The 144,179-nt window shown below is 38.0% G+C and overlaps 1 protein-coding gene and 2 long non-coding RNA genes across 4 annotated transcripts; 2 read left to right on the top strand and 1 right to left on the bottom strand.

The window, feature by feature from the left end:
- The first annotated feature begins 65,440 nt into the window (after nucleotides 1-65,440).
- LOC124168103 (glutamate [NMDA] receptor subunit 1-like) lies at nucleotides 65,441-98,329 on the top strand. The gene is made up of 19 exons (XM_046546220.1): nucleotides 65,441-65,558; nucleotides 69,300-69,551; nucleotides 72,309-72,409; nucleotides 73,950-74,120; nucleotides 76,273-76,365; nucleotides 77,252-77,393; nucleotides 78,435-78,536; nucleotides 79,581-79,806; nucleotides 81,862-82,005; nucleotides 82,565-82,722; nucleotides 86,604-86,781; nucleotides 87,710-87,844; nucleotides 88,972-89,120; nucleotides 91,478-91,635; nucleotides 92,692-92,864; nucleotides 93,315-93,433; nucleotides 94,778-94,933; nucleotides 96,251-96,385; nucleotides 97,752-98,329. Exons 1-19 carry the CDS (start codon nucleotides 65,448-65,450, stop codon nucleotides 97,890-97,892), a joined length of 2,844 nt encoding a protein of 947 aa, XP_046402176.1. The 5' UTR covers nucleotides 65,441-65,447; the 3' UTR covers nucleotides 97,893-98,329.
- On the bottom strand, nucleotides 76,300-104,937 carry LOC124168113. 2 transcript variants are annotated; one of them, XR_006866845.1, is made up of 3 exons: nucleotides 104,837-104,937; nucleotides 91,409-91,567; nucleotides 76,300-76,381 (listed from the first exon to the last, which is right to left on the bottom strand). It is a non-coding gene; the product is annotated as an uncharacterized LOC124168113 (long non-coding RNA). The 2 variants fall into 2 exon arrangements; XR_006866844.1 differs by lacking the exon at nucleotides 76,300-76,381 and adding an exon at nucleotides 87,894-87,995.
- Nucleotides 104,938-112,180: 7,243 nt separating this feature from the next.
- LOC124168096 lies at nucleotides 112,181-118,580 on the top strand. Its single transcript, XR_006866841.1, has 2 exons — nucleotides 112,181-114,676; nucleotides 115,303-118,580. It is a non-coding gene; the product is annotated as an uncharacterized LOC124168096 (long non-coding RNA).
- The last annotated feature ends 25,599 nt before the right edge of the window (nucleotides 118,581-144,179 follow it).

The following is a 144,179-nucleotide window of genomic DNA, read 5'->3' as shown; positions in this document are numbered from 1 at the left end:
ACAAGTGATCAATCTCTCGTCAAAATTCTCCTCGAAAGGTAACACGATCAAAACTTTCTCTATTAGAACTTCAGTATAATTTTACCAACCATATAATTTTATTACAATATGATCCTATTCGCCAAATAATTTATTTCACTCTAGGCATTGATCTTCCAGGCTGATTTCATGGTCTCCGATGATTACGATTGCTTTTCGTGTTAAATACCTAAATTTTAAATGCCTAAAAAAGGAGCACCTTAAAATAGACCTTTTACAAGCATTCAAATAAATTTGAAATGTTTAAATTTTTTACCTGAAAAAACAGTTAGCATTCGTTGAAATCGCCCGAGACGAATAGCTCAGGTTACGAGAATTTTAAAATGTGGGCCTGAATCACATGTTCATTTTTTTCATCACCTGAAATCGCATTCCATTGGAAGAGCTCGGTAGATGGAAGGGAACGATGAGTAATGAAGAAAAAAATCTTCCTCATTTAGGCGTTATCATGATAACGCGTAAATGAGGAAGATTTTTTCTATGCAAGTTTCAGATGACAAAAAACATGAAATTTACAGTTCACCTTTCATGAGTGGGTGAAGTCATTGGAATGCCATTTCATTCACTCATTCAGGGAAAACCTTTCGTTGAGGGAGGTGATCACACAAAATAGTGTGAACAATGACGAAATGCATGAGGATAGTGCACTAGGCCCAGGGGTAGCTGAGTAGCGGCGACCCGCTCGGTGTGAGTTTGTGACGTCAAAAAACTCATCTACGAAATAATTAAAACCGGTGGTTTCTCCGCAAATAGCTCGAGGAGTAGGAGACGGATCAAGAAACAATGAATCTCTTTCTTTGAAAAACTCTACCACAATCGGCAATAAAATAAAGTAAGTAATAAAGTAAGTAAAAGTAAGGTAGCCGATTGGAAAACAGCAAGGAATAGTGTACAGTGGGTGTTATAAAAGTTTAACAGAGGTGGGGGTCGGTAAGGGAAGCTTTTGGTCTTCCTGTGGAGGGGGCGGGTGTGAGGGGGAGAGAAGGGGAAAGGAGGGGAAGTCGCACTGTAGAGGGACAAGGGAGGGAGTAGCGAAGCGTTTATAACATGATAATGAATATCCTTCCCCAACAATACCGATCCCCTCCCCCTTTGCTCGCCCCTGTCGCTGTGAAGAGTTCCACGGGTGGACCCTCGACCCCCTTTGCAGAGTCCCTATCCCTCGCCAGGGTTCTCTCGCCTCTCGAAGATGATGAAACGGTTTATGATGGGTCATAATGGATCGGCCTCCTCCGTGGGCACACCCTCGCCATATTTCCCCACAATTGGCCGGCATCCACGGCGCGTGACATCCTCCCTCAAACGACTTCGAGTCCAAGGAGATGCGAAATGCGTGTAATCGGCTCACTGCGGGAATGCGACAGCGCCCGTGGACGAGGCGAGCGAAGCAGACTCACTCTTTTTTTTACAGCCGCTTGAGAGTCACAAACCTACGCTTAATCCGTGCACGGCGGTAATGTGTAGTATTTCGAGCCTAACGCGTGAACGGCGGTGAAATTCACATGAATTGCCATGAGAGAATAAAACTCTCCTGGACCAGAAAAAGGACCACGGACCTTAGGCTTTCCTCTGTTCAGACCACCACGCTATCCAGGTTGCTGAATTCTCCATGACAATTGCAGCGAGGCTCATGGTGCAATATGTTAGGCCCTCACGGTCCACCAAGGATGGCAACACGAGAAAGAAATAACTTCAATGAAGTCACAATATATCGAGAGGCTCAAACCTCGGCTAAAGGTCTGCGGTTCGATTCCTGATCCAGGGGAAATTTTCCTCGTGGCAATTCATGTAAATTTTATCGCCGTTCTCGCGGCAGGCTCAAAATATTCCTCACTCTCTTTGCTCCCCTTGCTTCATGGGTTCCCTCCGAAGATGCAAAGGGGCTTCCAAGGATGAGACACCTCACGTGTACCCACAAAGACGAAGATTGAAGGGGTCACATATCGGGCTTCACGGTGGGTAGCAATGCTGAATAATTGGAGCCGAATTGGTTGGATAGTTGACTCATGACGGAAAAGCGAATAGACCATATTTCCTATTAATCAGTGAATCATCAAAGCCGGAAGATCTTTGTTTGAAGCCAGGTCAAACCTTATTACTTTTCCTGAGAGAAATACTCGCAATTGGAGCGCACTATCACTACTATTCTTCATGACTTCACTCAGCTTCCCAACGAAACACTCAGGACCGTGTTCAACACTCACTCTCCCTCTCTCTCTGATATGACGGTAGTATCATTTTGTAATCGAAGACCAAATATCTTCACGTGCTTTCCCTTGGTGTAAATGGTGACCGAAATGACAGCAAATAAGTTCCTTTCAAACAAACAATTGTTAACTACATAAAAAAACCGTGAAGTAATACTGCCTCCCAAATATCTTCAGATGGAGTAAAAAGAATTTTCGCCACCAAAGATGGAATGAGAAGGCCTTTCGGGTGAGATATTGGCAAATGCCACGGCAGATCTGTTAGAAAATAAACAAAATGAAAATCTCACCTAAGCCATAAAGGCCTTATGTGTTATTGATATGATAAAAATGAGGCTCAATTTTGAAAAAAAGAAGGAAACTTATATTTTTTACATAAAAGATATGAATGGAATGGCTTATCCATAACCTAGTTTCGATGTTCATTTGAAATCATTTTTATTAGTACATCCGTTTTGGAGGGTGTTCGTGCAGTTTCTACTTTGGTAACATTTAAATTGCTATACATTATGCATATCATTAATGTACCTATCACATAAAAAGAGCTGTCTTAAATTTTTCTAAATAAGAGCAAAATAGATCTGATTCCGTTATTGGTCGCGTTTTAATACGCATGTTCATACCGCTAAAAAAATTAAATTATATGCAACATCAGCGAATGTAAGTAATTTGTATCGACTGATAATTAAAGTAAAAGAGGGGTATGTTTTCGGCAGGCGATGTAGTACTTATATACTTCTCGTTAGAGTTATTAGTGTGCATTTTATTTATTCTTATTTGCAAGTATAATTTAGAAGGAGTTTATTTCCTAGATGATTATCACTGGAGACATGCAGAAAACTATTGTCATTCAAAAACGTCTCTAAAGTACCATTCAACCACTTATCAGCGTTGGTTGCCACTCTTAGGATCCACGTATTGGATGCTCCCATACCGAGGTTTTTCCGCACGGGATTCGTCGTGCTTCGTACCTGTCCAACGTTCCACTCAAGTCAATTTTAATCGCTAAAATCGCTGCTCAAAATTCTTCCTCGCATCAACGGTGCCAAATATTCTTTCCGGCTGACCTTTGGGCGCACCAAACTGAGGTTGCCACATTCGCAACACGCGACAGGGAGAAAAAATGCTAAAAAAAGCAAAATAAATCGAGGGAAAAAGTCTGTTATTTGGGGGTGGGGAGAGGGCCGCAGATGTGGATTTGACGTGGATTGTCTGGCCCCGCTTGAGAGAACGGGTCGGAGGTGAGAAGAGAGAGAGTGCGTGGCTCTAGAGGGTCGCAGGACTTCAAGTGGGCGTCGGAGATGTGTTGCGGTTCGCCCTTTTCTGCGTCCAGCCAAGGAGGGAGACTCATCCCCGACGCTTTTAATGCCATCCCCGACACAAACTACGGGGACGAAGGCGCCTTTTGACGGGGAACACTCTGGGAGCCTCCCGTTGTGCAGTGGAGAGGTGTCGCCTCTCTCTCTCCCGGACGAGCGTGTCCAATGAACGGTAAGCAACCGTTTGACAAATGACAGGCGAGACGCGCACTATTGCTGGAGGGTCCTCGACTGCTACTCGTGGGGGTGGACGCTTCCCTCCACACCGAGAGAAGCGTTTTGTTCAGAAGGTGGCTCGCAACACCCATATACAACATGCCATCTCCATTCACCACGCGTTATCCAATTTACCCGGCCCCTTAGAGGCGTCATAACTTTTCCACGAGATCTCTCGCGGGGTTCAGGAAACATTCGGACGTTTACCCTCGAAATGGAAATGGCGAGAAATGATGCAAAAAAATGTTAGCAACTTGTGAGAGCATTATGTGGAACTCAATATGGTTAAATGTGGCTCTTTTTTCTTCCTAAGCTGGAGTTTTTTTCCTCAAGAGTCTACCAACCGTCCTTTGGGAGCTAGCCTCAAAACGATTCAAAGATAAAAGCGAGACAAGGGTAACATTCGGTAATTTTTTCCAGACTTCGAGGAGCACTCTTTGGCTTCTGAATGGGCGGGGGTGGAGGCCACACGCCAGGCTGACGATTGGGAATAGTCTCTCTCTTCAAGGACCCTTGTCGCCGTTGCAGATTTTTTTGGAATGGGCGTAACAATAGCTGTTCTGGTCCCATCAATTCCATGTATAACGACAAAATGCGTAGTTCTCCTGGATGAGGAAGGCTTTAATGCTTCAAAAAATTATTGTTACGACCGAAGTTACACTATATTGCTGCACGAGGACGAGGAAGATGCTTTCATTTGAAACTGAGGCCCTTTACACATCGTTGGAAATGTAAGTCAAGCCTAAAAGCCCTATGGTTAAAAGATAATTGTGGAAAATCTACGACGCGCGTTGCAAGCCGTACTGGACTATCCGAGAACCGTAAATGCTACTAGATGCATATTCAGGACTCCTGGCGTAAAGAAATATGCTGCTTTTCAAGTGCAACTGTAATCCTATACGTTTATTTAATGCAGAAGAAGTCGCTTATTATCTTCACATTCAGAATATTAAATTATGCATAAAATACAACAATGGGATGAAAAAATACATCCACAAGGTTAAATCTCAACCCAATGATATGGAACTTGATGGAAAACTAACTTTTTTGAACTTAACTGATAGATGAATGTCTTATTTCATGGCTAACGTAGACGACACTGCAGTTATCATACCCAAGGAATGAGACAAGAACTGGAAATTATGCATAACACTGCACAGTGTTAGAAAACTGGGCAATGGAGTATAAATTTAAATTGTTAAATGTTCAAAGTGAAGTATTATATTGGTAACATAAATCGATAGGAATATAGCATGTATAAAACATGATAGATTCAATTAAATGGAGTCACATCAGTAAAATACTTTGCATGTATCAATATGATTCGCGAATCGATATGTAATTGACCTTCCACGACCATGTTTCAACTGTAAAATTAAACAAATTAAAAGGATTTTACATCACCGAAAATAGAAGGTAACATAGGTTTAGAATTCACTCTATGATTGCTCTTTAGAAAGGAATTACGCTCCTAAAGGCCGTTATAGAGTGAGAAAGATGAATACCCAAGGCTTGTTCGTAAACTTCACAAATTAAATTGAGTATGCATCAGAATATAGTAGTGACATCTTTGATAGGCTGGGGATGCTTACTGGCAACTCGCCCATTGAATATATTGCCATCGAAAGACTTGAACGCGACGGCATCCAAGACGGAAAACCCACTACGAATATGTAATATACTTGGCATGGCAAAATAAAAATTACTGTACTAAAGTGACTGGTGCGGTAGATTGCCCCTATCGATAGGCAATCGGATAGAGATGAACATCAGAACTGCCTAAAAAATAATTCCTAATATCACGGAAAGACTAAATGCCTTTTGAGCATAACAAACAAAATCTAAAACACGATTATATCTCAATATCTCTCAATCTCAAATCGTACTCTCCTGCCAAGCGTATTCCAAAGAGAAAATTTTTGGGGAATTGAGAGACGAAAATGACGACAAATGTCATGAAAAATATTCATAACGCAATCAAGTTCTGAAATATGTCAAATAATCTGGAGCCTAATTTGATTAGAATTTAAATTTTAAAAACCTTATGATACCATGTTAGTCCCATTTTGGATAAAGAACCCAATTTCTAGCTGAAATACGTCATCGGACGAAATTTTATCATCTTTATGTGCAACACGTAGGTAAAAATTCAAACTTATTGCGCACGTATCATGTTATTGAAATTTAATTTACTCCATGAGATAAATTAATCTACAAAATATCGCAGAGACTTTGAGCGTTGTAGAGGATGGCATGCAGTCATGTGGCGTCCTATTTACAGCAATGTCATATATTTTTTACGAAAAGAGCTATGGACGAGTTGATCCCTGGGCAACAACTTTGAATGTGGAACTCTGGCAGCTTTTTTTTAGCATTCTACCTTTAATCAAACCATAATGACTAGGAGCGCAACATTGGGGACAATCCTCCTCCCAAGAAATCAAAGATTAAGGCTTACAGATTTAGAGATTTTTAATCAATAATTTGTTTTGTAAAATTATAAACCAGCAACTTTATCCTCAGCGACCTCCTTATTATTTTAAACGCTGCAGCGCGCTGCACAGAATCATTCGTGGTAAAGGAGGAAATTCCCCTATCCCCGCTTAGCTACCTTAAACAGATTCCTCTCCGCCAACATAATTCAAACTCCTCTCCCTGCTTAGCTGACTAATACTGATTTTACAATTTTGCCCCCATTCATATCTTGAGGCATGATGACCTGATAAATAAAATCGCCGAAGGACAAGAAGATGGCAAGAACGGAAAAGGGTGACATCGAATGAAGTCTATCAAACAAATAATGAAGGATTTAAAAAAATGGGAGAAACACATAGGTTTGGAAAGACAAGATGAAGGGCAAATCATTTTAAGCCTGCGACAAATCAATCTTGGTATAGTCGACTAATGAATCTCCCTCAACAATATTTGCCAAGATTTGGGATTGTTGCTGCGCCCCTGCTAAATATTACAGCCACAATTTTCATTTCGTATCACTTACCTCCATCGCAGCAATATCATCACACGCCGATTACGATATCACGACCAAGTATTTACCAAACACTCATGAGAAGAAGACCAACCAGAGGGGAGCAAACCAACTAATGGTGCGCACTGGCTTATCCCTTTTGAAGAGACCATTAAGCTACGGCCGACGTTTCCCTCGACCGACATCCTAAAAAAAGCCTCACGTCAATCAACATGGCCAGCCTATAATAGCGTGTAAAAGTGTGTTTACACGTTAATGCATACGAGTTTACGCTATGGAGAAAAAGTCACAAGTTAATAGAAAAATGAGAGAGAACGATTCATGGTTCCTAGTCAAAATTATCGTTCTTCCAACAGGGAATGATCTGATGGTTTGATGGGAGCAGAAACAGGATTTGATACTTCGTCTTACTTGCTTCATAAAGTAAGAGCTAAAATATTAAAATGAAAATTTGCTTTGACCCCATGGGACAACTACTGCTGCTGCCGTCTAACTTTGAAGATAGCTTAGACTTACTTTTATCATTAGCATATAGAGCTAGAATGTTTCGTGATCCTTTATGTATATATCTATAACATTTCATGATTTTATAGCACATGGGGTAGCATGGAATTTATGAGCTAGTGAGACTAGCCGTATGCACATTCAGGAGTCTGTTCTGTTACTCGTTTCAAAAGACAATTATTCAACTGCTTATTTTTGAAAAATGAAGAGTCTTACTAAGCATATTTCATAAGCTAATTTCATATCGTAAATTTAGTATTTTTTCATTTTCTGTGTTATTAATATTATTTATGATCTGTTAATTCCTACTTAAGATTGTAAATAAGCATTTCCTGTAAATGGCAAACAGGCGTAGTGTGTCTTAGTGTATACCTACTACTACCTATGTATCTCGATACAGTCAGTTTTTCTTTTATACTTTGCAAACGTTACCCATTTTATTGAGTGGAAGTTGCTGTTGCTTTATCGAAGATACTATTTATTTCCTGTTGGATTTATTATTTCCGCTGCAGTGCTCTGGTATTTATTTTTCCTTATTGTTTTTTAATTGTAAAATCAAGCTGAATGTTTATTTCCGTAAAGCCTTTAGGACCTTGCGGATCCACGACAAAAAGTGTTAGCTATTGTTGTTACTTTGTGTTCTGGGAGACAAGACTCGTGCTGAGACATGATTGAGGGCGAAGACTCACCTTCAGCCAAAATACTCGAGGTAGACTAGGATATTGCCTACTTAAAGTATAAACCAAATTCATTGCCAGAGTTTCCGTTAACTTTTCCACGAGAGGGTCGGGACCATTTTTTCACTGATGAAATTATCAATTGAAAGCTACGAAATAGGGATTAAATTGTGTGGTCTGGGTTTAAATAGGAATTAAATGCCGTTGTACAGTACCTTTTAGTAGTTAACACGTGTACTGAGAATCGGTTCCGAGAACTTGATTTTGGCTCCCAAGGCCCATGATTGGAAAAAATGAAATTACAAACTCTAAAAGACAGTGACGTACATAGATCCTTATACCGAAAAGGGCCCGAGCCCCAACCCTTGTATTCGCCCCTGAGGGGACTATCGTTGGCAAATCTAAATATTGGTTTGGGCCCAATGCGTAGCGTAACTTCGTTAACGAGATGACGATCGTTCCAGTCAAGGGAATTCAGGAATGTCCTTCAAAATCAGTTCTGGAATTTCAGCCCTTTTAGCGTGACACACACTATATCGCACGCGTAACCTGCTTAGAAATAGCTTTCGATGATGCATCCAAGACGAATAAATGTATGGGGCTCAAGCTCAGTCTAAGGTTGTATTGACTCTTTTCAAACAAGGGCACCTCATTATACTGTACATTTTAAATTAGACGAATGACAATATATGTGACGGATTACCACTACATGCCGCGGCAATGCGCTCAAGCATGATTCATTAACTTGATTCAGAAGAAAGTTCTTTTTTTTCTCTTTTCTCCACTTTCTGAGGGAGGAGGCGTGCCACCTTGGACTTCCCTCACATATGATCCTGCCAAAAGAAGAAATGGCCGACATGGGTTACGAACGTCGTTGATTCTATCAAATCACGCGGCAAGACCCGATAACATTTATTTTTTGTATATTCAGCTACAATCAGGGGTGTCATGGTTCCGGAACGCCGATCCGGCACTGGTTAACAAATGCATGATAGTCAAATATCATTTTTATCAATTTAGGTGCCTAAAAATTTCTAATATATACATTCTTAACCAAAATGAAAAAATATTGTAATGAAACGTAAATAAGAGCTAATAATAAAAAAAACACACACTCCTAAAAAAAGTTAAAGAAAATGCGTTCCGATACTGCTAATTTTGCCGTGACGTCACTAGCCTACGATGTTAAAACTTTCATATTTGAAAAAAATCATCGGCCCATGTAGCAAACCTAGAAACAACCGGAGGACGCCGGGTAGATATTTCAAAGCATGGGATTTGAATTATCACTGACACGCTTTCGTCCGCGCGTGGAAGTATTTTATAACGGTTTCACGGCGCCAATAGAACACTTGCCTATGTATAGCTAAGGCATTCTAAGGCTTGTTTTGGTTGGCATATTTAGCAGCCACTCCGTCAATGTTGTGTCAGTGTTCGCGTTTCAACCCTCCGTGAACTTTTGAGTCCGAGAATTGGTTGAGGTTCACTTGAGTGTTGTCGTCGACGGGCGACAAGACACTGAAAAGGTGAAGTTAGGCAAGGCAGCGGCGACGAAAGGCCAGGAAGTTGGCGGACACAAACACGCCGCACACAACATCGACATATGTATTCTAATTGATTAAATTCGTTGATCGATGAGCTCCGAGTCTCGAATGGGGGCAGATTGGGCGTCCTTGAAGAGGGCGAAGACGCGAACCTGACATGTTCAACCCCTCGTCCCGGCCACTCCATCAGGATGACAAATGACTGCTCCGAGGCGAATCCGAGCGACAAATAACACACAAACCCATCCCACCCCGCTCTGCATACGTCCCGTCCTCGTCTTCCCCCTCCGCCCCTATTGGGACCCTTTTGGACGCCGCGGCACGCATGACTGGTCGCGCTCTATGCGACATTACAAGCCATTACGACCCACGCGTGTTGTAATATTCATAATCGAGAGACGCTGCTGGTGAGCACAGTGGTCCATTTCACTGATTTGGCGGGACGGAAGCGTAGAGGCCTAAGGAGGTTTTTACTGACGCATTATTGGGAAGTATACGCAGCTGATGAACAAATGAAACCAACGGGAAGCAATTGAATACCTCAGATGCTTTTTGATATTATAACACTGGGGCTCATTTTATGTATCCGGGTATTTCCACCTCGTACGTCAGATTTAAAACAGCGGTTTTTTAAATGTATAAGCGTCACGGGTAAGCGCAGTGATGGACTAATCACAGACTATATATAAATTTACAGCAACGCATGAGTAAAAACCGTCGAACTAAAAATCTAACGAACCCTATTAGGAGGATATGCATGGAAGAAAAATGGATTTTTAACCAAACGCCACGAATGTTGACGAAGAATCATTGTAACCATAGGGACCACGTAGAGGAGGCCCTGGTCCATCCCGTACGAGTTTGATTTAGGTTGTCACTTCGCTCAATTTTTTTCGGTTTTCAAAAATGCTCGCAGCGCTGCCATAGTCAATCATTATCTTTTTTAACGGCTTTATCCTTTACCTCCGAGTCTAAACTCTAACTATCTAATGCTCTCTTAATAACAGGGTCCCTAGCCTTCAATGCACTGGTGAGAGATCACATTAAACCCGTTATTAACGACCCAAAGATTTTACTTCCATGTCAAAATGCTCTACACTGACGAAATACCTCAGAAATAGTAACAAATAATGTTTAAAAAAATGTTGAAAACGAAAAAATTTGACAAATTTTTGAAAAATTCTGCTCAAAGGTGAAAGTTGCAGGACAAAGTGCTCACGAATGATATTTTAGCTTAGCACTTGAGTTCAGCCCCAGGTATCGTTGTTAAAACAACAATTTAAAAAATCCCATCTTTCCAACGATCTTACCAAGAGTTTGCAAGCTCATTGTCCTAAAGTCACGCATATAATGAAATAATTTAGTGAAAATCAATATTTTCAAGACTAAGCCATCTGAGTCGCCGGAGATGACAAAAGAAAATATCGTATTTTCATGTTGTGTCCACATCTCCCGTTATGGTGGATGATGCTAAGACTACCAAAAACGGATATCTGGGGTCACGATATCGCTGTGAGGGTCTACGTCGACCACACAGTGGGTCGGCAAGACCGGACACCGCCAAACCTCGGAAGTCCATGCAGTAGCGGTTACAGAAAAAACTCGAGGGGGGGCGCAAAAGATATCTTGAGTTACCTTTACTTTTATCCTCATAAAAAAATCAAGTTTGATTGAAATCCTACTTAAAAATAATAAAAATTTGAATGAAATGTATAACGCACATATACAAGGCAATGATATGCTATGATATAAAAAAGTTATAATTGTGGTTCTGCAATTTTTGGCAATACGAGCGGGCCCGCAACGGGGAGGGGGGGGGGGGGGGGGGCGCGCCCCCTTCTGTATCCGCCGCTGAGTCCATGAAGAGACTTTAAGATATGAGATGTGGGTGATATAGTTTCGGCGATCGTTCAAGTCTCCAACTTTGCGATCTCATTTTCAATGGTAACGTGTCATATAGGTGTATAATGCAATTTTTTAAATGTTAAGTGTTTATTTTAACCGCAAAAGTTATAATAATCCACTTAACTTCCAAAAGCTTGCCAGAGCTTAGCTATAACTAAGGAACCTATCTTACTCTATTACCTAAACACACCCATAAATCCTGCATCGTCTAATAAATGATAGATACATTTCATTCGTATCCCATATAAAATGGGGTCATGTAGTCTATTTAAAAAAATAACATACAGCGCCCGTAGCTTTGCTGTGAATATGGAACTATTTGTCTTTTACGGTGATAAAGTGTTCTGTGATTCATAATAATTCATTCAACCTCAGCAACACAGGTAAAATTGGCCAAAGCTACGCGTATTTCATGACCATATGCATAAATTAAAAGGGAAAGATAAATACATTTTATGATTTTAAACGCCAGTTTAATGAATGAAGACTAGATGATAAGTGAAATAACCGTGATTACTATCTTTGCGGACGCTCTGGTACTTAGCTTATTACTTTCTGGGTATAACAGGTGTTGGATACGACTTAAAATTTAAATATAAAAAAATGAGAGGATTTGAATGAACAAAAGTTATTCGGGTCACAACTAGCTCTCATAAGCACAAATAAGAGCAAACTTCACCATCATCCATGCCAAAGTTAACCCCTCAGTAATGTAAAATACATAATCCATTCATGATTTTTATTTGGAATAATCAAGAAATATTTTTTCTTGATTGAAGCTTTCGCGGCTCATGATGATTAAAAATAATAACTCAAATCCGGGTGTATGCCGCGTGTCGTAGTGGAGATTGCCCCGACGTTTCGCGACAGACTGCTGGTCACTTTTTCAAGGGAATAATCATTATTCCCTTGAAAAAGTAACCTGCAGTCGGTCGCGAAACGTCGGGGCAATCTCCACTACGACACGCGGCATACACCCGAATTTGAGTTATTATTTTTAAGGAAATATTTTATTTTAGGGATGCGTAAGACTTGCGGAAATGTTCCTGGGAGCTATACTGGGCAAATGAAATAAAAATGTAGGATGTGTCAAACAAATTTTTGACAGTTGTGCGTTGAAGTATGAGTATAGTTTTCTTTACAATACGGAAGCAATAAATAGAGAATAAAAGGTAATAAGGAACATGAGCTTGAAAGTGGAGGTACGCAGGGACAGGAAATGTGTTTCGCGTTGCAGCAAATATCATGAACAATTCCCACTATTTAAACTACGCCACTCAATTCTGACATTTTGAAATGACACAATGCTAATAAACATAGGTTGAAATTGACAGAAATGTTATATAGTACCTACCACGAACATGCTACCATACAAATAAAACTAGTCGTTAGCAATAGAAAAACTAAAAGTTAGCGCAGCTAGTGAGTCATGCACGAGTTATAGCATACCAAAACACTCATGCAGATAGTAAGCGTTTGCAAAGACAATAATACAATAAGTTATTAACTACACATGCACAGCCTATTTTACCAAGTCGGAGTTGAGCTATCATTTGGCAAGTATTATGATCCCTTATTGTAAGTGGGAAAAACTTAATCTTAAATCAATCGGATGAGCGTAACATAGTTCTTGAAATCGACACGGAAATTATGGAGGCTTAACAGGAAAAAGAAACAAAGGGAGGAAGCAGATGCGACGTTACTGCAACGTTCCGGATTTAACTGGGACCACTCGTCACCTGCAAAATGGAGATATCATTGGCTCAATTTCACAAACACAATTAAAACGTCGAAATCGGACAAGGGAGGGGACCTGCTAGGCATCACATATAAAAAGGCAGGCTGGTGAAGAAGAAAAAAAAATAGACGTTTCACGGTAGTTATCGAGCGGCAGATGTTTCAAAGCGATGAAAAGGTTTTAATTTGCTTCTTCGCCCCACCCTCGCTCTCCTTCGGCATTTCTGATGCAGATCACTTTCGTCGCGTCCTCCACGTCGCCTGACTTTCGGGACATCGCTCCAAATGCAATGTCATCCAAGACTCCGCACAGCGACTAATAGTTCTGGCGAAACCGGGCAGCTGCCTGGGACGCTTCGCGGCCGAGCCCTTCCCTCCTTCCTTCGCCTCGGACCGCCGCGTCACGCTGAGTCGACGCCCTGCGATTCAACCAGCAGCGGCGGCGGCGGAAAACATTCGATTCGGTAAAGGGACAGTCCCGGCCGGGAATCGTATCTTCTTTTCAATTAGCCGTGAAGAGAGCGAATGGCAATGGCGGAAGGCCTACCCCCGGATTGCCCCTGCACCCTCTTGGCTAATTTCAATGCTGGAGAGGGAGGTACAGGGGCTAGATGGTGAGGCTAACACTCGACCGTATTTAATTATTTCATTTTTAAAGGTAATTTATTTTTATTTGCATAATTGTTTCCACTGTGCTACCCCTTCGTGAACTGTTTTTAATGCTTAATATTGAAAACCATTTTTCACTTGGAGGTAACTTAGGCATGCAAAAACGTCATTTTCTCCATAGCAGGGGTAACATGACTTCAGGTACTGGGAATGATGACTCTTCAGAATTTTGTTAAACATGTTTTATTTGAGATAGAGTTGTACATATTTAAACAATACATTTAAAATTTTATTCATTATTTCCTAAACGGAATAAAATGTAAGGTCGATTATGCGTGAAACGTTTGATAAAATTGAATAATATTCCGTGAAAAACAGTGTTATTCTTTTCAAAGTTCGGGAAACCATTATGCAACCATGAACTGTACTTGTGATTGAGCAGGTAGTCCTCTAATGAAGACTCGACGAAGGCCCATCACATCGGATATCACAAATTATTTTACATTGGAGATTACATATTTTCGGGCATCTTATATTATTTGCTCAAATTTAATTTTAGATAATTTGCAACAACACCCTTGGTTGTATGTTAGTTTTGACCTATACACGCACCTCAACCAGTGGTGGTGAGAAAAATTCGATTCGGCAGAGGGGCAATGCAAGTCAGACATAGCATATTCTTTTTATTAGCCGTGACGAGGAGGCGTATTGCAATAGCAGAAGGCTGGACGCCTCATCCCAACCCGCTCGGCTAATTTCAATGCAAAGAGAGGGAGATGCACTCACTTCCCTTCGGCACACGTGGGCCCTCTGTGCATTCGACGTGGGTGCCAATAACATCCCCCTCACACACACCCACCCTCAGCCTTCACGTTTAATCCAGCTTGTTGTGATATTGCGCAGAAAAGAATAAACATCCATTACTTTGAGCATCTAAGGATGTGCAAATGTTTCGACTTAAATTATAACACAATTGAAAGTCCACGTCATGGGGGTTGGATTGTTTGGAGGAAGATAATAGCTTAAGAGGAGGCATATCTTCCGCTCAATCGGTCTTATATTGGTGAAAGATTGCTCACTTAAAATGTGCGCTATAATTTTGAAATTCTAGGGGATTTATTGAGTAGATTTTGATCAAAATTTGTCTATATCATAAATTGAAAATTTTACCTCGGTATTTTCTCTGAAGCATATTTTTATTAATCCATTTGGGAAACAGGCAAATGTTAACAAAGGTCTGCTCTAAATACCGTGAAAATTTCAAGATGTTAGCGTTAGATGACAGTGTTGTTCCTAATACACCCTGAAAATGGAAAGACGATAGCGTCAATTTTATGCGAGTAATCTGCCACCATGAAAGACAAAATGCGTCCTCACAAGAAGAAAATGAACCATTGCATACCTTTGAAAGCCTCCACATGCAGTCGTTGCTAATAATGAATTTTTCTTGTCAAGAGAAACAGCTAGGAATTTCACATCAAGAAGGAATTAGTGACATTAGCATCGATGAAGTCACAATTCGTGACACGACAATGAGTGAAAAAAGCAATGATATGATCATTTGATAGCAACACTCAATCTGGGATAGCAATGTTCGTGAACATTTTACTTTTACTTATTACCCACTAGGTTTCAGAACGTTGGGCAACCTACATTCACTAAAACTTGTATTTATACGGCATTCAAACTCTCGAAGTAGATCAACTCGGTGCCGGTGTATATGAATTAATTTAAAGGAAAATGACACATTTTTGAAAATGATGCCGCATCACTTCCTGAGCTGCGCCTCCGCCGAAAGGAAGACGCATATTCCCATTAGTTGATTCGATATGAACGAATCTAAACTCTGTTCACTTCATGAACCTGTCAAACACCACCGAAGGAATTACTGACAGTGAAAGCAATCATAAAAACACTAATGGCTACATAACCATGAGCAAAAACTGATAAAAAACTTTGTTCTAATCATTTAATGAAAAAATTCAGGGATAGCAGAGAAATAAGACCTTTGGCGCGTTTGCTGATCACTCAGTGTGTTTCAAAACGTCCGGCAAATTAAACTCAATGAAACTTGTATTTGTATGGCATTCAAACTCTCGAAGGGTGGTTCAAATTGGTGCGGGTATCAATGCATTAATTTAACGGAAAATTACGCATCTTTAAAAATAATGCCACATCACTTCCTGGATTGCATTTCCGCCAAAAGGAAGCGGTCTTTTCCCATTAGGACTGCCGAATTGGAATCGGACTCGCTCCGAAATGACTGCCCTCACTACATACATCTACGCTCACTCTTTCTAGTCCTTTAGCGCTGAAGCCCATTGGCCCATCGCATCGCCCCTCTGCCCAGCCTCGTTCCAGAAAGCACTCGACAATTTCACGCGCATCGCTCTCTTCTTTTGTCGACTCGGAAGCGAAGCGAAAGGACACCCCCGTCAACACTGCCCACCTTCCCGGGCGGCAGGAGGCCATTGTTACCGCTTCCACCGAGAGGGGATCCACGCGAGGTGACCACGGGAAGAGGGGAGTCGTAGGGGGTATACAGAAGAAGCGGTAATGATAATGGGAGGAAGGAAGAGTGAGTGAATACAACTGATCATGCTGAGAGCTTATAATGGACTTAACGACTTGAAAAATTCATACGATTACATTCGAGAGGGAAGGTTTGGTCTAATTTTGGAGAAAATTAGATCTCAAGTTTGTTTACCCCGAGTGGGATGTTTATCGTTTAACATTCGTGGCTTTTCTTTGCAGACCCACGAAATTGGAAAGTAAAATTCAATTGCTACGGTCCACACTTCACTCTTTACTCACGGCCGAAGCTTCGGCACTATCATTATATTTTCAAGTTACAAATCTTGGCAACGAAATGACAGTGTCGAACTCATGGTCAAAAATGAAGAGTAAGTGAGGAATATACGAGGTGAATTTTATTTTACAATCGATTTTACAGTAATAAAAACAAATGGTTTATGCTGGATACTAACCCTAATCTCTCGAAAGCTAATGAGATAGGAATTACACCATATAAAATTTAGACATATGTTGCAATAGGATTTAGCCATTTTAGGGAAATAATGACCAACATTTTATCAATTTATTATGAAATATAAAATTGCAGGTGTTTTGTTACTTTTTAGAAATGAGATGGTTGCCAAAGTCAAATGGTTTTGAGACTAATTTTTTTCGACTAATTCCAACTCTGAACAGCTTAAGAAGCAGAGGGACACTGCGTAGGATTAAAAAAGTAAACACAGAATTTTGGATGGGCAGGGAATTTTCTAAACTGCGGGAATCAAAAATGCCGATCAGTCCTTGATAGGAAAACGAAAGGGATACGGCAAGGAAGCTGGGGATGCAAAGCATTACTGAGCATTTCTTTCGTTATCATTAAATTCCCTTCAATGTATTTTTCATGCGTTGGCGCACCCGTGAAAACATATTTAGAGTTTTAGAGAGGATTTTAAGTGCAGTAGAAGCGACCGCAAAATGGGCACGCGCAAAGGTCGGAGCGGAAGTGACGGGAAGCAGAGGCTGCGATCGGTCTCATTTTCACGCTCCCGTGGAAGCTTTGAGGTGGGCACCATCCACACACGAGGGGGTCTGACCACCCAAAACTGCCTTAAACACTTCACATCCCCTTTCCTTGTACTCCCCCTTCACCTGGGAATTAAGGGGGGGGGAGAGAGAGTGTGGGAAAAGGACATGAATGAGAAACGGAAAGGGGAACAGGTTCAAAGCATCCCATTCTGGCTCGCGATGAAATATCGCGATGTTTAGATCTATCATGAATCCGGTATTTAGTTTTAAATATTCCCGTTAAAAGATAGTACGGGCCCGATTTGCTACCAGCCCCAATTAGAATCGCGTACCGGTAAAATATCACGTTATATCTTTCGATAAAAAGAGCCTTCCTAGGAAAAATCATGATATCATCTGTTGAAAAATATTGGGATCAATTTTTTTATCGACTGCGATATTTTTGTCGGGACCCACATTTATCGTCCCAATAATTGTTACCGCTATCTTCAATTGGTATACATCATGAAAAGTAACCATAATTCGATATTGAATTTTGATAGATTAGAGAAATAAACAAAGGGAAATTAAACTTTGGTTAATGAAAAGATTAGCTGATTGGAGGATTGAGAGGAGAGCTAAGTGACGGCCGGCCTCTGCCCTCGGCTGGGTCCTCGCTTGCCAAACGTGAGGTCGCGTGTTCAATTTCCACCTTGGAGGGTTCCTCCCTATCCGGGTCACGGAACTATACCCCTGGAAAAAATAAAATTGTCTAGGGCATGGATGCTTGCGTGCGTTTAATTGTAAACTTGTTGAAAAACCCCAATGCAAAAGGCCAATATAGTGGTGTTTTAGGTACCTACTATAAGAATAGAAATATGATAAAATTAATAAACCGATGTAAATCGCTCAACATAAATTAGGACCACCATCCTCTATGTTCGAATACTCTCGCTTATGTCTTGGTTTTAGATTTCTGTTATGGCAGCTTTCCACAACACGCGGGATCACGCCGTTTACGCGTTTGAGCCGACCCTAAGCGTCACAATGAGTCCGTCAAGTGGTGGAGCACCCAATTTTCCCTCCCCTCACCTACCTGTCCCTCGTCGACTGCCGTCGCCCGACGCGGTGGGTGCGGCACCGACCGCTCCCGAGGGAGTCCACTCAAATTGGACTGATGGAGCTACTGCCGCCGGTGCGTGCCCCTGCACCCGCCGCCACACACCCGGAAGAAGAGGCCGACCGCTCAAGAGGGTGCGCTGAACACAATGAGCCCACGAAGGCCCCCACATAATGCACTCGCATCCAGCAGCGCCCTCTGCCGGACTCGCCTCGCTTTCCCACCGTGGACCCCTTACCACCACCAAGAGACGATGGGACAAATCAAACCCTCCTCGAGGGTAAACAATCTCCGACCAAAGGAAATACGAGCGGTGTCGTTCCCGTGGCTTAATGCGGACGCGACAAAAAATCAAGCGGGCACCTGAAAATCGTTTGACTTTCATAGCCGCTGCTTCGGAGAGCGATGGGTTTGATTTGGTTTCGTTGTTCTTTTTCGATTACCGAGGGTTATGGCAGTAATATGAATGCCTTAACGGTCGAACACCTGGCCACTAATAATAGTTGGAAATTTGAATGTTGAAAAGATACCAAATATCCAACTACTACTCACATGAGAAACTCAGTGGTAGAATATTTATTTTTATCAGGCTGTAAAGTGTAGTTCGGTTGAAAATTTTTGTAGATTTCTGGCGTCCGTATATACACTAATTTTTTCTAGAGAATATTTTCGGGACGTGAAACTCTTCCTAATTCTGCCTTGTTTTTCCTGTGTTTCACCTTCCCCAGTGTTTCTAAGATACATTTGGAACAGTACATTCCATTCTCAATGTTGTGTAAATATTTATTGATAGGGCTTGTATTCTCCTTCTGCCGAACGGGAATAAATCCTGGCCACACCCATGTATCTCAAAATGAATGATCACAGCAGTTATGAAAACAAAACCGGAAGGAGGAAGAAAGAAGTCTTTTTGCTATTCCAGAAACGGAAAAACATGAAAATCAATACGTTAATGAAGCTTAAAAAAGGGTATGATAACATGGTCTCAATAATAAACAATTGCCAAAACGATAGAAATTGCTTATCTATTTCTTCTCTCTTTAAAGAGTTATTTCTTCCATTTTTAAATTAGAGGAATAACTCTTGCAAGAGAGAAGAAATACATAAACAATTAATAAGTTTCAATTGGATAATATCCAACAAAGCTGTACCTAGAGGGTGGTAGAAAGGGAGTTCAAACTCCCCAAAATATACCCGCTTTCCTAACGACACCTAAACATTTTTTCCGACCACTGTCTTGGGATCCAAAGAAGAACATGGCCCCACCCTTTTCATTTCTGGGATGTGATTGCATTGATTGTATAACCCTGATGACAGATTTCCTATTAAGGCAAGAAATGATGGAGGATTATTAAAATAAATGTGACTCCTAATTTTTGGTCAAGATTTAGAGGGTCCTACGTTGAAAGAGAACTATACTTCAGAACGTGCTTTAAAGGAGGTATTTTTTGCAATTACTCGCGGCCATCAGGCTTGATTTACACGTGATCCCGTAAGCCAATATTGTAATACCACATTCACAATACCTATTGTAAGTGAAAGATAATATTCCATGTTTCTTTGCTGTACTCGATAGAGACTATAAATATACGGCAGCATTGTGGCAATCAATACGTCCATCTCATCCAAAGATAAGGGGTGGACACCTTCTGGATGGACATCTGGTTCCACAGATGCAAGGCCTTGTTTAAACGTCGAAGTAGAATGTAGTAGCAGTTGAATATTATGATGGACTCACACGTGTGAATATTATCTGTAAAGCACTGCGAAGATAGTACGAATCCATTGAGGACGTTGAATTATCGAAGTTGAAGCTGTTCAACTTTGAAAGCAGTGGGAATCGATGATTACCTATGCATAGCTTGCAAGCGGAAAGGCTGAATTCACTACGCAGACCTGGAATGGGGCTACATATTTTTCTTACTTATGATGGAGCGATTGTAAGCCAAAGATTATTTATTTTCTCACGCTGAGGAGATGAAAAGATTTCTCTCCCGGCATAGCGTTTTCTTTTGTTTTTCCACTACTGCTATCACGAAGGGTATGGAGCACTAGGACACTTCTGTGTTTCCATTGTTTCTGATAGTAGCGAGCAACGATTTGATCGATGGAATTTTCTCTGTATTAGGAAAATCCTCCAAAATCGTTGGTACATTAATGGCTGATGCCTGGTTTCGCTATTTAGTGGGCCCTCTCCGCTTCTATAGCGGTGAGGTGTTTACCCCGTCCCTTCCCTTCCAACCCTATCCCTATCCCAGAGGCGTCGACGGGCTCCTATCGCGGCGGCTCCTCTTTCCTTGTTCCTTCCCATCCAAACCGCTCCCCGGGAGCGCGGGCGTATACGTCTTGGACTTTTTCCCAGCCCCGGTGATTTTTATCCTTCAGAGGACACACCTAGGAGTAGCGAGATTTAGAATCGTTTTACCGCTGCTATAGCAGTGATCTAATTCGACGTTTAAAGAACCAGCTTAATGAATACGCATGATTCAGTTTCGCCGCGCGTCATCCTCAAGACGTGAACCTGATCCGTCGATCGTTATGATGCAGCGCCGTTGATGACAACCGGCTCGATTTGGCCCGGCGGTCGAGTTTCACGCCAATAGTTTTCGCGCATCATTCTCGCCACACCGAAGGGAAGAAGAGGAGCGGGAAGAATTTGAATGCTCGCGAGGGAGAAACATATGGCGCGGTGTCGATTGCATTGCATTCATCTTCCTCTCATTTCTGGCACACGGCGACAGTGCAGTGAATCACAACTTCTCTTACCCCCATCCCATGCGTTGATACAATCGTTGAAGTCTCCACGGAAACGATGACTGCAAGTTGAAATCTCCACCTCATCAACCTCACTGCAGCACTCCAAATACTTCGGTGGAGAGAAGGGAAAGAAAATTTCATAGTGAAAACAGATATCTTGCCCATTAAGCCATTAATTCTAAGTTAAAAGCAACAAAACACGAAAATTTCAAGCTACTTTTCAAGAATTGGAGACGTAATTAAAGTTCGGGTTCGATCTCTTATTCAAAATAAACTTTTCATAGAGGAGAATCGATAACAAGAGTGCAAACAACTATGAATCACTCCATGCAAAAGGCTGAGGAGTTTATTAAACGGACACCCAATCGTCTTGAGTTCCTGAAATCACTAACTTACCTGCGAAGGGATTAAGGCCGTCGATCGTCCATCGCAAGTAGCTCGAGAAGTAAGTTACGGACCGAAAAACGGAAAAAATAAGATTATAATTTTTAAACTGCCTAAATCCTAAATAAAACAAATTCGGCGAACGATCTCATAATTACAAGCCTGGTATTAATTGATCGATTTATACATCTACATCTATATAATACCCCGCAAGCCACCTAAAAGGCGTGTGGCAGGGGGTGTTAGGACACCAGCCGTTTAAAGCTAAAAAAAATGAAGTACTCTAACGAGGTTGGTACTAGCGTTTATTAAAGTCCTTTATGGGTCGGGGAAAAAACGAATTCCCATATCTATCCGTTCGGCAAAACATCTCTCTTAATTTATCGCTTCTATCGGACCTGGAAATATAGTGTGGCTCTAATATTATGTTCTCTGTGTCGCTCTTAAAGATATCCATTCTCAATTGTTCAAGCAATCTAAGCCTAGCGCGCAGCCTCCGAGTCTCCAATGGCTCCCAGCCTAATTCGCTTAACATCTGGGTAACGCTGTCTGCACGCCCGTAGCAGTTTTTGACGAAACGCTACATGTGTCCTCTCTAACGCAGGATCGTAACGCTCGAGCACCATCCGGCTCCAAGTCACCCTATTCTACCAAAAATAGCTATTTACAGGTTTTTTTACAAACATTACAATCACTGACAGCATTATTATTATTATTTCATTATTCGTCGAGCTCTATTTGTGTTTATCATCGTTTAACATTTTTTGCCGAGATATAAACCGACTATAAGTTTTTCTTGAACCTTTTAAAACTTTATGTCATAATTTAAGCAGGTAAATATTTTCCGTTCTATAGCATTGACGAGGCGAATGCGAAGGTGCGAAACGTTCACGAGAAGAAATATTTTTAGTTGATTTTTTATTACATTGAAATATAATAAAATCCTAATACCGGCGAACATTCCTTCGATAAAAAATAAAGTTTGTATACCAGCAAAAGGTTTTTGCGCGTAGCGTGGGCAATTCTACTGTACACCGCGTCCATTTGATGAGCATCGGCAAACATTAAAGAGGATCAGCATGGCTTTCGAGTACACTCGGAGACCACTTGGGCTAATGCATAAGGACGCAGTCAAGGCAGAGAACGAACGAGGAAAAGTATTCGTCTAATAAAAGTGTCGGATTGTTATCAACGTCATCAAAGAGACTTTTAGAGGCTCTGGGCATGAATGACGGTTGCATTAAAATGTTCATTTCTTCCGTCGCACACCGCATAGCTCTCGAACCCTTTAACGTGGCGTGTCCGAGTAAATCACTTGTCACGCGTCACAAAGGGCCCCTAATGAGAAGGGCCTATCCGAGTGACGAGGACTCCCTTCGATTAGGCCCTGGCCTCAGCTGCAAGGGGGGCCTTCTCCTAATGGCACGTCGCGACACGTGAAACGAAAGACATCGAAACGGAGCTCCCGAGTCACGCTCACCGCGAACCATTCATAGTCAAATGGGTTGTCCCGAGGGGCGCGCAGAGCTCCGCATTAGTCTCGCACTCAGAGGAGGCAAGACATTCGAGAGGACGGGAGTCGTATTCAATGAAACTATCCCGAGACAAAATCAAATAAAAAGCATGTGCATAACGATCGGTTGATCATTGGTCGGACAAAAGAGCTCTCAAGGTGATTTCGCGACCAGAGATATTACAATTAAACACGATGAATTCACTAAGCTAAAGTTCTCCTTTGATTCATGGAAAAAAAACTTCTATAACTCTGCAAGGTTGATGTTGCCTATAAAGCTTATTGGCAGTAAGTAGTGCCCAAACGAGTTCAGAACGGCGAGGAAACGATTAACGTGTTCAGCGATTCGCAACGATCCGGAGAGAAAAAGTTTTCAACGTATGTCATTATGATGTATTGGCTCTTCGAAGACAAGTGACAGTAACTTGGTTTAATGAGCTTCATTATCCTTGGCCTTAAAGCAGTTACCGCCAGCCACTGAAAGGCATGGGAAACGAGTACCCAGAGCGGGCTTGCGAGGTTACACTCTGGAGGGCCTGTAACCAAGTCAGAGACTTCCGAGCACGCACTCATCAGGAGGGGGGTGGAAAGGAAGGTAAAAGGGAAAAGAAGCGCCGCGGCGATTTGACCCGATGACGCCACCAGGGTAGAGATAGGGTTGGAAGGTTTTAGGAGGGAATAATCCCAACGCCGTCATTAAGGGCGACGCGGGATACCATCAGCAAAACCATGCTTTGCTGTTTCTACAGAAATGAAAGAATATTCTATAATTAGGAATATTCCACAAATTTTTCCGTAGATTCACTAAAAGGTAGGATAAGAGAAATCGGACTTAAGAGGGCGCATTCATACGCTCGTCCAGTATTTTTAAGGGATGGATTACTCGCTAAAAACTTATTCCAGTATTTTTTAAAATTTGTGATTCAGGAAACATTTGGTCTAACCTAGAGAACTAGAAAATTTCAAGATGGTAACGTTAGTTCTAAATTATAAATAAGTCACAAAAAGAAACAAAATTCATTACTGGAGGAAGAGGGAGGCATCCTTTAAAAATAAAGCCATTGCTCCTATGATCTATGCGACATGGTAATTTCCAAGAATAACAAGTGGGAATCGGCGTTTCCACGAGGAAAAACAATCGCCTCATGGAGAAAAATGTTTCGATAAAGTAAATTCCTCAGAATATATTCTCATTTTACATAGAAGTAAAGGGAAGCCCAATATTTTAGTTTGTTTCAGTATAGTTTGAGCCCAATAGGAAGTCAAGTTTATAATTAGTTAAGCTCATAAATACTATGAGCTTGAACATTAATTCATCGTTTTCACAAAAGGAATGTTGAGGTGGAGGCTCTACACTGATAACGATATAAAATGACCACATATTAAACACTCAAGCACTAAGTTAAAGCACTCAATGGAGACTTGGGAGAGTAATTAAATGGTAATGCAATGAATTCCTGTCTGCCTCAAATTTTTGGTAAAATTTTCCGAATTGAATAAATTTTATATTAAAAAAATTAACAAATAAATTGTATTTCGCTGAGAAAAACTAGCCTTGAAGCAAGTACACCCTACCTAATTTTTTCGCGCATAATTACCTCGTTAAGGCATTACTTACTGCATTTCAGATTTAAAAGCAGTATTTTGCTTCCTAATTATAGCACTCATTGCAGGACCAGGAAAAGATATCTCGCTTATGAGATAAATATAATATATATTATGCTTTTTCTCCTATCGGCGAAATCACACTGGGGTATCTTTTTTTTAAAGTACGACTCCTTTGTGTTTTATTTTTCCTTTTTAAGGGACGAGGCGGGATGAAAGATATATTCCGCAGATGGGCGTGTCGGGTGGGGTTTGGACCCAAAGGGGAGAGTAGACGCAGGGAGTTGCGACCGCTCCTATTGCCTCTCCCCGCACCCGCAAACTCCCCGCAATGGCCCGCCTAACGAACAGACCCCCAGCCGAGAAGACGACTCGCTGCTTCACCCGACGGAGATAACCGCGCGCGCATTCAAATAACGAGACTTATCAATCTCACGAGGCGCGGACATTAAAATATGCCCCACCATTAGCCGGCACCCGCTTTTTTTAAAAGCCATCGAGAGGACGGAAGAGAAAGGTTTGACGTGAGGGGTAATGCAATGGAGTGAGTCACTTGGGTTTGGGGGGAAGACCTTTAGGTGCGGGGGAAGCAAAGGGATAGGAGAAGGTCCCCGCACCCCTTTGGCGGGGGACTCACCCCACCTCTTCCAATGTCCCGGGAGAGAGGAGGTGAATGCTTGGAGGGACAGCACGCCGGTAATTGCCTCGCCAATTATACACGCGCCGCTCGGGCGAAGGCTCACCCCCGAACTCCGCGATGGGTGCGCTGCGCTACCCGGGCGAGGTCCCTCGCAGTCGCAAAGGGGAGTCGAATGGTTGTGACCCTCTTATGTTTGGCGTGTTCAGATAACCATCCACGCCCCATATCATGATATTGCCTCGTTAAATCGATGAAAGCGGCGGCGCGAAGATACCGGTTGCAGCTCCGATCGCAGAGGGGAATGATGCGATGATGACGTTAGATAAATGCTTGTTCTCGCCGCGTCCGCGTCTTCGCTATCAAATGAAAGACTGCGACAATGAAGTTGAATTTAAGCTCTATACGGCGATCGACAATGAGCGATTCCCGAATAGAAAAAAATCACAGAAAAAAGACACTTTTAATAACCAATGATTTTCCTCGCGCACCTGAGAGTGATTTTTTCTGGTCCGTATTTGAGAACTTTTATAATTCGATAATATAAAAATTAAAAATTTAGAATGCAACTAATGATAAAAAAAATTGTAGTCACGCAGTATGAGATGGCAATGAATTTATTCATTTATGCCAAGCTTAGGGAAATGACGACCGTTAAGTTTAACTAAAACTGAAAAATATTTATAATAAATTAAATAAACTACATGAAAATGTTAACATATATCAAAGTTTCAGTCAATTGAACTAGAGGTAGCAATTTATATTTTATTCATAAAATTTCACCCGTAATAGTAGATGAACAGACAAATAAAATAGCCTAAATGTCTTCATAAAATTTAGTAAAAAATAGATTTTAAGATGGCCGTCAAGAAGACTGTTTACAGGACAGCTAACCTTTACGAAGTACACTAGTTTAGTGAAGAGCGTTGCTGCTTACGATCAACAATTTCCTTTCCGTGGCTTAATGCTGGCGCTAATGAACTTAAAAATTACAGTGCACCTATTCTAAAAAAAGAAGGATATCTCTATTGTGCATTCTTTGTTAGGCCAAGAATAGGTCACCCATCCTTGTTGTTAAGGTACTACGGTCAAAGAGGTGGAACTGCTCCATCTCATGCACTGCTGAATGAAACGAAAATATCCACTTGTTTCCACTTTACATCTCCCTGTCATCTTTGCATGGAAACAGTATTTTATTATACATTTATGAGCGTGCACTCCATGTTATCAGGACGTGCATATCACGCGATGGAACGAACAAATCTTTTCGGTTAACTCTTCCTCCTGCTGTTACTCTCTAAGTATTCCATGACTTCAGTGGAGATTCAAATTCTTTTTTTTACAGCCTCTTCATATTTCTTCGACCCATTTTCCCTCTGGGATCACCCTGGTATGTAAAGTTTCATATTTCATCCGTTTGACCGCTAAAAATCAATTAAAAACACCAAATGTTGTCAATTCTGGTATTTCATTAGTAATGGGAAGACTTTTAAGATCCACTAAGTAAATTTAATGCCAATTACAATGCATAACATAAGATATAAAAGTCCGATGTCTTACATTTTGCCACAAGTGAGTGAATACACGGCCAAATCTCTCATTTTATCCTTTCCATCAATACCGAAAAAAGTTTTCGTGTAATACATCACGTTACATGGTATATAATTAAGTTGTTCACATAGACGTTTTCATACATTTAGGCTGTTTTTGTTTTCCAAATAAATAATACGCATGAATATTTCATTCCAATGTGCAATGTTTTGATTTTCTTCACTTATTTTTAATCCACTCAAAATATCAAAATAAGTGTCCAATAAAGATACGGGATAACCCATCGTTTAATTATTTTTGGGAAACAAGCAATATTATGCCATTTATCAATACCACAAATCGATGTCCGAATAATCCACGAAATTACAAATAAATTTTCCAAGCTCCTTTTTTCCGGATAAACGGCATAAGTCCCGCACTCAATCATATTCTCATCCTGTTAGTACTGATTAGAGATTCAAAGTAAATTTTGTTGAACCTATACTATGATAGCAAGTTTTGAGCAATCTATATCTATATCTATATAGTATATAAAAGAAAGTCGAAAATCGTGTTAGTTAGAACACTTATAACTCGAGAACGGCTGCACCGATTTTAGTGACATTAGGCTCTTTGGATTCCTCTCATCCCCGGATAACATATAGGGTATTAAAAAATAGGAAAAGTTCACAAAAAAAATTCAACTTTATCTTAGAGATATGTTTTTAGGAGTTGATTGTTAAGATGGTCAAAAAAATGATTTTTTTTTCGTTTTTACTAATGTATTGATTGATCTTTTTAACAATATTAAAAAATTTAAATGTTCAAACATGTTAAAAATATTAAAGTAACATTAAAATAATTTAATTAGAGGTAATCTCAGCTCGAATTGAGTTGTCAACAAACACATAACTACCGTGTGTGTAAACAAATCTCCAAGCAATTGTTGATTATCAGTAATGTCCGTGTACTCTGCATGAATTCAAATATTTTAACTTTGTAATAAACGAAGACGAAGTCATCAACTATCTATCTGAATATTTAAAGTCCTTGGACGCACCTGGCTTACCACGACACGATTTACAACTAAAGGTAGGCTCTGTGTTCATGATCTTTCGAAACCTAAACCAGCCAAAACTATCCAACGGAACGTGTTTGGTTATTAAAAAGCTGATCATGAAAATGATTCACGCCACTATACTCAAAAGAAAATTCAAAGATGAGGAAGCTCTTAAACCTGAAGATTCCATGATCCCAACTTATATGCCCTTTTGAGCTTAAACGTATTCTATTTCCAATTCGTGTTGCATTCATGATAACGATTAACAAATCGCATGGTCAGTCTTTCAGTTATTGTGATGTTTGTTCTCATGTGTCAGTGAAAACCCATGATTTTCTCATGGTAATTAATATGTGGTATGTTTACGTGTCGGTAAACCATCCGCTGTATTTCTTCCTTCGCTTCAAGGGAAATTCGGATAGGCGCAGCTAATACTGGCGGGTCTGTAGGGTATTTTGTGACTCATCCGTCCCCCTTATATTAATAACCAAATGTTTTATAAAAAGATTCTCTGAGCTTTTGGGGGATTTTAACCCCAAAAACCCCCCTCGCTGCGTCCCTGCTTCGCTTCGCTATTTTTATTTAGCTTCATTCGCTTTATCTTACGCCTGATAACAAAACAAATACTGTTGTTTATCAGAAGGCGCTTGACGCAAGACATTAAACCCGAATGTGTAGGGCACACCGTGGTGCGTTTACGCATGCAGCACGTTTACGCAGTGCATTTTTTACAAACAGAGATACTATAACTGGCGCGCCTAAAGTCATTTGATACGAATGCTGCTTCAAAGGGGCTTTTCTTACACTATTTTGAGCATCAGTCAAGCGTCGGTCTAGCGTTGCGTTAACCTGCCCCGTAAAAGAGCCAAGTTTACGCTACGGACTTAGACCTAAAAACATTTTTTTTACGGTTAATAACACAAATAGCCAACAACTGAATGCGTATAATTTTTATTTCATCAATATTCTCTCATTTAATTTATAATAAATCACATATGATTAAAACGATACAGCCGCACTTGATTTATAAATGGTGCAACTAAACTATAAGTTCATTGAATGTTAGGCGGTACGAAGTTCGCCGGGTCAGCTTGTAATAATATATTCTCCAAAATAGCAATTACTACAACTCATGGCGGATTTAAACAATGAAGCTCAGCAATCACATTCGCTCACACCAGGAGTTCTTTTCTTCGATTAACGATGGGGAAAAATTTCAATACAATTTTCTATTTTTCCACTATTTTTAATAGTATATGATGGAGAAAATAACTACGTGTTTTTTCTTATGATATTATGCATCGATATTGGTTTGCTTCGCTTGGACGATAGAGCTCCTTAAACTCAGGTGTCTTTGCTTTTCACAAACAGTTTTTTTTTACATTTATCGTTTCTGTCGTAACTGGACCTAAGGAATGGTAACTCTCTGCCAAACACCCTAGAGGTGGCTCAAATGGTATGATGCTTCATTAACATGAAATGGATCAACCGAGAGAGCAATAAGGAAGGCATAAGAATAACAGGAGAGAAGGGAAACCTTGTAAAAACCTTGATTAAAAGGCAGCACAAACCTAATCGACCACGACTTGAGGCGTGATGACCTAATGAAGACAATCATTGAGGGACAACTGGATTGCAAGAAAGGAAAAGGAAGACCTCCAGTTAAATATATGGAACAGATAAAGAAAGAGAAGAAATACGTAGGTGCAAACAGATTAGCTGATAGGGGAATTGAGTGGAGAGCATCGTCAAACAAAGCTTAGGATTGTTGACCAGTGATGACGATGAAATGGAAATACCAACGCTATTATTAAATACGCTCTTATGTTAAGACAGTGAAATCGAAAAGAATAGCATCGAATAACGATAAAAATAAATATTAAGCTGTGTACCACCGGCAGAAAAAATGCATCGCAAAAGAAAGGGCTTGACGAGCAAGAATCGTGGCCTGAGTAAACATATAATGAAATCATTCCCATATTACTGTTGGTGATTGAGCGAAAAAGAATGTGTGTATGAATTTTATTTAATGTGTCCCTGATGACCAGCTACATTAATTTTTCTTTTTTTGGAATTCACATACTCACTGTTCTTATCACTCCTATTTTCACGAATATTTGAAATAAATTTAGTGTATGATTTTTCATCAGCAGTTAATCATTGAGAGTAATTAATTTACTTCTAGCATCATAAAACAGCCGTAGGACAAATATAATCACTTCATTTCCATTCGCTTCAATTACTTCCCTAGTAATTTTCTATTTTAAGCTAGCGCAAGGTCTTCTGATTTCACTTGTACTTTGTACTCGGCTTTGTTTATATCTCTCAACATTTATTCTTACAACTCTCGCGGTCAAAGATCTAGTATGGTACAGTGGCGCCGACTCCATGGGGCTTGAGGGGGCCCAAGCCCCCTCAATAATTCGTTATGGGTGTGAGGAAAAAAGTGTCAGGCTTGTCTATTTTCCCCGGAGTGTCCAGATATCAAGATTAGAGTTCTCATTGTTCTAATGTTGATCATATTACTCTTCCAAAATGCTTAAAAAACTTAAAACTCACTACTTATAAAATTTCCCAGGGAAAGATCCCCGGTTTGGGCCCCCCCAATATTTTTTGTAAGTCGGCGTCCCTGAGTATGAATGTACAAGTACTCCCGTCGGGATTGAATTGCAAAGGATTGATGAAAACATGACACAGTTAAGCAAAAATATGTTTTATTTGAGTAATAAATTTGAATGGATTGATTTTAATTTTATTTCTGCTGAACAATGGTTGCCTTCCTCCGTTTCTTCAGCGCCTTTGATGCCGAGCCCAGGAGGCCGCGCTCTCGGCTCGATATCTTATGGCAATTTCCCTTTCTGTCCCCTTCGGTCCCGGTCAGGCCTATTCCACGCACTCCCGATGTCAGGGTACGGCGGTGACCATCCTCTGACCCCGTTCATTCTCATTCACTCCAACACTAGCTGGCCAAGGTACCACTCGTGAAAGATGCGAGACCGATAGAAGCTCCGCATCTACGTCCCCTGGATAGCCTCCGAGATTTCACTGGACGCATCCAACGAACTCTCATCCTTTTCCTCCACAATTCTCCCCATCGCCAGAATCACCTCCTCCGTCTCTGGCGTCGGCAGCAGCAAAGAATACAGCCCATATTCACTCATAGTAATGGCTTAACCATAACACGTCCACGACTAAGCAGCAAGGATGGCCAAATGGGGAACCCGAGCAATGGTCTCCATGGATGTCCCATTTTCGCTGATCGCCAGAGACTAGAACATGAAATCTATGCTAATTAATCTTAAAAATTGATTGTCTCCGACGTGATTTAGATCTTAGAACATTCATAAGATTAAAAATATCTAAAATAATATAAGGCTATAAAAATAATTACTTCTACGAATAAAAAAAACGAAATTGACATTGGAAATATTTTTAAAATTGAAATCCCTCGGTTTTATTGGTTTATATTATTTAATTCCTTATGAGATCATCATGCGAAGTCAGGAGCTGGTTCAATTTCACTTTGAGTTAGGTCATTTTGTACGATATTCAGTTTTAGGATCGCAATGAATCTTCAAAAACGTGGTTTGATTACGCATATATTTTTATAATTGATAAAAATAACTTTCACCGCATGGATTTATACTAATAAATTATAATTTCTTTAATGTGATAAGTTGATATTTAATGTGATTGAAGGCGGAATTTCAAACATTGAGAACTCACGATTTTCAATGCATTATTCTTGCAACTATGTGAAAAACAACTCACGATTGAGAAAAATTCACCAAATGTAATGATAAATGTTACAGTTATAAATAAAATTTTCGCATAGCTACTATATTATTAGAAACCATGACTGATAAAAGTTTTTCCGATCATTTTATTGCTCCGAATTCTAGAAACACATAAAATGTAATTTTGAATATTTTGCCTTGGATATTCTCGAAATGTCATTAAGAAACTTAGATGTTAGCTAAAGTGTTTAGGAGAAAATCTTTTTATGCACCACATTTTTTCGTTAATCTACTTTTGAAAGTTCCCCACTCCCAATTGGGTTGAAGGTAGAGGGGAATCAACCAATGAGTGCAAAGAGGGAAATATTTTGAATAATTACGACGAATCATGTTGCATGAAACAAGTACTTCAGAGTTTCCTCCAATCCATCGGCATACATTATACGGTTTTATAAGTGTATAACAATAAGCCAATCATCTCGCGAAAAGCTGATTTTTGGCTCCGGTCAAGTAGCAATAAACCACATTTCGGGGTTATCATCAGTGTAGAGCAGCAGACTGTTTCACATAATTCCTCTGCATTTTGATTCTTTAGCAAAGTTCGACAGTGCACAATTCTTGAATACACCGGAAGCATTCGAGGTGAGAAGCTGCTGATTTTCAACCGCTTTTTATACAAAAGAATTCAGGTAACTCTTTTTTAGTTGTGTTATGGTTTTAGTTTGGAATGTTTCCATCTTCATTATGAAAGTATTTTAGGTTGATTTTGAGATACACATATTTTACATTCGCTCATTTCAACGTAGTATAGTAAATCCGAGAAAGTAGTATATTTGTGATATATTTAATAATATTTGCACTTTATTGCAGGATGGTGTTGATGGTAAAATAATATGGACATGCATCGAAAGCGTCAAACCCGCTCGTTATAAGACAAAGTTTGGACTACAGGAGAAGTCACCTGTTTTTTTACACACCCAAAATCATTTGGCTTTTTCGGGTGAAATCAAGTGCAGGATGAAGATTTCTGCAACGAAACAACGTGCAGTTTCTTCAGCAGAAACTCCCATACAAATTACCGGGAGATGTCTTGCAGACGTAAATTCAGAGGTTAAAGAGTTGATGCCCAAGACAATAGCTACCAAGAAAACCCTACAGAGAGCGAGAATAAAGGCCGAAGGAGCTCTTCCTTGGCCAACTTCCATTCGAGAACTGTTGATTGCAGGTGACAGAACAGATTCTATTTCATAGTTTCGTATTTTGAACTCGTACGAACTAAGGAGACCTACCCAGACATTTATAAGACAGTTAAAAAGGTTGCAACTGTAGGAAATTTTATGAAAGCTAATTAGAGTATAATAAATCAAAATTTTCGTTTGGATTCGCAAAGTGGATCCGTTTTCACCCGCAATGTGTTGAGGCTTTTCGGCTTTTGAAGAAGACTGATAGAATAGGGTTGATGAAATTTTAAGTTTAAACATTTAGCAGGAACACTTATACTCGCTCTTATCATTTTCTCACTCTTTGAAGTTTGAAATTTATCCTCCTAACCCATACCCATAGAAAGAAGAGATAAATTATCAGTATTTCACAAATGCCAATATTTGTGGAAAAACATCTCTTCATTTACAACTTCAGTTTTAAAGAATTTAGCTTTTACGTTTTCTCATATTATCCCTATTTTTTGCGAATAATTGCTTTTATTATGAGAGACCATTCAGAAATTAGAACCAGAAAAAAAATCTACACGCTTTTTTTTGCCAATATCGCACAACTTTGTTTCGTGCATTGACTTGCTACTGCAGTAAATTCAACAGCAAGATATTGGAAGATCTAATACCATACTAAAAAATTAAATAATACAGTTTCATTTCAAGAAAATTTATTACCTACAACTCTCGACCAATATCGATCTAACCACATCTTATTTTTGTAGTCTCTTGAAATGCCCAAATGAGGTCAAGACTGAGGACGTATTAATAAGTGTTCATGGAATATTACTCACTATATTATAACAGTATATATACTAGGTCATCATGTATATCCTCCTATTTTCAGGGATGCAATTTATTGTTCATCATATGTTTGACATTTAAAAATTGACGGAGATTAGGTAGTAGAGATAGTCGATCTCGTCTTAATAAATTGGATTAACTATAACTCCACCTACCTATTATCCCAATCTCAACATTCAAGGGTAACTCAAAGTAGCAGTTGGCTTTAAATGTCAAGTGGAGGGCCCATAAAGGCAGCCCCACCCCCTAACCCTTCGTCCCCCTGCCCCAGTAACCCTTCTCGCCCCACCCTGCAGTGCCACAGGCCCCCAATCACCACCCTTCGGCGGAGAACGATCAGGGGACTAAGCAGCCAACCTCCAAACTCGCCCCAGCACCCAGGGTCGCCCATTGGCCCACAGCTCACCCTGCCCCCTTTTGGTGCCCTTCCCCCATCTCCCAAGCGAAGGGGCCTACAGGGGCCCGTCGCCTTTTCAGTCACGATATCGACCTCGATCGCTCCACTGCAGGGAGTAGAGAGACAGCCGCCGACTGCCGATTCACGAGAGAAACCCTCCGGAGAGGCGACGGATTTACAGCGCTGGAGAGGACTGGAACCCTGTTTAGCAAACGAACATCGCTTTAAGTGCAACTCATATCACAAGTACGTCCTGATAGTTGTGTTCATCAAAATATCCGTCGGCACCCTTGAAGATGGTCTCAAAGAATGGACGCTCGTGAAGATCACCGGCTGTAATCGAGTGCTTCGACCTGACGTTATTCTTTTCCCCAATTTTGGATAAAATTTCTAAGTAATATTTATCGATACCTCAGCCTAGGTATCTGAACTGTGATCACAAGTGACCTTGGAGTGGCAATGATATGTTTGCTCATCTAATTCTACGTGTAGTCACCTGCAATTCGAAAATCTACCAGTCGAAACTAGAGGAACTCCATTAAAACACAAGCACTAAGCAGCTCCATAGATGTACTCTTGTTATGTGCCTTTCGAGTGAAGGATAAGGGTTCAATGAAGTGCGCATGTACTTGCATTGAGTTATCTTGAATTGAGTTTTGGAGACAAGTGCCGGAAATAGCTGTGGTTACTATGTCGAGAGCGTTTTATGTGGAGTCGTTGATCACGAAGAAGCCGGAGAAGAGGCCCGCTTCCATCTCCAGCCATGTCTTGCTTCCGGAGGCAAAGGTGCGGCGGGGGTCGGGCGAAGACCCGCTCACTAGGCTACCCACGCCCCAGCTCGGTGACAGGCCCGCGGCAGGGCCCCTACCGTCCCCTGGCAAGACCGGCGAGGCCCCTTCGGCCCTCTACGCCCCCTTCGTTAGCATCACCTCGCAGCTGAACACGCAGATCTTCGGCAACTTTAATACTACGCCCTACCGCGCTCCTCGGTACATCCCACCGCGCCACCTCCAGCACCACTCCATACAGATGGAACATGACTCCACACCACAGCCGATAATCTCCAGACGGGTGAGCGGCACTTCCAAGGAGATTTCGACGTCGGATGCCGAGAAAGGAGGTCAACAGAACTCCTTCGAGGATCGATCGTTCAAGTCTCTGGTGACTTCAACGCCCGGAGGAGTGAACACGAGTCTCTTCCCCTTTCCCTACTCACATGCTCCGTCCCTCAGCCACGAAAGGTCTCCCAGTTCTTCCTCGGTCCACGAACCCCCGATCTCCCCATCGCCATCTTTCATCCCTCCGAACTACGCCAACTACCCGATGCCTTTCGGCGTGGACCCGCCGCACTTCCTCGAGGATGACACTGGAGACCATCGGCCGTCGCCCCAGTTCCCGCGGCGAGGCGGCCTCTACCCCTCACATGGCCTCATGCTGCCCTCCGTGGACGTGTTCGCATCCTTCTACGGTTGCTGTCCCATCGTACCTCCGGCACCCGCGCCGCCCCTGCAGAGGAGGCCCGTAGAAGCGACAGGTCGCCCGCCGTCGGAAGCCGCCTCAAGTCCCGACCTCAGGCCACAGCCACCTGGGCAGAAAAGCACGGCAGTGATGACTAGTGAGTGCCAACTACTTTCATTTTAGCTAATTTCTATCCTAATTGGCATAAAAGCTTATTTTTATTCAAATATTTCCTTTAGCAATTGCATAAATTTCTCAAACAGCATATTATTGATTGCAAATGGAGTGTAAAACACCCTTTGGTCACCGACGTAGCATGGTCAGAAAAGATGATAAAGAAAAAGTCTGCACAAAATATTCAAATAGCCAAGATATCATGCTTTCTTCGTGTTATAAGGAGTAGCAGTTGTTTCGCGATTCATTATTTTGCATTATCACAGAATTTCCTCGCATTTCTTGTAGTTTTGCTATGCCTTTCTTTCTTTGGGGATAACGCTCTTTTTAATTCTAATCTTTCATTGACTAATCTTAATTCCTAAGCGATTGGCAGATTTCATCTCATCATGTAAGTATATTTGAATCTCAGACTTGTGCCGCATGGAGCGGTGTATGCTGGGAGGGAGCTCAGACCACCTGCAATAATCTTTGTGTCTTATTTTTATTGAGATAATTTTAATTAATATGCGACTCATGTGGGGTACCAATTGGATTCTCCAGCTGATTCTCCAGCTAATGAAAATTTATGCTTATCCTTCAATTTTAATAATAAAATTATTAGCATCTACGATCTACATCTGCACTTGTATAAGTTGTTGCGCCAATTGAAATTACTTCGAAGACCGCATAAGGCCAGCGTGTATAACACTTCTGAAACAATTAGAGTATATAAGAGTTAGTATTATATTATTTTGATCATTTTGAACTGTAAGGTGGACGGGTGAGATGAAAATGTAAATTTGCTATCAAGGTTGTTTTAATATTTGCTTTAGGTACTTTGTTTGATAACGTTATAATTTTCAAGAACGCCTTCATGGATTTCCGCACAATTTTAATTTTGGAATTTGGTAAACTTTTTTAACATATTTAAACATTTAATATTGAATAAGAGTAAAAAATGGCACAAATCTATTTAATGTTCAACAAATTCCTAATTTATAAAGACTAAAAACTAAAACGAGTCAATAATTTCTGTACTATGACAGTAATAAAGTGTGAGTGGTTACATGATACAAGGTATGACTTACATAAAAAATTTGAATAATTTGCATATTTCTTATTTTCGCAATAACGTCACTTTGTACTCTTTCTTAAATCCATTAGCAAATCATTGCTAAGATGTATTTATAAAATCCGAATATCCAAGCGTGACGGAGTGAAAATTTTCCATATTGAAATAAATACTTGCAAATTTCCACGATAGTAAAATTCATCACATCAAGCACATATGCATGATTCAGTAACAATGAAACCTAGGTCGTAATAAATTTTATAGTCGTGGAAAATTGCAAGCATTTATTTTAATATTAAATGTTTGAGACGGTAAGAGTCTTTTTGCTGATATGAAGTGTAGTAAACCACATATCGCAAAATTTCGCAACTTTAGACAGGTAGGCATTAAAAGCTTCCTGCGCATCCAATTATTCCATTGATCAAAACATTCGTATAATCAATGCATATGGCATCAGATATATATACGGACTGTCAGAAGAATGACCAGGTTTTCAATTCCGGTAAATTTTATCGTAGGAATTAAACGCTCGTGTGAAAGATGAAATTTTGCTCTGCTATTGATACAATAGGGTGGTTTCCTATTATTTTTTATTGCCTAAATCGAAATTGTATTACTCCTGGAGTACGTATTTCACGCTTTTAGATTTTTAAATGACGATATCTATTTTTCGCGATTAAATGAAAAGTGAAAATTTTCATGCGCGCGAAAACGCGACGGCTATATATGAATGCTGGGAAAACTCCGAGTGACGTATTTCTGGTTCCCGCTGCCGCAAGTGAGGTGACCTTAGGGCGAGGCACAGTACCCTGGTAGCGCTTGGCTTAAATAAGGATTATTAATACCTTATCAAACGAAGAAAACTTTCCGACCTTAGCCAGTTTTAATAGGTGATTATTAAGGCATGTTTCCCAGAGCTCTGTGCCTCATGCTTGCATTGGTAATCTCAGACGATGTAAAACTCCTATCTACTCGTATAGAAACAAGGTCTCTGTGACGTCACGTGGAGTGGCATTGCATAGGCGCCAATCTGGCCTTTTTCAAATGATAATAAAATTGACCATTGCCATTCGTCTAAACAGGTATTTCTAAAACCAAATAATTTGTATATTATGAATAAACTAATGGTGGGAAACGAATCGCAATCAATGCCTTTCTCTAATGAAGGAAACTAACTTAATTGCCATATTTTGGGTTCGCTAACTAAAATACCTTGATAAATTAGGTAGGGATTTTGAAGATGAACGAATTTTTAAACTTTAACGAAAACGACATTTACTGCTACGTTTCTAAATGGAACATCCGTGTAATCCATCCTCACGCCCTCCTTCGTCCTCAAACCTATTATACACTACTTCTACTTGCAATTATGGATTTTTGAGTAGTTGTGTTCTTAAAAATTTGTACCTGAGCTGATAAATTGAAGAATATTCAGTGATAATGTTTTAAACAGGCATAACCTTCAGATCGAGGAACTCAGAAAGTATATGTCTTGATGATTATTTTTTTTGTTCCAAGGAGAAAATACTATAAGCCTACTCTTCGGGAGGCCTTTCATTCCAAACCGATTCTATTATTACGACTAAAATATGAAAAGCTTCTCTATGGCCACATAATTAAATTATTCAAATCATTACGTGCTCCTGAACAATCAAGCAAATTGTCTTAACATCATCGACGGGCATTAAACACTTTGAATAATTAATTTACTGCAGTAGATTGTTTACAAACATCAGATCAAAAAGGGGACCTAAAATATAGCCTTGGGGCACTCATGGTAATGCAATATATTTGCTTGAAATTACAATGCTATGTACCCTGTACTGCCTTCTCTCTCGATAAAAATAACATTACAAGCTTAAATGTGAACCGGTTACTTATGTATTCTGAAGTTTCTTCATTAGAATATTAAGTTTCTGTATCAAATGCTTTTTGAAAGTCGAGATGAATGGTATCTACTTGAAAGCCACTATCCATTATTTTTTATAAAACGGATAAAATACTCTTGGGGCTATATTTCGTTACATATCTGCAATTAGCGTTTTAAAAAATTGGATAGTCCAAGACGATTTTCTACTTATTTGGAAAATACTATTTTTTTAACGAAACAATTATGATTTGGCATAGAGTTTAAGCAATAAGTTTTGCACAACCTTTCACAATACAGTTTTTCCATGAAAAAACTATGCGGTTTTGAACATCCTTTAAATGTAAACAGAAATGCTTATGGTATAGGTTTTATATTTTTCGCATGTGTCGTCTCAAATAGATTCTTTATTATTTATATAATAAAATCTAAAATAATAATCTAAAAAATCTTAATATAACAATCTTAAATATAAACAAATAGCTCTAGTTAATGAATTTCAAAACGTGCGGTCTAAGTCGTTCTACAAGAGGGAAAAAAAGACATTAGCCTACTCCTAACGAAAGACGCCCAGGAGGGCACTTTCAGGGATCGGGCAGCCTGTGAATAATCTCTGCCACCCTTTTCATACTATCTTCAAATGAATCACTGAAACCGCACCGGGAATCTCTCTAATCGAGCGAATAGGGCGACATATTGAAATTTATTAGCAACAAAAAAACTTTTTGAGACGAAAAATTCTAAAAATAAAAAAAACCTAAACTGTAAGTAATTCTGTTTTCATTTAAGCCATGTTCAAAACCGCGTCATTCTTTTATTATAACATTGTATATGCTGGAATAGCATCCAAGCCGACATAATTTTTTGTATTTATACTTAAGATTGCATTTAGAAAGTATTCCATATCCATGTACAGTAAGAAACTTTAACACAGCCTAATTCTACTACAGATAATCGATTTTCATTTTTGTGTGCAGACACAAAATATTCCCTGAATGTATAAACTGTCTGTCTGGGTGAATCCATCTCACGTCAATTTAATACCATGACCGCAGATTGCATTTAACATACCTTTCAATTTTGAATGAAAAATTAAGCTTTGTTTTCCATCATCAGACCTGAGGATGACGCGGAGCGTCGAAACCATGGTAGTGTATTAATAAAAATATTCTGTAGATAAACGAAGCTTAACTTTTCATTCAAAATGAGAAAATGCTATTAAGTATCGCCAGAAATCATCAACACGTTTCAATATTTGCCAAATTTACAAAAAATAAAAAGCAAATAAAAAATTTACTGTTAACACGACTAATATCTAGTTTTACTTTCTCCAAATATAAATCAAAATTATTATTATCAATTTTATAAACTACCTATTACTAAATTATTGTACTCCTGCTGATGCGTTGATTCAAAGTACCAAAACAATGTTCCGTGAGCATCTTTCTTTTAAATTTTTTATTAAGCTACACGTATACAAGAATTGATATTTGTCTCTTGATTCCTTACAGTTGAGAATACATTTGTAAGAATTAGCATTAACAGTTCTTAACCCGCGTTGACATTATTAATTGACATAATGGGATTCCAATTTTTACTGTTCAGTTCATTATACAACCTCAAGTAATCTCTTCCTTTAAAATAAGAGTCGCTAATAATGCAGTGTTCCTTTTTTATTTTCTAGTTATAGTCAATTATAGATGGCAGGGTGATAAGTATCTTCAGTCAGTTATGACAAAACATATGGAGCCTGCTTAACATTGATTCCATCATAAGAACTTTCATAAGAACTATCGTAGATAAAGTGTTTTACCATTCATATTCAGGATACTATAGTTTTGATTTAGGCTCTTTGTATTTACAAATACGTCTAGCTCGGTATAAATGATATGCTATTTTCCGTTGACATGAGATTAGACCAATTGAAATCACTAAGAATGATTATCTCCTTATTTACAATGTACCATTGGTAATTTTAATAGGCCTAAGTTTATGTCAATATTATTTGCACCGAGATAGACGTATTTGTAAATATGATGATTTTTAAGCAACGCAACAGCAACGAGCTGTTCTCACAACCACTGATGTCGCCCCCGGAAGGGAGTGACGATGAGTAGCTAGAACTTAGGCAAGGTATCATATATGCTTAGAGATATGACCAAATAAACTACAATATGACCCAAAGAACATAGGCTTTTGAATATTATAGAGTGAAAGACTTTTTCCAACAAAACAATACGGTTGTTTAACTGCTGACGGCCCTAATTTCTCAGGGTTCTCAATAATTAAAGAGTAAACAGAATCTAACACTTGATTTCTTTTCGTCGTCTATTCATGCTTCACATTAGTTTCGCCTGCAGGCGTATGAAATAAGAAATTTACTTCTACGTAAAATTCTTACGGCTGCTGAAACTATCAACGAAATGTCATGTGTGTCATGAGTCGAACAAGGAATACCGGGTAAGCAACTAGGAATCATGAATCCCTCCGTGAAAAGCTAGCTAGGGTTGTTACAAGATCCCAAAATTCTAATTCCTTGACTATTACCTGGCAAAAATTTTAATTTTCTCTGCGCAATGGGATACTGTTAGAACCTTATTCTCCATAGCATGACGACAGAAATGGTTTTAAATGGAATAAATGTACCTGCAAAAGCTAATTTACCTCATCTTTACGAGTCAAAGACGCGAACCCCCAGCCAGACGACAGCATGGTGCTTATTTTGATTCGCTTCTTATGGCATAAAATTTCCCTGAAGCCGTGGACGAGATACTCTAACTTTTACCTGACCCATTTCAATTTCACTGGCTTTTCTCGGATTTTCATCAGCTATAGGTCTATCCATTGGCAGAACATGAATATGTAGAATAAATATATTATATTTAGTTAGGCTTACTACATATTTAATGGACATGACCCGGGTCTGATGACATAGTTAACTAAATCTTCAGGAGTATGAGGATGGCTACCTGAAGATTAACTAATCTTACGAAACACGGTTTGTACCTGCTGCATATGTTCAGAAAACCTTACTATGGGGACTATTTTCATTTACCATAGTGGAAAATACCGTACGATAGAGTTACGTTGGCCCACTTCACTACTACAAAATATATGTTTAAATCATTAAATTTGAATCTGCTTAATGATAAATATTTTCTATGTTATCTTTTGGGGTTATGACGTAAACTGATGCAGATGCAGCAATTACACAGAAATTCCTTTATGATTGTTTTGTTTCGAGTTGGGCCGGGGATGCCCCAACCTGGGGTCACTCTGTCCCACGCATGATATGTCATGATTATAATGCTTGTTTTTACTGATTGGTCAATGTTACCCTAGGAGGGAAGTTTGCTCATCGCATTAATCCATACATTTTCCACATTTTATAACCTTGAAAACTGAAGGAATCTGTAGTCAGTTCTACCACCTAATGGTAACAGTATTCACTATGAGAATACGTTGGCTAAAAAACTGTTTCAAAATATTAAACTTTTTAGAGTGCGGGCCTTACGGCATCTCAAAGTAAAGCCTGAATTTATTTGTAATGCATGAATTTGTTCACCATTTCGACCATTATTAGAGGAGAAAAAGATCAATACTTCTCGGCTTTCAAGTAATAACGTGCACTCATCATGCCTATTTTCCGCAGGCGGCGACGACGTGAGCCCCGCGACCAAGGCGCCCGCCTCCAGCCCGCCCCGCTCCGCCGCCTCCGGGGACCGCTCCCCGTCGCCGGGGGACGCGTCCAGCGGCAGCTGCAAGCGCATCCGCACGGCCTTCAGCAGCGGACAACTGTTGGAGCTGGAGCGAGAGTTCGCCGCTTCCATGTACCTGTCGCGCCTGCGCCGCATCCAGATCGCCGCCTACCTCCGCCTCTCCGAGAAACAAGTGAAGATCTGGTTCCAGAACCGAAGGGTCAAGTACAAGAAGGAGGAGATGGGAGCGACTCACCACCGCGGCCCCGCGCCTTGCGAATCCGTGCCGTGTGGCACGCAGAGGTGCTGCTGCTCGGGCTCCTGCTCCCGGAGAACCCAGGCAGGCCTCGCGCCGCCCCCGGGGGCGGTGGGGCGGGATGTCGAGGGGACGGAGAAAGGCGAGGCGAGGGAGGAGGAGGAGGAAGGAGGGGGCATTGTTGATGCCACATCGCCCGCGGGGACGCAGAGTGACGGTGAAAGCGAGAAGAGGTGAAGGGTCATTTGCGATTCGGTGTTTCCATGGCGAATGATGTTCAGGAACTGTTGTCGAGAGTTTGCAGTCGAGTCAATAACTACATGGCCTCCGACGTTTCGGCTCTCCAATCGGGTACCGTCATCAAGGAAAGAAATCATTCATTTTTTACAATTTCATTATATTTCCAGCTATTTCTTTTCCCAAATCAATAACTGCAGAAAAATGTTGAATGCTCTTAATAATAGACTATTCTCCCATTTCTGTAGGAACAGCAAAGCTGGTTTCATTAGTGGTAGCTCGCGTCGCCTACCACTCACTCCACCACGTCACCTATACGCTTCCCCACTATCCCTACCCTGGAGGCGTCGTCGGGTTGGAGACCATGTAGTTATTGACCCGGATAGAAACCGGATCCGTTTTTTATGTCCAGAGTTCACGCGGCGACCTCCCTGTGGGGGCTAGCACGCCCAAAAAAATGGACCTTGCCCGGGATGAACGCTCGGAGTATCACTCCAGCGATCCAGGAAAGGAGTGAGCATATCATGGATGTGTTGTGGGAGTGTAAATGTAACGTTTATTCGGAAAGCAAAAAGAGATTTAAGCCAAAATTCTCATGGACTTGAGCTAAAGTTCTACAAATCCTGAGCTTATTCCAAGATGTTTCGCCGCATTGAGCCAAAACATTGTGGTTTCTTACTACCTTGCATCTTCAACACCAATGATGAAAGTTAGGGCGAGTGAACTAGGGGTAACGCAACCCAAGAAAAGTACCCTCTAAATCGCAAACGGATGAAAGAACCTAATATCTTCGATACAGACATAGTGGTGATCTGGGTGATTGTACTCAGTCAGGGAACTTGTAAACATATGTGTTAATCCGCTATGAAGGGGAGCCCTGATGTTCATACCAACCGCCTAAATAGCTCAAATGAACCCAGCTTGTGGTGGGCACGCAAATATCCATACAATTTTACTCTGACTGTAGAAATGGTTACCAAGCTGACATCTCTGTATCAGTAATGAAGATTCCATCTCTAATTCCTTAGCTCTCAGGGCTTATTCATCTTTATTCTGAGGGTTTAATAAACATTATTTGAGATCGTTTGGTATTGTCTTCCTAGTATCAAAAGGTGAAACATTCCAAAAAAGCTTTCTTCTTCTAGATAATTATCTTTCTAAGGCCTCCTAGTTGAAGCGAAGTGTTATTGACGACTTCACACCGAACACTAACTACGGAATAGACTAAGGTGTCGGTGCCGAAATTGACTATTCATTGGTGCCATGGTCTCTCGGATCCAAGTGACTTCTGACTGTGATGCAGGACAAGTGATGCTAAACAGTGAATATATTTTTCGGAAAGAGCGACGGACAGACAATACCCACATAGAAGGGTTGAGAGCCGCTGTCTGTTATCTCAGGGAGATGATAAATGTTTTCTGTTATATTTCACGGGAAATAATTCCTGAAAAGCAAATATTTATTTAGTTTATATACGCTGAACATGGTGGGAGGATTGCGGCTCAACTGTTTAAAACTAATATATGCAATAAAGTGTCCTTTTTATTACAAAATAATTCGTTTCAAGTTTTATTTTAATGACGCATTTCCTCATTCCAATGGATGCAACTTTGTTACTCCTCATATCGGCATAAATTATCACAATAAGCCCATCCACTGAAAAATATAGAGACCTTAAATTTTATATTTTTCGAACCTTCCTAATTCTCCAGCAGTTCGCGACGAAAAATTGACAGCGCTGACCCTTTTAGAAATAAGTTGATGACGTTACGCACCCCAGGCTTCATCTATATCGATGAGGCACCGTGAAAGCCACCACTATGGTTTGTGACACGGGTTGATTCTATACCAGCACTCATACTAGCCATAATCAGACACATGTTCGCTTGCCCGACACAGGCAAAGGACGCAGGACAGCAAAATGCGGACAGACCAGAAATTAGGAGAGTGCCAAGGACACGAACATGCTACCATGCAAATAAAACCACTACTAGGCAATAAAAAACAAAAAGAGCGTGCGTCCCCAGTGGGGCTTACTGATGACCGCTTCTTAGCCAATCCTAGGCTTTGTGCTTGGAACTCGCGTGGTTTATTGTTGTTTACATACTCGTGAGTGATTCCTTCCCTCAATGAGCGAATATTCCATAGCGAGAAAATAAAACAGAACGTTAGTGACGTCACGGACTAATGAAAGGGGTGCAACCATGTTGAATAAAAAATTTTCGGCTATGTCTCCGCGTCAATTCTCGGGTGGCCCCAACGTTTCCTGACCGATGCTGGTCGCTTTCTCAAGGGATTCGGAATTGACGCGGCGACATAGCCCAAAAGCTTTTATTCAACATGACGAGTACCCGCGAAAGTTTTAACGAAGAATTAGGGATGCAACCAATTTGGCGTTATTTTATTTAAAAAATAGCAGGGAATGATTGATTGGAGAATATATGGCTTTCTTCTTAGTTTATCTTTTTATTCCATCAATCGGTATAAAAAAACTGAAATGCGATTTCGGGTATGAGTCAGCAATCCTATTCAGGTTGAGTTCAACGATACTATGCCATGTTTTCATCGGTAATTTTATGAGAATTCGCAAATTCTTTCTCAACCTCCTTATACACCACGACTATACTTATCTCGTCTTTATAACCCCCATAAAAAGTGCCTTGCTTATCCACTTTAACGGGACAGTTGAAGTTTTTAAATACAAATGAAAATAGGTCATATTCACTTCTATTTTCCTTTGAATAATAATTCAAAACAACAGACCTCATGTGCTCAAAGTTTAGAAAGGAAAATATTCTTTTGAAATGGATACTAATGATTTAATTCATAACAGTAAGTAATAAACATGAGACTAAATCATATATAACAGAATGAACACAAACTCTATTCAACGAAACCAATATTCCCTTAACCCAAATGGCTTGAAAGGAGTCCCTTTCAGAAAAAATGGGCAACTTATATTTTTCTTCAATTATCCGCATCAGCCTTATATAACACATATAGTAACTGGTAAGTAAGTCGAATCCTCCAGCAAAGAGTTCAAATGAAATTTCGATGAAAAAACAAACTAATTTAAGCTGTCTTAAACTAGAACCAGCTAGCCAGGTCAGAGATTTTACGGGGGACGTTGACTTTCCATAGCATTCACTGGGCGAAAAGTTATAACACAATACACAGCATCATGTAATATTCTACCCTTACTTGTGCTGTATTGGGGACTGAGGCTGAAATGAATCCTCGGTGGAATATTTCAATCCGGCTGCGAGAACGACGGTGAAATTCACATTTACTAACGACGGAAAAGGTTGCACCGGACCCGGATTCAAAATACGGATCTTTGACTTCACGAGCAACTGCGCACACCACTAAGCTATCCAGATTCCGTAATTCTCGTGGCAATCTTACCGAGGCTCCAGGTGATAGAGGTGTACCCTGAAGTTTAGTAAAATTGCCATGGAAATCACGGAACCTGGATAGTCGTCTGTAGTACGGAACCGTAGTGGTCTGCACAGTGAGCCAAAGATCCGTGATTTCACTCCCGGTCCGAGGGAATTTTCTCTCGTAACAAGCAATCTCCATTTCATGCAACTAAAACTTTATGAAGTGAAAATGTGGTAAGAGAAGCAGAGGGAGGAGTTGCGTTACATGTGTTCAAAGTTTACAAACATAAAAATATTTTTTTAAACGATCCTATAAATTCACCATTTTTGACCGATAATAAAAAAAATCAATCCATTTCTCAAGAAATTTAACAAATCAATTAACAAAATATTTTCAGCATCAAAAATGCATTTATATCACCAAATGATACGTAGGGAGGCATGTATACTGCATGAAATTTTTAAAGAATCACATTAACTTCGCCGAGTATGAAGTGGTTCCTTTGAACAGAAAATCTTTTGGATCAATATCAAATTCTGCTAAGACAAATAAAATTGACGGAATACACAGACTTTGCGTTTGATTTGAAGAGTTAAATTTTACGACAGCACAATTGAAAGTTCCTTTAAGACTGTATATACACTTTCCTACCGCGTTTTTTTTACGAGCCAAAAAAATTCATGCGGTCACTTTCAAATTTCCAAAGATTTCAGAACCCACTTAGACCAAATGCAAATTTAATCGTCTAGTGGCAACCAGGAAATAGATACTCGAAAAGCATGCACTTGCGCCAAATCATACACCACGACCGCATTTCGGTGTAATAGTGGAAGATAATCCGGTTATTTCTGAAAAACTTTAGAAAAAATATCCGGCCGTCGCGTTTTCAAATACTTTTTTTAATGTAAAGATGTTTTATGTGATTTTATTTTATGTAAGCCAGTTTATCTTAGCGCTGCAAGCGGCAGTAACGCACATTTATTTTAAAGAAAGAAGAAAGGCCAAGTTCAATGCAAGGTTAGGTTGAGTAATTTTTAATATCCACAATGCATTATGCTATAAATGAAATATAATAGTGAAATTTCAAAATGCGACAGGACTAGTACGGGAATAGGATGTACATGAGATTGCTGTAAGAGGCGGGAGGTCAACTGCTAAAACACACAAATATCCTAATTTCGAGGGGGGCAAGCCCTTTGAACCCCTCCTTACATACGACGTTATAATGAGGCCACTGAATTCAATTTTCTTGTCCGAGGATTTCACGTTGTAATTTTACGTTTTAATTAATTTTCTAATGTGATAGTGTTAGAAAACCATATAGAGCCATATTTGTACATTTTCTGATAGGAAAATCGACGACAATAAACCTTATTTTACTTTTATAAATTGACAATGTCCATTAAGAGCATTGCTGCCAATTTACAGTGGCCTAATAATAAAAAAATACTTAAACATTACAAAGACAATCGGAACGATCGGAAAGAAAATGTGTAAGAAGTAATGCTATTAATAAATATTTGAGAGGTGAGATAGGGCAAAGTTTTTGAAGAATATAGGGGACAGAGAAAATGCAAGGGGACGAGAAAAGGGATCAACCTCCGGAGAGAGGAAATAGAGAAGTGAGGGGAGGCGGAAAAAAGTTAACGCTGAGTGAGTGATAATCTGGGAATCTGTACATGGAACAGGGATTGGATGCACGTGGGGCGGTAGGTCACCCGGAAACTTAGGAAAGAAAGCAGTTCAAGATAGTCTGTGATAGAGTTGAGGATGTCGTAGATAACTTAATGACGTGACGAACTCATGCCTAGCGGGTGTATTGTCGTGTCCATGATGTTTGGCGTAATTAATTATGCACTGATGTTTAAATTGTTTTTTTTTGTTATTTGTATGCATATGTGTATTTATTTTGGTGTTTTGGAGTTGAGGGCGCTATGGTAAACAGGGGATTTTTAGAGAGAGAGAGACATTTCGGACGGAGGGGATGAAATAAAGCGCTTAAGAGTATAAGTGATTATTAATGTCTCAGAGGAAAAAGGTTACGACATCACACGGGATACCTCTTCTCTGCCTCTACCCGGCCATGTTCTTGGTTGTCGCGCGGTTCGCTGTTATTACACAGGTGAGCGATTCTTTCCCTCAGAGAAAAGGTTATCCCTGAACGAGTGAATGAGCCAGAAATCTAATCAGCCACCAGCTCACACAATGTGGGGGGAAATTTTCAATGTTATTCATATGCAACTTCTGAGAGAATGGCTGAATGCAAAAGACTTTTTTCGCCGTAAACTACCTTTCTCTTCAATCAATGGAATTTTACAAATAGATTGTGATTTCAGCACCGAATGAAAGATGCCACCAAAACAACATGAATTCAAAGTCTGCGACATCATGACCTCGCCTTTGTGATACGCGTGCTTCCGTACAAAAACGGGAAGTTACTGCCATTTGTACAATTTTCTGCTGGAAAGCGCAGCGAGGTCCCTCAAGGTTCCGTTGATCCTCTGTCAACCCTTGCATCAGAGGGGGGTCACATTATTAGGGCTGGGGGAGGGGAGAGAGTATAAAGTCCGAGAGGGAGTGTCCGAGGACGTCCCGCCCTTCCTCGTCAAGTGGGCGTGGCACTCAGCGGAGGGCTGGTCGAGGGGACACTGGCAGCCTCGGGATGAAGATTCCGGATTGTTCGAACTGGATGGGGTCGCGGATGCAATTTGAATCATCCACAAGTTTTAACCAGAAAGTCAACTTTTTTTGGAGAGATATCGTGGAACAGCAGATCAAATAATAAACAAAGGTATCGCAAATCCCACTTAAATTTATTTCACAGATATACTACACGTGTTTCGATTGGCTTGCAGTCATCATCAGATACTCTGATGGTATCATCTTAGGGGTGAACCTTGACGGACCTCGCAGTGCATTGCAGCAGAAAATCGTGCTCTTACTTCCCATTTTTGCATGGAAGCACGTGAGTTGCAAAGCAGAGGTCATCAAGTCGCAGACTCGCATTCATCTATCATTCGGAGCTGAAACCGCGGAGTAGGTGCTTGATGTTGATTGGAAACCAATAGTATTAATTGAAGAATAAGAGTTTATTCAAAGACAGGGATGTGGTTTATCTCCCACACTTTTTAAAATATGTACATTTTGACAGAGTCCTGCAACAGTGGCAACAGAAATGCAGCTCGTTATGACTATTTCAACAAGTGGGATAATTTTTAAAATATTCGTTGTACTTCGCAGATAACCAAAATCTGATCTCAGAAGACGCAGATGACTAGCTCTACATGGTTGGGGAACTTAAGGATACGTATGAGCAGTATGGACACATTATGAACAAAAAGAAGACAGAATACTTGGTTATTGGAAGTGATGAATTACCAGATTAACCACAATAAAACAAGTGCATAAAGGGAGTTAGGAGTGATATTGGATAAAAGTGGAAGAGTCAAACCAATAGATGAACAACAGAATTACGAAGGGGAGAACTCCCATAAAAGCTCTGACTTATACTATACAAGGAACCAATGTAATGGCAGAAACTCGCGAGTAAGAATATTTAAAACGATGGTAGACAGTGTGATAAAAATGGAACAGGGGTTGTGAAATTTTGGAAAAAAAGCATAAATAGGTTATGGACGACAGAAAGATATTACATAAAGAGAGGCAGAAAGACTAGACCTGATAACGTAAGAAATAATTCATTAATGATAATGATGGATTTAATCGACGACGTAATAAGGAAGCAACTATTATGTTTTGATCATGTTAATAGATTGGGCACCAGATGGCCCAACCAAATTCGGGATTGGAGACCTCCAAAAAAAACTTACAACAGGAAGAACAAGAGTAAATTGGAGAGAGTAATGCAAGCTGATTCCAGGAAAAGGAAGTCAGTCGTAACTAACCTAATGTATATAAAAGTTAATTTAAAACTTTTAAAAGCCACCCATTCAATAAAAAACAAGGAGCAGAATGAATGGTGCATACTTGATAAGAGCTTACCTCACTAAAACCCTTCACAAGCCACTTCAATAGACATGTGGCGAGAATTCTAGGACACCAAGCGAGTAAGCTCAACCCGAATAATATAAAATATAAAAAAACTTAAGGTGCCCATTGTAAAAGATCTAACAGCCTAATATCGACCCAATATCGATGTAAGTCTTCCATTAATCCAAGGAAATCGAATTCTTACACCAATCCGACAGGAAGAAAATCTACTATTTAATATCGTTTTTGTGGAATGTGGAAATTTAGCGCGCTTCTAAGGTGACGTTCTCCGCGTCACTCTGAAAGGTAATTACATTAAAGACTACATAAGTTTCAGTATTAGTTTGCTTGAAAGGATTACTCATAATTAGCGTTGTGTGTGCTGGATGCAAAATGTACAGATCACTAGCAAAATACCTAGCATTGTTTTCATTTTATCGTATTTCCTTCACTTTGCCTTGTGTCTGATTTTACCCAAAACCTGGAAGCATGTAGTTCAATTCTAAGCTGAAAATTCATAAATAACCTGGCGCAACTGTCAGAATTCTTCTTTAAACACCAAGAAAAAAGGTGAGGAGATAAACATGTATTTTGACGTATTGTCTCCCATTTTGGAGATTCTTTTAAGAAAAATTGGTTCACGATTACGTATTTCACGAATTTTCAGATATTTCGTTTGAATTTTCAGTACTCGTGATACGCTTACGGAGTCAGGAAAGACAGCCTGGTATTTGTTTCATTTTTTATATACAAATGGTACAAATACTTCCAGAGGGACCGGAATGACACACGTGCGCTGGTAGCGGTATTAGTTATATTATTTTTTCTACGAAAATGGTACGCATGCAGAAAGAATACTAATTAAAAGTGCTCTTATAACAATAAAAAGTGAAAAAAGAAGCTCATAACATTACAAACGAAACACTGACAAAACAAAAAAAAATCGATACGAAGGCCACCTCCTGAGTAATGAGTAAGTTAAATTTTACATTTACTTCAAATGATTTTCGTAAGTATGTATCTAATTACCTACTGAACATCCTACAATTCATCTCAAATGACTTCGGATCAGGCTGAGTAATCACCAATATTCGAAATATTACATGCAGGGTACAGTTCATGGTCATAATAATATCAACCTAAAACATGAGAACATTTACGTGGGCGTTATCAGCTTCCACCAGGCAAGCATGCATGCATTACAGCAGAGAACGAAAAACGCCCGCGTATATAAGGACATAAAAATATGCCATAGCAATAAGCATGTTCGCCCGTGCCATTCAATTAAATTTGTTAATTCTTTAACTTGAAAATAAAACTAAGTATTTAATGTCACTGAATGTCCCCAATGCAAAAATGTTTATGAGATATGTGCTGGGATGAAGTTCGTGAATTCCTCATAAAAACAGTCACGCAAAGTCCCTTGCTTCACTACAAATGCTTTTGTAAAAATTCAACCGATTCAGGCGAGATATAGGGGAAGTACTACATATTAAAATAAAATATAACTGAACCTTTCACACTTATTTTAATGCGTACGACGCGTTTCGACTCAATGAGCCATTATCTGGTACAAGACTGATCTGAGAGTCGAAACGCGTGGTAAGCATCAAAATGACAGAGGAAAAGTACAATTATATATTACTATTACGTTTAAAATGCTTTTGTGTTTACTCGCCAACATTAACACCAATCAAAGATCAAAACTTCCTTCATGGGATGGCTTCAAACATCTACATATGTACCCTGCGAGCCACTTCCAGGAGCAGCCCTGAGGATGAGCCCCGAATCGGAGCTTGAAACGCTGACTATAGGTTGGTTTCCTATTATTTTTTATTGCCTAAATCGAAAGATTATTACTCCTGGAGTACGTATTTCACGCTTTTAGATTTTTAAATGAAGATATCTATTTTTCGCGATTAAATGAAAAGTGAAAATTTTCAAGCGCGCGAAAACGCGACGGGTAAGTATGAATGCCGTGAAAAACTCCGTGTGACGTCGTTCTGGTTCCCGCTGCCGCAAGTGAGGTGACCTCGGGGCGAGGCTCTGAGCGCTGATACGACGCAGGATGCTAGCAGGTAGCAGAGCACCATGCTAGCTGGAAGCGCTTGGCTTAAATAAGGATTATTAATACCTTATCAAACGAAGAAAACTTTCCGACCTTAGCAAGTTTTAATCGATGATTATTAAGGCATGTTTCCCTGAGATCTGTGCCTCATGAATGCATTGGTAACCTCAGACGATGTAAAACTCCTATCTACTCCTATAGAAACTAGGTCCCTGTGACGTCACGTGGAGTGGCATCGCATGGGTGCCAATCTGGCCTTTTTCAAATGAGGATAAAATTGACCCTTGCCATTCGTCTAAACCGGTATTTCTAAAACAAAATAATTTGTATATTATGAATACGCTAATGGTGGGTAACGAATCGCAATCAATGCCTTTCGTTTTCTTTGATGAAGGAAACTACCCTGTTATGGATAAATTAACACGTTGGGAATGCCGAGATTCCATTATTCGGCGGGAAAGCATCAAATCACATTACGCTTCTCGGATATTTGGCAAAGGATAGTGTTTATCTCTAGAATACACTGAGCAATATGTAGGTGCTAGCACAAAGGTGAGTGAACATGAATGGCTGGGGTAAGTGAGGAGGAGTGTCACTCATTAAACACGAACAATAAATTCATTCCGCTGACAAAAAAGATGAAACTTTGCAACTGTGTCAAATATGGCAACATATCACCTCGTATGGTGAATGCTTGGGCACGGAGAAATGAGCAAATTTTAAAATCTGAGTTTAACGCAGAATTTTCAGCAAGTGATGTAGGATCAGCAAAGGCACTTATGGATACAATAAACTTGCTGCGATTAACGACAGAAAGTCTGCAAACGTGTTAGCAGCCAAGCATCCATACAAAGATCCGAAACAATAGAATTTAAAAAGCATTCATTCGTTTTAAATAGAAAATGGAACAATACCACCAATATAACATGAACATATTAGTAGAAATATACTATACTATATAAAAATAAGTAAAAAGTTATAGCCATAATACATTAACTAACAATGATAAGCTAATTTTTCTTACCGAATCTCACAGGCGCACAACCCACCCGAGATACCTAGAGAAGAATATTATATTAATAATACTTTAGTAAATAAGAAATATAATACCTACTTTAGTAAATAAAAAATATAATACTTTAGTAAATAAGAAGAAGTAGGAACTTAAGGAATTAGGTTTTGTTATTGTCTCCTTAAGTGTTCACCGAGGTAACCGAATTATTATCGCTGGTTTCATTTCCATTTGATGGAATGGTGGAAAAGTAGCTATTGTGCCCCAGGGAAGTGGTGACGCGTAAGGGATTACCAGTGGTTTAAAAAGGAGAAGAGGACATTAGACTCCACTCGATTTCTTAGGGTTAAGGAATGCATAAAATTCCCTCCCAGCGATTCGGTCAAACGTGCGTGGAAGGAACCGCAAGGCAGAGAGTCGCCGTTAGGGACCGTGTAATATAATGGGCTGCCCCCTCCCTCGAGAAGGCCCGATTAGGCATCAACCCAAGCGGCAATGCAGCGGCCTTTATCGCACAACTCCCATGTTTGGGTTTGTTGTGATGAAAGCTACTCGTAAGAATGACATAACGACGATAAACTCTTCAACGCGGAAATCCACGCGGAAGGGACTTCTCACGGCAGAAGCACTCTCCATTGTCGGTATGATCACGAACAAGGGTCGACCGGACTGCAAGCAGTCTGCGATTCAAGGCATATATATTCATTCAAGAGCGATGATAAACCGCTTGTGCTCGTTGGACAGTTTTCTCTCCTCCATCCCATTGCGTTGCCCCAAGGAACGCTTACGATATAGGTCGACCACAAATGTTTAGATGACAGTTGAAGCGAATGTTCATGCTTTAGTGAATGGTTTTTGTGGTGAGCGGTCAAGCCATTCAAGGATCCCATCTGCCGAGCGTAAAGTCACCAAATAAAGGAGAGTTGCCCGTGAGAGAAGTTTATTGAACATCGCGAGAAGATCCTAAAAATCACTTACATAAAAACTGAGAATTTTGAGACTTAAAGAATACTGAGAATTTCAATCTTTCAGCTCTTTAAATGAGTTTACGGTAGAAAAATGCCACCGTCTATCATGAGAAATATGCCATTTACAAATAAATTTCTATGGAGTTGTTCGCCAAACCCAAAATCGCAGTTTATGGCAATTTAGGTGGATGCAGAGCCAGTTCAAGGCCAAATACTTACCTCGGCAAACTGCTGTTGTGTCACCACCCTATTGGAGGGATTGGTATGGATTATCCCCATTAACCGGGGGTCCTATTCGCAACTCTCAACTTAAGTCGCCATCCCCTTCATCTCGTCCTAGCTTGTTAGGCACTGCAGTCCACGCAGGCAGCTTGCTAGGTACTGCAGGCCTTCGCAAAACGCTTTCTCAACACATTCAGTGGCGTTCGTACAAATGCAAAATATACTATGTTTTTTTGCGTTAGCTTAAACTTTAAAAGTTTACAAAAATAAATTTACACCTGAAAGTTAGGCATAAAACATAAAATTTATAAAATCAGAAAACAATTTTTATTAGCTGTTTGGGCGCTTGGTCGCCCCCAATAGCTATAACTTAACGTCGCTTCGCCCCGTATAGTCACCCGGGTTGCCCGGCCCGGGATAGACGGGAAAGATAAGAAGCGAAGTAACTCAAAACCACGCCTCGTTCAACTATTCTCATGTTAATAAAAAAACGCGAAAGTTGAAGCTCACTTTTCATGAGTTTGTGACGTAATAGGTTAGCTTCCTTCACCAAAGAAAACGAAAGGCATTGAATGCGATTTACATCGTCTGAGTTTTACATCGTCTGAGATTACCAATGCATGCATGAGGCACAGAGCTCAGGGAAACATGTCTTAATAATCACCTATTAAAACTGGCTAAGGTCGGAAAGTTTCCTGCGTTTGATAAGGTATTAATAATCCTTATTTAAGCCAAGCGCTACCTGCTAGCAGGGTACTCTGTTACCTGCAAACAGCCTGCGTCGTTTCAGCGCTCAAAGCATCGCCCCAAGGTCACCTCACACGGCGATAGCGGGAACCAGAATGACGTCACACGGGGTTTTCCCAGCATTCCTACTTAGCCGTTGCGTTTTCGCGCACTTGAAAATTTTCCCTTTTCATTTTATCGCGAAAAATAGTTATCGTCTTTAAAAATATAAGAGCGTTAAATGCGTATCTGCGTATAAATGCGTAGTACTCCAGGAGTAATAATCTTTCGATTTAGGCAACAAAAATATAATAGGAAACCACCCTATTGTGGTAGCACTTGCAATTACCGGAGTGCATGTTTGAAAAAAATTCACCCCTTGCCATACATCCTGGAAACCACCCTGTTATGGGTTCCGGTTCATAAAGTTGTGAACGGATAACAGCTCAAACAGGGAAGGAGTCGCTATAGAGTATTAACTACATTCAACGGTGCGCGAGGACGAGGAACGTAAGTGAGGCGGTGGTCAGCTCGGCACGAACCCGAAACATTATCTACACATCAGCGAAAGTGTTAATACCGCCGATTTTTGGTTTTGCTGCTGTCTCCCTAAAGGGTATTCACAGAGGCAACCACTTTTCTCATTTCCATTTTTCCAATGGCGGAAAAGCAGCGAATGTGCACCAGGGACGTAGTGACGCGCCAGGGATTAACAGGATTTTAAAACGGAAAAGAGGAAATAAGGTTCCAATCGAGATCTCGGGATAAATGAATGCATACAATGCGCTCCCAGCGATTCGGGTAATCGTTCGTGGAAGGGACCAAAAGGCAGAGAGAATCTGATGAAGAAAGAGACGAAGACAAGGATACTTTGAGAGGGCGTCGAACGTACATGGGCCAAAATTGTACTGTAGATTGGACGATCCACACGAAGTTAGGGAATTATATCGGCGAATAGCTGGAGAAGTAAGGGACGGGCCAAGAATTGGAAAAATACAGGTCTCTTCCTCTTCCCAAGCTCTATCACTATCGACAATAAAGAAAATAGGAGAACGAGTCCATTAAAGAAACATCATGCATAAATTTGACTACTTTGATCAATTTCCAATGGAACACAGAAAAACTAGTATACAACTTCATTTTTGTGGGAGCAATGAATATAATAACGGACAAAAAATTACTTATTAAAGATTTTCAAACAAACAATTTAACTCCTGGAACCGCACAACCGCGCGGAGGGTAGCGTATCCTAGGATTTGTCTTCGAATATTTCACCAGGATACTTATTCTTAGAAAACTATTCACATTTAAAAAACGCGACGTTTAGACGAACGTTGTTCAGCCCACGGTAATTGTTGATGTATATTCGTAACGGTAATAATATTATCATATTGAACTTTAATGTAATTCGCTGTCATTGAATTGCGGTAAACGGGTGACTGTGAGATGCGGTGAATATTTCTTAATTTAGTTTGCTAGTCCCCTAACATTTTTCTCGATTGTCTACCTTTCATCAGCGAACACAATCGGCGCAACACACCCCAAGAATTAGTGCCTAGATCAAGATTTCGTACAAAGAAGATCAGACAAGTGCTATAAAGGTATATAATATAATCAAATTATAGTAATATACCTCCCGTGAATGCTAAAGGTTTCTTACGGAAGTCCATCCGTGCCAAAATACTCTCGTGGGCACTGGGCAATAGGTAACCCCTAACTCGTAATTGCACGTGCAATCGTGATATCATCTACTTGTACCTGGGTGCGTTTTGGGTTTATACACTCCTTGCCATACGCTCTCAGGGTATCAGGTAGATGTAAAGGTTTCGCCCTGTCTCCCCCCTGTGGCCGGCCCTGCAGCTGTGCCGTCCTTTACAGTTTCACATTTACTCGGACGATGGCAGCACCAGTCGGCGGCGGCGACTCAAAGTGAGAGATTAAGAGAAGGGCTTCGGAGCGGTCATTTGAAGAAGACTTCCACGATCAACAGGTGCGACGCACGGCAAAACAAGGTAAGCTGAAAAAACTCCCCCACCCTCACGACAGAATGGGCAGTGTATTTGGCCTGATTAAAATCACTCATTTGGAACTACCGTTTTCACGTAAATAATCTTACATCAGAGCACGAGTGTACCAACGAATTAGAGCATTAGCCCCACTGATATGGCAATAATTTTTATCCGGGAATGGAGCTGCCGTGTAAGTATCGCCACCATAATGAAGTTCAGGAAATTCCGAAAAAATATCCGAAGGCAGACATTTTATCGTTGGTTCTAAAATCAAGTCCAGGCTGCGATAAGGGTACTTTTTCGAGGAGAGGAAAATTCCGCCTATTTTACTTTAAAGAGTAAAGTGCAAGATTAACCAACACTGTAAATCAAGAAATTATACCCTTAAGCGGTTGCTAACATCAATAAGTCTATGGTCAATATACATTTTTGAGCAAGGGATTGTAATCCCATCTTGAGATGTTTTCGGCTCGACATGAAGTTTCGCACGATATAAGAAATAGATGATATAAGAAGAAAACCAGTCAAGTGAAGATTGTAACACATAAAAACTCAATATATTTTTTTCCTGAATAGGACTTAAACGTAAATATATTTTAATTGCTTATGCAAAAATTATTATGAAAACAAGTACGGCAATATTAGAAAAAAAAACTTTAATTCATTCACGACCTTATTTGACCGTTGTAACGATGACTTGACAACATCTTCCCGAATAAGGATAAGAAAACTAACTCTTTGACGCTTCTAGATTTCTTCAAAGATACTGCTATGCTAACCAGTCCTCTTCAAAACATATTATTTTTAATTTTTTCATAAAATAAATTAAGAAATATTGATATTCTCTCAGTGTTTTATTTCACTCATTTGATATTTACGGTAAATATATCGAGAACATTTGACTCTTTACGAAAGGCTTCAAAAATATTTTGCGAAAATAAAAATAAGAAATTAGTTCTATTAATAATATTCAACGCTTCAATTTTAAAATATTAGACAAAAGTTTATGATACTTAAGACATTATAAAAATGCTTAAGTTACGCCCACTGATTATTTGCAAAAAGAAGAAAAGGCAGTTTCCGTGGCCTTGCAACTGAAAATAGCTGGATTTCAGACATTCGCACATAACTGTCGACTGGATTATTTAATATTTAAAGTTTCGAAAGAGTCTTAATAACTCTTCGAGCAATATATTCCTTTTTAATAAAGAGAAAAGCTGCTTTCAACATTCGAGGCTCAGAGGGAGAATTCGCATGCGACTTTAAAGAAATGTTTCCATCGCGCATTTAATCGATTCAAGATGGGTTTTTCTGATAGCAATAATGTATTCAATCATAACACTTGGGTGCAAAAAAGACAAAGATGAGAACCGACCCGTCAAGGACGGTCGCTGTAATGGAAATAAATTCCACATTATGTATATAAATGGCTCCAGGCAGACGCGGAGACATCGCGTGACACATTGCGTGATTCGTCCCTACCCATCCTTGGATACGCTTTTGTGTGCAGTCGCTGGCAGAGGGCGTGTCTCCTTAGTGACGACGGAAATCAATATTTGGCGGTGTCCCGTCTTGGTCGTCTTTCCTCCCCTAACAGAGAGAGGACTTTGCTCTTCATGATTTCCAATGTTTTACGGCATTTCATCAAAGAGTCATCTGGCTTATCCATCGTCTCTTGGTTTGATTGGGATTAAATTTGAAAAAAATTAAGATACCAATATTTTCCCTTTTTTCGGTTTGACGGCTACTGCTCGGACGTCAGTTTTTTCGCGAGAGATATCGTAGAACAGCATAGTGAAAGGATACACTAATACATCGCAGTCCACTTGACTTAATTTCACAACTCTACAACTCTTGCTTCGACTGGCTCGCACTCATCACCAGATACAGAGACATTTCTGTTGCAGACTGATATTTATCCTCCAAAAGTAGTGGGAGAGGAAAGAAAAATAGGGAGAAGGAAGAGGAAACACAGAAACATAGTTTTTGGATTCTTTCCTGACTAGCTAAGTCATTTAGGAAAACATCAAAGCACTGCAGAAACAAGTGACTTTGTACGCAGTCACGCGCACGGGTGCAAAGTTAAATACACCAACGGATGAAGTTTGCCATGAAAAAATATATATCATGAATAAAGATTTACATTGTAATGAAATATTTTCCTGTTTTTTTAAAATAACTTTTAAACCATAGATTCAAGATGTGACCTTGAGTGTCTAAAAAAATAAATTCTCCTTGATTTATTTTAATACGCATTCAAGTGCATTGTGATCCCCACTAACAATACAGGAAAGTCAAATTACCGGCAGTTAAAAAAAATAATCACAGCTTATTTACTAAAATATCTAAAATCCATGATTTGCGCTACCTTTTACTGTTGCGCAGTCGAAGTTGTGACGGTGGATTAAGTTTGTCTTACTTGCTTTAATTATACTTTTAAAAAGATAACTAATTAAAAGTATTTTGGAAATTGTATTGTCCCAACGGCTCTAGCCTGAGCTATGATACAATGCATGAGGAAACAACCATGCATGAGGAAACACTTAAGTTATACCAGAAATAGTTATATTTGTTCATCTACAGTTGGACATATTCAAGTTTAATTTAATTTCCCAACTTTGATGACATGTAAATGTAATATAAATTGGTGTCAAATTCTACAAATTATTTTTTTATTGATTACAAAATGTGCAAAGTTTGACTTGAATCGGAGGCGATCGGGTTAAAAATAGAACAATTTTGTTTTTGTTGATATTTAAAAAATTGTTGTGAAATTATCCCTCCAAAACTTGTAGACACTTTATTTTTTCGCCTAGTTTTCTCAATAAATTTATTGAATTAAAAATTTAAGTCTGCTTATTCCATCTACAGATTAAATACCTGATGTGAAACCATTAGGAAGCCAAATGTTGTTAAACCATTGGTAGGGTGATAGTTTAGAAATATAAATACTTATCAGCAAATAAAATGGTTAATATTTCCTTTGTAATTTTCCTTGCACACATACATAACTTTAAAGTGTTTTGTCCCTGTTGCGAAAAATATCCCATGTTTAGCTCGGCATAAATTCTTAACAAGTACATAGGATTTATTTTAGTAATTTATTGAAGATAAAGTACAAGTACACTAAGCAAGTACCAGAGAGCAAGTGACGGAGGTATTATGGAATTGTGTGGTCATCGATTCGATGACGGGAATTCATTGCAGTGTAATGAAAGAAGCAAGATAATATTTTAACTACGAAGAAAATAATATTAGAATTTGGAATACATCAAAGTGATATGGAATACATCAAAGATACATCATAGTGATGAGAAAGTTACATGAAGGATATCCTATGAATCTGAATGACAGCTAATAAGGTATACATCACTTCAAGAGAGAGGAACAGAAGTAATTGCGCCGGAAAAACATAACGCAGTAGCACAGATAGTCTTCTGAAACTTGATATAATGTAGCTTCTGCTTCTTCCGCCTCGCGCATATGTCGCATGTTAAGTTTCAATCGCCATTCAGCTTTTCGAGCTTCCAGAGGGTTGCTACGTATCTATAGGTACGTTATTCGTCCTTGTAAGACTTCTGGAAGTCTTCTCCTGCAAGAAAGCTTCCAGAAGTGTACTATAAATACGGCCTTAAGACTTCTGGAGCATGACTCCGCGATGCCTTTCTATTCCAGTCTCAGCGAGTCACTGCCGCAGAAGCCAGAGATGTAACTAATAGCGCCAAATCAACTTCTTCCTTTACAGATCTCCTGGAAATATGTTTTCGACGAAGTGCGTGATGCTACTCCTGCTTTGGCATCTGAGCCGCACCCACGGCTCCGCCGACCCCTCCTCCGCTCCCCGCGACTTCGTCGTCAGCATCGGCGGCATCTTCGGCACCAACTCCACCGCATCCGAATTCCAAAAAATTGTCAAGGTAGGCCCCACGCACGTGGTCGGGTTTAAGCGCTTGCATCCACCCAATGTATGGGCCAGTATCAACCCTCGGTCTACATTCCGAAGGCTTAATTCCCCTAAGAATACTACAACAGACGACTTCGCAGTCGGCCAATGGATGTGTCGTCACCCGCCGCGCATGAAAATCAGATTAAAACAGTAAGCACTCGCGCCGCTAACGGTAGATAGATCCAAATTTCACGTGGAAATTACGGCCGTTAAACAAAATACATTTTCATCTAATATGATCCATCAAATTCATACCACGGTAAATCACATTGAAAATATACCATCTTTTCGATGTGATTTACCGTGATTTTAAATATTCTATTGCAAATACTGAGAATAAATGAATCACTCCGCACTCATTGCCAAATATTTTTCAATTCTCTCCCTAAAGGCTAAAAACAGAAGAGCTCTAATTCACGCATTCCAAAAATGAATGAAATAATATTCTATTTTATTGCCGCTCTGAGGATGCATCTGAAAAAGTGATTGTAAAGTGAGAGAATTGTCATCATAAATCAAGCTTCCACGGGAAAGACTGTCGCCTCCTCTATGAGGTCCTTGGATTCCTCGAAGTGTGGGTTTTTTTAATCAGTCAGGACACGAATGTTAGATATTTTCCACCTCGTTTAATGTTTGAACAGACTACCATCCGTTGCAAAATTTTGTCACACAAGTTTGAAAAGCAGTATCTCAAAGACCGCTCCATAGATTACAAAAATTGTATAAAATCAAAGCTCTCAACTTTTGGCGTTAACTGATGGTATGCATTATTTATGGTAGTAAATAATAATAATTTTACTATGCGCATAAAAGCTATATTTAAAGGAATTTTTCAGGTGACCTTACGGATGCATCGCATTTAATGTGCAGCAACAAAAATGATCGAGATATCTTACTTTTCTCACATCTCGTAACCAAGGGTTACTTTAATAGTCATCCGAAGTCAAATGCCATTACAATTATTACAATGTCCACTATCGATACAAGGGTAAAATTGCTATTGTTCGCTCCGCGCAGCCGACGAAATCGTCATTTAGTCCGTATTCTTTATCCTGAATTCATCATTATGAACCCAATAATGGTATATTTCCTTAAATCGTTAGTGATGTGATATTGCTCGACATTTATATCGGGTTACGAGCGCGCTGGATGTCAAGAGACCAACCAAGCTCCATGAATTATGTTTCTACGGGGCACATTAGGACCACCTTCTAAATAGCCTTCTTAGCATCACATAGGGGAAGAAATTGTTACCTATATTGGCAGAACTCGTGGTAAATATTGTGGGTATAGTATTAAAATATCGATTACTTGATCCTCATTATATCTCAGGAGGCAATATAAAAACAGAGGAACGATATATTGAATGAAAAGCACAAAAAATAAGACAGCCACGAAGCTTAAACAAGTCGCTTCACATAGAGAATAGAGAGAATTAATGTACATTAGCTGGTATTGAGACGCCTCCATTAAATTAAAGCTAATAGTTTTTTTGTTAAACTTAGCTCTTTGTTCGGAGTCCTACTTAAGAGAACGCATTCCAAGCGCTCGACCGGTCTTCTTCGGTAATGTATTATTCGCTTTAAACCTATGCCAGCATGTTGGAATTTCCAATGCATAATAATTATATCCTTTTCAACCGTTGCCGGTGTCAAAATTTGGAAATATTCCATCAATATTTTTTCTCATACAAATTTTTTGCATTCGATGAACAAGCAAATGTTGACGAAGGTCAACTTGATGTTCTTTGAAAATTTTCAATATGGTGGCCACAGTTTTTAAGGAGTAGAGCGTCACCAAATAAAAAGACAAAATACGACCATTCCAGAGCGCCGTTTTAATGAGAATCGTGGTCTCCCCCCCGCAGGGTCTTCCACCGACTGCCGGCGTATCCTTCCGGTCGACCGCCACCCTCATGGACGCCAAACCCCTCGCAACCCTCCTCGCAGTCTCCAACCAGCTAATCTCTCAACACGAGGTGAGTTCTCATAATAGGTAAAATGTGAAGTCGGCAGCGGCGGAACAGAGCATCAACGAAAACCATGCGATTAAATGGACTGCTGCAAACAGTATCTGCCGCTCACAACGCTATTGGGACCGCATTGCGAAAAAGGCCCACCCATAGAAAAATCTGTGGATCATACTCTTTATTGCATACTCTAACATTTCTCTGAGAAGAGTAAATTCGACTTCCCTAGTGGTAGATCGCGTTGCTCAAATGACGACGAGGGAATCTTCCATCCTTATCCTTCCGCACTGAGCCGGACTCCCATCGCGGCGGCGCACATTGGACTGAAATCGAAAAAACGTGTACAACATTATGAAATGACGTTTTTGACCAGGGAATCTGAAACTTATTAACGATTTTGGAGTTTTTAGGACATCGGTCTTATAAATAAATAATATAAACCAGTATACTAAAAAAGATAAGCTGTGTTGTTAGTGTGATTAGACTATGGCCCATCTAATTATTATTGAAATCCCTCATTCCTTGAAGGAACAACGTGTACCGGTATGTTCGGCAAAGTATCCCTCTTGTTTTTCAATCTTTTCTCTAGCCCCTAGAGATAAAGTATTGTTCAGTGCATCACTCTCTAGGATATCTCTTCGTAATTTTTCAGACAAGCTAAGCTTGGCTGGTAGTCCCCGAGTCTCCAACGCTTCCTGGGAACGACATAATTTCTTACCGAAGCGAAGTGAATCACATTCAGAATTAAAACGACTATTTTCTATCCTGGAGTTCCTCATGGTCATATTTAAATGAATATTTAAAAAAATAATTTCTCCTTTTTCATAGCATTTATGTCTAACTCATTTCACCATAACGGTATTAGTCAACTCAAAAAGTAGGTCATGCACACAGATATTTCACCAAAATCTTCTGTTTAGTTCTGGCACAAATGTAATTGCTAAATTAAAATATTAAGGGCAATGACAATATATCATTGAAGCTGGGAACTCAAGAGGCTCCGAGTCGGAGGCCAAAATCAAATTATCAACACGGCTTATTTTTTGGTATACAGTTTTATACGACTTAACTTATAATATATTCCAACTCTGCCACGTGAACAGTAAAGAAATTCATTTTAAAATTAGTAAAAATTCCCACGCCCAATAAGACCATATGTTGTTCACTAAAAGAGAAACTTATCCTTTTGACGAAATAACATATTATCCTGGATTACGAGTAAGCACGTCATGTATGAAATAAATTGATATACGCGTTTAACGTGGAGAATAATGAGGTTGTGGAATATTTCAACTCCGCTGTGTGAATACACAATTATTGCCAAGGGAAAAATTCTCCTGGAGCAGGAAGCAAACCACGATCCTCTAGCTTGCAGGAATGCAGGGCCCACCGCAGATCAATACACTAATCAGTTCCCTTTATTCCTTTGGCAATTTACAAAAGGTTCATGGTGATAGATGCAAGGGCCTTTCGGTCCACCAAAGATGGCGACCCAAGTGTATATGGGCTTCAAAGAAGCCACTACCTGTGATGAGCTCCACACCAAGGGTGAACCCCCAACCAACGCTAAACCCGCGATTGGCGGTAAATGTGGAAAATTCCAACTCGGTGAATATGAAATCAGTGTTGAACTAATAAAAGAAATGAATTAATAAAAAAAATAAAACACATGCACTAAACAAATAAAAAAACACGCAGTCCAACGCAGGCACCGAAAAACCGGGCTTATAAAAGATTGCCCAGGGGTCGAGTCGGAGGTGATTGGTGGATGTGCCTGATGATTGTGTTCCATTATTGGCTGAGGTGAAACCATTGGCATCGGTTAAAACCTTCTTTTTTGTCAGGCGGAACTCAATAGATTCTTTCACCACCCAGTCCCAAAAATCTCGGGATTCGCAGATCACTTTCGTGTCTTCCCATTTGATGGTATGGTTATTGTTAATATTAGTTGCCATGGGATAAAAAAATCCCCAGAAAAACTAACTGTCCGCGGTTCAACCTCCGGTACAGTGGCGTAACTATTGGGGGTATGAGGGGGATAGATCCCCCCAAAGCCTCAGAGAAATAAAAATAATATTCAAAACTGTTGTCTAGTTTTGACTTATAGTAAATTTTAACGTAACCTCTTAATGGAACCCAAATTTTAAGTGCTAAAATTATGTAAAATGTCTTTGCAGGCACGTCATTTTTCCAAAATTTTCCTAAAAGGGGGGTTAGTGGGTGAGTCGGCCCTCCCCCCCAAAGCATATTCCTAGTTACACCACTGCTCCGGTATATGGGAATTTCGTCCATGGCAACTGATATTATTTGAGGTTCGGAAGTGTTACTGACACTGGCAATGGTCTCCAACTGAGTACATAGTTCCTTTTCTCTCCTGCAGGTTTGCGCCATCGTCATGTCCGAATCGGGATCCGATCTCGTGTCTCCTACGGCCATCGCCTACGCGTTCGGCGCCCGTCTTCCTATCATCGGCATCTCCTCACGGCAATCGGCCCTCTCCGACAAGGTGAGCTTCCCACGCAACAAACACCCTAAAGGGTCGCCCAGAAATCACAAGTTACGGCTTCTCGCGCCTTCATAGATTCTTCGCGATTTTCGCCTCTCATCCCTCACCAATACCTTTGAATGACGATTAAATTTTTCGTGTAGAACATATCTCCGCTGCCATCTTGAAAGAATTTTAAAGGAATCATCGCATCCTATTCTGGGAAAAGCCGAGAGTCCAGACATTGACGAGGTAACACATCTTGTCCAGCATGGTGGCCAGTCCACGTTAGTCGATTGTTGCAATGGTCCACGCGCTGAAATGCTGATCGACCAATGGCGTCCAACGTTGGCGAACACGTGTATGGGAAAGAAACAGTCACGTTTCGCTGAAGCTCAGCGCTCTGAGTTGGTCGCAGGGCAACGAACGACCGTGTGGTTGAAGATTGATAAAACCATAGCATAAGGAACAAAGGAATAAACTATACTATAATTTTTTGACTTGTTCGAGACTCGAACACGGATTTCCTGATTTAAATTTGTTTAATGGTTCGGAGAAATGAAGTGAAACACTTTGCACTTTCCACATAAAAATTTATTTAACTACTGTCGACATGTTTCGCTGCACTGCATCAAGACTAAACCAAGAAATCAACTGTACCAATATCCTCTATATTATTTCTACTGTATAGATACCTTTTTCTCAACTTATACGCAACCAAACTCTACAAATGAGGTACCAAAATGCACAGAATTTATCAGAGAAAATGCGACGGCATATCTTACTACCGAAATATTGCTATTGTTTCCTAAAATTGGTTTAAAAAATAATAATAATCGATAAAAAATAATAATCGATTCCGGCAAGATTGTCCTCATCCCAAGAATACAGTTAACGCCGTTGGATCCCACCATGCCTTTTAATTTGACTCGCAGACAATTTCCCATTAAGGTTTCCTATGCGATGACTATTAACAAGGCTCAGGGTCAGACTTTGCAAAGAGCTGGCTTATTCCTGCCTGACCCTGTATTCTCTCATGGCCAACTTTATGTATCATTCTCTAGGGTAAGATCATTTCAAAATATTTTTGTAAATATTAAGGAAAACGCTAAACAAGTATTAACAGAGGATAGCGTAATTACTTCCAATGTTGTGTTTAAAGAGGTCCTCTGACCTCAATTTGTACATGAACATTCCAATTAAATTTGTACATAAGACCCTGCCTTTTTTTCTACATTTTAAAATTAGAAACGCGTCTATCCCTCTATGGACCTGCATTGAAAAGAGCGGGGGAAGCCCGCTGGGAGCGGGCGCATCACGCTCGTAAAAACAAAATTACACACTCCCAAACAAATTAGAATTTCCACCCCCACCTTCTCATTTGTTTGAGAGTTTGTAATTTTGTATTTCTATCGGTATGGTTAATTTCTTGGTTTAGTCTTGATAATGCTGCAGTGCAGCGAAACATGTCGAAGTAAGTTTAATACATTTTTATGTGGAAAGGGCAAAGTGTTTCACTTCGTATCTAACAATGGATCTCCACAAAGTATCTGCCTCATCCATTCAATTTATAATGGTTCGCTTCTCGGTCAGATAGAATAATTGTTTGGCAGCAAATTTCTCACTTCGGTGTTAGGAAGTTTGCAACCAAGCGCGCGACTGTAAACCACGTCACTTGTTTATGCAATAATTCATAATCCATGGCAAACAAATGCATATAGCTCTAAAATTTAAAAAAGACGACAATACAAAATAAAATACAAATTACTCCATAAAGGACTAACTTCCGGCGTGTGGAGAAAATATTTTTCCTTATTGCCTCTCATTCGTTCAACAAATGCCATGGTTTCGTAAAGATATCATAATATGTGAAATCGCTAATATTAATCACAAACATTATACATTACAACACATCCGCGCCGTACGGTTACCGCAGGAAAGAAATCCAAGAAAGAAACTTACATACACCTGAAAACTTATGCAAATTGCATTACCCCATAGTATGTGATTGCATATTCTTCAGGATAAGCGCCAAATCTCACGCCGCACTAATTTTTATTATTTCTGCCATTTTTTCTCAGATTTGGGAAGTCATGAAAAATATTTACATGATAATTGAGTACAAATTACGAAGACGTTGCAGATAAAATATTATACGACGGTGGGTTTGAAAAAATTGGTTTAAATACAATTTCTTCACTGATTTATACATTCTAGTTCTAATTATGCTAAAAACGAATGGGTATGTATAAGTGAACTTACATAGTCGTTTTTTCGCACTCAGTACTTCTGAATCTGAAGGTTGGTTGGACTAGAAAGAAGAGAGCTCACTGTAGACGAAGTTACTATTATGTCACTTAACCAGATGATTTCCCTGGGCCACTTCGCAACATGTTTCTCACAGGGTTTCCACAGGGTTCATTCCGATTTGAACCCCCAGTATCCTTTGATCATCAGGCGAACGTACAACGCCGTGGACCACACACTATAAACACTGTAAGGTTTTTTTACAAGACGTACGAAATCAAATTCCCTCTATATTCCCTAGCTTTTCCCTGGCAAATATCTTCATTCCCCCTGACTTTCTGGCATTTTTCTTTTGATCATTACATAACATTTTCGCTTCACTCAGTCAATAACAATCTATTTTAAATGCAATTCAATTTTATCCGGGAAATACATACAAATCGCAGTATTATAGTAGGAAATAAGAACTATTAAAATGATTATCTATGGGATTACTCAATACATTCCCATAGGTAAATTTACATCTCTGTATCATTGAAGAAATCCCTCAGGCAGCCATTATTTCGGTGGTTATTTTGATTCTATGATGGTCATGACATAGAATTTACCTGACGCAATGGATGAGATAGCCTAGTATTTTCCTAGCCTATTTCAAAGCACGTCCCTGACTACCCTGACCTGTTTCAACCAAGCTCTATTGCATCCGCTAGCTTTCGATGACAAGCGAAACGCTCCAGGTCACACCTCAGAGGACATGAATACAAGAGGGACATGTACCGCGTGATGTGGTTTATTTTCGGGAGATTTGAATGTTCGTTTCCATGATTATAAATGATTCACCTACCGCATAGCTGGTGCTACCTATGAAATTTTAAGTTTAAACATTAATTTCAATCGTCAAAGCTAATCCATAAATCTCATAAATAAACCAAAAATTACAATATTTTATAATCACAACATGGCATATTTTGCAATAAAACAGTCAAACCGAATCGTAAATCGTCACCCAATGAGTTTCTCCATCGGAACGAAGGGGAGGTTGGTGGGTGCAGGATCACGTAGGACTCGGAGGCTGGGCGCTAGGCTTAGATTGCTCGAGCAATTGAGAAAAGACATCTTTCAGGGCGACAGAGAGAACATCCCATCATATTTTTAGGTCCGACAGATATGATAAATTAAGAACGATATTTAGCCTGACGGTAAGGTTGAAAATTGGTTTTCCCCTCGAACAATAACTTACTTTAATAAATGTTGGGCGGAGCTTCGTTAGAGCATTTCCTTTTTATTTGTAAGCGGCTGATGTCCTAACACCTCCGTCACACGCCTATTGAGGCGTGGTAAGGAAAGTAGTATCAACGCCACCTAAAGTAAATGTGGTAGTAAGTACAAGTTTACTTTAAGTGGCGTTGGTAGTATGCAGATGTGTGAGATCTTGCTCTCGTGCGTGCTATTGAATGCGTTCTCTGAGAGCCAGACACCACAAAAATCACGTTTAATGTCTTTCCTTGTCATCAGGGAGTCTTCCCATCGTTCCTGCGCGTCGTGCCGCCAAACTCCCATCAGGCAGACGTGTGGGTGAGGCTTCTGTGTCGCCTGCAGTGGCGCTCCACTCCGCCACGGATCGTCTTCATCCACTCGGCGGATCCGGAGGGCAGGGCGGCCCTCGGGCGGTTCCAGGCGGCCACCGCCAGCCCTTGCCCCACCACGCACCGCCGGCACCCACCAGACCCATGGACAGGCCTCGAAGACGCAGACGGACAGTTGCAGGTACACCCAGCCATCAGGGGACGCCTCAGAAGTGACAGCCCTGCCCGCACGGGATTGTTCATCCAGATTGGGCATTTGCAATAGGGTGGTTTCCTTCATTAAAGAAAACGAAAGGCATTGATTGCGATTCATTACCCACCATTAGCGTATTCATAATATACAAATTGTTTGGTTTTAGACATACCAGTTTAGACGAATGGCAATGGTCATTTTTATCCTCATTTGAAAAAGGCCAGATTGGCGCCCATGCGATGCCACTCCACGTGACGTCACAGGGACCTAGTTTCTATAAGAGTAGATAAGAGTTTTACATCGTCTGAGATTACCAATGCATGCATGAGGCACAGAGCTCAGGGAAACATGTCTTAATAATCACCTATTAAAACTGCCTAAGGTCGGAGAGTTTTCTTCGTTTGATAAGGTATTAATAATCCTTATTTAAGCCAAGCGCTACCTGCTAGCATCCTGCGTCGTATTAGCGCTCAAAGCCTTGCCCCCAGGTCATCTCACTAGCGGCAGTGGGAACCAGAACGACGTCACACGGAGTTTTCCCATCATTCATACTTAGCCGTCGCGTTTTCGGGCGCTTGAAAATTTTCACTTTTCATTTAATCGCGAAAAATAGATATCGTCATTTAAAAATCTAAAAGCCTGAAATACGTGCTCCAGGACTAATAATATTTCGATTTAGGCAATAAAAAATAATAGGAAACCACCCTATTTGCAAAAAGAATTTGGTAGATGAAAGGGATACGAAGTGGATGGATATGAAAATGGATACGAAGCCCTAGGGCGGGCTCGTGGGGTTACACTTCCGGGTCGAAGTCTGATGCTATAAGCTTATCACCTCTGCACCGCAGAAGGGGGAGGACAAGGCGGGAAAAAAGAGGGAGGCACCGCCACGATAGGAGCCCGATGACGCCTCCTGGGATAGGACAGGGTTGGAAGGGAAGGGGAATCCCGCACCGTCACAGAGGCGGGCGGGTCCTACTACCAGCGAAACCATAATTTAATGTTTCTATAAAAAAGAAATATGTTCCTATGAGGAAGAAAAATCCTACCATTTTTCGTAGATAGATGAAAGGGATAGTTAAGTTACGGCGATAAAAGCCGTCCTCGCTCAGCCAATCTCTCCTATTTTTAAATTAAAAAAATAAAAACCTGTAATGCCGCTGCCCCCTTTTCATGAGTCACTGATGTCATTGGTGTCCCAGCTCATCAACTCGTACCGGGTAAGCCGCAGACTTGTGGATAAAATCCCTGACTGGTGAAAACAATAACAGACCACGTGAGACCAACGAGCAAGGTCGAGGAGCAGCGGGAGAGCGGTTGCCCACTCGGCAGAAATTCGTGAGGTCATCAACTTATACGCGAAAGGGTTAAGGATGTGAATTTTTCGGAGGAAACAGGTCGAGAAGTAGCTGACCGACCGAAAAACAGAAAAACACAGGCCTAATTATTTTCCAAGCTATACCACAATCAAAATTAAATGAAAATTGGTGGACATTGTCAAGTATGCTTGCGCGAAAATGAAAAAAAAAATAATATTGAACTGTCGATACAACAAAATATAAAGCAGACAAAGAAAGATAAACTAAAAAAGCAGGTAAAACATTCGTTAACTATCTAATGAAGCTGCTTAAATGAAGAAAATTAAAACGCAGAGAAAATTAAATGCTTTCTAGGTGAGGGAAGGACGTTATCAGATGGCATAAGGTACAAAAAGTTGAAAAAATCATTACCAATCATGGAAGAAATTTAGATGCAAATATGACAATAAATAGATATTTTCATAATTAAAATATGGTCATCAACATGCCCATGCTGGACCCCATCTTAGGGCAGTGGACGGCCTTGGCATCATCACCATGCAGGGGGAAGTACTGGAATTATCGAGAATGGATTATTTTTATTTTTATTATTGTTTTGTTTTCTCAAGACGGTGCTAATTATTCTGTTAAATTATAAATCACTGAAAATAAAGTTAACTGCTCAATGTTGGTATTCTGACAGTAAAATTAGTCAGTTTCGGAACAGCAGGGTGCTAAAGATTTCCAAGCTGGAGGGCGCACCAGGTTAGTATGTCATGGTGTCCCTGCGGGCCAGCATGGGCCTGGTCATCAATTTTTAAACTGACCCCCCAAACACTTACTATGTAATTGAATTTATGCATCTCACAACACAAACTCTGATACCCCATTTAAATTGACGTATTCCACACAGAAATATTTTCTCTTGAAGCATAAAATAGATGAGGAAAGATGTCATCAATTGAAAGAAAGTAATGGTGTAAACAAACCATCCATTGAGGGGAGGAATATTTTAGGCCACGATATAATTATATTAAGGAGGGATAAGCAGCCAAGAAGTGATGAAATAAATGAATAAATGAGAATAGGCTTCAAGAGAGTGGGTAATATGTACAGCTAAAGAGAAAAATATAGTCCGAGATGGGATGCTTTTGAATATGAAGCCAATCTACTTCCTTGGAAACCTACAGGCCAAAGATTTTAGTTAACTTTTAACTCAAAGACCCAGACTTTTTTTCAAGACTTTCTTCCTCCCAATTCTCTCATAAAATATTTTGTCAAAAATTGTAAATAATATTCCTGCAATTTTCCTGCATGCTTAACTGTTACAATTTACTGGTTAGAAAATAGTTATTTACAATCAAGGTATCAAATGTATGACATGAAATATAAGAAATTGAATGATCTTTTTTCTACCCTTCTCTGCTATGTCGTATGGGATGGAAAGACAAAAGCAGTGATTGAGTTTCAGCCAGGGCTGAATTCATTGGAAGGAGAACTGAGGGGATTAAAGGGCTCACCAGCCAAGGTGTACATCTTGTACTCGAGGTAAGTAAAATTTACTTACAAAAGGTTGATACACGAGAATCCTATGCAGAAAGGAATGGATTTTATTTAGAACAGACTATTTAACCCTAAAAGCAACAGAAGTATACTGTATGCAACATTTAGAATTTATGTCAAATAAAAGAAAAGTATAACTAAAAATATTACACAAAATTGAGCAAGAGCTAAAAAAAGGCATCATAATTGTATGGCCATAAAATAAGTGTCACACACATTTTTCAGCCAAAAATGTAAATACATATTACAATAAAACTTCTTTACATCATAATGGAGGGGACCAAAATTTGGGCAATTTGATGTATGGAGGTTCACTATAGAGAGGTTTCAGTGATTTTTTCATATCCTTTGGAAATGAAAGGCACTACGGTCTTTTAAACCATTGTATTTATGTGTTTAAACAAACATCCATGCATTTGTGAATGTATATTTATTATTTCATAATAACAGAATGCGAGCGCTATCGCATGATTTTTACCATGATTTGAGAGAAAACAATGTGATCTCTCTTAATTCAACAGTCACTTAAAATGATTAGGATAGTTGGATATCTTTTTCTTATTTACTGTTAGGTATGCTCTCATATGGAACAACATGGCCATAACTAATGATTAACGTGAAAATTACAGCTTATTAAAGGTGTATAAGAAAAAAATAAGGGTGAAACATTTATCGATGTCATACCATGTACATAATCGGGACTGCATTAATGGTCTCCAGTTGTCTCGGTATGATTAGCAGAGGTAGTTAGGCCATCTCGGGTGTATCTCCTTGGTATGATAAGTGGAGGTTTTATAAGATAAAGAGGTTCACTATGTAGAGGTTTACCAATAAATTTACATGTAAATCTGAAGGGGTGGAGGAGGTGGTTTGTGATCTAAAGAGGTTCACCACATATAGGTTTTACTGTATGTGCGCAACTAAGTTCTTGCTGTTTTTAAAATGAAAATACAAATTAATTGTTTAAAAATGATAGTAAAAGAATCATTCTAAGTATGCATTGTGCATTGCTAGCTACCATTTTTGCCAATCACTGTGGCAGAGTTCGAATATCTTTACAGTAGAAGTGCTCAAGTGAAAAACCAGAACACAATTTATTTTTTCGACAGTTAACAGATAACTCTCACATGCACAAATTTACCCTAATTTTACACTTGCATGGGAGTTTGATTGTTTTAGATCTAGCTATTTAACAATTGATTTTCATTCTTTCCAACTGATGTGTCAGACTTAATACCTACTTCACATGCCAAAGTCAAATCAAGCATAAAGATGAGTAAATTTTTGGGTTGAAATTAAAAACTAAATTAGGCTAAGTTGAAAATGCTAAAAATGGCTCTGTATTTTATGGAAATTTCTGTTTTGGAAATTTATGGAGGAAAAATACAAAAATTAAAAGCCTAATCCATGCAAATAACCTTAATCCATGCAAATGTGTCCCATTCTCCCCTATTTATAAACCTAATCCTTGTTTGGGAGAATTTATCCTTGGAAAATGTAACCTTTCCCCTCCCTTAACCCTCAGTCAGGCCGATGCCGAAGTCATATTCCAAGACGCTGCCCAGCTGACCACGGCTGAAGGGGTGGTGTGGCTGGTGTCAGAAAGCGCCCTTGGTGCCAAGAATGTTCCTGTGGGGGCACTTGGACTCAGGCTAGTAGGAGCCACAGAGGAAAGTTACTACCTCACCGATGCAGTGTAAGCAACTGAATCCCTCTTCTCATTCTAATCTCTCAATGAAAGAGCGTTCAAATGTTACATAAGAACAATTTTGACCATTTTTAACTCCTCCCCTATACAAGCAAAAATAAGCACGTGAAGAAAGCATCCTCCCACTTGCTTACATAGGATTTTTTGATGTTTAATGCTTGCCATACATAAATAGCCCAAATATTTTACATTATTTTTGAAGTGTTTTTTTTTTGCCTTGTCACATAATTTATAAAAAAGTGTGCAAAGTAACATTGGTGATACATATTAGTAAATCAAATATGAAATTATAAAATAAAATTAAAGAAAAAATAATTTAAAAAATTATCATTAGGTAGTAAATGTAATGCCAAGCACAATTTTGTAATTCTGTGTATCATAGAAAAAATTTACTAAGAACGTAAAACCAAATGAATGCTTTACTCAACCACTCCTCCTTTCTTCACCTCTGTCATAAGAAAGCAATGATATGACTCCCAATCCTACTTTTTAGCAAACTCATTCACTCACCTCTCCCCAGGAGTGCTTGCGTAAGACTTAAATGTCCACAAAGTGAGTGAATGGATGCAGAAATCTACATTATACATTTGTAATAGTATAGATTCAAAATTGCACATAGAAATATGTGCTCCTTACTCTCCAAAGCTATTCACTTCACTCATGTCAGAATCAGGGATTGATAAGTTGCTAAGAGGGTGTATTGAAAAGTAAGGTCTCCAACGAAGCTATTTCCGAATGCGAGTCACTAGACAAAATTTGACTACAGCACAGCATTCCTTGGTTCCTTTGTCAAAGTTTAGAACCATAAAGCCACGAGACCTTAGGCTGCTCAGTCGCTGCGTTCAGTGATTTAGGATGGAACTCCCACTTGGCTCGCCTGCCAGGTGCGAACTATACTCTGTTATTCGATTTTTGAAGGCAAAAATGTTTTCTCCCATAGAAATTCGTCACCAGTTAGTGGAAGTGTACGTTGAGAAGTGTATGCGTATCGAAACGTTGGGAAAATGGTGCCGGGAGTGTTCTGATGGATGGTAAAACGTCCATGATGAGCAACGGTCGAGTAGGCCAAGTTTGCCCGAATCAACGGCGGCTTGAATTGACGAGATGGTGTGCAATAACCCAAGAATAACCCTTCATGAGATTAAAGAAGATCTTAAAAAAGAGTGTGGCTACTTCTCTGTGCAAAATAATATGTTGAAGGTCCTCGGTTACAACAAGATGTCCACCAGGCGGGTCCTTAAGCAGCTCACCGATGACAACAAGAAAAGGCGCGTCCGCATGTGTCACGTCAAAAGATCGCCCGGCTCTATGAATTCGGTTGGGATATCATCAACCACAGGCCTTACAGCCCGAAAGTTACCCCGAGCGGCCACCACCTTTTTCCCGCTTTCAAAAAAACTCCGATTCAACCAGAAGAGTGGTACGATACTGGTATTAAAAAGCTGGTTACAAGGGTGAAAAAAATAAATTTTCATCAAGGCGACTATGCAGAAAAATAGCTTAATACTCAGGCTTTCCAATGATGCATGCAAACTATAGAATAAATTGATTTTCCATTTTTAAAATAATAGGAGACCTTACTTTTCAATACCCCCTCGTATAATTACCTGGAGTAAATTTGCATTATCATAAATGAGGGAGACAAAAATATTATGACAACAAGACAGTTATCACACTGCCAAGGAGATAGAGAGGATGGCTGCTGACTCAAGAGTCCTCGGTGAAGCCTAAGGACAAAACTCTTTGAAGTACAAAGTGGGCCAAGGAAAGGAACTGACCCCCTACCTAGAATAACTGAAATTCATGTTCCTGCAGCTTAGTTTGGGGAGGACTCTGCCCCTACCGATTCAAACCAACCCCTCTGGATTGAGGTACTGAATGGACTTGGTCAACAATTTTATTTCATTGTTGATTGTGATAGAGTTTGAAAAATTAAGTGATATGTATTTTACAGATACTTCATGACACCACTTCATTGCAATTTCTGATTTGAGTGAATGACCCCATTAGCAAATACAGTTATGCATCACATTTAAACATTTCAACCCTTAATACATATGAATTACCTTAAGAAGCAAACTAACAAGCATATGGTGTACTCTGCTTTACTGATGGATACCTTCTCTCTTCTTTTCCCAAGGTCTGTGCTCACAACTGCCCTGGGGAATGGAGATATCGCAGAAGACTGCCTTATGTCAGCTGAGTCAGAGGAGACTGGACCACGCCTCTTTCGGTGAGAAGTCTACAGCCTAGACGTTAAAACGGAAATGATTTTTTAACTTTATCAATCCAACCAAGGTTTTCCTCCCATGAGTAATTCACTCATGAGCTCTGACAGCAATAATCTTAAAATTATCAATGATGGGATGAATTACTGAGAACCTCAAATAAATTAAAAAAGAAATTGGTTTCAAAACAACAGATATATCCACAAAAATTCAAACATAACAGACATTAATTACTTGTGTCCCTTTAGGGAAACTCTGCTTCCAAATCATTTATTTGCTCAACACTTCACTTCTCCTCCAGCTAGGATAATTACGAAGAGAATGAGTACTGACTGATTCATGTCTCACTCTGGAGTAGGGGAACTAATGTTCAATGATTTGAATTTGGGCTGGAAGACCCTGACCATTGGATGGGGTTAGGGATCCTTTCAAAACTTGGATTGCATTATAACCATCATCCTTATTCAAATTATTTGACCTTTTAATTATTGAAATGACATTGTGTGTAATAGGTAGATGATATCCCTCTCATAACCAACACTCAAGTATGTTTAAAAATTGTTTAATATTCAAGGCGAAATTAAGCAACCATAGATATATCCCACCAATGAAGGTCCATCGCTCTCATGTTCTTTGAGCCTTTGATGGATGGAAACCTCTACTGATTTAAGGAGAGGATTGTTATCCTTCATCAAGGTGTAGATGAGAAGCAGTGAAGCAATCAACATGTGCTCGTGACATAATCAACCAATTTGTCATATGGTTTAAGTCTTTTGTTTTTCTCAACTCTTTCACTGTGTTGCAATCGTATTATAAGGCCTTGGGAGGAGGAGAAAGAAGAACATTGTTTGATTTGAACCTCTTTTTTTTTCCACACTCTCACCTCTCCAGGTCAATGGTTAACATGTCTATTCAAGGAGTGAGAGGACGGGTGTCATTTGATGAGAATGGAGACAGGAGAGATGCCGCATACGATGTGGTCAATTTGCAGAGAACTGGGGAAGTTCACGTAGGACAGTACCGCTACTCCGCCGTAAGTGGTACTAAAGACCATGAAATGCAAATATTCTTCCCACTTTAAGTCTTTTGGGCGACGCAAATTTAAGTCTCCTGCACCATAGGCAGAGTTATAGGGGAGGGCATGTGCTCTCCCCCCACCCTCCAGACACTTCAAAAATAGACAAGAGTTTTAATATGTTTATCATTACATTTGTTTTAATACGAAGCCTCAATCATTTAATTTCTTATTAATAACTTTCATATTAAAACAAAAAGAATATTTTGTACAGTAACAGTTGTTTGTTGTTTTTAATCTCAAATATGAGAAGACCGTTAGCCTGCCAACCCCTAGTCCTGCACCATATGTCAACCATTGTATATCTAACCCTTTACCGCTGCATCTTTTCACAGACAGGCTAAATTTCATCCTAGGAATTAAATAGTAAATCGATTAAAAACTATCACCCTGTCCATAATTTCAATTTCATAACTATTAATATTTAATTTTAAAACATTTACTATAAAAAAATGCAGAATGTTAGTTGTTCACATCAGCCATCATAGCTTTCTACACTATAAAATATGTATTTTTGCTCTATATTTTGGAAAAGTTTAGTGCAAAAGGCTTCATAAGTGTCTGCTCCATCTAAAATACCAATCATAAACTACTGCTGCAGAGATCCTAGCCCATTTAAATACCTTCCTGGACCATTTCAGTCAGTGCTTTAAGCATATTTTGCAAATTTGTAAGCATATACATAATTCCAGAGCTTATATATTGTTACACCAGCATATTTCACATTAAATTTTTTATTCAATGATTAAACTGATTTTAATTGAGGGAAATTTGTATTCAATTCAACGCTTTGCTTTGTTGCATTAATTTCTGAAGGTTCAGCAAAAGGCTCATTTAATAGAATTCCCATTTTAATAATTAGGTAATTGTCATTTTTTTGTATAAAATCTTTGAACCTACGGGGCATAATACCCTAGGCTCTTAATATGTAATGTTATAAATATTATTAGCAAATGGTATCTTCTGCATAGTCTATTGACAGAATCATATTTATTTTAGATCCTGGATGATATGGAACTGTGGATTAATGAAGAAAAATTAATTTGGCCAGGAAATCAGCGGAGGAAACCTCAAGGAAATGCCATGGCAAGTCATCTCAGAGTAAGTATACTGAGGCTTACATCATATACACATGGATTTGAATGAAAGCACAGCATTTCTCTTGTATTCTAGTCTATAGCAATGATTCCCAATAGACCATGGGTTAATTACTAGAATAATATACATAATATGATTTGCAAGTCAATGATCACAGACCCTCACAAATGGTGAAATAAAGTTTCCATGCAGCATTGCTTCTAAATACATTGGGAGCAAGCAAACATAGAAGAAAAACTCATATCAATATAGGCTGTGTACTGCAGTGGGTAAGGGAACTGCACAGGTGCATTCTTATTTTTTCACCTTTTCTTTTATGCAATTACCAAAAATGGCAATTAATTTCAGTTAACACTACACAAACAACTGGGCTAGATATCAGTGGCAAAGGTGAAAATAAGCTCTAGCATACCACCATAAGCGTACATAGGATTTTTTGAGGGGTTCTAGTGCTTATGAGCCCCACCCAATAAATTTAGTCTCACACACAAACAATGCCCAAATGAAGATAATATAAATTATTTAAATGAATATTTTCCAGTGATTTATGCATCTCAACTTGCCATTAAAATTTTATACTATGTATATTGTTTGGATTTTCTCGTCTACTTTTGCACCCCTTGGAGTCTGCTTATGGGAGCCAACATCACCCACAACACTCACTGTGGACACACCTATGTATACAACTATGTATGTCTTTGGCCTGATGATACCAATAGGAACATTAATATGCTGTATTTCTCCTAATATAGTCCCCCCCCCTAATTTTGAGGCTTGAGTTTCAGGAAAAAAATTAAAAAATGGGTTCGAATATAGTCCCCCCTTTACTTTTACCACGGGAATTTTTGGAAAAAAGGGGGGACTATATTCAGACAAATATGGTATATAAGGGTATACTTTAAAAGGCATATGATTTGAAGCTGCATCCTAGTAACATGCATTGCGTATTCAAGAGAGAGAACAGCCTGCAGATTAAATTCATCAAAAATACATGCAATAATGTCAGTATGTCCATTGAAAATCAAAGATAAGCATTTAATCTTCCAGATTGTGACCATAGGAGAGAGCCCTTTTGTTTATGTGCGCCGACTGACAATCACTGGAACAGACGGTAGTTCCCTTTATGGAAACAGCAACTGGGACCACGAGAAAAATCTGAGGCATGAGGAGCATAAGGATCAAAGGGGAGGAGATGGGGTTTCTATGCAGTGGATAGGCAATGCATGCTTTGAAGATGAGGTGCCATGCCCACGACCCCAACAGCAACAGTCTGGTGAGTGCCATGCTCCTCCTCCATTTACATACTATAGCCTAATCGATAGGAGAGGCTCAATCATACACGTATTCCCTCAACTCCCACTGCACCTCTTTTCCTTAAGTCTCCACATTGCACTTTAAATACCTCTTCAATTTTCTAATATGGGAAGAGGCTACAATGTACAGTGGGCTCATTCACCATCTTGTACAGTTCTATCTACAAAACTGCCACTTTTGATAGAACTTGAAAAATCTAAAGATTTATATATGTATTTCCTTATTTCCATCCGTCGCCTACTTCTTGAACTATTGACGACGAAGAAAATCAATGGCTTAAAACCTTTAGTAAATGACGATGAGGAACTCATGCTGATTGTGAGTGGATAACTACTTCTGAGCAACTCCTCGGCCTTTTAAACGAGCCTTGCGATCTTTCACACTATCAAAACTCCTTCGCCCAATGAGGGGATCTCCCAGAATGAGTAAATGAACCAGAACCTCTAATGACATCACAAACTAATGAAAACTGAGTGTCAACTTTCATATTTTCTTTTTTTTACAAACAAAAGAATAGCTATCCATTCTGTCCATTTCTTTAGAATGGCTCTCAAGAGAATGGTGGGGAAGATTCTTTTCGACAGAACTTATACCCCTTCCATTAAATGACTTCTTTGAATGAAGAGTGATTTTGGATCTGAGTAGAAGACCACTTATGACAAGCACTTTCTCTTTTCATAGGATTGAAAACAAATATATCTTTACAATTACAGCTGGTGTATGCTCTAACCTAGCATATGTTTGCCAACATCCTTTGAATAAGGCATCAAAGCCTTACAAGCAAGTAAGGATAAGTCAAACCATACAGGAAAACACTAACTGCTCAACCCAAAATCAGATGCATGAAATTTGCTAGTATAGTGCATTCACTATTGAAAGAGTCAAGATACTTTCACACTCTTAATTAATCTTCCTCAATACCTACTCATCAATATGCCACCATAAAAGCAATCACATTACACTTTGGAGAAAGAGGGTTACAGCCATGAGTCCCAGTCCATATATGCAGTTCATAATGAAATGAATCCAGCATCACAGCATAAATTACAGTGAGACTTCTAAAATGCAATTTAAGATAGAAGAGAAGACATGTATTCAAGTTTTTCGGGCACCACCCTCGATGAGCAATTAGCACACAACTGTGCCCAAAGTTGCCAAAGGCTAGGATTTACAAGGAACTTATGAATGGAGAACACTCGCAAAATGATCTAAATTAACAACAATTATGCAATTGGGTTGCTCACTTACTTAGACCAGGAATGGAAAACCAAAGGATGTGGTAGTTGGAAGATAGTATGTTTCCACAAGGATAAAATAAAATCCATTTTCTCATAGTAAGAATAGGCAAAGTTGCTGCTTTTTTGCAGAACCTGTGACATCATTAGAGTTTAGGATTAATCCTTCAGGGAGAACCTTTTGTTGAGTGAAAAAATTGCTCATAAAAGAGTTAACGATAATGAACCATGTGAGGTCAATTTATAATGCCAAGGAGGGGCTGATAAGCAAAGACATGCTTACAATGAGCTTGTGACAACATCAAATTTTCCAGTCAAATCAATTTTTTGCTGTGAATTGCTCAAGAAGTCAGAAACAGATTTAAAAACATAAAATAAGGGTCTCCTAATTTTTCAATTTCTTGAACAACAGACAATGAAGGAAAATTGATAAACAAGCCCATTATTACCACCCAATTGAACTTTTTGCTAACGTGGCATGATCGCTTCTAAAAAAATAAATCATATTAATAGTGGCTAACAACAAAAATCTACATGCATTCTTCTAGCACTCAGTAATTACATTGTTAGAATAAAATTGTTCACAACAAAATTAGCCGGCAATTGCTAATTTAAGTTACAATTTATAGAAAATCATACTACATATGTATATAGTAAAGAGAATATAATTTATATAAACACTCTTGATTTTACACTTTATGATAGGTAACCACAATTGGATCTTAGAATTTGAAAAAAAAGTTACAGTTGTATATGTAAACAAAATTATTTGATTTCAGGAGAAGTATGGATAGAACATTTTTGCTGCAAAGGATACTGCATAGACCTCCTCAAGGAGCTCTCAAAGAAACTTAACTTCACGTACAGCTTATCACTGGTGCCAGATGGAGAGTATGGCTCATACGTCATGAAAAACAAATCAGGTGGGTCGATTATAGATGGTTTGGTCCCTCTTGTTGATTGATGACAGAACTGCTTACCACGACACCATCCCATTCATTAACTCAATTACCACCAGAGTAAAAATCACAATCATAAAAATATTGAATGACCACAACTCTGCAATCATCCATCTTCTATTGCAAGGATATTTTCATATTGATGTCTTCATTTTTTTGAGAATGCATTCACATCTACTGGCCATTTAGAAAACAGTTTCACTGACAATCCCATCAGGAGATTTCATGTGGGAGGGATGATGAGCGAAGGATAGCCGGTTTGGCAAAAAAGGTAGTCAGCGTAACTGTATTTTTAAAAAACCCAGCAGATGCATGCCCTAAAAATACAGATATCATCAAGTCAACCATGAGGAAGCCTTAGCACTAATATTTTCATATTCATCATCTATTTCACAAATTCATTGCACTGCAGACTAGCAAATAAAATAAGTGTTAGCCAAAGAAATATTGATGTAACAAAAAGAATGACCACTAATGCATTTAAATATTTCTCCCCACAAACATTGAACGTCACGGCAATAAGGTGGAGATAAAAAGCAATGGACTGGAATGATTGGAGAGATAGTGGCAGACAGGTCTGACATGATCATTGCGCCACTAACTATCACTCCAGAACGGTCAGAGTTCATGGAATTCAGTAAGCCCTTCAAATATCAGGGAATCACAATACTTGAGAGGAAGGTGAGTTTACCACTTTCATCCGATAAAATAATCTTTCAGTTATCTCAATGGTAAAAAAGTACTGAACAATCCTGGGTAATTTACTATCCCAGGTAAATTGCTTAGAGGATGGGAACTTCTAAGGGAACCAAAGACAAAGAGGGATGTCATTGTACATCCTATCAGAGGAACATGCTGATAGGACATACTGTGCAGTTTATGCAATAAACAAAAAATACCTCAGGTGCACGCAAGAACATGAGCAGTTCATTACTAATCAAGCTATTCACCCAAGAGAAATAATAAGTTGCAATTCCTTAGGCAAAAACCATGACTCCATGTTTGGCTTTACTCCAGATTCCACTCGTGACTATAGGGAGAACCATCTTTATCATAAAAATACGAACTTGACAACACTTGAAAAAAACCATCCTCTCCAGTTTGTCTCTCTTAAATTAATGTTTTGGGTTATTTCTTACAATAGTAACATTTCCATCTTCCATAGTTATTGAATAAGGATTGGGATCTCCATATAGACTATAGATCTTTATTTTTTTGCTGTCCCATTAAGATCAGGAGCTGACCCACACAGCACACTCAAAATTTATACCGTATAAAAGTTGCATAAATGGATAGGTATAATATGCAAATAATATTCCGTCGATTATGCACATATTATGCAAATAATATGCACATAATATTTAAATATTATGCCGCCGTAAACTATTACTATAATATTGACATAATATGTGTATTATTACATTGTTAGTAACATCCCATCGTTAATTATGATTCATATAAGAATCATAAATCAACAGCCACCCAGCAAACCCAAAAATCCTATTCAGTATAAAAGTTGCATAAATGGATAGGCATAATATGCAAATAATATTCCGTCGATTATGCACATAATATGCGAATAATATGCACATTATATTTAAATATTATGCCGCCGTAAACTATTAATAATATTGACATTGTATGTATATTATTTCGTGGTTAGTAACATTTTATCATTAATTATGATTCTTATAAGAATCATTAATTAACGGCCACCCAGCAAACTCAAAAATCCTATTCAGTATAAAAGTTGCATAAATGGATAGGCATAATATGCAAATAATATTCCGTCGATTATGCACATAATATGCGAATAATATGCACATTATATTTAAATATTATGCCGCCGTAAACTATTAATAATATTGACATTGTATGTATATTATTTCGTTGTTAGTAACATTTTATCATTAATTATGATTCTTATAAGAATCATTAATTAACGGCCACCCAGCAAACTCAAAAATCCTATTCAGTATAAAAGTTGCATAAATGGATAGGCATAATATGCAAATAATATTCCGTCGATTATGCACATAATATGCGAATAATATGCACATTATATTTAAATATTATGCCGCCGTAAACTGTGATTGTATCCGTAAATATCGATGATCATACATCCTCTGTATCAAAAAATGTGAAAACTTATGTTTTAATATATCACTAACAATTTCGTATCGTTCGCAGAATACTCCACAATTATTATTATTTTTTTATTTTACACACCGGCATATTCCGGTCTGGCGAGGTACGCAGCTTGGTAGCCATATTGCCGTTGTCCATGGCCGTTGTGTTGTTGTTCATTGTTGTTAGTTGTTGCCGTAGCCATATTGCCGTAGTTGGGAGAATTGAACGTCTATTGAAAAATCTAATATTAAAGAGGAAAAGATGGGTTTACGGAACTATTTTATGTCACAGTACTATTCTGGTAACGCATATACGATAAGGAATAATAAGCTTCATGGTATGAAGAACAGGACTTCATTTAAAATCAAAGTAAGTACACGTACGTGAGTCGTTGTCGTTTGTCATAGGGTAGAAAGCAAATCTGAAATTATCAGCTCCTAATTTTGAGTGTTATTCCCAGTACTTTAATTAATTTTTTTAATTACCTAAATGTATATCTTATGACGGTACTTTTTCAGTCAGAGTCCCAGCTTGAAAAGTGAAGGGAGGCTATTCCAAGGAAAGACGAAGTTTTGGCACTTAAGTACTGAACCAGGTTGTGAGCTGCACTTTCGCCCTGAAGATATCACGTACTTGATCATATATGCATATAATTATTTTAGTTTGTGATTATTAATGACAATATTATCTTTATTGTTTCGGAGTGCATTTTCAAGAACGGCTTGCTTACATCGTTTGCGTGATTACTCGCCACAACTCTATGACTAACACAGAGATAATTATGCGATTAGAAGACCTCTTTGTGGCTTGGAATCACATTTTGGACCATTTTTAATACATTCGCTAAGAAAAGACCGTAGATGTTCAACCATGCGGATGTCATGGAAGGAATCATCGCGAGTGTTGTGATTGTGAATTCGTGTGACATACTTTGTACTTTCTAATCGCAATTTCATGAGTAACGATTATGGAAGGGCGAATGTTTGTCTTTAGATGTCATTCACATGATATTTAAACCAAATTTGCGATGATATAGGACTCCTAACTGAATATTTGTATATTTGTGATACAACGATGAAGGATTGTGCCTTGTTTTAGTGCAATGTACCTATGCTGTGTCTACATGAATGATTCATTAAATTTCTCCTCGTTTCCAGAAATCAATTTTTATTCATGTAATTTTCGAATATTATGCAACTGCATGTTATCACGCATCAACGGTATAAAATATGCATAAAAGGTTCGTAGATATGGTATAAAATGTGCATAACATGTACCTAAAGGTGCATACTAATGGTATATATGGGTATAATATGTGCGTATATTTAGCCACATCAATGGTATAAATCGTGCCTAAAAGGAGCATATAAATGGTATAATATGCGCATATATTTTTTAGGCCACATCCATGGTATAAATTGTGCATAATATGTACATAAAAGGTGCATATATATATGGGTATAATATGTGCATATATATAGCCACATCAATGGTATAAATCGTGCATAATATGTACATAAAAGGAGCATATAAATGGTATATATGGGCATAATATGCGCATATATTTTAGGCCACATCCATGGTATAAATTGTGCATAATATGTACATAAAAGGTGCATATAAATGGCATATATGAGTATAATATGTGCATATATATAGCCACATCAATGGTATAACTTGTGCATATTATGTACATAATATGTGCATATAAATGGCATAATGTCCTCATAAATTGCGATATTATGCGCATAATATGTGGAATATATGCACTGATGGAATGGCATAATGTTTGCATATATACGGAATATATGAGGACATTATACCATTTATATGCATCTTTTATGTACATAAAAGGTGCATATATTCCGTATATATGCAAATATTATGCCATTCCATCACTGCATATATTCCGCATATTATGCGCATAATATCGCAATTTATGAGGACATTATACCATTTATATGCACATATTATGTACATAATATGCGCGTTTTATACCATTGTGGTGGCATAATATTCGCATAATATTTGAATATTATGTGCATATTATTCACTTTGTGCTGTGTGGGGAGTTATCTTAATCAGTGATAAAACATTAACAGTTATCATAAGAGTAATTTTACTTGCAAGCCATATTATACAGAGTGGATATGACAATTTTCACCTCAGCCATTTCATCATCTACATTCAATTCAAGAATACTGGGACTAGCCACAGTGATATCTTTACGGAGTCACCTGCACTCAACCAAAACGCACTCAACCAGAAGTCGAGGGATCTGAGATCGAATCCTGGTCAAGGCAAATGATTTTTTCTCTGTGTATTTTTCATCTACATTCAACATTAGTTTTCATTAATATTAATACAATGTTCACCATTGTTCCCATGGCATGTTCCACATTATCCCATGTCTTTTAATGCTTTGCCCACAGCCATCAAGGTCATCGACCCTAGTGTCCTTCCTGCAGCCGTTTGACAACTCCCTCTGGATGCTCGTGCTGGTCTCTGTCCATGTGGTAGCGCTCGTCCTCTGCCTCCTCGACAGATTCTCCCCTTTCAGCAGATACAAGTCCGTGCCCCCACCACCCACAGATGCCTCATCAGCCACAGGTGAGAGAGCAGGGCGATCAGTCATCCCCTTTTTTCCGTCCACATTGAAATTTTAGTCGGTTGAGCACTTGGCTGTTTATCAAGTTCAAATACTGGGTTAAGCCTTTGAAAACCCAAAGTGGAAATCCTAGAAGGGAGAGGTGGCCAAGGAAAAGAAACTAGTCCCCCTACCGCGAATGTATGATATGTATGCCCATGGCTTGGTACAAGGTGAGCTCTACCCTCTCTTTCAGTTGAATCACTGAGTTAGAGGGAACAAACTCTCTCTTTCTCCAAAGGCATCTCAAGAATATGCACCGATTTGGTTTCGAGTGGCTTTGTGGCTTCTACCAAACTATCACAGATTTGGATGAAACTTTGTGACAATAGTAGCCCGTAAGAACCAACAGGGAAATTTTATGTCCATCAATGTAACACTACCTGAGATGTACCATTTTGCTCGCATCATTGGACAGCTTTCTGCTTTATGGTTCTATCTTTTTAATAAATTTGACGGGTAATTTCCTAACACAATTCCATATTTATTTTTCAATTCAGGAAATATTTCATTGAAGGAAATGAGCATCATCAGCCTAGAACAGCTTTTCAAGCTCTTTTGAATAATGATAGAGAATAATTTCAATGAGACATTTCCAAATGAAGAAAATTAACGTTAAACAGGGTAAAACTTTAGCAGTAAAAAATGAGTTTCTCCTTTCACATTTCAGGAACATTTACCCCAAAAATTCCCCAATACATTCATTGTTCTACCTATCTATCGCTCACACTTGTCACCAATAAAAAGAAATAAAAGCCAAAATGTATCCAGCAGTGGCAACACTTTTCCCCGGAAATAGATAATGGTAACAAAAGCTACAAAGAGATGACATTCTTCTTGCTAAGCAAGTATTCTAAATGACTCACTATTCTGTTCCATGCTTCATGGCAGGCACCACAGCCAAGAGAGTGAGCTGCACAACCATTCCAAAGGGTGTGGAGGCTTACACAGAGGAGGACGCACTCAACCTCTCCAGTGCCATTTGGTTTGCCTGGGGAGTCCTGCTCAACAGTGGCATTGGAGAAGGTACTCAGCCCATTTGCATGCTTGGGATTTAATCCCATGGGTTCTGAGAGTGCTTGCAAACATCCCTCTGCATTATGGCTTCAGTCTCTTTTATGAATGATTATGAAGCGAGTGCCCCATGGGCATATCTGGGTAGAGGGAGGTGTTATATCTTTCCCCCAAGAAGCAAAAAAAATATTAAATGGTTACATATATGGTGATGAAAAGAAAAAATTAAGTAGGTAGGGTGATGGACAATAGGTAATCAGTCGTTTACCAAGACAAACAGCTAGAATATATTTCAAGCCAATTATTTACATAACCAATAAATATTCAAATGCTTCAGAGGTTTGTGTCATTTATCAAAAATATATTTGCCAATGCTTCAGAAATTTATTTTCCATATTCATGGATTTTCTGCAGTTGTTCAGCTTTATAATGTATTTAAGTTAACTATGTAAATAAAAGCCCTGAAAATTTCAAATAAATTTGCATAACGTCCCCAAATGATTTTAAATGTATATTCAAATATAAAGAAGAGGTCAAGAACGAATGAAATATAACCAATAAAGCACTGCCATACCTATGCATATAAAATTTTCTTAAAATTTTAGTTCACTCTTTCACTTGACCAGTCTTTTTTGGTGGTGCATTGCTCGCTTAAAACTCATGATATCATCTTGAAATTTTTATAGCATAAAAATCAGACCCTGGTCAACAGTAGCCTGCATCATAAAATTTGAAAATCATAAGTGGGTATTTTATGAAATGTTAAATTTTCACATCGGAGATATAGGAAAATGTTGACAAAGAATTATAAAACACTTCAGCATGTAGAACAAAAATTTGGTTTTCTTTGCATAAAGTAACCATAAGAACGTTTACAAAATCTTGCTTAACCAAGCCGAGAGAGGGGGTTAAAAAAATGCTTATTTTTTGCTTACATGAACGTGGGGTTAGGGGAGGGGGCAAAAGAGGCCAAAAATGTGCACACACAATACTTGAATGCTCCCTAGCAAGGAGTCATTACTGATCACATCTAATCATAACTGACACTAGGAAATGGACATTAAGCCCATGTAAATGCTCACTATTCTCTTGACTTATACCATCAATTCATGGCTAATGCTTGCAATTATATCCCTAAGGTGCTCCCAGGAGTCTATCTGCCAAGGTTTTGGGTGTGGTGTGGGCGGCCTTTGCTATGATGACTGTGGCCTCATATACAGCAAACCTGGCTGCCTTCCTTGTACTTGAGAGGCCCTATGCAAAACCAATTGGCCTGCAAGATGCTATTGTAAGTTTATTTGCTATAAAGGGTTATTTTTTTCCTTCACATGTCATTGAAGAAAGGCTAAAGGCTGTTTTACATGGGGAACATACTTGCACAATGTGTAGTCAAAATTGCATAGTGTTAAGTGGTAAATTACTGGAACGCATGCAAGAATGCATGGACTTGAGATGGCAAAATAGCACCTGTTCTCATTTGATTCATGCATTTGCCCAATTCCACACCATCAGTGGCACCGACTCCATGGGGCTTGAGGGGGCCCGAGCCCCCTCAAAAATTCGTTATGGGTCCGAGGAAAAAATGTGTCAGGCTTGCCGATTTTCTCTGGAGTGTCCAGATATCGAGATTTGAGTTATCAGGGTTCTAAAGTTGATCATATGACTCTTCTACAATGCTTAAAAAACTTAAAACTCACTACCTGTAAAATTTCCCGGGCCAAATCCCCGGTTGGAACCCCCCAATTTTTTTCGTAAGTCGGCGTCCCTGCACACCATTCAAAATTTTCTGCCCAATGAACTTTTAGGGCACTTTTGGAACCATTAAGTTTAAATTATAAGTATGTTAATGAAATGTTAGAAATATTTCGACCCTCAGATGCCCAAGGTGTCAATATACCAGCTTTCGCCTTAACACACCTAAGATACTGATATGTCAGCCCTGCATTAAATGCCATGTATGTAAATGTTTATGTTTAATAAGGTTAGTTTGTTACATTTATAGAGACAATGATTTATCTTTAATTTTTTCATTGAATTTACATAAATCCAATTCATTTATACCAAAAAATATACATTTTAGTATGTATATTTACATAGCAAAAGAATTTGTCTCTTTTTCCAAATGCCTGATATGTATTGGGTTTGAGCTTAGTGGGAGTGAAAATAGAAATTTCCATGAAAGGAAAAGGGTTGAACTAGTGTTCAGCATAATAATACTAAAACCTATGCAGGAGATGAGTATATCCATAAGAAATGCCAAAATGAGGTGCTGCAGTAAATGCAAAGAGGTGGAATTGGGCTTCGTGCACACATATGGTAATCGACCCTCTCCAGCTGTGCTTGGACATTGTGCGGAAAATGTGAACTGTTGGTAAAGGTAATTTTTCCACTAAAGGCATGAATTCATATAAATAGCAATTAAGCAACACTGCTTCTCCTTTCTTCAAGACACTTGTGATGAACCTCTAACTTTATTTAAAATCAGAAGTAATGATTAATCATGTCTATTGGCACTCAAGACTAAACTTAAATTAAGGACTTCTCAGCCCAACTGCTGAATAACTATTCTTTTGGAAATATAACATTTTAAGGTATTTAAATAGCAATCTAGGAACTTAAAGGGCACTCAGATACCACCTAAACAAAATAAGTGATTCATACAAACAAACACAGGAACATAAGCAAAACCTAGTCATGGGTGGTAACTTATCAAAAATATTTTATCCATGTGACAAAGCAACTTATAATTAAGGTTTGAAAACTTATGAAGGAATTCCAACATACCTGTGTGCAGAATAAAATGGAATGAGGTATTTTTGACAAGATTTTTTTGTTTGAGAAGAGTTTTGCAGTTTTAAATGACAATTTATTTGCTCACAGTATAAAATCAACATGACACCAAAATTTGGATTTGAAATCATGTGATCGGCATGGACAATAAACTAGGGGCTTTTGTCAAGAGAAAAGCAGCAATGGGCGACAGTGCAGACCAATATCACATCCTTGACTTCATTAGAGAAACTTTTCAGTACACGATTAGAAGCATACAACAATTTGGGTAGTCCTAGGTTGAAATATAAATATGTACATAGTTGGAATATAACCACAGAAAAAAAACCGGAGGACTTCTTTTTCACCTGTGGTAAAAGATGAATAATGAAAAAAAATTGATACATAATAGCCCTTCACTCTCATGGCAAATATCATTCTCACTCCCAGAAAACTCAAGCCTGATTTGAAGAATGTGTCGATTCAAGACAGGCGTTTGGAAGAAAAAAGAAATTAATTTGCTTGCATTGAACACTAAATACTTATGAAGAAATAGTATTTTATCAGGAGTGATAAACATTTATATAATCTCCAGTATTGAAGTGAAACTGACTCGAAATATTATAAACAAACATTTTTACATGGGATTAAACATGGGGCTGATATATCGACACCTTGAGCATTGTGAGGCAAAAGCTGATAGTTGATATATTGGCACCTTTAGCATTTAAGGGTTAAATATCCAAAAATACTTTTCTGTTATGATACTCCCATCATAAAATCCCTAATTAATTGAGCATGGCTTACCTTGATGCAAGCAAATCCCCAAGTTTTCTCTTTGAGCACATTAATTATTTCGTTTGTTCCTTTCGGTAGCTCCTCAATCGTTTTGGAAACCTCACAGCGGCTACAGTTCGAGGATCAGCAGTGGAAATGTTCTTCCAAAGGCAAGTGGAGCTAACGAGGCTTCATGAAGATATGGCAGCAATGAATTACGGCACAGCAGATGAGGCCATTCAGGATGTGAGGAATGGGTAGGTATAGATTAGTCTTTCTCAAAAATCTCATCTATGGCACGCATATCATAAATCAGCATGGTAATATATATAGAGCTCACTAAATTATTTCATAAACAACTTAACTTGAAGATATTTAAATGAATTACCACCAAAAGTTTCAGGCATTGTTTCGTGAATGATGAAGAACCAGCAGAATACCTAAATATTTCACCATGATTGGGTAAATCTATGGTTCAATGCAGAGGTACACTTCATAAATTTGAAAATCAGATTTTCCACTTCAATTCTACTCTTTCTACACAATACTTTTGGCCTGTTTTACTGCCAGATATTTACAAGGCAAAGTCATAAACGGAGATGATTACTGTTATTGTTAAAAATGAATGCAAAGACAGGTTGGGAAACTGCTTTAATTTATACCAAGATATTCTCCCCAAGTATCCATCTGAGAAGTGCAATGAAGTGTTTCCCTGATTGTAAAGAGATTGCATTTCTAAAAATAAAATTTATGCCACCATAAGCTATCACATTTTACGAATTAACTCCGTAAATTGCTCTCAAATCATATTTCCAGAAGTCAAAAATAATCGATTAATGTACAAAATTTTAATGCCAATAGGAATATTTAGAGTATAGAAAAAATTCTTTACAAATTCTCACAAAATAGCCAAAATTATAAACTTATATTTCATCTACCATAGTGAAGGATTAGGATATTTTAAATGCAACTGAATAAGTCCTCGGATCATAGGTGCAAATTTGTAACTTACGCCTCATAAATTTCTAAGGCAATGATTAGATTGGTATACCTTGGTATTTGGAGGAGGCAACTAACAGCTTACGTCATATGCACCATTTGGAAAGGGTGGGAAGGAAGGGTAAAGAGAAACCTGGCATTGTCATTAGCTTGCTCTTAACATATAGCATCAAGGGGAGCACAGCTTAAAGTTCCATCCACCAAACATAGAGATGTACTTAAAGTGCCCTCAACAAAGCATGCAAAGGTGGAAATTTCCACAAAAAAAGATTTCTCTCCATAGCTGATACATGATAAAATGCAATTTTTTGCAGGAAGCTGAAGGCTTTCATTTGGGACAGCTCAAGACTGGAATTGGAGGCAGCAATGGACTGTGAGTTGGTGACCACTGGAGAGCTATTTGGACAGTCTGGTTATGGAGTAGGCCTGCAGAAAGATTCCTCGTGGACGTCAGCCATCACCCTGGCAATACTGGAGATGCATGAAGGTGTGTGAACACTGGCAATAGCTCAATCACTTTAAAGAATTCATCATAAAATCAGTGATGATTCCATTTCTTTGTAATTTTGGGTGAAAAAATTGAAAATAGACACCTTGAAAATAATGGGAAACTGACCAGTTAAGAAAAAGACTTTTTAAGTAGAAATGTTAAGAGTGGGATTAAAAACAAAGAGCAGGGGATTGTAATGAGACAACTGGCCACCATCCTCATACGGGAGAAACATTTGGGCTTTCTATGGGAGATATACATATTGTTGTACAAATAACTATAGGCCCCAAATCCACTGATTAATGAAAAAATTCACCAATTTTCAACGCTTCCTCTACTCCAAGATGATTGATACATTGAAAATTGAGTGAAATAGGTGAAAATAAAAAGCCTAAAAAGAACTTTTCTTTAAATTCACAAAAAGACTTAACAATTTATCACTTCTAGGAGGTACTATGGAGTCGCTGGACAAGAAGTGGTTTGCACACCTGTCAAAGGAGGCTCCTGGAATTCAATGTGATGGGATACAACCGGGAGAAAGCACACCTACATCTCTAGGACTCAAAGTATGAGCCAAACGATTTCATGTCCATGATACTATACCACCATGACTACTATGGTTGACACAATATTCTCATATTCCATTTTCCCTAACAATTCCATGCAAAATATATTCTTCGTCCATTTTTGGCCATCATTACATAACAACTTTTTTGTCAATTTTTGGTCAATCATTACATAACACTCAGCTTGGTCAATCATGAACATCTTCACCTGTGATTCAAGTTTGCCTTATCATCACGGTTCTCATGGTTATTCAGAGTACAAGTTTACATTGCAGTTAAATTTTCTATGGAAGTAACATGGAGATGCAGAATCTCAGGAATATTCTTATAGCATTTCTCAGGAGGTAATAAAATAAATATTTAGGCTACAGTTTATAATCAATTCTATGTACTGTGATGAAGTCAGAGCCTTAATTTTTCTAAAACAATGATTAATCTGTTTATAGATGGAATTAATATATTACAAAGGCAAAACTGTATTTGTCCCTGCCAAATATCAAGCTCTTGGCCATTCAATAGTTATCCTTATTTACTCATAATGATAAAAATTTTGACACAATAGTTAAGCTTCCCTGACTTTTCTTTAATAACCCTGACCTCTAACAACCTGCACTCTATAATTGGTATTATGTTGACACACAATATTTTTTCCCAATACTCCAGGAGAGGGAAACAAAAAGGGAAATAATATGGATTGCTCAGTACTATTTTTTCCATCAGTTCCAATTACGGTTCGGTTCCTTGCATCGGTTCTTGTTTCAAAAGCAAGTGTTCCATTTCCAGTGACTAGGTAATTTTCAAATTCTATAAATAATTTTTGCTGTGATGCTATGAAAACTATCAACAATAATGCATGAATTTTTTCTCAAAAGTGACTGGTTCCATATCATTACTCTATGTGAAGAACATTATACCTGAGAAAAGTGTAAAATCTGGATTAGAGAAAATTTTTTTAGAGTTGACTCTTTTTGGCAATAGTACATAGTTCTAAACTCAAAAACTAGTAGAAAAGAGAATTGAAGAACTGAGTGGAACCAAATCATCCCTAATAAATCCGCCCTGTACAACTGTCTAGCCTAAGACCTAAAACACACAATTTTAAGTTACTCCTTTCCCACTCTAGGTATGAAAAGTCTTCATGGAGCAAGGAAATATTGCTCAATAAAGAAAGCCAATGTAGACTAAAGAAGATAAAATACGGAGGTGGAATAAAAAAAATTGCACGCAATGATAACATTATGTAATTCTTAATATGACTTTATTCTCCATTTTCATACAAGGGCGACCAGAGCGGCGATTCCATCACCCTTTGTCATACTTTTTGCATGCTTGTTCGTTTTCCAGAATATGGCCGGAGTCTTCATACTAGTGCTTGCAGGCATATTTGGTGGTGCTGCACTATTGGTCATTGAGGTCACCTACAAGAGGCATCATGCTAAGATGCTGTACCGAAGAGAGCTCGCAAGATATGCATTTGACAAGTGGAGGAGAGTAATAGTGGTGAGTATCATTTATCTAAAGCCATCCTCTGACATCAACACCAACCCTTAGATATCTACCTAACTTGTGAGCTTTTCCTCTCCTATTTTATTGAGTTTATTGCTCTTGTTTGCCATGATAAATAACCTAGTCCAATGATTCTGCAATCAAATTTATGTAAAAGTTCCTGCCTCGCACTCAAAATCTCAGGATCTATTCCCCAGAAGATTCTATCTCCCACACAATAGTTTATTACTAGTCAATGTACAGGATAGCTGAGGATTAAAATAATTTATGTATTTCATTGCTGGTATGTATTTTTCAACTGTCTAAAATTTCTTTTAAAAATTCCTAAGTGAACTGTTTCTAGATCCCTGCCTGAATTACTCCATGTTATATCATTGCAGTTTATAATTTCCAATTATATTTCCAATAACTATTAAATATTTCACATTAAATTATTTTTATTTCAAAATGAATTTATTTTTCTATCTATGTTTCAAATAAATATTCCTATTTTCATCATACTTCATCATATGTATTCTCACTCCACTGTTGTATACAGTGATAACTGTTCAACACATTTCAATTGTTTTATTGTAAAAGGGCTTAAGCTCATGGACAAAATATATGCTAATTATTTTCTTCCCACCTTAACATGCCTATTACATTAACTATTGATGATACCACTAGCAATCTTTTGCTGCCACCAGGGCCGGCCCTAGCAGGTGCGGGGCTAGGGGCGAACCTTCAGTGCGGGGCCCTTCACTTAAAATATTAAACTCTATACCCCATCTACAAACTCGAGCATTTTGAATCCCTACCACTCTCTGGCTAAGTATGTGTTCCCCTCATGTTAAGTTCTCTTACTCGTTGTTATCACTCACACGACACAGTACTGTACTGACAAACGCAATTGCACAATAAAAATTACTGCATTATTATTCCTTTTTCATAATATTATTTTTTTATGTGGAAACGGACTTAACAATACAGTAATAGTTGAAATTGCGTTTTCAAAACTATCGTATATTTTAATTTTTTTTTTCACGAACGCCCAAAGCCCGGGGCGGTCGCCCCGCCCTAAGGCCGGCCCTGGCTGCCACCACTCTTATTTTTTATCTCAGTCACTATTTAGCAAAATTATCAGTGAGACGAAGAATGCGAGAAGATTTTCTCCATCATGGCACACAGAAGGCCATGCAAGCCAACTTCAGCAGGACATGTTGAGCAATTGAGTGATCGAAGCAATTTTTATGAATAACACAAAATAATACTCAAAATGCACAATGCTCCCTCTTATTTGTTTTTCTTACGAGATACCTGTTTCATTTCAAGAAACGGCGATACATCCGCGCAGCAATTGCCGCTCAGAAACAGAAACAAATGACATCAAATGGTACTGAAAGCATGCCGCTGAGATCCCCACAACCTCAGGAGTGGACTTTCGGCACTTTGATTCCTTCATCTGTGGTAAGTGCTATCCAAAGGGAGTTCCCCTATTCGCTCCTGGGAAAGACATATCATTGTGTTCCTAATGATTTTATTTATCTAGTTACACAGCAAAATTAAGTATTTGACAATTATGCCACACCTGGAAACATATTAAGATTTTCAGTTAAATTACTGATTATAATTAATACATACATATATATCTGATTTTTTAAATCAATATTCAATCAGATCCACACATATCAAATTGCATTCTGATGAAACTTCACAAAAATCAAATTTAAATATATTTTCCTAGCAAGAACAAAATTTAAGCTACATTGCCAATGCAAAAATAAATGGAATAATTATTTTGGTTGAAAACGTCAAAACATCAATTCATTTATCAGAGTGAGACAGTGCCAGATCCAGGATACAAACGAGGGGGGGGGGGGGACTAAACAGAATTACCATTTCACTAAGTGTAAATTGGATACCCTAGGGGAGTGAGAGCTAAAGCCCCCCTAGCTCCTCCCTGTATCTGCCACTGGAGTAAATGCATAAACTTGGTGGAAGTGAGCCAGAATGATTGTGTAATGGTCCGATTTAACAAAGAGATCCTGATTGAAATGCTTCCTCATCAACCAATGAACAGCTTAGCAAAGATTAAAAGCTTTTTGGTATTTTTTTGGTCCTATTTTCATTTGGAGCCATGGAGTAGAACAGTATGAGCAGATACTTTGTACATGAGGGGGTACTTACAAGTACATAACTGGAAGTTCAGTTTTTAGATAACATATTTTATTTTTATTTTTTAATAGCTTAATCTACTTCAAAGTACTCTCTATCAGATTTAAGTATAACCTGTGATTACAGCTCTGAAAATATTTGACAAATTCCAGCTCTGGCATGACGAACCACAGCTCCTTTCCTGTTTTATTCTTTAAAGCCCAACATTGCCAAAAATTTGGCCTCTTCAATTTCAGAAATAAGTAGAAATATTGCATTTAGCAAGATCATGCAATGGTAATGAACCATGGGATTCATGTTATCTTGCCAAGTGCTGTGCTACAAATATGGATGAAATGTTGTCATACGAGGAATAAACCAGTCCCTCATCCCCAACAACCTTCAGACAAAAATTGTTCAACCTATCTCTGCATTATTCTGGATAACAACAATCGCTTAAATATCCTATCTTGGTTTTCAATCATGATTGCATGAACTTTTTCAATATTACATCAATTTCAAAAATTAATAGGACATTCAGAATGAGGTATGCCACAAAAGATCAAAAATCAGTCCATAAAGTGAGGAACACAAAAAAAGTTTATTTTTTATAAATATGGCAGCGATTAGTTCAGTGTTACCACCAATAGTTTCATGAATCAATTTTCCTCAATTTCAGGGAACTGTAGGATCCATGGCTGCCGCAGCTGCCAAAGTGGATTTGATTCAACAAATGTCACCACGAGTGGAGAATATAGATTCTTTTGATTCCTTCGATGACATTGATGATGTCTCCTCGTACACCTCTCACTCCAACTGAATGAGCACAATCAAAAACTATTTCAGTTAATTACAAATATTTTTTAACGAGGGGGAGAGGGGTAAAGCTAAAACAAGAGGGGATGAGCGGAGGGAAAGTTTCTTGGCGGGTGACTTTCCCATCTACATACTTCCCTGCAAGCCACCTCAACAGGTGTATAGTAGGGGGTGTTCAGACTTCCAGTCTAATTCATCTAACTCTAATCTTAATAAGTCTAATTCATCAATTTCTGTAAGCTTTCAGGTCACTGAATTGCTAAAGCATCTTTTTTTTTGCCACCTTATGTACCATATTGTTGGTTCTGATCACACGAGATTGGCTGTTGGTACGTATATGCCTTTCTCTTCAACACTCGTTTTCATGCATTGGCAAGGAACAACCACCTTCTTTGCTGAAACTGTCCTCATTCTTGGCTATTACCAAGGCCTCGCATTTTACTCACGGAAAATAACTATGCTCTTTAGATATTAGATAGGCCTCTTCAAAATTCATGTTGTGCGTGAGGCCTTTCCATAAGTAATCTGCAGTGGACCAACACGGAATTATGCCTGGAAGATCTGATTCTTTACCTGACTTAAGATATCTGTGATTCAATTTAGTTTCTCCACATTAAAATGGATTTGAGTCCGCAAATCTGGCAAAGCTTAGTTCTCTCAGAGTGTTTTTCTCGGGCCCACTCGTCATCAGTGGAGCCACCCAAAAGTGTCAGGGATTCAAATTCAGGGAACGCAGCTAAAACAAGAGGGGATGAGCGGAGGGGCAGAGCTAAAACAAGCCTGGAAGCCTGTGCCTCAATGATTTAGCTTAGCACCCTTTTTGGCAAAGATATTTGGAACCAAGCATAATATGTAAAATATAACAACCACTAAAAGTCTTTTGGGCTGGCAGCATGAAGCCTAACACTACAATAGGTATTACTCCCATGTGTAAAGATTAATTTTATTTGGTCCTAATTCTACGGTGGAAGTAAAAAAATGAAGCCATCAAGAGATTTCACAGACCAGAAGTTAACAAAGTAAATTGGAGAAATAGTCAAAGGTATTGATGATACATGATAATTCCAATGAAATCTCTCCTTTTCATCCATGAACAAGATTAAAGAATCAATTAAGAGTACCAGGGTAATATGCATGCCCAAATTCATACGTACACATAATTAGTTAGCGGCATATGAATAATTCATTTAAGTGGTTAACATGACCCATAAATATTTCGCAATCATCAGATAACAGTGTGATAAATACTCAAGTGTGATAAATCCTATTCAAGCACATCACAACTTATCTCTGCACTGCAATCATCTGCACAGCCATAAATATCCTAAATTCTTCCTCACTTGCTAAACATAGAACTTCTGAAGATATAAGTACAAACACAGTTATTTTCTAATCAAATATATGACCATATTTTCCCAAAATCTAATAGATTTATCTACAGCAATGAAAATATAACTTCAATGTATTACCCCAATTACTATTTTTAAGGTACCTATTTTGAACATAAAAAAGATAAATGCTTGTATACTTTCTCCAGATAAAATAAAAATGTTGTCACTAGGCTTTTTATTGCCCCTCAAAGCCTTCTTTGTTGATCGACCTTCTGTACCCATCCCATGTAAAATAAAATAACTACTGATTCATTCAGGCATGGGCAGGGGCGGATCCAGGATTTTTTTTCTGGGGGTCACAAGGGTCTGACAGGCAAATGATTTCCTCTTACTTGAGAATAAAAACAAGATACAACTATTACTGAACAAAATATTCTCTTTATTTAAAATGAAAGTTAGTAATATGAAATGAAATGATTTTGGCTGCATAATACACAAAATGAAACGAACGTAATGATAACTGTGTATAAAATTTTGTCTATTTTTCGAGTGTCTGGGGGGCACGTGCCCCCAGTGCCCTCCCCCTTAACACTTTCAGTGCGGATGACATATATGTATGTCATGAGGGCTTTTCCACTCAGGCGGATGACATAAATGTATGTCTTTGGGAGTTCGTTTTTCCGCTGGTCACTGGGGTGCTCCGAGCACGCCTAGCGTTACTTTTTCACCCTCCCGCAGTTCGGGAGTGACCTTACACCATTGCGGAAGTGCCTGTTTCTAGTTCTACGTGTTCTTTCATTTTAAGTATTTTTTTGTTTACTTTAGTGCTATTTTTGGAACAATTTGGCAGGTTGAGATTTTTCTTTTCATTTCCTTCACCTCTTTTGCATTATTCTTATCGTAAATATCATCATCATGTCTTACAAATGGATTATTTTTTTAATTTGTTTTTTTGCCTTCATTTTTAATTTATTCATATTTTATTTGCTATCACAAAAATTATGAGTAGACTAACTTTTTTGTTAAAGATATTTATCCCCGTTTCATACTCACTACATTATAAAAAAATGATCTTAGTGCGGTGGTTCAGTTAATTATGTTTTATTTGAATTTTTTCTCTGGGAACTTTTTTATTATTGCAAATTATGCCTATCCTGGGTGATTTTTTTGGGTATTTTTCCTACTTTTACGGCATATTTTCTCATGCGTTTCTCTAGGCCAATTACCAATCCTCTATTCATTTCGATTTTATTTCATTTTCTGAGTTATTCATACGTGTTGGGGTTAGTTGCAGATTTTCTTCCTTTTCAAAAAAAATAACATATTAATCGTGTATGCAACACTGAATTACATTATGTACAGTATTGGTCTGTATTTTTTTACTCGTTTATTTGTTTCCTAAGCTTGGTAAACGAAATTGCGGAAATGAATAGATAAACTCAGAGGTATTTTAAGCATTACGGCATTTAACCATTATTTATTCCCTTTAAATAGTATTTTTATCTTATTTTTTAATTTATTCATATCTTATGTGCAACCACCAATATTATGATCGATTTAGTTTTTGTTAATAACGTGTATTCCCGTTTCAAAACTTACTATTTTATTCCAAAATGTTTCCATGCGGTCCATAAGGTCGTATTTTATACTTTATTAATAATCTTGTAAACCATTATTGCAAATTACGTTTTTTTTTTACATATTTTGGGTTTTTTTCCTAATTTTACGGCATATTTTCTCAGTCATTGCTCCACATCAATTACTTGTCCTCTGTTCATTATGGTGTTTTCATTTCGTAGGTCATTAATACATTCTAGTGTTAGGTACAGAAACAGTCTTAATTTTCATAAAAACTAAGGTATTAATCACATATGCAACACTCCATTACACAAATTGTACTATTTTGCTGGATAATTTTTAAGGCTCATGGTTGGAGTCCCTCCCTACCAGCGGCACTCCCAGAGATTATTTCAACTTGCCAATGATATTTTCTTTGAAATAATCCTCTCATAGACGGAGAAAAATGCAGAAAGCATTTTCCTCCGAAATCCTTCACCAAGGGCCTTCACTAAGGGCATAATGGATTGGAAGCTGTTGGACAGGGAGAACTGGAAACTTGGCTGGGCCTTCTTCTCCACATGGGCGCAATTAGGGTTAACACGATTTCTAATGATTGGAGGTCAGAATTAGTGTGAGTACCGATATTCGGGAGAAAATGTGCCGTGATAGGTTTTTAGGAATGATGCAGGCTCTTCGTTTCTCCGCTAACCGTGAAGGCATCCGTAGGACAGTGACTGCAATTTGCCCAGAATATGAAGGTCAACCAGGGCTCTGTCTAAGGCCTTGCTTTCAAATATATCATAAAAATTTGTGAGAATTTTTATTGAAATGTTTCAATTTTGCAATAACTCTGAGGTAACATAGATTTTAAAAATGTTTTTCCCATAAATTTATATTTTTCATGCCGTTCATTGTGTGTTCTACTTCTGTGACTTGAAAAAATTAAATCCACGGCCTTTGAAACAAAAAAATTACACGTAAAGACTAATTCCAAGATATTTTCGTCATTAACCTAAGGAATCAACGGTAGAAGAAGTATTATAAACGGAAATATGAAAAGTTCACTCCTTCATACAAGGAAAATTGCATGTGTGTAATGCGGGTTGCGTGAATTATCAATTACTGGTGACGGGTGGCATACATGTATGTCATTAGGTTTTTTACGAATTGCGTGAAATAGAAACAAAAAAAATTGCAAATTCTGTTGTATTACTTACAAGACCACCGTTATGAAGGAAAATCACCCATCCGTCACTGGAGGTTTCGGTGAAAATATCATCCGCATTGAATGTGTTAATCAGCCAATGGGAATGGGATAATTTGCTAAAACAATGATTCTGATATTTTCTTGGAATTCACAAGCTGATAATTTTTTTTCATTTATTTTTGCTATGGGAAAAACTTTTTACCCTCAGGGAGCAGGCAACTCAAGGAAAACATTTTTAATATAAAATGTTAGCCCTATAGTATCGAAACTCAGAAATAAAAAAAATGTAGGAACAACTCTCGAACCATACATTATTCAATTTTCAACCCTTCTCTCCATACTAGGTCATCATAAGGGAGACTTGAGTTGACCTACAGGTCTCATGTTTTTGGTCCTTTTTTTAATTCAGCTGTTAAAATTCGACGACATCAATCTAGTTGCAACATTGCTAACTTTTCTCTAAAAAAAATAACAAAATAGAATTGGTTCCATCCTCTTACACCTACCACAATATTCTCTTCATTATCCTGAAAAGACTTCACAAACCTGATTTTACACTCTTTGATTTTTCTCACAGAATAATCCTCATTAGATCTTTTATATTCATAAATATCTCTTCTGCTAATGCATTTCTCTTCCTGGTATCCTTGATGCTGTATCTTTTTTCCTTTATGCTCTACATAGATCTAATTTAAAGGCTACATCTTATTACATCCACGCCTATTGACCTTTAAATTAGGCCTCACATTCCTTGCTTGAGATGCTTAATAAACAGCACAACTTGGATCTTCTAGCAGTTAATATCCATTCCATACTGTGCACAATTACGAAACTCATCAGCCTGCAACCCTTTTGCTGAGTGGCAAATCAATGTCTGATCATCTGTGAATGTTTTAAACATCTATCCCTCATTATATATTAATTTGTTCCCCAATTATAATTCAACTTCTGTTTCTAACTTTCCTCACTCATTCCTTACCATGACCTCCAAATGCACATTATAATGAGTGATAGAACAGCCATGTATCACATCTTGGTGCCCAACCTGATTCTCTATTGACCACCCTCATTATTAAACACTGAGGCATATATATGTAGTACATCATGAATGAGTCTCCATTCCCAGCCATCTATATCTATAATCTTAATAATGCCCAACGGCTTTACCCAGCCCACTATAGCAAATGCTATTTCAAAATTCATGTGAAAAGTATGTATGTACATCCTGGTTATATTATAGGCTGGTATCTACCATGACCCTCACCACCACAACTTTCTGACTTTCCCTTCCTGAAACCAAACTGATCAATACCCAAATAGCTATTTGTCCACGTCTCCATTTTTTTGATAATTTTCAGAACCACTATGCTTCCCTTCTCAATGTTTACTTTCTGTGCCCTCCTCCAGAGGAAAATATGAGGCTGTATATCCCACACATTTCAAGGCCTTTTAAACTCCCTGACTCTTCCTCCTCATTACCCTGATACATACCAAATCCTTGGTGGAGTGGAGGCCCATATGAGTTGTCAGGTGATAGCCACACTCTCAGCCAACACTCAATTGAGGATAATCAGAGCAGGTATCTTCACCCTTCCTCCACATGCCATTAAGTGCAGAGGAAGGGTAATGCCACCCATAGTGGAAGGGAAGAATAACCTCCACAAAAAGTTGAGGAAGGGTATGGCTACCATCCATGGAGTGTAGAGGAGGGGTAGTGCAGCCTGTACAGGTAAATCTTAACCTATGTGGAGGTTAAGAATTACCTGTACAGGCTGTAGATGAAGGACATGGTTAGTAATCATTGGTTACCTCTACCACTCCTCTTTATCACCACCACTCCATGCATTGTAAATTGTGAGTAAGCAGAGAGAGCAACAGGTATGCTTTTTGAGTGTAGAGGAAGAGTGATATTATCCTTCACATACACTTCATGGCAAGGCCGGATCCAGATTTATTTCTGGGGGGGGGAGCACAAGGACCTGACAGGAAAACACTCTCCTTATAAGTGAGATTATAAAAATATACAACAATTACTATACGAAATATTCTCTTTGTTTTGATAAGAAATTAAATGATTAAGGCTCCGTATTATAAAAAACGAAAAAAACGTAATGATCACCATGTACAAAAAATCTTGTCTATATTTTTAAGCATCTTGGGGGGGGGGGGTCACGTGGCCTAAATCAGCCTATGCTCCTAGTGTGTAGGGCATGGGTAAGCGAAGTGTATAATGAGGCATTGCGTGAAGAGTAAGGGTGGCACAGCCTGGTATGAGTAGCTGAAGTGTAACTACCAATCGTGAATGGTAGTACTATTCCTCTTCACTCCTCCTACCCACCGTGGAGGACTTGTTTTTATCAGGGTATGACCTGTGATGAATGTAAACAATAACATTCCATCGCATCTCTGGGCCAGAGAAATGGATGCTAGGCAAACGGGGCAAAGAATGTACGAAAAATGGGCATATGCAAGACGCAGTGTGAGCATTATGTCTAGGCATTGAAAAATAATATCACTTCTTACCTAACATCCAAAACCTACCGGTGCAGATAGAGCATCGACTGTGGAGGGCAAGTTTGAGAATGCGCATTAATGCGGCATTGAGTAGTAGTGGTTTAAGATAGAAGGTAGGTTAAGAACTTACACATTAGCCGCTACAATAGATAAAAATTTCGAGGTAGCAGGTGTATAGGAAGTAGTCCAAAAAGTATTTACCATAAAACCACTCTAGCAAGGGGCGTTAAAAAAAACGGAGAACTAAGGGCTGCTATTACGTTCGCGGTGCATTATTATAATTGCGATAAGGGTGGCTATTACATTGGCATCGTGTTTAAAAATTTTACCACTAACCTTCACAGGCCCATTAACGCAAAAGTGGGGAATGGAGTTTAGGCAGCACGGCAGGTTTTCTCACGGTTTTCACTCTTCAAAGCACTTCAAAGTTTACAACACACAGCGCATGCGCAGAGCTGTCGAAAGCAGTCGTGAGTCCGCGACCCCGCGACAGTCAAACACAAAGGGAGTGTGATCCCCCGATGGTGAATGCTCAGTGAGCACTTCGATGGGTAATTTGAAATTTTAAATCTATTGGGTTTCGTAGGCAATGTTACATTTATGGTAAAATGAAATAATTAAGGGGAAAAATTGATGATGGTGAAGACTGCAGTAGACTTTATAATTACTATCAGCAGATCGGATAAAAATTAGCAGGGAAATGGTAATATATGTCAATATAATTAGGCTTCGGATCGTCAAGGAAATTGCATGTAATGGGCGCTAATAACGAACAGCTATTATCGCTAGTGGAACTAATATTTTCAAGAAAATAGCTGAGCTTCCTCGAATTCGGGCGTTAAAATCCGCTGCTATATTACCGTGTCTTTAGAACTCACTTTCAAGGTAGCATTTGGTGCGATGCTGTTCATCTGGTTTTTCCCAAATTTGCATAAGTAGTATCTTAGAAGTCTCATAAAAGTAAGCATCTTAACGCGCTCAGCGAAGATGGGCATCGATTTGAAAGCCTCGAAATTTGAAAACCGTGTTCCAGGAGACCACTTTCGAGAAAGTATCTCTGTTAAAATTTGAATTTAGCATAAGAAATTCAACCTCTTGGCCTTAATCCTTGTATGCGCAATGTTTCCCATTGTTCAGTTGTAGTTAGAATCGTTTTAGTAACTCTTAATTTGGTGACAATATCTTTAACTCCGAATTTTTACGGGACATGAGTTTGAATCATTTATGATCCATTACAGGCACGTAAGTGAAAATTGTGTTTTTCAGAGCCTGTATCAATACTGTCTACGATAAAATCTAACCATCATGTCGCGTTAGTAGGCTTTCTACTGGAAACAGAATATCTGGATGAGAATAAGCAGACTGCATTCTCGAATTAAAAGCCGTATCTCGATTTTGATGTATTTACCAGTGGCGGATACATATGGGGGCGCAGGGGGCGCCCACCCCCTTTGCGGGGCTGCTCGCATCGCCGAACATTGCAGAATCACAATTATACAGTTTTATATCATAAGATAGCATTGCCTTTTATATGCGTATAATCAGTTTAAATAAAACTATCTTAAGTTTTGCATGTAACTCGATTAATTTTCATTACGATAAAAGTATAGGCAGCTCAAAATATCTTTTGTCCTCCCTTGAGTTTTTTTCTGTATCCGTTACTGGAAGGACTTCGTACATCAGATACAATTGTGGTTAACAGCCACCTATTATGTTATCAGTGGAAGCAAATGAGCTATTTCTTAAAACGGCTTCATAGAAAATCTGAACAGAGGAGGGCGACCTTTTTGATATATCAAGTGATGTTATGATTGCTTATAGAATTTAAGACGCAATACAGAGGAGAATTACATTAAATGAGAAGAAATTTGTGAGGTTCAAGACATTAGATGAGGAAATTGTTCTATTGTGACAATAAGCCGTATTGTGTTTCTACCCGGCAACGTTGGCGGCGCTCAGTCGTCCCAAATCAAAAGAAGCTGGCCAAAAGTCATTTTTTCGACTTTTCACGAGGAATTCGAAATCTACAGGATGTGGCCTACAATATTTTGCACCTGATAGGTCTGCGTGATTATTATGCTGCCCTGTGTAACCCGTCAAACATAGGCATGTTCAGCCCAAAACGCCCGACGCGTAGAAATAGTCAATTTAGGGAAATTCAACTTAATAAATGACTATTTTAACTCCATGGTATTCATATCTCAATTTTTATGCGGAAATTTTGCAAATATTTGCACAATGTCGTGGTGAGTTATGTTCGTTCCAGTATTTCTTATAATAATATTTAATTACTTATAATGTTAGCTATTTTTGGGCTTATTTTGAGTAAAATGTGTCGATATAGTTTTTAGCTCATCCTTGATCCTCGAAGAATCCTATGCAGAATCCTTGGGATGAATGTATACAATAAGATGGAGAAAAAAAATCTTGCCTTTACCTGCCTATCCGACATCTAGAGGGTTTTAAGTTAAGCGGTGACCCGCTCCGCTGAGGGCGGCTAGCCGGCGGCCGGCGGATGACCGAATGGCATCGCTAAAATATTTTTGCATCGGTGGTCGTACTCGCATGGTATATTCTTAGTCTAATTATACATCCTGTGAGATTTCGTACATCAAGTGCTTCACGCCTATCGTTTAAACACTTCTCTTATGTATACCTTCAAATACTCATGAAATCAATGAGGGCCGGTTTTCATGTTCTTAATGAGACAAATTATGCGTGATCAAAAGCGACTACATAAGTCACCATGCGAGAAACATACAGAACTTAAACTTTTGCTTCCGTTGTATCACTCGTTCAGCTATTATTTCCATCCCTCATATTTGTATTCGTTTTCAATCAGAATATTTCCGTTCTTTCCACTTCTATCGATGCGTTTTGTGCACCGTTCCTTAAAATTGTTCCTTACCAATCTACAGGCTGGTTCCATTTTTCCATGGGAAAGGTTATTTTGTATATCATCGCGTTGGTTCTTCATCCTCGTTTCTCCAGCTTTTTTGGATTTTCAACAAAACCTGTCCGCTATTCTCATGAAATATAAGTACAGTGGCGGAAAAAATTAACGCAAAGGTCAATTATGGTCTGTGGTCTATAGCAATTTCAATGGTCAAAATGTCGGATGTATTTACAGACAATAAACTTCATTCTGGGTAAGACTTAGGTGAAACATCTTAGTTGGGTCTTTTACGCGTAGTCTTACTGCGACGCATACGACTGAATTTCCCCGGTACAAGGGGTATGTGTTTTTAAAATTCCCGGTTCTATGAGAACATTACGAGGTCAAAACCTCGGAGCTTTGCGCGGATTTTTTTCCGCCGCTTTGAAGATGATGGAATCATCGCATATGCTTTCCTTTTTTGGCTAAAAATTTTGATTGAAACCTAATTTACATGCGTGACTTCATCTATCGTATATATATCATTTAGGTTTACTTTTCCAGCACCCGATATTTGCTAACTTTCGTTGCTCCGTAAGAGAGCGCATCCCTCCTCAAACGGTCGTATTTTATCTTATTTGATGAAGCTGCACTCCTATAAAACTAAAGCAATCATCTAGCAATTTCTATTGTAATGTATATGGAAGAAAATGTTTCAAGTTCCTCAAATACTAAAAAATTGCATGAGAGAATAATAATTCATACTGAGGTAAAAGTTTAAAGACAAGACAGTAATAGTTCAACCAATTTTAATGTGCTTTTTACAAAAAACAGGGAAAATATATCTTCACAATTTTTTCAAGTCAAACTAATGTAAACATTCTCATTGCAATTATTTGGGAGCAAAATAAAAATCACAAACTCACAGCTCTAATTTCAGTCATTCGGTTTTATGCGGAGTTCACAGTTTTTAGGAAATGAAATGATACAGACATACAATACAAGCATAAGATAATATTACATACAATAGTATACTGGGATTAAAAAACTGTAAATTTATATTTCAAAAATGTATTTCCTAATTTTAGTTTTGAAATATACATTCTTAATTTATTGTAAAACACATTTACTCAAATTCATGAGAGTTTACTGCTTCCAGTGCAAAATTTATTTATTGAAAATAACTTTTTTCCAAGGTTATTCTCAACAATTTTAAAGTAATGAAAGACATATTACATCATAGAAGTACACTTTTCGAGTGATAAAAAACATTGATATTAATCGTTATTTGAAATTCATAGGAAATAGGCGTAAAATGCCCACTGTTAAAAAACTATCACAAAGCAGCAGGTACTTTCTTCTTTCACAACACGTGAATGGTGAATATTCCTCAGTCACAAAACAACGTAAGATCTCTGTTACAACTCCATATATCAATATCCATTACAAGTTCTTCACCATTTGATGAAGCAGATGAAGTTTACCGAGATGGCTTTAGGGGGCAGGTATGCTGCGATCAATACTTTTGCGGTTTTAAGAACCATTTCTGGACATTGGCATCTATTTGTGGAAGATGAAATAAATTGGTAAAACTGATCCGGGAATCCAGCTGAACAATCTTAAATATCATTCCCACGAGGGATATCACAGAAAGCGTCGACCGTTGGAGGGTTTCTTGTCAGTCAATGTGAAAGTTTCTTGTGACACGCAGAAGAAAACTTTGATACTTCACCCCCAGAATTTTGACTTCGGTCAAGGATAAAACCATAACACCTAAATATTCCATCAAATGTTTCAATGATAACTGTTGAAAAAATCCATCGATAAAAGAGGCTGAAAAACGTTTTCAATACACGTTTTTAAATTACGTTACAATATAACTGACAGGTACTGGGAAACATATGATGAAGGAGGTAGCTTAACTTGGAAGAGCTCGCGACAGGATATCACTGGTCATCTGCATATTACCTTGGTCTTAAAGTTGGGCTACCACGGGGGTTTTAAGTGTTTCTGGGAGAAAACTGCGACAGGTTAAGTATTTTATGCCAACAATATACTCTTACACGGATCTTCTAAAGACAGCGCTTGAGTGGAGACCTTCGTCCGTCAAAATGTACCCTTAACCTTGCCTTCAGGCTAATTCCGCTGACTGCTTTTTCCCGATGCATAAGGAAAATAGAGGATAGCATAAATAGTTTGATTGAGAAAGGTAACTTTAAAAAAAACAGAAAAAAGTCAATAAAATAGAGAATAACAGTGCATAGAAAAGGACAAAGAAGTATTTTATTAAATAAAATACAAATAAATGAAAATAAACAGAAATATTACAGCCAGGTAGGCCAGAATAGGAAAATAGAAAAAAAGTTTGGCGCAGAAGAATCATGCAATGAAACAATACATATCAGGGTACAATGGAAAAGAAGATATCACGTATACGTTGACAGGGCCGACAAAGGAAAAACATAGGATAACAGGAAATAAAAGTTGACGCACATACATAGATAGAAAAGGAAAGACATGTGTATATATAGAAATAATAAGTTCTGATACAAGTACAGACAGAAAGATAAAAAGCGCAGCAGACCGCGGGTTTCAAGTGTACAGGGAGCGAGGGAAATAAAACATACGAGAGGAAAAAAATGAATAAAAAGTGAGTAATCAGAAAGAGAAAAGTATCAGTAAGAGAAAAGTGTAATGAAAGAAGGTAGAAGAATAAAGAGAATAGGGATAGAACGCAATAACGTATAAAAAGAATGTAGTAGTAGAACATTTCTTCGTAGAATAAAAAAGTTTTCAGGAAAGAAGGCCGTAGAGTGGAGAGAAATGGTGCAGAAGAAAGGAAAATTTAAAAAAAGGTTGGACCTGAATAATCGTAAAATAGATTTGGACAAAAGAGGGTTAAATGCAATAGAGAGGTAAGGATTGACACAGACGATAGGAGTTAGGGTGATAAGAGAAAATGATAGGAGTAGAAAATAGAATATCGGGTAGAGAGGAATAGCTCGGAAATAAGGATGGAGCGAATCGAAAGACAGCTTAATTAAAGAATGAGAGAATGAAAATTTGAAGATAGTGGAATACAAAGCAGAGAAGAAAGGCAAATGATACAATTTCGTAAAAGAGAATATAATGGCGTGAATTTATACTAAAACATAACGAAATAAAACAATAAAATATCGCACAAAAAAGTAAAAGTGTAAAGAAAGAAGGCTATGGAACAGAGTTAGATAGCGGAAGGAAATAGAAAGGTCTGAGGCAGAGAAATGGTTCGATAAAATTCGGGAAGGAATAACAAGGAAAGAACAAGGTAAAGCAGAATAGGAAAAATGAAGACATTGAAAAGAATGTGAAAAAGAATATAGGCAACGAAAAAAAGACAGAGGAACAGAGTGAAAGATATACAGAGAAATCTATACAACTCATATGAAAGGGTGGACTTTAATGAGGGGTGAAGATAAAAACAGGTTAAAATGCTAGATGCACGATGACCAGAATCATACACAAAAGAAAAATTGGAAAGTTAGATGCTGTAATACGGCAGAGGAGAGAAAACAAAAGAATAAGGACGGTAGGGAAAAACTTATAGATTAGGGTAACAGAATCATTCAATAGAGTAAAGAAAAGGTGAAGTAAAAAATGCAATGAATGGAAAAGATACGTAAAGTTTAACATTGTTGTAAGAAAGAGTAAGGAGCGGGTAAAGTAGAGGATGGGGCAGTGCTCAGAGAAGAGAGAACGGAATAGAGATTAGCAGAACGAGTCGAAAGATTGAAATAATATTGTAACGAATCAATCTTGAAAAAATAAGACAGTGAGGGAATTAAGGAAAAAGGAAGTGAAAAAGAGAGGTGAATGTAGAATGAAAAGTAAATAAAGAGTGAGATAAAATAAAAAGTGAACAAGAAAAATTTTAAAGAAGGAATGTGGAAAGATAAGGAGAGAACTTAGTAAATCAGTAATGAAGTGAAAATTTTTGTGCATAGAATAGGAAAAATAAATAAGGAAAGAAAGTAATTGGATCGAGAATAAAGCAAATAAGGGGGACAGGGAAAGAAAATGATTGAAGAATTATAAGTAACGCGATTTATGAGAAAAAAAGAAAGTAGACTGGATAAGTTGCAGAAAGGTTTCTCGGGTTTTCCACCGGTTGATGTCGTCCATGTCTCCCGACGTTTCGATCTGCGACTTGCTGATCATCCTCAGGGGATCTTCCGAATGCCGTTCTTCAAAAATTTTCAGTATATATACACTCCATCCGAGTTCAGGTGTAACCTGATTGGTTCACGCTTGTTGAGGTTTTCCCGCCATTTTTGTCGTATATAATAGACTTCATTATTGGTCTCCAAGCATTGCTGATTTGGAAACCAGTGTCCCTGTTGAAGTTGTTGCGGTTGACGCGGATCTGAATGGCTTCCTTGACAAGGCGGTCCCAGTAGCCATGTGCTCGGCATAGCAGTTTCGTCTCCTTCCATTGTATGGCATGATCTTCATTGATGCTATGCTCCGCCACTGCAGACTTTTCCGGTTGGGCCAGCCGTAAGTACCTCTGATGTTCCTTCGTTCTGGTTTCAATAGTCCGACTGGTCTCTCCAATGTATTTCTTTCCGCACTCGCATGGAATTTCGTAGACTCCATGAAGAACGGCATTCGGAAGATCCCCTGAGGATGATCAGCAAGTCGCAGATCGAAACGTCGGGAGACATGGACGACATCAACCGGTGGAAAACCCGAGAAACCTTTCTGCAACTGATACGCCGGGAAAATCTAAGATCATACATAGACTGGATAAGTATGCGAAGGAAAAGAAAACAAAAAGAAGTATGCGAAATAAAATAAAGTAGACGAATAAAATAACAGAGAAAGTAAAATTAAATGTATTAAAGTAAAAGTGTTGAAACGCGTAGAGATAAAAGATGTGAATTATATAATAACAGAAAGGAATATAAAATTTTGGCGACGAAAATGGAAAGTAATGTGTAATATTAAAATAAAATGGTCATGCCATTAAAATATATAGAGTAACAAAGTTATGGTGGAAAGGTGAGATAGTAGGGAAAAGGGCAATCGAATCAGAGGAAGAGCACAGAAGAGAGATGACAGAAAATTTGGAGTGAATATTTATACTAAAGAAATGATAGAAAAATGTAGCAATGAAACGCAAGAATGTGAAAAAGACGACAATAGCTAGACGATCCAGAAACTCATGCAAGAACAGGAAATGGGTTCGCGGATAGAGTAATAGTTCGTAAAAAAAAACAGAAAGGAACGATAGGTGGAACGTAGATTATTGGCATCAAATTGACTAGGCGATAAAAACATATAAAGATAGAACAAATAAAAATGGAATAGAAAGGATTAGAATGAAATGAAACGATAGAATAGATAGAATTATGACAGAAGTCAAAGGAATGGAGAGAGGAGGCGCAGAATAGAGAGAAATTGTACAGGGTAGGGGTTACAGAATCATGCAATTAAATAGGGTAGAAAATTATGACATTGAAATTCAACAGAGTAGAAAAGGTCGACACAGAGGATAAAAGCATGGGGATATGGGAAAAATTTCAAAGGAAATGAAAGAAATAGGGAAACTATCAGAGAGGAATGGAGTAGAACAGATAAGGCGATTAGGAATAAGAAGAAACAGAAACAAATGGTAAAAAGAAATAGACATAGATAGAACATAAGAAAGTAGGAAAGAAAGAAGTAGAAGGAAATTTGTCGTAGAATAAAAAAGATAGTGAAATATTTAGGAAAGAAGGTAGTACAGTGGAGAGAGATGGTGCAAAAGAAATAAAAATAGAAATAATTGCACTTAAATAATCGTATAATAGAATAGGACAAAAGAGGATGAGGAAAGGATACAATAGGGGAGTAAGGATTGGCAAAGAAGATAACAGGGACAGAATTGAAGTCGGAAAATTAAGGCGAAAAAATAAAATGGAAATAGTCTGGAAATAGAACATTTTCGTTTAGAAGTAAGTATCCCTCTATACAAAAGTAAGTCGTAAAATCAAGAGAGTAAGATGGAAAATAATGGAGAAGGAAAGAGAAGGCAAAAGTTCATGGGTTGATAAAAAGAAAAAAGGAACGATTGTAGAAAAGAATGAAAGTTTATAGCGATAGAGGTGAAGAAAATAGATACGCGAGGAAGACACATGCAATAAAAATGAAAAATGTTAAAAACAATAAAAAGAGTAGAGGAAAGGAGAAACAAAGACGATGAGGGATAAATGAGAAAGCAATGAAAGAAAGAAGGTAGAAATAGGGTGGTGGATGAGGGATACCAGCAAAGAAGGAAGAAAATAAATAGGGGTGAAAGACTCATGCATGGAATAAGGTAGGAAAAGGTAAGATAAGGTAGATGACGACAAAATACAACAGATGGAATATATCAACACTAAAGGACGGGGCTAGATGAAATAAAAAATAGTGTATAATGGAAAGGAGGAGATCATCACAGTGGAATAGCGCGAGAAAAAGATACCGGATTGAAAGATGGACTGAATAAAAAATAGAAAGGCTGCAGAGAAGAGGAAATATGCAAGGAGCGAAAAGAGAAAGAGGTACAGAGGAGAGAGAAACGAAATAAGTAAGAAGAATATTATACGAAGTTATTTAAAACATAGCAGAAAAATGCAAAACTAAAGAGAGGAATAGATTGATAAAGAATAGAAATGATAAAATTTCAAGAATTGGCATAATAGAACCAAAGGAAATGAGTGAAGGTAGTGGAATCAAGAGATATAGTGCGGAATATAGGAAAACAGAACATGTTAGGGATAGAAGAATCATGCAATAAAATAGAGTAGGAAAGTATGACGACATAATTGATTGGAGTAGAAAGGATCGACTCAGACGCTAATAGCCCAGTGAATTGGGAGAGAGTGGAAGGAGAAAGGAAAGGAAATGACAGTCGGAGAGGGAAGTGATAGAATAGATGAGGACAGGAATCAGAAAATAAAGAAAAAGAATTGGCTGGAATAACAAGTAAACATAAAGACGCGATAACAAAAAGAGATTGTCGGAATACAGGGTAAAAGTGTGGTGTAGAATCAAAGGAATATCCTCAATTTTTAGGTCTTGTATTACAATGCTTACGGATAAAGTACTTACTCCTCAATCATAAAATAATTCTATACACGTGAGAGTAAACTGGTAAAGTAAAGGGAAGAAAATATAAGGCTGAAGATTATAGATAGGTAATGAGAAATATATGGGAATATTGTAATAGAGGAGAGAAGGCTGTACTAGAAGAGATAAATAAAATAGATTTGCGCGGAAGAATCATGCAGTAAAGAAAGGTAATAAATAATAAATTTAAGAGGAAATGGTAAACGATACGATGAAATATACGATGAGGCACAGGTAAGATAGCAAGGAGAAAGAAACAGGGCTGCTGATGACGAGGATTAGCGAAGGAAGAAGAAATAGATTGGGACAGAATAATCATGCATGAATTAGGGAGGCTAGTAAATTACGACGGTAGAATAAAACAGAGTGGAATAGCTCAATAATGAGGACTAGATTGAGGAGAGGTGGAAAATAAAAGAAACGAGGGAAGAAATCAAAAGCAGAGAAATAGCGCGGAAGGATTAGAATGGATTGAAAGATGGAGAAGAGAGAAAAATAGTGGGAAAGTCAGTAGAAAACAAGAAACATGCAGGAAAAGAGAAAGATGTAGAAAGGGAAAGAACACAGGAATAGTGAAAGAGGACACGAAATTATCGAACAGTAGAGAAGTTAATCGTAAAAACAAATAGCGCGACGGAGCGGATAGAATAGAAATGATACAACTTCAGGAAATAACGTAATGGTAACTAAAAAGTGTGAACGAAATGGAAGAAAAGGTAGAGGAACCGAGAGAGAAAGCGCGGAATAGATGAAAATAGTACAGATTAGGAGTTGAAGAATCATGCAGTAAAGAAAGGTAATAAATAATAAATTTAAGAGGAAATGGTAAACGATACGATGAAATATACGATGAGGCACAGGTAAGATAGCAAGGAGAAAGAAACAGGGCTGCTGATGACGAGGATTAGAGAAGGAAGAAGAAATAGATTGGGACAGAATAATCATGCATGAATTAGGGAGGCTAGTAAATTACGACGGTAGAATAAAACAGAGTGGAATAGCTCAATAATGAGGACTAGATTGAGGAGAGGTGGAAAATAAAAGAAACGAGGGAAGAAATCAAAAGCAGAGAAATAGCGCGGAAGGATTAGAACGGATTGAAAGATGGAGAAGAGAGAAAAATAGTGGGAAAGTCAGTAGAAAACAAGAAACATGCAGGAAAAGAGAAAGATGTAGAAAGGGAAAGAACACAGGAATAGTGAAAGAGGACACGAAATTATCGAACAGTAGAGAAGTTAATCGTAAAAACAAATAGCGCGACGGAGCGGATAGAATAGAAATGATACAACTTCAGGAAATAACGTAATGGTAACTAAAAAGTGTAAACGAAATGGAAGAAAAGGTAGAGGAACTGAGAGAGAAAGCGCGGAATAGATGAAAATAGTACAGATTAGGAGTTGAAGAATCACGCAGTAAAAGAAAGTACAAAAGTAAGAAGACGGAATACAACAGAGTGGAAAAGATTACAGCAAAAATATTGAAGAAAATAAAAAGTTTAAGGAGCAGATCGAAGAAAGGGTAGAGAGGGAAGTAATGTGAAAAAAGTAAGAGAATAAACGAAATTACCTAACAGCAGAAATCAAAAAGCAAAAGTAAAGATATTTATAGGCTAAAAAGAATAGAAATAATAAAAGTTACGGATGAAGTATAATTGAATAAAAAGAAAATAGAAAAGGAATAGAGGAAAATGAAGTGGAATCGAGAGAGGAAGAGCAGAAAAGAGGAAAATAAAAACAGGGAAAGGGTGAAAGATCATGCAAAACAAAGTGTGAAGAAAAGTATGGCCATAGAGTCAACAGAAGAGGAAATATCGACGGGAAGCCACGCGGGATGGAAAAGAAGAACTCGGACATAAAAGAATATGGCGTGAAAAGTGATAAAGAGAACAGTTCGGCGTTGAAGAATCATGCAGAGAAGTCGGTAAGGATAGAAGAGGGGTAGAACGTAAGAGAATAGAGAGAATAACACACAGGTTCACTATATATGACGCGAAAATAATGTATTAATGTGAATTGAAAATGTATGAGTGGAAGTGAATGTAAAAGAGGAAGGGAGGTAAAGAGTAGAGTAGAGAATACAAGGCGGGATGTATACACGGAAGAATGTCAAGTGCACGGAGGGAACGAGAAAAGGTTCGTCAGAGCGAAAGAAAACCGTAGCAAAGAAGAAAGAGAAGAGAACAGAGAAAAATAATCATGCATGAAACAGTGTAGTTAAAGACGAGGATAGAATAAAACAGAGTAGAGTAGATCAATAGTGCGGAAGAGAACTAGAAGACGTGGAAAAAAATGTCAGAAGAAAGCAAGGAGGAAACACGATGAAGCGGTATACCGTGAAATAAGAACCGTATTGGAAGTAGGATAGAACGAATAATTGAGAGAAAGATTTTTGAGAGGAATAAAAGTAAAAAGAAGAAGATGTATAGGGGAAAGAACACGAAAAGAGTAAAAGAGAACACGAAAGTACAGAAGAATGGTGTAGAAACTTATATAATCAAGTACAGTGACAGAATGAAAAAGAATAGAAATAATATCCCGTATTCTGGATTTAGCATAATAGAACCTAAAACGATGTAAAAGAAATGGGAGAAAAAGTAGAGGAATAGAAAGAGAAGAAATAGGTAATAGAGGAAAGAAAAACAAATTAGGTGTTGAAAAACCATGCAAGAAAAAAAGGATAGAAAAGTAGGAGGATAGAATACCACAAGGTGGAAAATATCGACGCAGAGAGTAAGAATTTTGCGACCTGGAATGGAATAGAACTTAAAAATTGTTAGGAAAAAGGAGAGAGAGAACAGTTTGGGTCTGAAGAGTCGTGCAGTGAAATAGGGAAGGCAAAGGTTAGGATATATATTTATGTGAAAGTGTAAAAAAGGCCAGAGGGGAATTTCACAGAAAAGAACGAGCAAATGTGTGTTACTTGGAAATGCGTGCAAAAGTAAAGAAAGGGGTGGGATAGGGAAAGAGTGGAACAGAGGTATGAAGTACAGATTGGAGAAACGATGCGGAAGAATCTCAAGTGAAAGGAGGGAAAGAGAAGATCACACAGTTCGTCAGAAGGAAGTGAAGAACACTATATCGAGCCAGGAAAAACACATTGAGGATGAAGAATCATGCTTGTAGTAGGTTGGGAAAGAATGAGGATTTGAGGCAATAGATAGGAAAAGATTCACTGTGAATCCAAGAACTAGTAGATAGGGAAAATGGGGTCAAAAGGTATGAAGGAAACATGATAAAGAATAATTGCGCGTAAGAAAAAGACCGGACAGTAAGATGGAGAGGACAGAAAATAGAGGGAAAGGCAATACAGAAGGTGAAATCTGAAAGGAGCAAAAGGAGGAAGACATTGAGGCAGAAAGGACACGAAAAAGTAAATGAGAACACGATTATCGAACAGAAGTGAAAAAAATCGTAAAATAAAGATAGTGACAGAGTGAAAAAGAATAGAAATCATAGAAATCCAGGATATAGCATAATTGAACTTTTAGTAAAGAAAAGGAAATGGGAGAAAAAGGTTCTGGAATCGAGAGAGAAAACACAGAATAGAGGGAAATAGAACAGATTAGGAGTTGAAGACTCATGCAGTAAAAGAAAGTACATAAATATGAAGACAGAAAACGAGAGGGTGGAAAAGATAACAGCAAAATACTGAAGAGATGAAAATAGTATTAGGGGTTGAAGAATAGTGGAATAAAACAGGGAGGGAAAATATGATGATAGTATATAGCAGGGTAGAAGAGATTGAAACCGACAGTAAGATTGGTGCAACGTGGAATGGAAAAAACAAAAAAAATAATTATTATAAAAGAATATTGCGCGATAAGAGAGACAGGAAACAGTTTGACGCGGAAGAATCGTGCGGAGGGAATGAAAATGTAAGGACGGTTGGTGATGAAGTAGAAAACTCAGCACAAAAATTGTGTAAAAATGCCTGGAAAATGTGTAAAATGAAAAAAATAAATAGTTTTGTAGTGAAGAATCATGCAGTGAAATGGGAAAGGTAAAATCAGTGTCGAATGTGATAAAGTGTAAAGGCCAACGCAAAAGTTATCGGTAATTTACGTGTAAATTCTGTGCAAATGTTTACACAATGTAAATATATGTAGAACAGTATGTAAGGGAAAAAGTGTAACAGAGATATTAAATACAGTTTGGAGAATCGTCGTCGCAGATGCCAAATGAAGGGTAGGATAGAGAGAGATTTCGTGGCTAGTCAGAGTGAAGAGAAGGATAGTGTCAACAGGACAGATGCGTCTTGAATGGGATTAAAGAAAGGGATAGAGAATAGGTTAGAGAGCCAAAAAGAGGGGAATGATATACAGATGGATATAGGGATGAAAGGAGAAAGATTAAAGAGATAAGAAATAATAGTAATAATAAATAGTAAAAGTAGGAGAGACAAAGAGAGTAGACTCAAAAATACGCATTAAAAAGGTTTTAATTTACGAATTAACTTATAGTGCTGCTAAGTAAAATAAAATAAGATCTTTTTAGGTATAATAAATTAACGATCGAAAGGGGTTTTTATAAAAAATATAATAAATTAGACACCATGCATAAATAAAAGAAAAAAATATGAGAAGCTAGTATGACAGAGTGGAAAAATAAACACGAAATATGAAAGGGAGAAAGAAGTGATAATTAAAAAAATGAAAGAAAGAGAAAATAAGGAATTTGGGAGTACGGTGGTAAATAGAGGGAGAGAATAAAAGAGAAACAGAAAAGTTTGTGTGAAAGATCGTAGGACAGAGTATTGTGTATGAGGATCACGTAGAAGAGAAGATGGGAAAAGAATACGAAGAGCATTGGAGATAGAAGTAGAACATTGGACGGCGGAAAAAATTGTAGGGTGTAGTTTAGAATCGGAGGTAGCGAAAATAAATTAATAAAAAAAGAACATTTCTGTCTAAGGTACTAAAAACGAGAACATAAAAAAGTCATAGTGAATCTTATACTAACGGTCTATGAGTGCTGATAGAAATACGAAAGCAAGACGCTAAATATGTACATAGAATGAATACGAAGGGAAGAAATAAGAAACACAGAGTAGCTAAGGATATTGGATCAGAGATCAACGCGGAAGAATCATAAAATAAAATAATTTTTTAGGGCACAATTTCCAGCGTAATAGACGAATTGATAATAAAATATTAAGATTAACGGGAAGAATTGTATCATATGAAAAACGACGCAATATATCCGAGATACGTATGATAGAAAAGGATGGAACATGCAGAAAAAATAAACTAGGAAGGAATAATCATGAAAGATTAAATGGAAAGGATGAAATAAAAGATATTGAAACGCGTTAAATAAATTAGGTCTGCGTAGAAAAAATAGAAAAAAAAGGCCGAGAAAGAAATATAGATTCAGAACAAAGAGTTTATGAAAATAGAAGAATAGGATGAGGTAGGAGCGATTGTAGTTGGCTAGATAAGGATTGGGAAGAAGAATGAAGAAAGAGAAATAAATGGGTAAGTGTTGTATAATGATGTAAGTGTTGTAATTGAGAAAGAGGTGTAAATTGAATAGAGAAAAATTATTTAAAGATAATAATCTAGTCAGAAAGCGAGCGGAGGTAGTGAAGCGAAATAAAATATAAAATCAAGGAAAAAATAAATAAAAACAGATAAAATAAGTATTCATAAAAGAGCACGAAAAGAGTATCGTTGGAATAGAAAAGGGAATAATGACCATGCACAGTTATGAAAATAAATGGAAAAAGGGAAAAATAGGAGGAAATGATGAAGTAGAAGGAAAAGGAAAGAAAAACATTTAGTTTCCGTAGAAGAACTAGAAAACATGGATAGGAGAAGTAACGTAAGAGATAAGATAACAGAAAAAATAACATAAAAGAAAGATAGGGTAGAAAACAATTAGAAAGAAGAAAGTAGAATAGGGAGAGATAGAACGCATAGTCAGATAGTAAAGAGTAGGACACAATACAAAAGAATGACGAGTTATTGGGTTGAACATTGTGTAGCAAAGGAGAAGAATTGTGAAACATGCTTTTTTATAAATCACATCATAATCAGAAAAGAGTTGAAAAGAGTACGGAGAAAAGAAGACGAGAGAACAGCAGTGACTGTCGTGAAATATAGCGCGGTGGATGGCGTGTATATTGGACAAAATAGTGTAGTGTACAATACGATACAAAAGAAACGTAATAAGGGAAACGGAATTGAAATAAAATTTGTACGTGATGTCTAGTCGAATAGAAAAAAACTATTGAATATTGATTTTAAGATTATAAACTAGTGAGTATATGGTCAAAGGAGAAAACATCTTAGTTTCAGTCAAAGAAACAGGAAACATGAAAAGGTAGAAAAAAAGGAAGTGGAATAGAGGGAGAGGGAAAGAGAGAGGGAAAGAGAGAGCGACAGAGAGAGAGAGAGAGTGAGAGAGAGAGAGTGAGAGAGAGAGAGGGGGAGAGAGAGAGGGGGAGAGAGAGAGAGGGAGAGAGACGGAGAGAGAGAGAGAGCGAGAGATAGGAGACACAGAAAGATAGTAAAGAGTAGAACACAATGCAGAAGGATGAAGAGTCGTTAAGTAGGAAACGTCGAGATAATAGAGTATAAAAAAATTATAATGCACATAAGAACAATTGTACACTGTGTGGTAGATTGCGTGTGTAATAGAAAGAGTGTTTCTGTGTAGAAAACGAATAAATAGAGAAGGAGAAAGAGAAATAAACGTGTGGGTGTGGGAGTGTGAGTGAATACAAAAAAATAAGGTGAAAAATATAAAATACATGCGTTGATAAGAAGAAAGTGAATTAAAATCGGGAAAGTGATTCAGCATAATGTAAGTGTGCTGGTTAAGTGGTGCTTGTAAAATAGAGTAAATCTGTCGAAAAAAATAAGAGAGTCGCAAAGAGAGCGCGGATAATAGAATAAATACAATGTCAATACTAGGAAAAAATAGAATAGAATAGAGAAGACAGATAATATAAAAAAGCATAGGGAAAGATAGTGAATGAAAAAACAGAAAAGATTGTACATGCATAGTGAAGAGGACATATCAAAACAAAAGGGAAAGAAACAAAAAAACAAGTTTAGGCTAAAAAAAGAAAAAAGAAATGAATGATAGTGAAAGGAGAGAACAGAAAACGAGGAAAATCAGGAAATAATAGAAAAGATAAGAAAGAGAGATAATAAAGAAAGCAGCATCAGCACAGAATCTGCCGTAAAATATTGCGTGGTAGATGGTGTGCGTTTTGGCGAGAGTAACGTAGTGTAAAATACCTACAGTATAAAATAAATATACAATGGAAAATAAATTGAAAAAAATGGGTAGGTGTTGTCTAGCTTAATAAAAGATAACTGTTGAATAAGTATTGATATAAATATTATAAACTAGTCTGAACGGAGATCGCGGTATGTTGTATAATAGATTCTGTGTTTTATAGAAAGAGTGGTGTAGTATACAAAGCGATACAAAATATATGTGTGGAGAAAAGGAAAGTGAGTGGACAGAAATGTAGAAAAACGGAAAAAAAGATCAAAAGGAGAAAACAAAAAGAACATGCATAATGAAGAAAAAATGACGGAAGAAAAGGGAAAGTAAAGAGAATTCGCGAACGAACCGTATAATAAAAGGAGAGGAAATAATATGGTCGAAGACAAAGGAGAGAAAGGAGAAATCGTAATTTTAGTTAGAATTAGAAAACATGGAAAGGGTAGAAGAGAAGGAAATGGGATAGAGAGAGATGGAAATGTATAGAAATGTAGTAAAGAGACACAATACAGAAGGATGAAGACTGGTGAAGAAGGAAACGTTGAGATAAAAGGATGCAATAGTAAAAAATAAATAAATAATATTGAAACCACAGAAGCAATTAAGGACTTGAAATATTTTACTCAGGAACGATTGTAATTTATAATGAAATTGGGAAAAAATTAATTAGACACTGAATTATCTATTTTAAGAGAGCAATGATACAGATTACACTGGATAGAAAAAATACAGGAAAAGGAGAAAACAGAAAAAGACGAAACAAGACAGGGTAGAGAAGAATGGAGAAGAAAACAGAAAACGTCAGAATCTTTCGAGAAATATTACCGATAGCGAGCATTATGGAAGGAGTCGAATAGTTAAATTAACAACGCAAAAATAATTCATATAGAAGAAGAAAGGGATACACGTTGGGTAACTAATTTAGTATGATGGTATGATGGATCGGATAGGGTAAAACTGTTGAATTAATTTAAAATAATTAGAATGAGGGCTCGGTTAACGGAGAGAAATAAAATGTAGCAACACGGAAAAATAAATCAAGACAGAATATAATAAGAAAGAAAAAGTAATGGGGCAAGAAGGAAGTGTAATAGAGAGATATAGAAAGTATTGACAGATAGTAAAGGAACAGAAAGATTGTACGAAAAAAAAATTTCACATTGTGTGGTAGATTGCGAAAGAGTGTTGTTATGTGGAAAACGAACAAATAGAGAAGAAGAAAGAGAAATAAACGTGCAATGTGAATGTAAGATGTATGAGTAGAATGGAGTTAAATATTGCGTGGTGGATAGCTTTCGTTGTTGGATGCGTGGTTGACGGATAAAGAACGAGTCCGAAAGAGATATTGGCTCGAAATAAATTATGAAACACGGGAAATACATATCGCAGTAGAAAAAAAATAATAGAGAAGAATAAAAATATATAGGGAATCACAGGAAAAGAGAAGAATAAAAAGATTGTGCATGCATAATGAGGAAGAAAATAACGAAACGAAAAGGATAGGAAAGATAGATGGATGCCATAAAATCATGCAAAAAAATGAGAGCGAAAGATACGATAGTGGAAGGGTGAGTAGAAATGTAGAATAGATTTCAGTTTTTTTTATTGGATAAAATAGGAAAGGGTTGAAATGAAGAGATTATAATAGAGATAAAGACATAAATAGAAAGGGTAAAGAGAAAGAGAGGAAAATAAGAGCATTGAAAAGATATGCATGCATTCTGAACAAGAAAAAAACGAAACTAAGGAGTAAAAGAAAACAAATACTGGGATCATGCAATAAAATAAGAGAAAATGATACTATTGTCGAATTAATTGACTGAAAATGAGTGAAAGGAAAAGAAATAATGAATTTTCGGGATTTGGCGTAATGGAACCCACAGAGATATACAAGGAATGGGATTAAAGGTAGAGGAATAGGAAGATAAAGAACGGAATGGAGGAAAATAGACTAGATTAGGAGATGAAGAAACATGCAATAAAATAAGGAAGGAAGAATGGGAGGATAGAATAAAAAAAGTTAGAAGATATCAACTCGCCGAGTAAAATGTTGCGATCTGGATTGGAATAGAACTTAAATATAATTGGGATATACGAGTATTGTACGAGAAAAGTAAGAAAATAATTTGGGCCTGAAGAATCATGCAGTGAAATAGGTAAAGCAATGGTTAGATAGAATGTAAAGGTTTAAAAACAGCTGACGGAGAATCTCAAAGAGAAGAATGTGGAAAACGTGTCAAATGGAATGGGAAAATACGCTGTGTCGAAACGCGTGTAAAAGGAAAGAAAGAGGTGGGAGTTAACCATGCAATAAGGCGAGAGGAAACGATAGCTTTATTAACAGATAACCTTAATGAGTAGTTCGCAAGTTTTACCTTTGCATGAATGTGGTAGTATAATATGTTAGTATGCGTAACGTTTTTTGTACCATGTGGAGTACATGTGGGAATACTGTTGCATGGTGCGTCCTGGTGATTTGATCCCCCCCTCCCAAACATCCTACAGGTGGCTCGCAGGGTATTATGTAGGTCTAGATGTAGATGCAGATACTGTAAAAGGCAGATGGGAAACATCTTAGTTTCAGTTAAAAATATAAAAACACAGAAAAGGGCTTGGAGGGAGGAAGTGTAATAGAGATACATAGAAAGCATAGACAGATAGTAAAGTAACAGAAAGACTGCACGTAGAAAGGATTTTTAATTGTGTGGTAGATTGCACAGGCAATAGACAGAGTGATGCAGTGTAGAAAACGAATAAATAGAGAAGAAAGTGAAATAAATTGGATGAGTGATGTTGTCTGAATGATGAGAGGTGAATTGTCTGAATGTTGTATAAGTCGAATAGAGTTGAAATATTGTTGAGAACAAGTCAGAAAGAGATAGTGGACCGAAGCAAATTAAAGATCACGGTAAATACTGATTACATAAGAAAAAACAATAGAGAAGAATAAAAATAAAGGAAATCATAGGAAAAGACAAAAATTAAAAGAATGTACATGCATAATGAAGAAGAAAATAAAGAAAAAGGGGACAAGAAAGACAGATTTATATCATACAATCATGCAATAAAATAGGAGGGAAAGATGCTGTGGAATAAGGGAGAATAGTATGGGCTTAAGATTTTAAAAATTAGATAACGTAGGAATGGGTCTAAAGAAAGAGATTAGAATTAAGATAAGTAAATGAACAAAGATTTAAAACAGAGAACAAAAATTTGGATTCATGCAACATTGAGTGAAAGAGGAAGGAATAATGAAATGATGCAGCGGGAAGGATGTCACAAGAGACCATGTTAACGTATCTTTAATGCAGCTTCGGAGGAATGTTGTGGTCGGGAAGAAAAAAAGTGGGTAAACATAGAATATAGATTGAAAAACAAAAGATGGAAGGACAAGATACTCAGTAAGATACTTAGAAAGCAAGTTACTAAGAGACAGGGAGAATATGGTGTAGAAGGACGTTGAAAATTAAGAATTTGAGAAAGGAAAGTGAAATTGGTAGAGGTAGAATATAGATAAATAGAGTACAGTGGAAAGGAGAGGGAAAAAGATTAGATGCCAAGGAGGATTTTATAAACTTGAAAATATGATAGGCATAGAATGAAATCAAGTAGAAAATAGCAGAAAATACAATACAGAAGAGATAAGATATTGTAGAGAGAAATGAGGAGAGGAAGGCATAGCACGTGGAAGAAAAGATTGTTGGATAGTAGTGGGAGAAAGGAGTGTAGGTACTGGTAAAAGTAAGAAAAATATTGAAAATACTTATAAATATAAAAAAATTAAAAACATCTAAAAGTAGCAATTAAAGAATATTTTTTTACGCTGGAACGCTTGTACTTTACATTAAAATAAAAAAGAATCATCATAGAGAACGATGATGAAATTTTTGTGGGGTAGTAAAAATGACGGGAACTACAACAAAAGGAGAGAAGAGAAAAAGTCGAATAAAAACACAGGGTAGAGAGGAATGGAGAGGAAGACAGAAAGTTTCAGAAATTCCTGAAAAGCATTTCAGAAATTGTATCATGCAATGAAGTAACTAAATTCAAATACTTTAAAGCAGAAAGAAATTACTTCAAAAACGTGAAAGATAAGGAAATGGGATAGACACACAGGGGGAGGAAGGGTGAAAAAACGAAAAACGGGAAGTAAGGTACAACTAAATGTAGCGTAGAAAGGGAATAGAAATGTGGTAAAGAGTGAAATATTATAATTTCGTGGCGCAGTGAAAAAGAGCGGGAAGAAGATTAGACGCCAAGGAGGATTCAATAAACTTGAAAATATGATAGAGATAGAATGATATGAAGTAGAAAATACAATACAGAAGATGATAAGATATGGTAGAGAGAAAGAAAAGAGGCGAAGGCATGAAGGCATGTGGAAGAATGGAAAGAACCAGAAAGAAACAGGAGAGATGGACTGAATAGCGTGGAATAGTATTACAGTAGAGTTACGGGGTATCACAGTGCAGCGCAGTTTCATGTTATGATGTGTATAGGGAATTGAAGAGTAAGGAAGAGAGTAGAACACAGCGTAAGGGTGAAAACATTGCGTAGAAAAGAAAATGAACGTGCTGAGTGTAGTTGTATAGATTTAAGTACGATTGAAGGCTATGTTGTAAGCACATCTAAGACTGAATATAAAATAACAAAATATTTAGTGTGAAGAACTGGTAAAGGAGCAGTAACAGATAATAAAATAGTAAATAAATGAACAAATTTAATACATGCATATAAAGAGAAAAAAAGTTAGAGAGGAATGGCAAAGATTATAGCCTGGTAAAGAAGAATGATAGAAGAGAAAAAAATACAATAGGTTGGAGCTTGAAAAAGTAAAGGATCGAAGGTATAAAAAATCTCAGGAAAGTTTGAAACAAAGTAGATCATGCAATAGAAAGTTGAGCAAAAAAAATTCACAAAAATATGGAAGAGGGTAGAGACAATAGTACAGGGTTGAGGAAAATGGAACCTTTCGACTGGCAAAGGAGGATTTGGTTGAGGTCGAGGACAAAAGGTCGGTCCAGTTTCAAGTATAGTTGCGTAAGAAAAGTGAAAGATAAAGAGGGGTAGTTTCGCAAGGGAGTAGAAAAGAGTTACGGAAACAAAACAGGGTATAAAAATGAAACACGGGAGGAGAGTGGAATTGGCGTAGCGGAAAACAAAGTATGAAAAAGTAATTGATAGATATACAAATAGGATATTCATACTTGTACAGATTAAAAAGAAAGTAAGAATAAAAATGAAATGAGCAGGTGGAGGTGACTATCTACCTAAAAGGTAAATTAAAAAACGTAGAGTACATGAAATATATAATATTTGAAATGAGAAAGAAATATTTTTGCAACCTAGAGAAGAATAACACGGGAGAAAAAAATATGTATAAACCAGAGTCATGCACAAAAAGAGGAAAACAACATAAGAATAGCAAGTTATAAACAAGAAAATCCGACTCTAAGGTTATAGTTTCGTAGATATTGAAGATGTTCGGAAATAGGGATGAGAAAAGGCATATAAAGGAGTAAAGAGAAGATAAAAGAAGTTGACAGATTGAGGTAAAAATTCGCGGTATTAGGACGGTAGAGAACATAAAAGAGAATGAAGGGCTAAGATATAAATAGAAGAGCTTAGTTGTTGAAGAATTAGATATGAATAAGGTACAAAAATATTAAGACAAATTAATAGAATGAAAATAATTAATACATACAAAATGAGTATGTATACAAAGGAATAGAAACAGAGTAAAAAAGGCTGTTGAAATTCCAAAAATAAATTAAAAATAAGATAATAAAATTTTGTCTTCGTATAATGAAAAAAACTATTAAGGGATTAGGAAAAAAGAGGAAGCCATAAGAAGAAAGGAAATATGTGGACGAAGTGTAGAAGAAATATGCAATAAATCTGAAGGGATGAGGATCGAATAAAATAGAAAAGAAGGATTCAATATAGCTGATGAACATTTGGTGATAAGGAAAAGATCCGGAAAAGCAAAAAATATAGTGGTAGTAAAGTAAAGAAAAAAATAAAACTGGAATTATAAACTATGAGAGCTGAGCGCCAGTCATGAAAACACTTTAGGAGATTATGGTTAGTGTAAAGGTATATAGTGAAAAAGTTCAAGTAAAGACGGAAGTAGAGAAGGAAAAAGACTTGAAAAAAAGATGGCAGAGAGGGTAGTAGAATGAAGTAGAAGTATATAGAAGTATGTAGAAGTAAAGTGAAGTAGAAGAAGAAATAGTAGTATTTCAGAAGAGAGAGTAAATAGGTAAAGCAAAGATCAGAGAATATGGAGAACAAAATAAAGACACAACGCGTAAGAGAGAGACGGAGAGAGAAAGAAAGAATAGAGGACGGAAAAGAGTGAGAAAGAGGAAGAGAACAGTTTGTCAGTGAAAAATCATGCGGTAAAATAGGAGAGCAAAGAAATAGGATAGAATATAATGGAGTAGAAAAGATGAACGCGGAAAAATATAACAGGTAAGAGAATTTTTTGCTTCATTGGGCGAAAATGAAAATTATAATAACTTTTTATACTCTCTTAGTGATGATGAAAGTAATTGGAGGAGTGGAAAACAACGGAGTGGTGAAGAAAGCCGCAAAGTATATATAAACTGAGAATAAAATAGAACTGAGAGGAACATAATGTACAGCAAATTAGAGGAAGTGATTAGAATGGAAAAATTTTATATGAGAAGAAAGAAGGAAGTGGAGCATTTCTAGATGGAGTTATAGAATATAGTTCATAATTTTAAAAAGAAATAAAAATAATAAAAATGAAAAAAAAGGGTCGCGAGATAGAATACCTAATGAGAAATAAAACAGAAAAATATCAGAACAAAGTATTATAACAATAAAAGAAGGAAGTAGTAGACGATTTCTTCGTAGGTAGAAAATAATTTTATAAAATTAAGGAGACAGAAAAAAGGCAAAGATATAGATTTTAAGAAGAGAAAAGGTGTTGAAGAGGCATGCAATAAATAGATAAAGAAAAGTTTCAGTTAGAGTATAAAGGATAATTACGTACATTAAAGACAAGGGAAAAAGGTCGGAAAATCAGAATACAATGCAGTGGTAAAGAAAGGAATAAAATATAAACAAAGAATAAGTAGACCAGAACGGAAAATAGTGTACTGTTTCAGAAGCGAGAAGAACAGAGTAGAAGAGTCATGCAATAAATAAAAAGAAAAAGAACGGGAAAGAATGGAAGAGAATAGTAGGGATTGACACTCTGTAATAGCTTTTAAACACGGAAATAAAGATGAAATTAGGAAATAGGACGGAATTGGAATAAATAAGAAAGAAAATAAAACACAAACAGATGGGTAACGAATCAAAAAAGAAGTAAAGAGAAATGTTTTGCTTCATTGGGCGGAAAATAATGTGAAAGAGTCAGAAAAGAAGACAATGGAAGTGACGGTAGATATATTGGATAGGGTAATAGGAGTAGCCTTGGGTATAAGACTCATGCAATACGATAAAAAAGTGACAAAAAAGTAAAATTAATGGAAAACATTAACCTAGGTGTTCACGCCTATGTAATCGGGAATATTGTGATCACAGCAGGAAAATAGAGGGAAAGAATGAAAATGTAGAACACTGTAGGAAAAGAGATGAAACGGAAAATAGATAATTTTCCAAATACGTAGCGGAAAAGAAATAAACTGATTGGTGTAAAAACATGCAATAAATAAAGTAGAAAAGAATCAAGGTGTAAAATATAACGGAAAAAACACTTTTATTTCACCTTATAACTTTACTTTAATACTTTATAACACACACATAAAATAATTTACAGGAAAAACAGAGAAGAGAAACACAGGAAATAAAAGATAGAAAAACAAGAAATAAAACATATAAAAGATGAGAATTAAGTACAATAATTAAAAAAGAGGAAGTAGAAGAATTTGGATAGAAAAATAATGTTTTTAATATGGGAAAAAGAAAGTGGCACATATACAGATATTTTTGAATAGAGAAGGTATTGAAGAAGCATGCAATAAATTTGAAAAGAAAAGATAAGGATAAAGTATAAAAGATAATTACATTTGATAATATTATATGTGGAGACTAATGTGTAGTGCGAAAAAAAAGACTAGCGATGACGCGGAGGATAATAAAGTAAGATGCAGTGGAGGGTAGGCGGGAAACAAAAAAGTCACAGAACATGAAAGAAAATAAGAAATAAGAACAGATAGAAGAAAGCTGGGTGATAGAAGATGGAAATGGAGCAAAATAGAACAGGAAATATTATTAGCTTGGGATAGAGAAAGATAGAACAATAAAAATCTCAGCAGCAGATGAATACGCAGATCGGAAAAGAATGTAACAGAACAGGGAAAAAGAATATGGAAAATAAAATAAAGGTAATACGCGTAAGAGAGAGAGAGAGTAAGAGAGAGAGAGAGAAAGACGGAGACAGAGAGAAAGAATAAAGGAAGGGAGATAGTGAGAAAAAGAAACAGAACATATTTCCATTGAAGAATCATGCAATAAATAGGGGAGCAAAGGAATATGATAGAATATAATAGAGTAGAAAAGATGGACACGAAAAAACAGTACACATAAATTGGTAAGGTGAGAGGAAAAGAAGAAAGGAAGCGATATGGGAGAGGGAAATTTGGAAGAGAAAATAAAATTGGAACAGAAGGAATTCAAGACCACTATGCTGGATATCAAAGGTGGAAGAAATGGCAAATAAATTATACTCTACAATTAGGGAAAGAGTACTTAAAAATAGATGGACAGGTGAATAGAGAGGATTTAAGACTAGTTGATACGTATTTTTACATATTGTAATAAAAAAGTAAGAAGAATATGAGGAAAGTAGTTGAGGAATAGAAAGATATGGCGAGAAAGAGCGATAGGAATAGAATACTGTGTCGTCGAAGGATGACGCAGTAAAATAGGAGAGTAAAGAATGAGAGAAGAATGAAATTGAATGGAAAAGATAATAAAGAAAGTTATTTTTAGAACGTAAAATGGAAGTGAGTGATAAAAAGAAGGATAGAAGGAAGCCGCGAGAGAGAGAAAATGATAGAATCAGAAAGAAAGAAAACAGATCAAAAAATGTACATGAAAGAATTGCAAGTTGAAGAGAGAAAATACGAGATAATTTTTCGTTTCTCAGTTAAAATTAATCGAATCGCGGGTAAATAAAGTGAAGAGCGGCAAAAAATTGAGCGAAAATTATAGGAAAAATATGAGCAAAGAAAATGAAAGAGATAAAAGGTTCAGCGTACAATGTGGTAAGGCGCAAAATTTAGAAATGATTAGAAAAGGTCAGCACAGAAGAACAAGTATGCTAATGCAGATTGAAAAAAAAGGAAAAAATTTATGGAGAATGAACGATTAGAGACAAATAGGGAGGAAAAGAGAGGAAGAAAAGAGATTAGAAAATGAGAATGGAACATCAGACAGTTTGGACAAAGGAAAAGAAAAATGAGCTAGTATTTTATTCGCATAAAATAAACATAAATCATTATCGATGATTTTTTTAAATTTGTGGCTATTATGGTTGTCGGCTATAATAGACAATAGGCTAGCTTCTCGAGCCAACTGAAGCTAGCCTAACTATCCAAAATATACCAGTCTCTAACGGAGACTATTGGCCTTCTTTGGAGAGGCCATTACCATCGCACTTTCTAGCTAGTAGCCAGCGTCGAGTGAGGATGGGAAAGTCGCCCAAGTGAAGAGATTAACTTCTCTTCAAAAAGGAACGAATAAATCAAGTTTTATAGGCATTGAGACACTGCTTCATCGCTAAGAATCAATTAAGAGACAAATTATTCATTAAAAAAGGTAAATAAGACCTTTTTTGGCTCGTTTTCCGACACGCGAGAAGTCCCTCCACAACTACAATTAGGCACTCCACAACACTACAGTGGTTGTGGGGTATTACATTGGATTTTACATCCAAATTGTAGTGCGGGTGAATGAACAACGCTGGAAATTGTTATATGACCCTCTCAAGGGACCTGCACTCCATATCGTGGGAGCGGTTCTCACCTGCGTCCCCGAATGGTCAACCTGACCACATCAAAGCTGATTGGAGCAACAAAATTTACTGACGATCAATGTGGTTTACCTATCTTTCTAAAGCTATTGATAATTTTATGGCTGCATAGCGTTGCAAAAGACCATCCTATTTATAGCAGAGCTTAACAAAAGACAAATATCAAACCATAGAACAGTGGATTAATAAGAAAGGTTTAAGAAAACATGCAAGTTCAGAAAATGAGTAAGGCAGGTCACAGGAAAAAGAAAACGAGTCCACACAAAAAGATAAAAAGAGGGGAGTAACGAGGAGAAGAGAAAGAAAATTAAACTGACAAGATAGAGAGAAAGGCAAAGTTTATGAATGGAAATAAAACATCGAAAAAGAGAGAAAAAGAAAGGGAAAATGAGTTTGGAAACGAATAGTACACATTAACACAAAATAGCACAGAAAAGAGATAAATTTAAAAACAGCTAAGAGGAGAGAAAAAAACTGGGAAATAAAATGAGAGAAACAAGGAGAAAGATGAGAGGATTTAAATGTTTAAAAAAGAAATCGCGGAAGAGAACGCGAGAATCTTGCAGAACCTGGCGAAAGGAAGAGTAAATTTCCTTCCGCAACGAAGGGATAAAATCACGTTGATCACGTAATAAGCAAATATTTCATTGCCCCTTCCTGCTAAAAATCTAGCTGATTCCTTCCTGCTAAAAACTGACGAGTAATTCATTAACAGCATCTTCCAACTTTCGATTTCGGCACTTGGGGAAGTTCATCCTTAGCGACTACACACGGCACTTGATTACACTCCACTGGTGGTAATATTTGAAAATGGATTTCATATCCTATGTGGCAGTGGAGACAAATAATGCTGGAAATGGTTTGTTATGTCCTTTACAGGGCAATATAAATCAAGTCCTAGGAGCGGTTCTCACCAGCATCCCAGAACGGTCAGAACGAAGCTGACCACATCAAACCCATCGGTGCGGCGAATTAGCTTGTGATCAATTTGGTTTTATTGGCCTGATACATGGATACATGTGTGGGTGAGCGAACAACGCTGTAAATTGCTTATTACGCCCTCTAAAGGAACCTGTACACCACATCGTGGGAGCGGTTCTCACCTGCATCCCCGAATGGTCAACCAAACCACATCAAAGCCCATCGGAGCAACAAAATTTGCTAGCAATCAATGTGGTTTACTAGGCTTTGATTCCAAACCTATTAATAATTCCGATAACATGTTTTTATGTCTCCGTCGAGTAACTTCACAAAAGGCCTCCCTCCGATCAATAAAAATTCCAACTCCTTAAAAATTAGCTTAGCAGGTCTTTAATTTCTGCAACTTAGGCTATTCATGCAGGACAAGGGTACGGGGAAATAAAAGTGGGATTAAGGAAATGAAACATGAATAACATAACACTGAATGTGATTAATTTACACGTTCTTAGAGGAGAGCGCTTTTCATTAAATGGCTTAACTGAAAAACGAAATGATAGCCAAAGGTCGCACGAACATAGAAGCGGAGGAAAATAAACAAATATAATCCTCTAAGGCAAAAAAATACCACGAAGAAAAAAACTTAAAAAGAAAAGAAAGCAGAGCAAAACAGGCAATGAAGAGGAAAATAAACCGCAGAAAAGGTACAATAAATAGGAAGAAGGTAAGGTGCAAGCCCAGGAAAATAAGCCCACAAGAAAAAGAAAGGGAAGTCACAGAAAAAAGATAAATTAGGGAGAAGTGTCAAGTGTAGACGAAAAAGAACAGCACAGGAGGTCAAATAAGAACAATACTCAATGAGAAAAGAGAAATCGAAAGAAGAGAAACAGAATTATAATGACAGTAAATAAAATATTGAAAAAAAGAATAATAGAAAAGAATAGGTAGCTGATAGAGAGACATAATAAGAAATAGAATACATAAAAGAGAAAGAGCTCTGGAAAGAAGAGTATAGGCAGATCAAAGGAGAAAAAAACGAGAGGAGAAAAAATAAAAGAGTGAAAGACAGAGAAAGATAAAGAGATGAAATAAAAAAAAGAAATCGCGGAAGAGAACACGAGGACGAATGAATTCAAAAAGTAGACCAGAATTGTAAGAAAGTTGAGATGTAAAAGCAAAACGATAAAATAAACAATAAGATAGTAAAATAAAAGAGAGAGGAAAAAAATAAAATAATAGAAAAGAGAGAGGAAAAAATAAAATAATAGAAAAGAGAGAGGAAAATGAAAATGATAGAAAAGAGAGAGGAAAAAAATAAAATAATAGAAAAGTGAGAGGAAAAATAAAATAATAGAAAAGTGAGAGGAAAAAATAAAATAATAGAAAAGATAGAGGAAAAATAAAATAATAGAAAAGTGAGAGGAAAAAATAAAATAATAGAAAAGAGAGAGGAAAAATAAAATAATAGAAAATAGAGAGGAAAAAATAAAATAATAGAAAAGAGAGAGGAAAAATAAAATAATAGAAAAGAGAGAGGAAAAAATAAAATAATAGAAAAGAGAGAGGAAAAATAAAATAATAGAAAATAGAGAGGAAAAAATAAAATAATAGAAAAGAGAGAGGAAAAATAAAATAATAGAAAAGAGAGAGGAAAAAATAAAATGATAGAAAAGAGAGCGGAAAAATAAAATAATAGAAAAGAGAGCGGAAAAATAAAATAATAGAAAAGAGAGAGGAAAAATAAAATAATAGAAAAGACCCGAATACATTCAAGAATAGGAAAGAGGACGAGAAGGAGAGACATAGAAAGAAGAAGAGAAATAGCTTGATAGAGAGAACAAAACAGTAAAAATAGAAAGAATAGTTTCGGATAACAGTGGAAACGTAAGATTATAAATAATTGGAGAAGAAAAGATCACCTGCAAAGTAATAGGAGTGTGAAGTAGCCATTAAAGTAATTAAGTTGCACATAAAAACACCTCCTACGCGCTCTACTTAGTTCAAATACAGATAAAGATGGATCAGAATCTATCTGTGCCGGCCAAAGCGATGGAATCTGATATTGAGAATGAGCGGAACAAAACGAGATAAACTCGCTTCTGGGAGATAAGGAAAGAGATTTGGTTTAACTTCGATAAGAGAAGAAAAATCTGGCATAGGAAAGTACTGAGAATAACTGCGGTTAGAGAAAAGGTTTAAAGTAACTCATTTTGCTCTCACTACTTCTATTCAGGATTCCTTTCAGAAGTTTTAGCCCGCTGCATGTCATCCGGTGTTAACCGTGGTGACTCAAGGGTTTCTATGCATGAGGAAGATGGAGCGAGGGAAATTTAATAGCCCAAGAGGAAAAGAGAAAGGAGCAACCTCTCCTTCGGACTGAATGCTATTCTTACTATGCAGATATAAACCTCTGGATAATCTTTTAACCATTGACTGGTACCCTTGTACTCCAGGAAATTCAATTCTGGTATTGCTAGAGGCGGTAGCTCGCGTCGCCCTAATAACGGCGCGAGATTCTTCCATTCTTATCCCTACCTCTCCTTCTCTTCCTAAACCTGGAGGCATCCACGGGTTCATAAACACGGCGGGGTCTCCTTCCTTGTTTTCTTTCTTTTTCCAACGCCCTTGAGGGGTACCCCTTCAGGGTAGAAAGGACTCAAACTTTTAGATCCGGCCTCAATGGTGTAACCTCGCAGAATCCTGGTATGATTTCGATAAACCTATCTGCCCATCTCTAAGCAAGCTATTGCTTATTGCTGAGTCAGTTTATCGCGCAAAAATCCCACGGAGGTATTCCAAACGATTTACCTGCGAATCCTCAGAGCCAATCTGAGAAAAGCGGGATGTCTAAACCATATTTGAGGTCCATGTAGAGGGTTAGAGGTATTCAACATAGGTGATAACGAGCCGCTGGTGATGAAAAAATAACGGTCAGAGCCAAAACGTAGCTCTTGGAAATGCACTGTACTTTGGTGATAATGTGTTGCATATTTCTTTCCCGAAAATATTATGTTCGAGGTAAGTTAACCTCTCCTCCTGGGCTATCTTCGATTGTTGATCCAGTTATTTTAAGAATCAAATCGTAATGAATTTATTTGTTGGTTTTCTAAGGCTTCTCCCGGATTAAAATCCAGAACCTGCAGCCTGTAACCCGACACCCGGCATACATGACAACCACGCCTACTATGCATGGATTTATGTCGTGCAGTGATCACTCAATGTGGTTCTCCACCACTGAAGTCTACACTTTCACGAGTGAAATCACTCGGTCTCGGGAAAGAGATAAGAGCCGAGCCGTGGTAGACTATAAGTATGGTGAAAAGCTACAGGCTTGACGTGCCTAAGCTGTATGATCCATCGCAGTCTTCAAAATGCTCCTTTCCTCGGTGCACACCCCGATTCAAATAGTCGTTTCAACGTCCACACCACTTGTTTGAGAGCTGAAGTTCTCTAGATAGAAAATCTCCAGTTTCTCATCGAGTCATTCACCATGTCCCTAAACAAGTAATGGAGAACGAAGACAGTTTAGGGTTGCAGTTTGCATGCAAAAGGGCCCGATTGCGAGTTAAATCTTCGCAATCAAAAATGGGCTTCAATCAGTCCATGAGACCCCTGCGGTTGTCGCACCGCTTAGCTAAATAATTGGCCGAGATCGACCATGAAAACTGACCGACTTGAACCCTGAACTTCCCGTAAGCAGGTAGCGTTCAGTCAGTCTGAAACATAACCAACTTAGACTACCTTGCAGCCAGTACTGCATCTGTATACAGCTTACAGCCTGCATCTGCTCACGAAGCGTCTGATAACGCGGATTTCATCCACAGGAACTGCCTAAGCTCATAAAGCCTACCCATCTGCAAAGTATTACAGACTGAAGGACTGGAACATCCTATTGACATTTACAGGCCAAATAACTAATTATTTTAACGAATATAACTCACTCACTAAGAGTTCAACACGAAGGTTTCTTTGAGGGCATCCTAAGGATTCACCCTGGAGTTGAACCAAAGTACCTTCGGTCAGAAGCCAGATGCTCCTCCCACTGGGGTACCACGCTCTCCTGCTGCTATGACAACACTTGAAGAGCGAAAACTCATCCAGATGAAGCAATACCACTTTAATAAGTGATGCCATGCTCTTAGAGGAGGAGAATCGTGGCTTCAAAAGACGTTTCTACAAACACAAAGACCAATGCGAATGCTATTTAAGCGCACTTTGTTCTCTCTTATCACGAGAGGACAGTTAAAAGGGTAATTTGAGAGTCCAACTGCGATAGACTATCTCTCGATTTTCCATTCCCATTTGCTCCCTCCCTACCGCCTCTCACACGATCGCCAAATTTGTGTTCGCGATGAGACGTCTGTGAGGTGCGCCATCGAATATAAAACGAAAGTTTGCACTCTCATTTTCCATTCGCGACCAAGGCCTTGTTTCATAAATCGACCTGGTCAAAGCAGCTACTTGCTGCAATGAACGCAACCCCCACTGCCTCGGAGGGAGTACTGAATAAACTATTATCACTTTTATTACAGCGTTGGGTTTCAATCTCATTTCGACGCAAACCTAGGCTGGAACTCAGTATATAGCTCCTGTGATTTTCTGCGAATATTTTAGCGCTATTCACTCGTGGAGATTTCATCAGGCGTAAATTTAAAACGCGACGATGTAACATTAGGTATAAGTTGATAATTCGCCGCCACCATCGACCATCTTGTGGCTTGAGTTGTCCAACTTTATGGAAGAATCAAGGAGTTAACCTCTTGGATTTTCTCAAGATGAACAACAGAATGCTCTGGCCTACAGCTCTAAGGTTACGAAGAAGCTCCTTGTTACTTACATCTCAGCACAACCTTTGAGCGTCAGAACTGGTCGGAACAATCCCGCTCGATCTCGGTGGCCATGAAAAAACTCACTCCTCATTATTAGCGCCATAAAACGGAATATTCGGGCCTGAATAAATTAACAAGTCACCAAACCTTCGTTTTTTTGAGGGGCAGTAAACGCTTAAGCATCAATAACTCTCACAAGAATGAATAATCAGACAGTCACGCAACACTTGTGTGGAGAGAAAACTGGCGATATTTCACGCCCAGTACACACCGTGCGGTGACTCCACTCTGAGATTCAACACGGAGGTTGGTTTGTATCAGTAAGGGTAGAGCTCACCCTGGAATTAGTCACAGGTATGAGTACTTCCACACGTTCAGGGTAGAAAGTCCAGTTTCTCTCCCTGGTGGACGTGTACTTTGAACCGCTTGCAATTATTTCGAGACAAAATAATTAGATATAGAGAGACTCAACTACGCTGTTAAATAGAACATGAAAATCCCGAAGTCAAGCAAGTTCTCTAAGACCAAATATTATTCCTCTCCGAATAATCTCAAGTGATTTAAATACACACTAATGTCACCTCGCACTACCGAGGATTTTTGTCTCTAGATGTAGTATGTCTTCGCCCGAGATTGGAACCCGGGTCTCTAAGATTATCAGCCAAGCACTCTACGCACTAGAATTTCACTTCCGCCCGCGGCTTCCATTGGGGCAAAAAAAATCAGTGATAGCTCGGCAGCACTCTCGGACAGGAGTGAAGCGGATGACAATTAGGTCTCACAAGGAAAACAAAAGAACTACTACTAACCGCAAGCAACTCTCTTCGGCTGTTTTCACCAATTCAGGCATATTACAACCAAGAACTGGGGGGGGGGTTTCTCCTTAACGAGCCCATCGTAGGCCTCCCGAAGGTAACCTGCGATTCCTCACTGTATTCTTGAGGAGGTAGGATCTTCATTAAGGAGTACCACACTGCTGGCTATGCTAAGCGAAGGATGTTCGAAGAAATGGGCGTAGGGCACTGAACACTGGGCATATGAAATACCTCACTGTTGCATACTAAGGCATCGTGAATGACAGCAGGCTGAATAATTCTCATCCAACTTCCGAGAAAAGCCCGAAATCTTCAGCACCTTCTCCTTGATAAGGGATAGATAACCCGTTATGCTCTTGGAGAAGAATCCAATCAGCCAATAGATAGACCTCTGGTTTACAGAATAGATCTCACCCTTGTATCATGATTGGATGTATGCTGATCATAACTTCGACGGGAAATTCAGTTAAGGCTCGCTTTGACACCAAACTAGAGTTTTAGCATGACCTAAAATACTATAAAATAAATTTACTAGATAAAAATAATAGCATAAGATGGTATTTTTTTTAATAACAAGGAAATTGGGAATGGAAAGAACAGTTTACAGGCCCGCAAGAGTAGAAATCAACGCATTATATAGATGAATACGCAGATTAGACATCAATCGCAGTTGCATTCAAATATATCAAAGGAGGGTGATATGGGAAATGAATTAGACTCATATGATAGTGAAGGAGCATTTAAAATGATAATTAAAATAGATAGACCAGCGCTAGATGGAGAATAAGCAAATGAACTGCTTATCATAGAGGAGGTTTCAAAATGGAGGATAAAAAAAGTAAGAGATAGGTAGAGAAAAAGAAAATATTATTAGGAAAAGAGGAATAAAACATTCGGTCGCTGATGTAGCATGAAAGAAAGAAAGGAAATGAAAAGGATAGAATGATACAGAGAAGGAAAACAAAACAAGGAAGGTAATAGCTGCCTAACATGGATATGAGAGGAAAAAGTAAAACAGCCGGTAATAGTGAGACGCGAAAGGATTGGATAATAGAGGAAGAAGACAGATTGGAAAATAGATAAGGAAGAATGTCAAGAGGAATTGAGAAAAGACAAGATATTGTCCAGAGTAAAATGAATGCGAGTTTAAAGAATGTAAATAGAGGAGAGCTGTATGGTATAGATTGGAGAGAAAGAAAAGAATAGAAAAAGACAGAGAGAGAGAGAGCTAGAGAGACAGAGAAAAAAAGAGAGAGAGAAAGAGTGGTAATAGAATGAAATAAAAGAATACAATACAGAAGTATGATTAGAAGATGGAAAAAGTTGAAAACAAGTTAACATAAAACAAACAAAAAGGAAGTCTCAGTCTGCATTTAAAAAATAGAAATAAAAGTAACGAAAAGCATTTTGTGAATAATATTTAAAAGTAACTAATGCTTTAAAACGCGGAGTACCTCATAAATTAAATAAAGAAACGGAGAGCAAGAGTGTGGAAAAGGTGAAAAAATTTGCTAAGAGTAACCTAAAAATCGAGAAGGTAAAATAAGGAGTAAAATATTATTAACTAAACGGAGATCAGGAAAATGGAGAGAAAAAAAGAGGATATAAAAAGATGAGAAACGGAAAAAGAACGCGTGCAGCAGAGAAATCATGAGTGAGGAAACAAAGAGAGAAGGTTTTCAGTTAAGTCTATCGTATGTAAATTCATCACGTGTAAGCGTAGAGATGTATGTGTGGAGAGATGGAAAAAGAGATAACAGATACCGAAGATGAAATTCAAACATGAGCACTTTAAAGAGTTGTGTAAGAGAACGAGTGTTGCTTGAGAGTGTCCCCGCGAGCCAAGTGAAGGGCATATCCGAAATGGCAAAGAAGTGAAACCCGAAGCGAAGATGCTCTTAAGAGAATTCGGCCGGAGGGGAAATGCAGGAATAAGGAATACTGTTACAACTCTTGGAGAAAGTCACTGCAGATTGAGGGCAAATTATATCCACGCAGAAATCGAGGTTGACCACGCACAGAAAAGCAGTATGAGGCACTGAATTTACGCTTGCTCAGTCGTGCTCGCACGCACAAAGCACGATTACATATAAAAACCGAAATTGTGGGATGATAATATTAAAAATCATTACATGCAAAAACATTTCGAGATCATGCATATGAAATTAAATGGAAACATAGAGTGGTTGTTTACATAAATTATGACGGTAATTCACGTACATGGAACGCCGTTTCATGAAATACATTGGCTTCAATTTAAAAGTGCTACACTGTTTCTTTACGGAAAAGGCATTTCAGGCAATAAAATTAAAAATTTCAGGCAAATAAAAAGTGCGGGCATAAATCATGCATATCAATTTTGTAAACTTTCCGTAGATGCATATCATGCACACGAGTCCTGTAGCATGCATTAAACACATTTAATTTATGTGTTACAATCATGACACGAATGGAAAATTTTCGATCGTGCATCCGCTCAAGGGCTGGATAAAATATCTGTTTTAATCTCAATAATAAAATAAAAAGAATATTGTCGAGGACCGCGTTTAGCATGCATAAAAATGGAACTACATGAACATTTTAATGGGAGATCTTGAGCAATCATCGTTACTGAACACTAAAAATATCAGGCAAAGAGAATTTCATAAATCAACGTCGGGAAAAAATGTTTGATCATGCAAAAGAAACAAGAAACATGCAGTTTCATGAAAATCATGCAGCATAATGCAAATGAGAAAGATGCACTACTTTTGATCGAATTCGGACATTAAAAAAGTATGGTGCCATGCTTTTGAGTGGTAGCATGCATTTGGAAAGATTGAAATGCATTCACATGCAAATTGATGATATCATGCAACAAGAAAGATGTTTCATGCAGATATTAGATTAAGTGAATAACAGATGTATTAAAATACATGCTTGGAAATAATTTTCACAAGGAGTGAAAATTCATGCATGATAAACGCATTTTCAATTAAGATACTTCTAGGCATATGCAAATCATGCTCAAGAATGGATGATTGCATGCAAAGGAAATGATATATTGCAATTCAATCATGCAAACTCTCTGTAAATGCAACGCATGCGCACGAGAGCCTTGTAACATGCAATTGGAATTAAATTACTCAAATTTAGGATACTGGGTACTCTTTATTCTTGCTAAAGGAGATAAATTGCCAAAATATATGGGATGGTAGATGAAATAAATTTCTCATGCAAAATTACTATCAGGAGTTGCGATGGAAACGGTACTTAAGCATGCAAACTTAAACACTATTCATGCAGAATTTCATGCAAAAATATCACAACTAATACAGAATGATTGGTAAAATTTTATATCTAACGCAAAATTGGGAATGTTTTGATAAAGAAGTTAAGATTTTAGGTTTGATGCATGATTAATATACATAACAGTAAAATTCCTGTAAAAATCGAAGTTGAAATGAATGCGTAGGAGAATGGTCACTGAATACACGCACAAGTGCTTTCGGTGGTGAAATAGGTGTTTCATTGGGAACGATAACATGATGACCTAATAATATTCCAAATCGGTAGATGGATTATTATAGTAAAAAAGAGCTTAATCCCACAATATTTATGATTTGTGTCGGAGAATATAATTACTAAAAATACTTGTTTATTACCGGTATCGAAAATGTTTCGAAAGAGAGGAAACAGTGAAAGATGAAAGATATGTGAGTGCGTGAAAGGGAATGTATAGAGTGAAAATTAAGAAAAAGAAATAAATGAAGAGTAGAAGAAAAGGATACGAGCTGAGAAAAGTGAAGTAAGGATAAAAGTGGATAAGAATAAGGGAGGCCAAGAGAAATAAAAGATTCGACGTCAGAAACAAGCATCGCGAAGGAGAAACAAAGATAAGACGAGAACTGCAGGAAACGGAAGGGAAACAGAGGTTCTCTGTGCTCTCGTGACGGCAAAAAGGTGTGATGAGAAGGAAAAAGACAAATGTGGCATGCAATGGATTGGAAAAAGTGAAGAATAGATCTGGGCGTTTAGGAGGGAAAAATGGTCGCGAAGGAAAATAGCCGGCAGAATAAAAATAAGAGATAGGAAAGATATTCAACATAGGTAAAAGAATAAATAATTTATGCTAGGAAAATGGATATAAAATAAGGTAGTGTCAATAGAAAAGAAGGAGCATGAGTTTAAGTGAGGAATGAGAGAAGATCTATTTCTAAAAGTAAGTTTCTAGGCGACAAAGAAACGTTGTAAAAAGAGTCAAACGGAAGTGGAAAAATCATCGACGAATTAGAAGCTACAGAGACAGTGAAGCAACTGTAATTAATTGCCATATTTCAGACTTCTCACGCGATTTGTACCACTTTCATAACAGCGAGCTTAGCTTAGCTCGTAACAGGTAGTTTGCGGTTACCATTACCATCATTTCATCACCGCACTTTACCATCTTTTATCTGCTTACTGAATAATAAAGTTAAATTCATTTGCTACCGACTGATCCCTAAGATATCGCACTATTTAGACCAAGGAGTAGAGGTCAGCAGCCTGCGTAGTAGCCTACGTGGAACAAGATTCCCAGCTACCGCGATTAAAGCCAACGACACAGGCGGGATCCTTTAACTCAACAAACATTGCGCTCTTATGCTGAGAGATGATCAAGAGTTATGCCATGTCCAAATGTCGCGAGTGAATGTTCAAGGGCTCTCAGCTGCAAAGTTTGCGAACACGTTGCTTAAATGACGTAGATGTACAGCAAGGGGTCTTGACCAGTTTCACACGAATAACTTGCAGGGGAACAGTTCACAATCTTGCGTTCACCTCCGTGAATTGATGGTGGGCGGCTGATCCAAATGATGACGTCAAACAAAGGGCCTCATAGTGGTCATTAGACGTCGAAATCCCTCGGAGTCGAAGGCAGCCGACCTCCTTCCACGGCTCCAGGCGATCCCGGAGATTTCAACGCTCGCTCGTATCGAGTCAACCTGCGGGAGAGACATGAAATAGTTGCACGGGTGCGGGAGAGGGTGCAATTGGTAGAGCATACACAACAAGTCCATTGCGTTGGGATATACATAGATAGTAGGTTATATGCAAAAGCCCCGGTGAGAAATAAAGACGAACATGAACGACAAAGCCTGCGGGTCCAGTGGTCTAATTATCTAAATGTCATAAACACCATATGCGTCGATTTTCAATTGGGGTCATATAACTCCTATGATAAATAGCAATTTTTTTGGTTTTTCCCTAGTCACAACAACACATGTGATGCCTTTTAAATTTACACGATTGATTTGCTGGTTATTAGAACACATTTTCACGGCAGCACCGCCCCTAACTCCAGAGTTCTTCCCATATTAAAAATGAGACGTTTGGAGGAATTGGCCTCAACATTTATGAGATTCAGTACGGCCTAATTAAGTTGCAACATCTTATTACATATCACATTAGACACTAAGTGCACTAAATATATGATTTCATAAATTAATATATATTATTTTTATTTTAAAAAAATTAAGTTGTAACTGGTACCTGATTGCAACTTCTATCAACACTTGCAATATAAAATGGGGCTATAAAAAGTAACCCTTCCGCAATTATTTACCCCAGCCATTGTAAAAAATATCATTTCAGCTGATTTCAATCAGACTGATGCTATACATCCTCTATCGATATCCCAACGCAATGGTCAGACTCTCAGATGCTTTGCTAACCTTAGGCGAACTTGAATCTTCGATAGGCTTCTTCTAAAGGGAAGGATCCGCCAATAAAGGGACGATAAGTCACTCATTCACGCCAAAAACACTGCTTAATACATTATTTATCGGTCCTCGATCTTGGGGGGTCCATTTTGATGCCCTCGGAAGTCAACTGGAGGCAGAGTCCACAAT

This window comes from Ischnura elegans, chromosome 1 (genome assembly GCF_921293095.1).
Source record: "Ischnura elegans chromosome 1, ioIscEleg1.1, whole genome shotgun sequence".
Taxonomy (NCBI): Eukaryota; Metazoa; Arthropoda; class Insecta; order Odonata; family Coenagrionidae; genus Ischnura; species Ischnura elegans.
This window is presented reverse-complemented; position numbering and strand designations above follow the sequence as displayed.

Excerpts from the sequence above, each read along its gene's own strand:
- LOC124168103 (XM_046546220.1), top strand. The coding sequence starts at position 65,448 with ATGTCCGAATCGGGATCCGATCTCGTGTCTCCTACGGCCATCGCCTAC. Across the intron at positions 65,559-69,299 it reads AATCGGCCCTCTCCGACAAG|GGAGTCTTCCCATCGTTCCT; the intron begins GTGAGCTTCCCA and ends CCTTGTCATCAG. Across the intron at positions 82,006-82,564 it reads CGTCATGAAAAACAAATCAG|GTGGAGATAAAAAGCAATGG; the intron begins GTGGGTCGATTA and ends CACGGCAATAAG.